General features: G+C 37.5%; 4 protein-coding genes and 1 non-coding gene across 15 annotated transcripts; 1 reads left to right on the top strand and 4 right to left on the bottom strand.

The window, feature by feature from the left end:
* Window positions 1-1,804: 1,804 nt before the first annotated feature.
* On the bottom strand, window positions 1,805-47,333 carry APAF1 (apoptotic peptidase activating factor 1). 3 transcript variants are annotated; one of them, XM_060777263.2, is made up of 27 exons: window positions 47,012-47,333; window positions 43,180-43,362; window positions 40,851-41,040; window positions 39,503-39,700; window positions 38,593-38,776; window positions 37,535-37,647; window positions 36,370-36,501; window positions 35,008-35,246; window positions 33,002-33,169; window positions 31,769-31,900; window positions 30,760-30,873; window positions 29,095-29,279; window positions 27,989-28,115; window positions 26,278-26,403; window positions 24,685-24,819; window positions 22,249-22,374; window positions 19,897-20,058; window positions 17,416-17,544; window positions 15,615-15,740; window positions 13,602-13,721; window positions 13,294-13,419; window positions 8,680-8,805; window positions 7,580-7,699; window positions 7,147-7,272; window positions 6,446-6,571; window positions 5,420-5,566; window positions 1,805-3,742 (listed from the first exon to the last, which is right to left on the bottom strand). In XM_060777263.2, exons 2-27 carry the CDS (start codon window positions 43,315-43,317, stop codon window positions 3,596-3,598), a joined length of 3,762 nt encoding a protein of 1,253 aa, XP_060633246.2. In that variant the 5' UTR covers window positions 43,318-43,362; window positions 47,012-47,333; the 3' UTR covers window positions 1,805-3,595. The 3 variants fall into 3 exon arrangements, with proteins under 3 accessions (XP_060633246.2, XP_060633245.2, XP_060633244.2); XM_060777262.2 differs by having other exon boundaries at window positions 43,180-43,336; XM_060777261.2 differs by having other exon boundaries at window positions 43,180-43,345; window positions 47,012-47,332.
* A 1,692-nt stretch (window positions 47,334-49,025) lies between these two features.
* On the top strand, window positions 49,026-59,838 carry IKBIP (IKBKB interacting protein). Of its 3 annotated transcripts, XM_060777264.2 has the most exons (5): window positions 49,026-49,135; window positions 51,191-51,423; window positions 53,319-53,436; window positions 54,347-55,142; window positions 58,545-58,631. In XM_060777264.2, exons 2-5 carry the CDS (start codon window positions 51,218-51,220, stop codon window positions 58,547-58,549), a joined length of 1,125 nt encoding a protein of 374 aa, XP_060633247.2. In that variant the 5' UTR covers window positions 49,026-49,135; window positions 51,191-51,217; the 3' UTR covers window positions 58,550-58,631. The 3 variants fall into 3 exon arrangements, with proteins under 3 accessions (XP_060633247.2, XP_067325236.1, XP_067325237.1); XM_067469135.1 differs by lacking the exon at window positions 49,026-49,135 and having other exon boundaries at window positions 50,896-51,423; XM_067469136.1 differs by lacking the exons at window positions 49,026-49,135; window positions 54,347-55,142 and having other exon boundaries at window positions 50,900-51,423; window positions 58,545-59,838.
* Window positions 59,839-60,651: 813 nt separating this feature from the next.
* Window positions 60,652-71,849, bottom strand: SLC25A3 (solute carrier family 25 member 3). 3 transcript variants are annotated; one of them, XM_067469137.1, is made up of 8 exons: window positions 71,742-71,849; window positions 71,430-71,606; window positions 66,869-66,996; window positions 64,621-64,800; window positions 64,341-64,522; window positions 62,354-62,526; window positions 61,026-61,136; window positions 60,652-60,946 (listed from the first exon to the last, which is right to left on the bottom strand). In XM_067469137.1, exons 2-8 carry the CDS (start codon window positions 71,581-71,583, stop codon window positions 60,786-60,788), a joined length of 1,089 nt encoding a protein of 362 aa, XP_067325238.1. In that variant the 5' UTR covers window positions 71,584-71,606; window positions 71,742-71,849; the 3' UTR covers window positions 60,652-60,785. The 3 variants fall into 3 exon arrangements, with proteins under 3 accessions (XP_067325238.1, XP_060633251.1, XP_060633250.1); XM_060777268.2 differs by having other exon boundaries at window positions 66,869-66,993; XM_060777267.2 differs by lacking the exon at window positions 66,869-66,996 and adding an exon at window positions 66,600-66,724 and having other exon boundaries at window positions 71,742-71,848.
* LOC132777406 (small nucleolar RNA SNORA53) lies at window positions 63,939-64,175 on the bottom strand. The gene has a single exon (XR_009631688.2). It is a non-coding gene; the product is annotated as a small nucleolar RNA SNORA53 (small nucleolar RNA).
* Window positions 71,850-81,953: 10,104 nt separating the features above from the next.
* On the bottom strand, window positions 81,954-102,811 carry TMPO (thymopoietin). 5 transcript variants are annotated; one of them, XM_060777272.2, is made up of 9 exons: window positions 102,362-102,811; window positions 93,680-93,806; window positions 92,442-92,600; window positions 91,928-92,028; window positions 87,963-88,070; window positions 87,750-87,851; window positions 87,228-87,341; window positions 86,372-86,466; window positions 81,954-85,428 (listed from the first exon to the last, which is right to left on the bottom strand). In XM_060777272.2, exons 1-9 carry the CDS (start codon window positions 102,623-102,625, stop codon window positions 85,131-85,133), a joined length of 1,368 nt encoding a protein of 455 aa, XP_060633255.2. In that variant the 5' UTR covers window positions 102,626-102,811; the 3' UTR covers window positions 81,954-85,130. The 5 variants fall into 5 exon arrangements, with proteins under 5 accessions (XP_060633255.2, XP_060633253.2, XP_060633254.2 ...); XM_060777270.2 differs by having other exon boundaries at window positions 87,963-88,082; window positions 102,362-102,810; XM_060777271.2 differs by having other exon boundaries at window positions 87,228-87,338; window positions 87,963-88,082; window positions 102,362-102,810.
* Window positions 102,812-105,682: the final 2,871 nt, after the last annotated feature.

Here is a 105,682-nt window from a genome sequence, read left to right as displayed (position 1 = left end):
TAATCCCAAACCACAAAAATTAAAATTCTCGGAAGGGAAGGCTTCTTACAAAAGGTTGTTACTGGAACACTTACTTTTAAAAATCTTGAATATCCATTCTTCTAATGTATAGAGCCACCTTCACCAAATGGACCATACCTGGTGCTGCCCTGAAATAGAGGCCAGAGAACTTCTAATGAGACTTTGCCCCCTTCAGTTTTCTGCTGAGCCAAGAATCAACACTTGGGAGAGAGATGAAGAAAAATGCATGTATGGCCTAGATAGACCAGACTTGGGTTTAACGCCCAACACCTTCAGGCAGCATGCTGTTTGGTTACAGTGTGCCTTCAAGTCATTTTCAAGTCACGGTGACTGTAAGGTGAATCTCTCATCTTTTTTTTTCTTGGCAAGATTTGTTTAGCGAGGGTTTGCTTTTGTCTTCCACTAAGGCTGAGAGTCAGCGTGACATGCCAAAGGCCACTCGGTGGATTTCCATTGCTGGGCAGAATTTCAGACCTTGGCATATCAAATGTTGATTAAATTCACCTATGGTTTATGGATTCTGAACATAGGATTTTGAAGTTGCATTAAATATACCGAAGTTCTACTTGAACCTTCCAGGGACATATTTCTTAAGATTTCTGTCTACAAAATGTGCATTTTTCTTTGCAAAAAGCATCTGCAAGGAGGATCCTGTAAATGCCAGCATTATTAGAGAGAGAACACTTGTGTATTTTTAGCAAGGATCAAGAGACATTGTGTTTAAGCTCATTATTTCTGTCCAAAGTTTTTCTTCTTTTCATATTTCTTGAAAGATTATTTTACTTCCATTTGTATAAATCTGATTCATCCTACAGAAAAGCTGCAGCATCATTTGGATGTGAGGTGAACACAAATTTCTGTCACCAGAGGCTTTAGAACATATGCCTCATTCATTTTCTTTCATCTTTTAACCCTAAGCCATATTTTTCCCACTGCATATCTTTTCTTTCTCAAACCTTTTGTAATATTTCCCCTGAAAACAACTAAATTATTTTCTCTTTCTATGGTTCTGCTGTTTCAGAAAAGGTGAGAAGATCTAGAAATTGTGTGTGTTTCTGCCTTTATTCTGATGCACGCCTTTTTGTGCACATGGCTACATTTCACAATACAGGGTTAGTCAAAATGCATAGGCCAATAAGCCATTCAATTGAATGGCTTATTGGCCTATGCATTTTGACTAACCCTGTATATAGAAAAGGATGCAACAGCAACCATCTTAAGAGCATATGCAATGCATACCTGCATCTTTTATGTGAAAAGCAACATGAAAACCTGCCTTTCACTATGAAGTATTGTTTCCATGGTTATGACATTAAAAAAGACTATTCAATTTGACATGACAAATTATTTAAAGACAAGACCATATATTTACTTATTATTCTACCTTTCTCCCAATATGGGACCCATGGTGGTTATGCACACTGCGGTACAAAAATGTCATCCAGCTGCATGCCTGTTTTCGGAAGGTAAGCGAAAATGGATATGGAGGTCTACCAGTATCCAGCCAGCAGAAACAGATCAAGGTCAGCCAAAATGCACAAGCCTACAAGCAAGAGCTCTGGAGAACCATATGCTAAAGGCAATACAGAGCCATCACAACTAATTGTAATATAACCATATAACCCCTGAAAATCCCACAGGATTGTGTTCTTTTTTTCCTGGATGGTATCTCAGATTCAAGATGAAAAGAGAAAATCAAAAGTGAGTGGAGACTGATAAGAAAAAGAAGGAAGTGGATTAGTGGGGGGGGGGGGGGGGGGGAAATGAGGGCAAATATACTGCATTTCACATTATATTAAAACATTTATTGCTTGACAATTTAACAGCTTGTTCAATCAAACCCAATAACGTTGCCATGACAAAGTTCTAATGTCATTTTAAAAAATTCAGCTTGGTCAGCAAGTTTAGCAATTTCCTTTGATGCACAGATATATACCAATTAACATGAAGCATCACGGTATATCCAAAAGCACAGCATAGCCAAAAGCTAAACTGTGATGCTATTAGTACTCCTGCTACATCTTGAAGTGCTAGATAAATTGGAAACAATTTCTCCCTCCATATGTAATAAACCAACAATCCCCTTTTGCTTTATCTGCACTTGCAATAGACAGCGCCAGTAGTTTTTTTAAAAAGATGCTCTCACTTGAAAAACTTCACTGAAAACATTTTCCATGAGCTGGGACATTTGTGCTTGATTCTCATAAAACTCCAAGCCTAACATAATACTTTTCTCACTGACATAAAATATGATAACTGGTAACCAAAGTAACTCTGCATCTCTGTCTCTCATTCCAGGTCTCATTGAATTTTGTGCAAAAAAAGAGACAGATTTTCTTAGCATCTCTTTGGTGGCATTCTTTGTATTCAACACATGACGGTTGCCTGCTAAGTGGGACAGAAGCAAAAACAGGTTCTCAAGATGCTACTTTCACCATACAGCTCATAACATAATTCTGTCAATTATGCTGGATGGGGAAATCTAAGAATTGTCTCCCCTAAAATTAACATTTATAATCCCCTTATCATAATATTGCTAGTTAAAATAACAACATGTTGGTATTTTACATGTATGGTAGAAAGAATATAGAAACCCAGAAATGAAAAAAAAATCAGGATATTTTACTTCCGTTTTCTGTATTAGACTTAATACAATTTAAAAATCATTTTATCAGACCACAATACTGTAATTTTTAACAGCTGAGAAAAAAACATTAGCAAATATAGAATGGCAATGTTTTAAACATAATCTGAAACAACAAACAGAAAAAGCACTGAAATGGCTTTTCATATGAGTAGACATAAGCTTGCAAATCCTCTGGGCATGTAGTGTGGGATGATGCCAAGGAACACTGTGCTTAGATTACCTATGTCTGAAAATCACAAACTGCTACTCATTAGAATAACATGGCGCATTTGATTTTACAATACTAGGATTTTTAGTCACTCATACAATTTATCAAGGCTTTCAAAATTTGCTTTATAAATCTATCTGCATTTTTTAAAATACCAATAAAAAACTATGCTTTTTTCTATAATTGCACATACTTTTAACAATATTACCCATAAGATCAAAAATGTAATTTCAGTGCATCATACTCTTTTCAATTACCCGTAGTATATTTAGCCTAAATTCAACATTGCACGAAGCCAATTCCCTTTTTTTCTATTCCCCAATGCAACCCTATCACTACCCAAAATCAAATCCAGAGGGATTCTCAGGCCTCCAGAATGCATTTTATGGTATAGGGAGTTTGAAGAGGGATGGGGAGATCATCACCTTCCTAGTTACATTTGCAAATTCCATTCATTCTGTGGAAGCACTCTAATGGATTTTAATCTTTAAGTAGCCAGCAGTATTTACAAGATAGAAATCAAACTTTAGAAGGCTGATAAAATGCAAAATAGAAAATGTGTGCAGATTCAGAAACATGTACAAATAAACATATGCATAATGCATGTCAGAGTAGAAATCACTTCATATTTCATAAGAGTTAAAAAAAGATTTTCCTGAAAAAGATGCTTTTGGCTCAAAACGCTGCAGTTACAAAAATTGTCACAGTCTCAAAAATAATTATTCCATAATCCGTAGCACATAAAGAATGCCAAGATTATCAACAGTCACACATACTTTGAAATCTGGGGACACATGCAGAGATTTAAGATCTGTTCCATTTGTGTAGAATGTTTGTAGGGGTTGACCAGTATCCACACTCCACCACTAAAGGGAAGGAAGAAAGAAACATGTTCCCACTTAGGAAGATCTCAATACAACAACAACAACAACAACAACAACAACAACAACAACATGCAAAGAATCTGGCACAAGCAGGTAAAGGTGGTCCCAGTGGTGATCGGCACACAGGGTGCAGTGCCTAAAGAACTTGGCCTGTACTTAAACACAATCAGCGCTGACAAAACTATCATCTGTCAGCTGCAAAAGGCCACCTTACTGGATCTCCACAGAGGTAGAGAATAACGGGATATAAAAGTTCTAAATAAATGAAGATCTGCACGCATTATTTGCCAATAAATCACACAGTCCTAGACACTTGGGAAGTGTCCGACGTGTGATCCAATACAACAGACAGCAGAGTGATTTTGTTTGCTGTGGACTCATCTTATGTTTCAAATAATAATAATAATAATAATAATAATAATAATAATAACTACTACTACTACTACTACTACTACTACTACTTTATTTGTATACCCCGCCTCAATCTCCCCAAAGGGCCTCAGGGCGGCTTACAAAGTGACATGGCCAACAAAATAGGTTAAAATAAACATGGAAAACCAACAATGTAAAACATCAATAAACATAAAATCAGACATTATAAAAACAATTAAAAGCAATATCATGGCTGGGCAAATAAAGTGTTGTGTTTGGTTCATAATTGCTAAGTGCAATGAATCCTAAGTAAAGGCAGGGAAAGTGCGACAATCGGAGAGCTAGGCTAGGAGGCAATTTTTTTAGGCTATTAAAGTGTTAGAAGTGCCAGAAAGGGACCATGTTGAAGTGCAGGAGCTGGATACGTTGGGAAATGCTGTGGTGAACTGCCTTATTAAAGGCACAACGGAACAGCCAAGTTTTTAATTCTTTGCGGAAAATGGAGAGAGTGGGAGTCTGTCTGATCACTCTGGGGAGGGAGTTCCAGAGCTGAGGGGCCACCACAGAGAAGGTCCTTTCCCTCTTCCCCACCAACCGAGCTTGTGAGGGTGTTAGAAACAAGAGAAGAGCTTCTCCGGATGATCTTAAAGTACATGCTGGCTCATGTTCTAAACTAGGGTTTCTTAAAGTTTTCCACTCATGATCCCTTTTTGCCTGAGAAATTTTTATGCCAACATGGGCAGATAGATATAAAAAATAGGTATAAAAATCAAACATCTACTGATGAGCTTGCTAAACTGGCTGATTTTCCCTTTTATGAAGTGTAGCTTAAGCATCATTTGCAGAGCCCACTGTAAACACTGCACAACAGATTTGTGTAAATGTTTAAAACAGCCACTAGGTCACGTTCAGAAAGATTTTACTGTTGCCATATTTTTCAGGACCTCAACACAGAGCTAGGGTTACCCCACTTGGGGCTGGAACCCATAGTCAAGGAAGCATTGTACTAGACAACACAAACTAGACAATTTGGATCTTATTTTTCCCTATATGTTTTACAAGAACATACTATTCCCTTTTCAGTCTCAGATTTCAGGACAGAATGATGCTGAAAACATTCTATTTTAACACTGATTTTGCTTTGTTGGGAGATGGCTATTTTCAACCAAAGAGGGATGAGATAACATCCTGGCTAGCTATTGGCTATACAGAGAGCTTACTAAGTAATAGTAAATCATTTCATATATGTTGTAAAAACATAATGTTATTTCATTAACCATTTTATACCTTTATATATCCTGAAGAAGAAACCAGGATTTTACTGTCAGGGGAAAAGCAAAGGTCTGTTACCCAGCCTTCATGTGCTGATTCGCCTTCATCTTTTGAAGCACGAGAACAGAGATGGAGCAGCTCACCTCTTGAGACATCCCACATCTGAGACAAAAATAATATAAAACATACATGTAGTATAGGATCATACATAATACCGTTTAAAAAATTTACTGGACACAAAGTTTACTAGACTCGCATATCTTTGTAAGATACTTGTTCAGTGTTTTCTGAAACCTCAGATCTCCACATTTATTCTACCCACTCAGCAAAGTGTATTATTCTGTCTTTCAAACTACCTTATAGAAAGGTATGTACATTAAACTTTTCTTCCTATTATCCTTCTAAATATCTTGCAACCATTTAAAAGTTTCCCATTCATTTTATTTTCTGGAAACCATGCCCTATGAGGAGTGGCTTTGAGAGCTGGTTATGTTTATCCCCAAGAAGAGAAAGTTAAGAGGTGACATGATAATTAAATACAGGTATCTGAAAGGATGTTATACAGAAGGTATAGCACGTCCCCCGTCCCCCCCCCCCCCCCCCCCGCTAGTCCAGAAATTAAGACATGGAGCAAAGGAGTGAAACTACTGAAGAATAGATTCCACCTAAAAATTAAGAAAACATTCCTGATGGTAAGGGTTGTTTGATAGTGGAATATACTGCCTCAGAGTGTGATAGAGTGTCCTTCTCTGGGGTTTTTAAATAGAGGCTGGATGGCCATCTGATAGGAGTGCTCTTATTCCTGCATGGCAGCGGGTTGGACTGGATGGACTCTTCCAATTCTATGATTTTAACTCTCTATGACACCTTTCTTTACTACATGTTATTGTAGGAATGCAATTTCAAAACACAGACAAAGACCTTACAAGACTAAAGGAGCCATTAATTATCTATCTGTGTAGATAATCTACAGTTTGATATAGTACTTTCCACCGCACTAGGTACATAAAAAAATAATTCAATAGTAGCAAAATGAAATACCCGTATTTCTCTATTGTCGTCTCCTGTGGCCAACAGTTCATTATTATGCGAGAAAGCACAGCATCTTACACAGCTTTCATGACTATTTAGTTTATGAAGCATTGATGATGTTTCAAAACTCCATATCTGAAGATTTAAAAATTAAATATATTGGTTAATTTGTATTTCAGCACATTTAATTTCATTTTACATTCTAGCAGTAAAAGACATTTGGTCCTCAACTACTCAGATATCAACACTGATAAAGTATTTCACAAAATGTAAATGTGAAAGCTTCTATGCAGATAATTTATGAAAACAGGAGGATAGTGAGTCAGAGAAATTCACTTTTTATTATGAAAAATAAACAAGTAAAAGATGTAGAATAAAAGACTAAGGAGAAAAGGGTTGTTTAGAACCAAGAAAGGGATAAATGACAATCAGGAGAGAAAACACAAAAGGCTCTGCTCTGGCCAGAGGCAGGGAAAAATTGATGAACCAAGATGCTGTTTGAATGAAAACTTTTACCCTTCTTTCCTGCCTGTTCGGACTGATGATAGCTTGAAATCCATCCTATGGGTTCCTCCTCTCACCAATCCCAATAATTAAAAAACATGTACTTCCCTCACAGAAATAAACTGTGTGTAATTTTTTTAAAATCTCTGGCTGGATCACTTTAGTGGTACAGAAAATTTAGCATGTGTTTGTAAATATTTGCTCACCTTGGCAGTCTTGTCAGAAGAGGTAGTAGAAAACATAGTGGCATCTGGTGAAATAGCGCAAGAAAGAATAGCATTTTCATGGCAGATGACATCTTTTTCTAATTCTCCAGTAATTATGTTCCAAAGCTGTAATACAGAATCTTGAAGTGAACAATTATTTTGGTACAAAGCATGCAAAAATAATGCCAATGTGCCTGTTTTTCTTTCAAAATAATATGTAACATATGGCTTTAAAACATCAAATAATCTTCATTCACTGTTCATTTTACAGTTTAGTTAAAAGGAGATCCCCTGAATATTTTTTCTGGATGTCTTAGTTTTATTTTTAAAGAATCAGAACAAATATGGAATTTGATACGAATTTTGTTCACTTCCATGTAATTTTAGCTACAACCCCCAATCTAGGCTGTCAGTATGAAGACCTTTTATTTACCTTAACTGTCCCATCAAATGACCATGACAGAAGCCTTGAATCTTTTAGAAGAAGAAATTTCTTGACACGTTCATTGTGACCTTTTAGAAGAATGCATTTCTCTGACTGCCAATTCCATACCTGATTAAAACAGCCACAAAAGATGAAGAAAACGGTTTTTGAATTCATCCACCACTATTTCTTTCAAGACAAATACAAAGACCTCAAGTACTTGGATCAAGTACTTCTTTCACATAGGCAGGCATCCTGTTCGGAATATGTGTCATTGCAAACTGACTTTTGCATGGCTGTAGAGAAGTAGTTTCTGCTAGACTAGATACTTTGATGTAGTCCATCATTGTGGCTATGCTTGACAATCCAAGATCTGTCTTTGAGTATTATACACATTAGATATGCTTTGGACTCCTCTAGCATGGCTCCTATGTTTCTGCAAGCCAGAAGGCAAAGCAGAGGCAGCATAGCACAAGTTCCATGGGAAGGAATGCTAGACATTATTTCTTGTTATATTCTATATTCCAAAACCTGCCTCTTGCAGGAATGATCCCAGTTCCAAGATTCAAATTCTAGAGAAGGTCTGGAACTAGGTATACCGACCAGACTGCATTAATGGCCACATAAGATAATATTATCTTTTTCCATTTTCATAGAGTCATAGAGTTGGAAGAGACCACATGGGTTATCTATTCCAACCCCCTGCCATACAGGAAAAGCACAAATTACCCCTGACGAATGGCCATTTTAACTGGTTTTCATTTTTAGATACTGATGCACCCTTTACCAAAAACAAAATTATATTTGATTATCTTGAGTGGTGCATGTCCCATTTACTACCATGAAAAAAATATTTTTTTAAAAACAACATTATTGACTAATTTGATGTCTCAAAATAATGTATCTGAAGTAATCTCCGATCATTACAAATCTGGGAGTTACTTTTTCATAACACACACATTCTCAGATGGTATTTTAAGTTTAGAAAAAAAGAAAATTGCCCATACCATCATCATAAATTTTAGAGAGATCTTACATCTTACTAGACAGAACCTAGTTTATCCAAAACCATTATGTATATTCTAACAACAGTTCAAATATTCCTACACCTGTATAGTCGAGTCATCAGAACTTGAAATAAGTGTTTTCCCATCAGAAGTAAACTGGCAGTGTTGTACAGCTTCTCTGTGTCCAGTTCTAGAATTTAAAATATTTCCATTTGGCAGACTTAAGACCTTTGTAAAATAAGACCAGACATGTGTGAGAAATTCATAGTGTACACAAAGGAAAACATAATAGCAAAGAATGAAGCACCCAAATATTAATTAAAGTCCTAGTGTAATTAATGTGATTTTTTAAAATCAAGGACTAGGTTATTGGCATTGCCTAACCAAAGAGGGAAAAAAGCCAAATTGATTGAAATTTGCTTTCTAAGTACGGTTTCCAGTTCTCATTCAGCCTACTTTATATTAACCCAGCAACATTTCCTGAAGTTTTTGATAGGACTTTAATTTTTATATCTTCTGATGCTAAGAGCTTAATGATGAAAAGACAGGTTGCATACCTGTAACTCTGAGTGGTTATCTATTAAATCATACAAATGGCTTGTGCAACTTCTAAATCTGTAATGTAAGGTTTTTGGTGGTAACCTCACCCACTCTTAGGTGACTCATACCTCTGCCCTTGTCTATACCCTCAGTTCCATGGATGCCAATGCAGTAGCATCCATAGATCTCTAAAGGAAAGCAGACATAGTGAGGGGAGGATGGGCAAGATCGTGTGAATTCACAGGTGGCCACTTAAAACTTATAGGTATGCATCCTGCCCTTGGTCTCTGTGAACACAAAAATTGAAGAATAGCAAGCTACCAACCCAGGAGGAAGGGAATGCCATAATAAACAATAAACAACACTGCTCTCCCAAAAGCGAGCACCAGCCCTGGACTGTAATGAGAAATGAAGGTCAGGGACTATAACCACACAGCTACTCTGCAGAGTTATTCCAGTAAAATATTCTTGAGAAACGTGACCAACATAGCCGCAGACTGTGTGGAGTGGATACAGACTGGAGGATCCTTTCTAGCCAGTTCAGAAGTCAGATGAATTGTCTAAAAACACACATTTAAAAAAAAATGCTGTGAAAAAAACTGGCAGTCCCTTTCATTTTGCAAAATACCATATGAAAGCATCTTTGAGAATTACAAAATCCTGCCACATAGAAAGCTAAGGTCCCTTTGACATAATGGCAATGCAAGCGGCATAATGTCTTGATTGATGTGGGCAGCCTGCAACGTTAAGGAAGAAGGAAATGTCCGGCTTGTCCTGATGAAACTGTAAGTAGGGTTGATCCACTCTGAAGATGCACAGCTCACCCGCTCTTCTGGCAGATGTAATCTGATGTACATCTACTATGTATTACTAGGCAAAGATCACAAGATTTCGTCAGCTCAGGGGACTTTTTGGATAGTTTTGACAGCACAATCTCTAGATTCCACTGAGGTATTAGATTGGAGATATAAAGGGTGAAGATTTTTGTAACCCCCAGGGTATTTTTTTATGACAGGATACTAAAATCAGATAGCTTGGCAATGACTGAGAATAACAAAATAGGAGCCAAATAGCATTTGGTGGAAGTGAAAGACCTTTACCTGAAAGAACATCATAGATTTATGATTCAACTAGGGAATTCCTCAAGGTGACAGAAAGGAAAGGAGTATCTTCCATTTGCATGCATAGGAACACTGAGTTATGCAATGCTGCAAATATTTGCTGGATGCCACCAGAGACAAAAGCTAGAGAAATACTTTGCAAAGAAGAGGCGAGAAAGACCTCTACCCGAGAGAGAAAGAAGGAATGCAAGCAGATGATAGATTTGTGCCTCAACTGGGAAGTTTCTCAAGGTGACAGAAAGGAAGGTATCCCTTCCATTTGTATCTATAGGAACACTGTGTTATGCACTGATGCAATTATTTGCTAGATGGCACCAGAGAAAAAAGCTAGATAAATACTTTCCAAGCCTGACAATATCCAAGTCCAGATGTTTCATCTGGCTGGATCATGAGAAGATCTAGATGGCACAGAAATTTGATATGCCTGTCTTAAGACAAATGTAAGAAAACCATGGTGCTACCATAAAGTAACCAAACTGCACCTTGTGGATATTACCCTAGTGATAACAGGAAATAACAGAAATGCAAATCAAGGCAATGAAAAAGGCAGAAGAGGTGGTAAATCCTTCTCCAAAATTTGCACTGGAGATGTCACATCATGAATAAATACTGTCACTGTATTGTATTGTAATTAACTATCTCCACCTCCCGGAACAACTTCAAATTATTCCTGCAAAGGAATAACCTGACCAACAGTGGAAGAATGAACAGATTCTGCCTCTATTGGTATCGAAACATGTTTGTTAGACCTTTTCCTGCTCTGTTCTTTACAGTGGAGGCTTCCAAGTCAAGAGACAGGCCAGATATCAAGGGCACCTTATGGTGGACACTGGCATCATGAGAAACAGTCAGTACAGAAGAGGTTGGTAGGGAATAAGCTTTAGCGGTGGCACAGCTTTTGGAATGACTCTGTATCCTGTGAAGACCTCTTAAACTCCAATGAACCAACAATCCAAATACCTTTTTGATTCAGGAAGATCAAATTAGGGTGAATACAGAAGTTGATACATAAAGCTTAGCAGTAACTGACAATGCCTGCTCATATAAAAATGCCTTGACTCTGGAAGATCAGTTATTCCATCTGTGTGGGGTAAAGACTTTGAAGTAAACGCAATACTCCACATTGCGGCATTCACGAAAGTACAAGAATCACTGGGATTGGCCACCCTTCCCAGGGATCTTAGCCCTATGGGTAGTACATCTTTTAAAGAATTACAAAGAATAATAGGAAAACTTTACCATAGAGAAGTCAACAATTCAAATCAAATCATGCTGAGGCACACAGCCATCCAAATCAATCAGAGCAAAAATACTTATCTAAAAAACATAGGAAGTCAGAAACCAGAAGACCAAAGCTGAGCTTCAATTCAAAATCAAGCAGATAAAACAGACTGAAAGTCAAAAAAGCCAAATGAGAATAACACTCAAAGGTGCCTATGGATAACCACAAAAACTTATGTAACAACTCTAGAACAATGCAATGATGCATTCTAAGGACACAAATAACCCATTTTTGTGAGTCACAGAGACCACAAAGGAAAACTTTTAGGTTTATCCAAATCTAAGGCTTAAAAGAGTAAATATGATTGAAAAGAATTCACACTGTAACACAACAGGCTATAAATGTTCATTTCCTCTAATTTTAATAAATTAATCCATCCCTTGCAATCTGGGATGGGGACAGTGCAGCCATTAACACTCTGAATGCCCCTCCCCCGGGCCCCATGAAAAAGTAAACCAAAGCTCCTAGGATTTAAAAAAAAATGTTTGGGTGACATTCACAGGAAAGTTAATACTGAAGCCCTGCACATGCACACGTGTGCAAACAAAACCTCCCTAACACTGCTCATAACCTATTTAATAACTGAACCTCTCCTGTTTCTTATCCAAAAAGGCAACATGATGTGACATGTGATCACTTCTGAATTCAATTTTGGAGCCTGAATTTGGGGCAAAGGTATTTGGGTGCACATCAGGAGGCGCAGGGTTGGAAAATTGCTCACTGTCTTTTGTACAGTTGCCCTCATCTGTTTTAAATGTATACTAATACTAATAAACATACTGAGAGGAAGATTAAGGGAAAGATCTACCAAAAAAATTTGCAGGCAATATGTAGTCCTGAAGAGGTGAGCTGGGATTTCTATAAAGTAATGCAACAGGGAACTTTGCTCTTTCATCTAAAGTAGCTTATTTACAGCAATATAGTCTCTTTAATTACCTTTAACCTAAAACCAGCATATCTAAGAAGATAAAATAACACAACAGAAGATTCCTGTTCTGTAAGACAGTCATACAAAAACTAACCTAAGCATAGCTAACCTAAATATTTTTCTGTTTCAATAGTACTTTTCAGGTAAACTCAGACAATACATTTCCACACACAAATTAAATAGTATTCTACCTTGAACATTTATAACAAGTATAGCTATTACTGTTTTTGAAGTGACAATAATAAGTGCTATATAGTAAGTAGATGCAAAACAGAACAAATGAATAAAAGCTATACAAATTAAGAGTTTTTCCATCTAACTTGATGTTTCCATGACTGTTTGATCTTCGCTTCTCAAAGATACAAACCAAGCCAATCTTTGGAAATTCTGCCAGAAACCTTCCCAGATTTATTACACTTAAGTATATCGATTTCCTGTGGTAATCTTTTACAAAAAAATTATAGTTATTATGAACAGATTACTTTGATATTCACTGTGTAGCTAAATAAACATGGATATCCTATAAATATGCATATAATTCATCAAAGCAGTTTGATGTGAACTGAACATCAGCAAAAGAAATACAATTGTACATGTGACTTTGGAAAACTTTCTATTTTCAGTCTACTGCCAAATAATGTTGGAAATAGTTTGTGAAGAACACGAATATGCAATGGATTTGAACTGCCAATTCAAACTGCAGATTTTGGCTATGATGCCACAAGTGCAATTTTGTGCTTTTAAAAATTGTTATTTTTTTAAAAAAAAACACTGCACTGTACTTAAAACAATAACAAGCAGAGAACACAAGCAAAGAGAACTCATTCATGGAATCAGTTACTTACCTTTACTGTTCCATTCTTTTCTCCAAATGCAGCAACCTTCAGATCATGGCTCAAGCAGCAACAGCAAATGAAAGAATCTTGTTCTTTGGTCAAATAAATGGTATTGCCTGTGAATCCATTAATAAGCTAGGAAACAATACATAATTGGAAAAAATACATAAACCAAAGGATTCAGCATGGATAATGATCAAACACTTCTGTGTTTAGAGATGATGAAATGCAACCTAATCAAGTCTTTGCATTTATAGAACAGAATGGTCAAATACAATCCAAAACAAGTATTATTCAGCACACTCAAACATACTTACTTGCAGATGCTTTGAACTATCAATGGCTAAGATGATCACGTCATTTTCCAGAAACACAACATCTATTTCACGGTTTAACACAATGGCAGAGAAGCTGCATACCTTACTTGTTTCCCAAATCTGTTGAAAACAGCAGCAGATGTTCTAGAAGGTCATGATTTAAGAGACTGACCACAAACAAATCCACAGTTTAAATATATGGCTGTTATTTAGGATAGACAAGCTTAATACAGTTGTACGTTTTTAAAAATTGTATTTGTATGTTTTTTTCATTTTAAAATAAATGTTCTTGTGGGAAGCAATATATACATCTAATAAATTAGACTATTTATTCAATTAAAATATACTTAGATTACTTGGCTATTAATAAAAACATATATGCACTTGAAGGAACATACAGTGTTCCCTTGCTTATGGCAGGTGTTCCGTGATATGAAAATCCACAATAAGTGAAAATCCACAAAGTGGGGACGCTCTACTCACTCGGCGATGGCCTCCTCCTCCTCACCGCCTCTGCTGCTCCCGGCCTTGGGGCCCCTTGGGCGCCATTGATGGCACTGCCAGGCTGGGCTGAGGCCTGGTCTGAGGCCTCAGCCCAACCTGGCAGTACCGTCAACTGAGCCCAAGGGGCTTCCAAGCTGAGAGCAGCAGAGGCAGCAAGGAGGAGGAGACCGCAGCCAAGTGGGCTGCGGTCCTCGCTGTCTCTGCTGCTCCTGGCCTGTGAAGCCCCTTGGGCGCCGTTGATGGTACTACCAGGTTGGCACTGCCAGGCTCCACCAATGAGCCCAGAGACAAGCCCCTGAGTTAGGCCCAGTGCCTGGCTCCCCCCCCCCCCCCGTGGCTTGGGGGGGGGGAGGAAAAACCCACGAAAGAGCAAGTCTCAATAAGCGAAGTGCAAAATAGTGAGGGAACACTGTATATGTAAACACACACACACACAAAATCAAATCAGTATGACCAACAGATATTTCCCCACACATTCATTGCCAGTCTCTAGATCAACAAACTTTGCTTTGGGTTCCACTGATGACAGAGATAGATTGTGAAAGTTGTTGTCAAAGAAGAATATACCAGGCCACCTTCCCAGCCATAGGAAAAGATGTTCTTCTGTTGAAAGGCCTTTTCTAGCTGCTGACTGCATATTTCTACTGACTGGTTTTATTTCATATTGTATAATATTGTTTCCTATATTTTGACAAAGTTGTTTTTTGCCATAGGTATTTTTCCACTAAGATAATTAAAATTAAGATATTAAAAGTAAGTTAATAATGTTCACTTCAAGGGTGGACTTCTGCAATGAGCTTTACACATTAGGCTACATCTATACAATGTTTGTAAACTTCAATTAGTGCAGTGCATTTAGTAGTGACTATATTGCACCTACCGTATATACTCGAGTATAAGCCAAGATATTCGGCCCCCTTTTTAGGCAGAAAAAGCCCCCCTTAAGCTTACACTTGAGTTAGTTATTGATTATTTTACTTTGTTATTATTATTATTACATTTATTATTTTACTCTATTATTACTCTTATATATATTATTTTTCTTTATGTATTATTGTTATTAGTATTTATTTTACTCTATTTAAAATTATTCTTATTACATTTATTATTTTGCTCTATTTTTATTATTACATTTACATTATTTTACTCTATTATTTTCATTATATTTATTATTTTACTATTATTATTAATAACTTTATTTTTGTATCCCGCCACCATCTCCCCAAAGGGACTCGTGGCAGCTTACATGGGGACCAAGCCCAGTCAAACACAATTAAAATAATAAAATGTATTATTTTTCTCTATTTATTATTGTAATTATTACATCTGCATTATTTTACTCTGTTATTATTTTATTACATTTATTATTTTACTACATATCAATATTCACTCTATATAGGTGAATAGGATAGTGAAATAGGCCAATTAAACTAATTTCCCTCTTGCCTCTTATTAAACAAGCAAGATAATGCTTATAAAATAATCGGAAAAGGATAAGGATAGACTTACTCTTATTGTTTGGTCATCAGAAGAAGTGAGGAATAAAGAACCATCAAAAGAAAATGTCACTGAATGCACCCAGCTCATATGTCCACGACAATCCGCTATTTTGGAACAGGATTCAATATTCCATATCTGAAGCAAATACAGAAAAGTTTGAAAATCTAAGCTGCACTATAATTTGGTGGCTATTTCAGGCATCTTTCTTTTCCATTATTAACATATGAACATAAAAACAGCAATGCAGAATCAGTCTGCTACAGCTACTTCTCTGCATACTATCCTTTGATAGTGAGTTTTAAACAGGGGAATCAAGGAACTAAATACTCTATTATATATGGTATTAAAATATTTGATCACTCTTCTAGAGATAGTGAGGTTGTTAGCAGTTGTAGTATATAAAATATGTAATTATTACATATGGATAACATGTAAAACATTATGTTAAATATTTCAAAGCGGCAAGTGACTCATATAAATTAACATTCATGTAAATTTATTTCTTAAAGCAGGACAATCCCGTTTACTGCATATTTATAGCAACTGTAAATTATGACAGAAATTCAAACAAATAGTATTCAAATGAACTACAAAATCAAGCTCATTCCGCCTAAAATGACACTAAGACTAACTACAAGCTACATCACATCTATGCCCACTATTAAATACATCACAGAGCAATAGCAAACAGGTAAAATAATTTGATGTCAAATATGCATTGGTATTTGATTGCAAGATACATGATTAATAAAAAGTTCAATTTAAATATCATTTTCCAAGTATACTCAGAGGGCGTCACTAGTTTAATATCAGATATTCAGTCCCAAATTATAGAAAAATGCTTCACTGCTGAAACCCATTGATAAAATACTAGAAAGCCCTCAGTGAAGACCATGGAGACAAATGAGAAATGATGTCAGTCATAATGTCATAATGTCCACCTGCAAGAATACAATCAATAGACTTTGAACCACTTCCATGTTAACTCAGAATACAGAAATGTCTTATTAGTTATTAAAATTTAGTGGATGATTTCTATAATAAAATGATTAGATAGAAACAATTATAATATCTTAAATTAATAAAAATTTGTAGTAGCAATAAACATGCTCCGCTCTCATGACACACAGTCCTATGTTAATTTCAGAACTCGTAAATGGAAATAGACTAGTCTGGTTATTCTAGTACACAGAATATTTTACAAGAATGTATGTGCTATGTTTTTTAAAAAGACTTATTTTAAGAAAATATCAGAAAGATTAAACTCTAGTTGAGAAAAATGCTTAGGTTTCAGAGGAAGTCATTATTTTTCCCTCTAAAATGGTTAGATGAGCAAAACTATAAATAAAACTCCAGCATAAACAGTAGGTATACTTTATCAGTGGAATATGCTATTTATCCAGGTGTTCTAACTATTTATAGATTAGAGTGATAATCAGGACATATTGAAGATTTTGATCAGTATCTAAAAGCAACCAGAAGCCGCTTTCAGGAAAAAGTAGAAACTCCTCAATCTGAAATAGCTCTAGCTAATCAGATGAGTCTATGCCAAAGTTACCTGAACATACACAATTGCCCTCTACATAGTGAGACCACTGGTCCACCTAAGATATGTACTGTTTATTGTGACTGACACTTGAACACCAGAATCTTAGTCCCAAGCCACCCTTCCTGTACGTAACAGGGACACAATCTTCATATTTCTTATAAATAAAAACTGCAGTTGCCCTCCAAGCTTCCTACTGTAAAGCCATCCAACAGACCAAAGGGAAAGGAATTACTTAACATTTTGTTAAACATAGTTACTTACCTCAACAGAATAATTTGATAAAGCAACCGCCACCATCTGACTATTTGGACAAAAATCACAATACTGAATAGTATAGTGGTGGTTTATAAGGACTTCTGGCAATGAAGTATTGATCTTAGTATCAGTAAGCTGAAAATATAATACACATTTTAAGAGAACAGTAGTAGCCATTTTAGGACAACAATAGTCTTATTAGTCACAGTAAATTGTCAAAATTTGCCAGTTAAATTTAACTGGCAAAGTACTTCTGTCAGTAGAAGGGAGCTGGGGTGCAGAATGAATCGACTTCTTATTCACTTGCAGCACCTCTATTTGTGTGTCCTTAAACTAATGCCTATTCTGGAGGACAAGGAAAAACCACAGAACAGATCTGGGGAGGTGCAGAGAACTACAGGGAGGAGGAGATGACAGTCTTTTCACGCTAACAGCTGCAAGCATGACATTGGATTTGGGTCATAACTGCTGATTACTTTTTTCTTACACTGACTGTCACAGATCAAAGATGGTTCAGATCTTGGATCATTTATGCTGTGACAAATGCTGTCCACCAGCCCAAAAAGGTTCCTATTAAAGACTCACGTACATTCCCTCCACAAATTAAAACTGCATCAACACATTCTGTATAATTTCACACATTCTGTATAATTTCAAGCCTTTTATAGCGTGAAATTATCTCAGCCATTTCAGTTTTAAAACCATAAATGCCATTATAATAAATAATAGACTATTAACAGATTTAACATTCATTAAAGAGGAAAACATTTCTGAATTCTACTACTAATCCTTAAAAGCATACTATTTCTGCAAACTATAATTAAAAAGCTGTATTATCAAAGCTCAAATAAAAAGCAATATTATGTCAGTATGAATCCCAAAACAGTTTAAGAATTCAAGTGCAAAATCCCCCAAACAAATTAATCTCTAATTTTAACTATAGTTGTTCTGCTTCCTATTCTCATAGAGGTTTTGTAAAAGACTACTGAAATACTTGGTTTTGCATTTTATGTTACTTTATTTCTTCATTTTTGTTGTGGTTTTGTGTTATATTGTGTTTACTGTATTGATGGGTGTGGCCTCATGTAAGCTGCCCCGAGTCCCCTTGGGGAGATGGTGGCGGGGTACAAATAAAGTTTATTATTATTATTATTATTATTATTATTATTATTATTTCAAGGTTAACATTTCATTTTCTAAACCAAACATACTTTTTTGAAAGGCTAGCAATGTTTGCATAACACAACAAGCCAGAGAAAAAGCAGTTTGTAATATTTTTATTTCTCTGGCTACTCAAGATAAACAAACCAAATTATCAGATTTGGACATCATGATTGCAAATCATGGATGGATGGCCTGTGGTTTGTTCAGCTGTTCCTGCTGATTTACAGCACTGTGTTGCTTTGTGCCAAATAAACCAGAATTATTTCGAAATCTGACAAATCAGAGGATCCAAATATGCTTGTGAAAATGTTTAAAACATTTTATTCCTTACAAGAGTAGATCCATATAGACATTGAATGAGCTGCTTATTATAAAAATAACATAACTGTACTTGGAATGAGTGCAGATATAGTAATAGTGATATATTTTCATATTTTCACACGCTATATATTTCATTTTTATTGTTGAAATCTACTCGCTGAAATGCAGCTCAACATTTTACCAGCAAAAACATAACTGTGGTTAAAAATTATCATATTCAACTTAGGCAATATTTGCTAATCAACTTCACACTCCGATTAACATTAAATATAGTTAACATTGGTAATGATGTAACACACCATAGTTATTTGTCCTATTTATCAGAGATGGGGGAGCACTGCTTTTGTTGCCTGGGAGTATTGAGCTGGTTGATATAAAAGCCAAATCAGAGAAATGGATAACAGCTGAAGTGCTACCCTTTTGCTGTTGACAGCTGGAGGTCAGATAATGAGAGGACAACAATTTACCTTTTAAAAAGTCCTGCTATAACATGGGCAACTCCAAGAGGGGGGAAACGGAGTTAGCTAAAAACAGGCAAAAAGTATATCTATCTCTCTGTTTGTGTTTACATGCTCAGAGCACAGGCTATTCCACTGTAATAATTCTTGTCTGAAGAACAGGGCTTGACCAAAGGCAGTGTGCCAGGAACGGGAAACATGTAGTCTCCCAGTTGTTAATGGATGATAACTTCTATTAGCCCTAGAGACCTGCAGTACATAAACATCTGCTGGACCAAAGTTCCTCTATCCCTAATCTAGAATCTAGTCTGAGCAGGATTAACAGATTTTTCAAATATGTGTTGTCTCCTCTCACGCCTGACTTCCTCCACATTTAAAAATATAGCAGCCCCTTCTAAGGGGAATCAAGTATCAATTGCCAGATAGCATAGCAAAGCCTTTTTCTCCTTCTAAAAAGATAGACTGGATATACAAAAATTTCAAATATATGAAATAACAGTAGAAAAAGGAAAACACTATTAATATCATGCTCTTAAATACTTACAAAAAGCTTGTTTTTGGCTGCCACGACTATTGTAGTACTATCAGATGACCATGAACAACATTTCACTAACACTTCCACGTCATCTTGGTATTCATCCACATTTCTGAAGTTGCCTCTTATGTCAACAGTTTTTCGTTTATTTGCTGACTGAGCATACCAAAGCTTTAGATATAGATAAAATAAGCACAGTGAGTTAAGTGTTCTGAAAAGTGAGTGTTAAATTTGTGGTTGTTGTTTTTTTTTTCATTTTTAAGTTATTTGCAAATACTCAAAGTCAGAAGGAAGCAGTACTTTCATTTATTTATAGGTACAGTATGACCATATCTGTGGGGACAGTATCTGCTGTTTCATTTATCCACGTCCAACAAATTTTGTCCTCTATGCATTTTAGGTCCTCCAGTATGATTCTACAATATTCTTGGGCCTTCATTTCAATAGAGCTCACTATTTTCTGCACTTTCACACATCTATACATAATCAGGAATGTATTCCTTGCAGATACATGGATTATATTGTACTGTATGTTTTCCATGTTAGAAATACAGGGTTAGTCAAAATGCATAGGCCAATAAGCCATTCAATTGAATGGCTTATTGGCCTATGCATTTTGACTAACCCTGTACATTGATACATGGAAACATGTTAAAATGAGGAAACTAAGTTTATGTTGATCAATTTCCTACACCTAGTTGGAAACACCTGGAAACCAATGCCCCCACTGCGGAAGAAGATGCAGAGCAAGAATAGGGCTCCACAGCCACATACGGACCCACAAGGAAATCCATAATGGAAGACCATCTTACTCGTCCAACGAGGGATCGCCTAAGTAAGTAAGTACACCTAGTTTATCTAGAGCAGTGGTTCCCGGCCTTTTTTGGCCAGGGACTACTTTGACCAGGGACCACTTGACCAGGGACCACTTTGATCAGGGACAACTCTCCAATATTAGTACCCAAAGGGTTATGAATCAGTTATTGATCAACTTTAGATTTGGTTTGGTTATTTGAGGGTGCTGATTCAGAAAATTGTATTGGATAGACCATATCAGCTCTAGTTTCTGATACAGAACATATGCCATACAATAGTCGCTATCTGCTCGCCTATAGAAAACCATATTTAATAATCTAGAGCTGATGTCGTCCATCCAAGGGGTCAGAGCTGGTCAGCGAAAGGGAAGGAGTGGCAGCTGGCGTGAAAGGAGAGGAAATAAAATAAAATAAAGAGCAAGGAGGCTCTCGGACCAGATTTTAGTCCTTGTGGTCCACAGGTTAAGAACCACTGATCTAGAGTCTAGAATGAGCTACCTCTAATATTTATCAAATAAAAAACAGAATTATCCTGTTAGTTTTGCTTGTCCATGAATTTTGTGACTGTGTATAAAAGTATATTAAGAAAATAATGGGCATTATGTCAGATACAATGATCTGTGCACATGTAATACTTCAGCATTTGGAACTCCTTTCAGATATGCAGTAAAATCTGGGTGCTGTTCACACTATCGGACTCCACACTGCCATATATTCCACTTCAAAGCAGAAAATGTGGGATTTTATTCAGCTGTGTGGAAGGGGCCTAAGTTAGATCTACAAAAATAATTGGCAACCATAGCCTTTTGTTGTGAAAAATCAACTGTACATATTCTTATTACTAGTCTCCTTATGAAGTTGCATTTCTTACAGTGTATAATTTAAAAATACACTGACATAATGTTACTTGCATTTAGTAGCCCTTGAAGCTTTTCCTTTTACCGTATTTCTTCAATTGTAAGATGTTATCGATTGTAAGAGGCACTTTAACTTCAGTACCAGTACCACCAACTAAAATACATAAATTATACCTGTGATTCTAAAACACACCCTAATTTTAGAGATGTCTATATTGGAAAAAGTGCATCTCAGAATTGAAGAAATACAGTAGCTATTTATAAATACTGATTATATTTGTACTTTTCAACTTCTCCTTGAAACATGGTAAAAAGACTTCATGGTACTGTACTGTACACTGCAATGTAACTGAAAAAATCCAACTTTTAAATGCCCTTGCACATAGCTGGAACTTAAACAACTTAGTTGTATGAATAAATTAAATGCAAATAAAGTATTTAATACAACGAGAAGCATTGTTATATTTCTTCACTATGTGTAGTAGAGATATGCACACAGTTCCTACAGTTAGCAGTGGTACAGGGTGAGAAAGAAGCTAAGGATCAAAGATAATGCATAACTATGGACAGGATGCATGGCTGGAATTTTTATTTTACTTTAAAAGACTAAAACTAGCTTGCAGTACAGAACACAAACAGAAGGTGGTTGAATCTGATTTTGAATAGCACAACTGAGGATCTCAACATACCATTAAAGTTCCATCTGCAGAACAACTAGCAATGTATTTATCATCTGGAGAGAACCTGCAGTGAGTAACAGCACTGCTGTGGTCAAATAGTGTATTGCGACAGTATTTTTTATTCAAATCCCAGAGCTGCATTTAAAATGATAGAAAAGAAAATGGGAAACAAAAAATATTAAAAATATTGAAGAATCAAGAAGAAAATGGTTAATTCAAATATTTTCCCACAAAATAATCATTGTATGACACAGCAAAAAGAAAAAAATGCAACATCATTTTCACTATAAATAAGTTTTCCCTGATCAAAACACATTTCACTATTCAACATATAAGATTTACAACAGAGTACGGTCAACTGGCACAAAAACCCCATGAAAGTGAAAAAGTGCCAATAAAATATTGTTATTTTTAAAGCTAAGAGAATACTTGTCTAAGAATTTCTAGGTCTTTAGCATGCTTCTATAGTTTGCTTAAATCTTTGTGCCTCTCCTTAGAGTTCACCATCACTATCTAAGTACATCACATTAGATTAGAAGTACAGTAGAAGCTCGCTTATCAACCTTTGCTCATCCAATGTTCTGTATTTTCCAACGCAGTCTGCCTCCCACCTGGATCCACGGCTGTTTCAATACATTGTGATGCTTTGGTGCTAAATTCATAAATATGTTTTTATATGTTTTTTAAAGGTATTAATGTATGTTTTTATAATTCTGTTTTAAATGTTGTTTTTAATTGTATATTGTTGAAGGCATCAAATGGCTGCCTGGCTATAAAGCCAACTTGAGTCACCCTCCGGGTTCAAGAAAGGTGGGGTAGAAAAATTGTAAATAAATAATAAATACAGTAATTATTACATAGCATTACCGTGTACTGAACTGCTTTTTCTGTTGATTTGTTGTAAAACATAATGTTTTGGTGCTTAGTTTGTAAAATTATTATGTAATTTGACGTTAAATAGGTTTTTCTTTAATCCCTCCTTATTATCCAACATTTTCACTTATCCAACGTTCTGCCAGCCCATTTATTTTGGATACGTGAGGCTCTATTGTAATTAAAATGCTCAAAAGTACTGGGCACACTACAAACAGTCAGCGTGAACTTGATAGATTTTTGTGAAGTAAATAAAAAGGGGAAGAAAAACAAGTGCTGAGATGATACCCAGAAGCAGCAACATCCATATGTATGTATTGAAAATATTTCTATCTCACTCTTTTCTGCTGAATGAGATTATCAAGCTTAAGAACAATCATATAAAGCAGTGATTCTCAACCTGTGGGTCCCCAGATGTTTTAGCCTTCAACTCCCAGAAATCTGAGACCATATTACATATTATTGTTGAATGGTAACCAAGAAGTCACAGCTTCTAATCAGGAAAGGTTCATACATTTCTGCTTCATTATGGTTTATCATGTAATCATCTAAAACCTTTTCCACTTGTAACTCCTGTATGCTTGGAGATTTTTTACATGACCCCAGGTATGTATGTAGAAATGTAAAATACATTTAAAAATCAACTTTTTCTATTTTTGCAGAGTCCACTGTAAACACTGCATGTTGTTGCTAACAGATTTGTGTAAATGTCTAAAACAATCATTGGGTGACATTCAGAAACCTTTTATTTTTTGCCACCCTACAGTTTAAGAAACAGTGATCTATACCAACCAACTGTAACTAATATTAACCTAGGTTCAGTTAGAAAAAGGCAGTTTCATTCCATAATTACTAAAGTTAGTTTGCTCAAAAATAACAGCACATTATTGATCAGAATTCTAATTCTATATAACACAAATTAAAGTTAAGGATGAGATTTCAAAAGACCTAAAAAGAAAAGAGCATAAAATGAGCAGGTTTTGCAGCTTGTTCTAGGTCATTCACACTGTGCTAAATTCTGAGAATGAAAACTTAGTGTACATTTCATCACTAGAAATCCACAGTCTGGGTATCACTGTTCTTAGATATACTTTAGTTGCCCTTTCCACACTGCAAAAAGAAAAGCAAATGAAGCAGAATCTCTCTAACAAACAATAAGAGTGGGACAGCTCATGCAGGAGGTATTTTGCTCACAAATCATTTACTGGAAAATTATCCACAACAAGACCCATAGGAATATTTAACAGTGGTCTATAAAAAACAGGGTCCAAGTATAATAGAATATTAATATCTTCTGCAGAAAGCCTGAAGCAGAAGAGAAATTGATATAAAGAAGCCCTAATCCCACTCATATTCTAGCAAAGAGAGTTCACATACAGTACTCGTGTGGCCTCCAGTGGCTAGGACTAGGAACAACAGACTGTTGTTTATTTGTCAGGTCGCTGAACAACAGATTACAGATAGTAAATTCACAGAGCTCAGATAAAATTTTATTAATGCTTTGACTATCACAAAATACTTAGAATCCTAATTACAGCTGTAAAATGAATGTGAATATTAATTTATACTTACTTTGATAAAACTGTCATTTGAACAAGTAACTAACAGAAACTGGTTATGATTTGTATTGCTAAACTGACAGCAGTTGACCTGCTCTGTATGTTCTTCAAATACGCATACAAGTTGACCTGTTCGTGAATTCCAGACCTAAAATAATTTCATACAACAATTAGACACATTCCTCCATGCAATACATGTTCTGTGATTTTTACTTTTTAACCATGGCAGAAATTAATTTTGAAATACTGATTCATATCATGGAAGTCTTTGTGATCTGGGTAACCAAAAACTGTATTAAGGAAGATGAAAAGCAGCATAGCTGTACTAAATGCAGATAACTCCAAACAAGACTTATTTTTTTCATTACGCAAAGAAACCAGGCATTATAGACAAAGTTACTGCAATTTATACTATCTGAAGTTTATCTGGAACTGATAATTTGGCCACTGTCCATTAACACGAGTAGAATCATAAATATCTTTCACTAAAAAGGAACTGATAGGATGTGACAGAAAAGGCCGCTAGTTGTGACCCTGGGGAGTCATTTCTCTGAGTAATCAGTGCCAGACTACATTGATAAATATCCTGTTCTTACTGGAAAAAACTCATAAATGAAAAAGATTACTGAGTTCAGTGAAGAGAAAAATGTTATTCAGGATACACAACTATCCATTTCCTCAGAATCTATCTTGGAGACTACTTATTCATTTTCCCCCAAAGAGCTTTCTGGGGGCTATGGGAGTGTTTAGAAAAGTCAAAATGTATACCATAAACAAAATTATACACTAAAATACAAACAGAATTCACTTTATAATACAATGCAAAGTCATGCAGCTGTAAAGGAAAGCATTTTTGCTAGTGGCTTGGAATCATATCTGTTGGAAAGGATTGTGATGGATTTAGGCAATTGACTCAATCACTGGCACAGCCTTGAAGAGCAGGGAGTAACCTTGAGGCAGTTAGCATTATTTGGCCTAACCTACCTCACGGAGCACTTCTAAAAGTTAAATCAAGCTGAAGGAGAAAGGAACCATGCATTACCCCCAACGTCCTTGAAAAATATACTAAATGTCAGGTTAATTTATATGGCTGCTGGATTTAGTTTAACTGATCATCTAAAAAGTTTACTATTTTAAGTAGGATGATATATCTATGTTGGAAAATAACACAAATTATAGCAATCCCCAAAAGTATCAGAGATCTTACTCAATGTTTCATCTTACTGACCTATAAGTTTACTGATTTTTACAGCTGCCTATTAACCCTATAATGGAATATTCTCTAATCAGTTTTGAAATATATACATATATTAATCACTACGAAAGGCACAGCAAAAATACAGGATTGATTTCAAATTTATTATACCATTAGGAGATCCAGTCATGGGGAAAGCCCTTCCTGAATACAGCAGCAAGTTTGGATCTGACACCTCAAAGTAATTAAATTTTATTAGGCTGTAAGCCCATGCAAACACACCTGGGACTAGTAGACACTGAACTCATTGGGATTTATTTCTGAGTAGATATGTACATGAGAACACTGTTAATTTTTCAAGTTATTTAAATTTATTAGGGTCAATTTATTAGGGTACCATCATATACTTACTTTTACTTTTCTGTCAGCAGAACAAGTAGCAACAAATCTGTCATCTGCTGAAAAGGAACAACACCGTACTTCATCATCATGAGCTTTTACTTCCAGAAGCTTTTCTCCACTTTCAGCTTTAAATATCTAAAATAAATGTAACAAATTGTACATAAAGCATATTCTTAAAATAGCTCACAGTTTAAGTATAACACAATATATATATTTGATAGCTCTCTGCAACTGAACTTTTATTGGTTCATTTTACTAACACAAAAATAAATTATGGAGGAAATATAATCAATTTTCCAACAAAACCTGGCAATATTAAATGAAAACGTACATTCCAGAGCCCAAAACTAACACCATCAATTAATAACTAAAGGTTTGGGGTGAATGAAAGTTAAAATATTTATAACATAGAGAGAAAAATTAATAATCTATGTTAGAGAGAAAACTGTTCAAGCAGCAAGGGTTATGTGAAAACCTACCATGAGATGGAAGACTGCAACTGATATGCATACAATGAGTTAAATATAATTAGCGTCAAGTGTCAAAGCTTAAAAATTAGCATATTCAAAAAATGTCCCTGCATGAATGCTATATCCATAAAATTGGTCATATTAGTCTCCTGTAGCAAGAAGAGTCTTATGAACAACTTCAAAAACAGAAAATTTCATTATGGAATAATCTTTTGTAGAATATCCTAGTGATGTGCATTATACTAATGTATAACATAAATGTTATGAAAGTGATTATTATCTTGCAATTTAAACTGATGTTTGTATGTAGCTTCAAGTTGCCTGTGGACCTACAGCAATATATAGTGCTGTATAGACAAGGAATACTCAGAGATGGATAGATTGGCCTAATCCAATTGTTACTTCCAACAACAGTATATCTATTAAATCAAGGGAACTTATATGAACGTTAATTAATTATTCAATAATTATTCTGAAGCAACTACTCTAACCTGACCAACAGTCAGATAGATCCCAAGTCTAGAAAATTTAGTCAAAAAATCAACTGGATTGACTTATTCATGGGTTGTATCAAAAAAGGAACCATCCCCTTTTCTGAGGAGAGTTATGAAAGGTAGGCAGTTAGTTCACTCCAAGAGGAACCAAAAGAAGCATCATCCTCTTTTTACTCTTTCCATAATGGCACAACTTTTGGCACTCCTGAATGCTTTGTGGAAAAAGGTGATGGCAGCGGCCGGCCAGGGGATGGGGGTGGGGCTGGCTCTGAGGTGGCATTGCTGATTTTGATGTTAATTAAGACACTGTGAGTCTCAGAATCTTTTTCTTCTCTCCTTTGCATAAGAAGTGTGAAAGTTCTGCTTCTACATGCAGCAAGCCATAGTTTACTGTTCTTTCTGGAAGAGTCCTAATTTATTGAAACTGACAAAATGACAAACCATGGCACTATCGGTCAAGAGATATTGCACAACTCCTTTCTTAATAGCTTGTCAGGGAAGAATAAAAAAGATCTGGGAGAGAGAAAACAGCAGCATGAAAACAGCAGGGGAGTTTCAACCTGGAGACAAGAGTATCTTGACTACCTATAAAATTTGTGAATGAAGGAGGACAACTGCATAATCAAAGTTTTGTCTAGAATAGATGCACTCTCTAGAATAGATGCACTCTCTAAGACTCAGCAGCACTAAATGTATTCTAAATCAAAACATTATAATTGTCAATGTGGTTTTTGTGGTGGTTGTACTATATATTACCTGCAATGTTTTGTCAGCTCCGCATGAAGCTATTCTGTGTCTGTCTTGGGAAAAACAAGCATGATAGACAGCATCTGTGTGTGGACGCACAACTAGACGATAAGTATTCTTCATGGACTGCTTATTCCTGCATTATAGAAGAACAAAAATTGTACATTCACTGTTTTTTATTTCAGATTCCTGTCAGCAAGTGGTCTCTGAATATATTAGAATTTCATAATTCCTTATCAAATGATACAATTTAAATGGTAAAAAATAATAGAAAATGATTTGAATGCCCAAATCTTTTCTACTTTTAACAATACTGCATATAAATACTCGTTTCTAAAGTGGGTGAAGTAAACAAGACATCCATATAGCATTCATGTAACAGCACTTAGCTTCCTACATTACTCGTGCTTATTCTTTTACTTCAGGCTGCTGGGATTTGCATCCAGAGTACTGTATTATTCCACTCATGCTCTAAGAGACTGAAGCTAAGTGCTTTTGGAAATGCTTCAGTTGTTTTCTTTGCTTTAAAATAATTTTATATTATTATTGGACAATGGCATCTTAAGCTTTAGGAGCTTTCAAAGGTTCTCTCAAAGTATAATTCTCTCTTCGGTTGATTCAGTCACCACTAATGTATTTCACAAAACAATGGTGATCTGATATACATTTGACCTTCAAATCCAAATCTGAAGTCATTTTCAACACGATTAAATATACTCTGAATGAAGACTTTGGAGTCTTATGTTTTGGCCAGTAAGTATGGACTACATTGAAACTCACAAGCGGTGACAACAAAAATATTAAAATACAGATACTTCCTTTCAAAAGTCATCCTAAAAATAACCCCAATTGTTTTCATTAAAACCTGTTTTTCTGCCATTCATAGGATACTCCTTCTGGTAATGAAGGAGAAGACATATGAGTAGCCAATCACCACACAGGATATACATATATAAATAAACCATAATTTTACAAAAACCTCCTTTTTCACATTGTTAAGCCTAGTATACATAAAAGTTTATCTCACTGAATTGGGATCAATAAGAACACCAATGATTCAAAGTAAGGTTATTGTTGCTTTAGATATGTTCTGTGTAAAAAATGCATTTGCTTACATCCATTCCACATAAAAGGATCCTTTATCAAGTCTTTGCTGAGCTTGTAGTTTCGCTTGTTGATATACTTTTGAACTCTCTGGTTGACAAAGGCCCAGCTGCACAATGTCCAAAGATGGCTGTCGCCCAAGCAGGTGTCCGTTTAAAGATAAAAATTCCTGGAAGTTTTCACGTGCAATGGGATCCTGAAAACAATAAATATAAATGAAGCTGTGATGAAATACTATTATTTTCATGTTATATATATTTTTCATTTAGAACAGGAGTGAGAGCATGCTCCATTAGCTGAATGCAGCCTCCAATCTCTTATTTGCAGCCCTACCATCTCCCAAATCTAAAGCCCCTCTTTCCATCCCTTGAAAAAAAGAACAAACCACCTTATTTTATTTTAACTTATTTAAATACCAACTATAACCCAATACAGGACTTAAAGCAGCTTTTTAAAAAGAAAGTGCAACTCAGCAAAACTAAGATATTAGTGCAAAAATGTAAAACATGAAAAATGCCACTAAAACAACAAGTTAATACAGTTTAAAACATATTTCATGAAAATATGAAAACAGTGCACTCCTTTGAAGTTCCTTTCTTCACAACAAGTTAAAGGTTAAATTAAAATGTGGACTAAATGCCTTCCAACCTCTAATTTCCTCTCCAAAGGTCTCAAATACGTTGGATGATCCTAAAAGTATCAACCAAATAACTTCTTATTGCAAATTTGGCCAATCAAGGGTTGAAAACAAGGGCAACAACAGTGAGAATCTGAAGAGATCTCATGTCTTCCAGCTTCCTTCCCAGCAGAAGAGACTCCCTGTCACTCAGTACAGTCCCTAAGTCAGGTCATAGTATCATAGAGTTGAAAAAGGCCACATGAGCCATCTAGTCCAACCCCCTGCCATGCAAGAAAAGCACATTCAAAGCACCTCTGACTTCAACAAGGCCACAGTTCAATTTTTGCACATGTAGTGGGTCACCCATTTTCTCTCTCTTCCTTGTGGTGCCTTTCATTCTGCTAAAATGGACTAAAATTTGGGAGCAGGAATTCCTTGATTTATTTTGCAAAGAAATCTTCCATGCACACATACATTGTATCATGCTAATTCCACTATAACAAGACCAGGTAATACTAATACAGGTTGGGTGTGAGCAAATGTAGCTAATCAGAAACAGGACAATCATCATCCTTCCACTTTATACTGTTAAATCAGTTATGAATTATATCCATAATAGTTATATCATAATTTTCAAATATAAAGATAATCAAATATAAAGTATTATCTGTTAAAAATATGACAACATTCAGACTATTATCTACTTTCAGACTATGAACCACATCAAGACTTAGGGTGCATCTACACTATAGAATGAATGCAGTTTGATACCACTTCGCTACCATAACTCAATGCAATTTATCAAGGGAAGTTTTGCAAGGCCTTTAGCCTTCTCTGCCAAAGAGTGCTGGTGCCTCACCAAACTACAACTCCCATAATTGCAAAGCACTGAGACAGGGCAGTTAAAGCGGTGCCAAACTGCATTCATTCCACAGCGGAAATAAACCCTTGGGATGAGTTAACACAGAAAAATTATTTATTTTCTTAAATAAATAGTCACTATACTACTACATCTTTTCTCCCGAGTCACCTGAAATCATGCAGTATCATACCATACCTTTTCATTCAATATTTCACTGTATTCAACATATTCATGAATCAAATGTGCAGGTCCTACCAATTCTGTTTTGGTTTTAATCCAATCTAGTGAAAACATGAGAGCACAGAGTTCCTATGAGAGAAAAAGATAAAGAAAAAAAATACTTGCAATCATATTTATTATTATTTTGACTTGTTATGATGAACTTTCCTTATAGTAGAATATTCTAGAATCTCCCACAAACTGAAGACAGCATGAAAGACTGCAAATTACATATTAAGTAACATTTCACTTAATATGACTGCGCGCTTACATTTTTTCACACTCGACTTCTCACAAGAAGATTTAAGCATATTCACAGAATATAAGCAAGATGTTACAGATTGAGTATCCCCTATCTAAAATGTTTGGAAAATACAGGGTTAGTCAAAATGCATAGGCCAATAAGCCATTCAATTGAATGGCTTATTGGCCTATGCATTTTGACTAACCCTGTATTTTGAAATTTTCATTTTTTGGAATATTTGCATAATGAGGTATCTTATGGGTGGGTTCCAAGTTTAAACACAAAATTCATTTATGTTTTATAAACACCTTATAAACACAGCTTGAAGGTAATTGTATACACAATATTTAATAATTCAGAGCATGCAATAAAATATGTGTATATTAAAGCATTAAAAAGTGAAGGTGTCATTATCTCAGCCAGCCAAATGGACAATTTTGGGTTTTGGAACATTTAGGATTTCTGGTTAAGGGATAGCTAAATTGTATCATAATTTAGCATATATATTAACAGTTGTTCATCCTAGTGCATTGGATCATGAAAGCTATGTAGAGGATTAAATGCAAAACAACTTGAACATCTAGAAGCAGACTCCCCTAATTTTAAGCTTTTTTTTTACAAAGTTTCAAAGAGAGAGAGAGAGAGAGAAAGAAGGAAAGAAAGAAAATATCCCAGAAAAGTTATATTACTGTACATGCAGTAGTGCACAGCAATGGAAGAACATCTTCAGTGTAAACTTACATCGTGCATGTTAGCACTTGACATATGGTAAGCGAGAAAATTATACCAATACATCCAATCTTCCTGAGTTGAATTTGGCATATACTGTGCATAGTGGTTCTTGTATTGGTGGACTACTTTTTTATGTAGTGCCTATAAAAATAAAATGTTTATTATTACAGTAGAATATGGATTTGCTTTTCCATGTAACAAAGGAATTTGGTTAGATTTAGAAAGCTCATATAAATGTTTTTACTCCAGCTGATCACTTTTTGGATAAAAAAAAAGCTTCCATGGACATGGCTGACTAAAAGTAAAACTAATTAATATGGAAAGTATGTGAACAAACACAGTCACTGTGAATTTTTTAATTATTTTAACAGCAGCTACCAGGAACAGAGGTGATAATAAAAGCTGGTAACACCACACTTGGAAAGGACAATTACCCTCTTGCTGCAGTCTGCAAGAAGATACCAAAACTTAACCAAAGCTGTCCCTGCCCCATGTTCAACACAAGGATGCACACAATAGCATCCAAAAGAGCTCTTCCCAGCTCATTCCAGTATTGTAAACAACCAGTTTAAGTGTGTATGGGGGGGGGGGGGGGGGTAATGAGGGAAAAATTATAACGAGTCCCAACATTAAACTAATAGAAGATTGAGCTTCAATACTGTTTATTTTTCTACAAAATCTTTTGACCCATTTGCCTATTTTTATGAAAAGGATACACTAAACTCATTATGCAAAGATGTCACTGTATCTTACAGAAACCTTTTCATAAACCACACTTTCTATTTTAGAAAAAAATTGAAGAATTAATTTTATATGCTCAATTCATAGCAATTACAAAGAGATTCCTTTTTTAAAAAAACCTTCATTCTGTTCTAGTAGTGAGAAGCATGCAGGCTATTATGTCATAAAAGGAATTTGTTGATGACGTAAAGCAGAGTTTCTCAAACTCTGTTCCTCCAGATGTTTTGGACTTCAGCTCCCACAATTCCTAACAGCTGGTAAGGTGCCTAGGATTTCTGGGAGCTGACTTCAAAAACACCTGAAGAAGCAGGGTTTGAGAAACACTGCTATAAAAAAATGCTAGTGCAACAAAAGTTCTGTGTGCAGAATCAAAATAATATTAAAAGTGGAACATTCAATTGCAGTCAGCCCTATTACTATCAACCACTTGTAGTGTAAACAAGACATTTTCCATAGTCTCTAAAAACAATTATGTGGATCACTAGAAATTAAAATGCATACTTGCAGCTGACCACGATTCTTCTCAGTAAGAAAATCAAGTTGAAGATCATGCAAATAATAATGGAATGATTTCCCATTTCGATCACAGAACAGGAGAGATTTATTAACAAATTCTTGTAGTATGTCTTCAGCTTCTTCAGTCTCCATATCCCAAAGAACACAGAAAACCTACAATGGATTTGGAAACAAAGAATTACTAAAGATTGGTGCCATATATATTCATATAAAAGTTGATCTGTATAAGTTGAGGGCAGGTATGGGGCCAAAGTTATGCATTTTGCTATGGCCTGTAGATAAGTTGTTGGTAAAATGTAGAGTCAGGCAACAAACAAATATTTCCCTTTTCCTTTTAAAAATGCACAGAGGGTATGTATATAGGAAGAACTAAAAAAGAGAGAAAAGGATCTATTTATTTGAGGGATGGTATGTGCCAACTACATTGCTGATCTTAAAATATCTACATATCTATAAATAGAGATAGGGAAAGAAATATAAAGAACAAGAACAAGAATGCGGCTTTTTTAAAAAGGAGATGGAGGAGAAGTACAAGAAAAGCAACCTCCCTCTATTAGGGACCCAGGCAAAGGCAATCACAAGAGGAAGACAAGAAGCGCCCACCAACTTATACCTCCTTGCCCAAACCAGAGAAAGGCAGCTGTTCCTTCTTCGTCTTTTTTCCCCCGAGTGGCATTTAACATCTATGTGGGAGTACTTGAAGAATGCATTGCACTTACCATTACTGCTTAAGATAGAGAGGAACTGCAGCGGACATTTTTAATTAGAGCTGACTGCATAAGCTTCTCTGCTGAGACTACAGTGGCCATTTTTAATAGGGCCCTGTCTTTGAGAATTCTACAAGCAAATGGCTATCTTTGCTCTGGATTCCTATTCCAGTACTGTGTGTAAGTTGACCTAGGTTTTCTAGATCTATTTTTGTCAAAAATGTTTCATTGTATATATACATGATTATATGTGCCTAAATGTAAATTAATACAATTCATAGGTACTCAAAGAAACCCTAAGAAATCTAGTTTAGCTTCCATTTTTAGTTGGCAGCATTCAGTTAGCACTCACACAAGGGAAATTTTCCTTCTGAACAAAGCCCTCCATTTATTTTGTGATCCTCAGAAAAGACCTGAAACATAGGAAAAGCAAATAACATAGGCAAAACTCTTTTTACAGGCTGCCTTAACATTTTCTCTTTTCCTCTAAAGTCACTGATATAAGTTCACATTTCAGACTTTTTCCTACTTAGTTTCCAGAAACATCTTTCAAGAGTCACAGAGAACTACAATAAAGAGGAGTTTCCTTTGTACAAATGTCTATGTACAATTACTTCACTGGGTGACACTCACAGTAAACAAGACAGAAATTCAAACAATCTTCAGGGTTATAAATCTCTATATATTCCTTAAGAATTTATACAATTAATGGTTACCAGAAATCAGGACATACAGAGGGGGATGAAGCTGTACAAGCATCTCTTTAGGTTGGAGTTGTTACCTTTTAACCAACTCTGAAAGTTAAATAATGTGTATCATCTAGAAAGTAAAAAGGCAGGCACTGCCCAAAAAGGTATTTGAGATATACATTCATTCACAGAGGGCCTTTCTACACTGACATATAATCCAAAATATCAAGGCAGGTAATCCACATTATCTGTTTTGAACTGGATTATTTCAGTCTACACTCTCATATAATCCACTTTAAAGCAGATAATCAGGATTTTATACAGATGTAGAAGGGCCCTGAGATTCAGAGACTAAGGTAAACCATAACTACCATATCAATAAGAGAAATAAATAAGAAATATAGTTAAGGATGGGGCAGTCTTAAAGGATATTCCTAATTACAGCATTAATGTGATTCTATATGGCGTAGAAAATAAGATTCCTATAGAACTAGATTACTGCAAAACATCATGGCAGCCATTTGCTTTTAGAATTCCCAATTCTTCTAGAATTCCCTGCACTTTGAAACTAGTACTGACTTAAAACAAATTTTACCTTTGAAGGCACTTTAACGTCCTTTTGAAGGACAGAAAGGTCTCTGTAATAATCTTTAAATTTTTCTGGCAACATTTCAACACTTATGGACATTGCTTCATCAAGTGCTTCATAATCATAAGATGAAGATTTCTTTATTCTTCTGAACTGCTTGTTTTGAAGTTGTCTAAGATAGTATTCCCAGCGATTGGGGAAATCTCGTAATAATGCTCCTATTAAAGATACCACAAGAGGAGAACCTAGAACACAGGAATTAATAGTTTAAAACATGAAATGAAAAAATTAAAAATGGTCAAAAGGAGGAAGCCAGTTGTGTTAGGGTGAAGTAGCTACTGAAAAAATCCAAAAACAGCTCTCACCTCTATTAAAAATGTCAAGAGCACAAAATACAAGGAAAATTCAATATATTTAACCAATACGTTTATCCTAAAACAAAAGGCCCAAACATGTTTTATCTTACAACCAATGCACTTGTTATCCAAGAAGCAAGGGAAGGTTTCAGATTTCCCCAATCAACGTCAATCTACACATCTTATGAAACTTTGAATATTTCAAAAAATTATGTGATTGTCTTCTATCACTTGTACATCCCTTTCTTTTCTGGTACAGGTTAATTATCCCTTTTCTAAAATGCTTGGGACCAGAAGTGTTTGATTTTTTTCCAGATTTTGGAATATATGTATTTAAATATATCTACATAATGAATTACCTAAGAGATGGGACCTGAGTCTAAACACAAAATTTGTTTACATTTCATATACACTTTATAAACATAGCCTAAAGGTAATTATACAATATTTTAATAATTTTGTACATGGAACAACATTTGTGTACATTGACTTAAATGTACATCAGAAAGCAAAAGTGTTCCCCTTGTGAATAATTTTGTATTTTGGGGTATTATGACATTCCAGATAAAGAATGCTCAACTTGAACTGGGTTTTGCAGAGGAAGGGAGAATAAAATAAGTTAACTGCAAAAGAATCTGAAGAAAACCTGTGGGTGCCAAATTCATGTTTAGAAAAAAAAACGATGCATGGTTAAGAGAGACAGACAAGGAAAAATGTTGGAAAAGGTACAAAGGATGAGTGACTAACAGCATTATAGCTATCTATGTTCATGTTCAGAAGAAAGGAAGTATATTTCTAAGTTAAAAAAATAGCAAAATAACAAGACAATTCCTTAAAGCTGTTGTAATTTTCTATTTTTTTTAAAAAAAAATTCTCGATGAATTGTTCCATGTCTAGATCAAAAGAGAGAGACAAAAATAGTTTAAAATAGTTAAACTCCAAATTGGCATTTATGAAATTACATGTTATTTTTGACAGGAAAAACAACATAAAATCAAATTAAAATTTTTACCTTTGCATTCTTTTACAATCCAATCAGCTTTCTCTGGTAGCTCTGTTATTTCCATGTTAACAAATAGGGATAATATTTCAAGTGCTTTTTCATGTGATAGTCCGCTTTCCACTGGAACTTCATATTTCTTGCCTGAGTTTAACATTAGTATTCAATTTTGGGGGGAAAATAGTCAATTTAGGACAAACAAGGTGTGCATTTATATAGCACTTCAGAGTTTACATGTCAAGCTTGGTTAATTCATTTTGTACCTTCCTACAGTTTTAGAAAATCTGTATTATCAATTGTATTAAAATATTTTTGATCATCCACAGAAACAAAATGTACATTAATATTCTTGTGTGTGTAAGTTATTGAAGAAAAGTGAGTAGATCTGCCTATTATATCAATTGAAATTGACATGCTCTGCAGAATATGTATACTGAACTAATTAAGACCTGCATGAGAAATGACAAAACTGATGAATCCAGGGATCCCCAGTTGCATTAAGAATTTTCCGCCAGAAACTAGACTGGGCTTCATGGAAACTAGAAACTCCAGAATTCCACAGAATGTTGCTAGGGAAGTTAAAGTGGAACAGTTTATTGTGATAAGGGTCTCAGTTCAAAGCTTTTCCACAACAGGCAAGAGTAGTTGCCAAATGCTTGCTTGAATAAAGAAGTATTTGCCTACAAGTAAAAAGGAAATTATATGGGATTCTTAAACCTAGCTGTGAATCCCTAAGAAAGCCTAGCAAAGGTTTCAGTCTTTCCATTAGGGATTCAATGCCCTTAGTAATGTTTGTCTTTTTTGTGCGTAAACCGTCCTGAGTCCCCTCAGGGAGAGAGGACAGTCTATAAATCAAGTTTTATTATATTGTATCAAATACATACAAAATAGTACCTGAAATCTTTTTGTATAATTTAACTGTAGCATTGTTAAGACTTTTGTCTTCTTCCTAACGTTGTGTTCTATATACCTAACAAATATTTCAAACTATTTTTCAAGGACCACAATTTTTCTCTTTTGTACAATGGGTACATCATCACTGATTCTTCAGTGTTAACAGTTAACCATGACAACACGTCACCCTACCGTGTACATATCATATATGAAAACAAGTAAAACAGGATTTAAAAATATATGGATTTTAAAACAAGGTCTTTAAAAAATACCCAATCCTTACCAGTTACTGAATCTGTTACACTCCTGTCCCTACTGGTGAGAAGAACCTGGAAATGACTATCAAAGGCTTTTAATACCCATGAATCCCAAATGTCATCCAGAACCAACAGAGACCTATTATATAAAAAAAGAAATAACGGCAAGCATGATTTTTGGCTAATTTATCAACATGTTAAAAACAAAATGTTAATGCTCAGCTTTTTCGTTTGGGGGAAATCTGTTATCTGGGACAATGTCTAAGACTTTTGCTGGCTGCAGCAGTTCTACATACTACTGCAGTGGTTTGAGAACTGGATTAGTGCTCTGGGAGGTCAGAGTTTTGATTTACACCTAATCATAGAAACTATGGGCCCTTCCACACAGCCATATAATCCAGAATATCAAGGCAGAAAATCCCACAACATTTACTTTGAAGTGAGTTATCTGAGTCCACACTGCCATATATTCCAGTTCAAAGCAGAAAATGTGGGATTTTATTCAGCTGTGTGGAAACGGCCTTGGTTCAAAGCAGATATTGTGGGATTTGCTGCCTTGATATTCTGGGTTATATGGCTGTGTGGAAGGGCCCTTACTGGGTGAATTTGAGCAAACCACAATCTTCCAGCCTGAGAGGAAGGCAATGGCAGACTTCCTTTAAACAAATCTTGCCCAGAAAAGCTAAGACAGAGAAGAACAGCTCCATCGTGCCTAGGTCCAAAAGCAGATGAAAGGAGCAGTTTTCCCAATGGACACTGCTGTAATGCATTTGTGAAGTTCTGAAATCCTTCCTACATATATTCCGCTTAAAAATAGCTTTAGCATGTGCTTCAATAATTTAAATATTTATAATGAATTTAACACAGCAACTATTTTTCTCTTATCCCCTTATTTCCATTCCCTACTTCTTCAAAATGTCAACTTTAACCGCCCTGACATCCCTTCCATGGCATTTTCCCATCTTCCATGTTAACAGTGACATTAACATAATACCTCACTCCCACCAGATAACTCTGCATTAGGTTCACTTGATGACATAATTCTAGTCAAATAGTTTTTACTGCTCTGTTCTAATGACAGTACCTTGGATATTTGCGAAACAACAACACCCGAAGGCGATCCTTTGCTTCCTCAATATTAAGTGGTGGCCTCTGCAAATAAGTGGAGTCCTGGTCCAACCTCAGACACAGATTTTGGAGTTTCATCAACAGGCCTGCCTTGTCTTGTTTCCCAATAGAAACCCAATGTACTCCTCCTGGGAAGCAGTCTAATCAAAATATAAGCAGGTATAGTTTTGTACAGTTAATACACCGAACTACTGAGAAAAGCATGTATTACTAGCTGAACAGAATAATGTGTGGGGTTTTTAAAAATAATAAAAATAATAATAATAATAATAATAGCTTTATTTTTGTACCCTGCCTCCATCTCCCCGAAGGGACTCGGGGTGGCTTACATGGGGACAAGCCCAAGTTAAAATATAACACAACAAAATTCATAAAAACAATTCCAAGCAGTATAAAAACAACCACACAAAGTACAATATAAAACAAACATCTAACAACCATTAGTGGTCTTAGTAATGCAAGTTCTGATGCAGTTGTTTTGTTTTTGTTTGTTTTTTTGTTTTGTTTTTTTGCCTTGAGGCAAAAAATAAAACTACGTTGTTTAGTTGCTTGTTTCTTCATATTATAACTTGTATAACTAACATTTTATTCAAACGTTTGTTATATTATTCACACATATTAATTTATTCTCTCTTTCATTAGTTTATATAAGGGACACTTTGAGGCCCAATCAGGAGAGAAGCAGGATATAAATCAAATAAATACATAAATATTGAAACTGATTTGGGCAAGCTATGCTTATCATAATATTTCAGTATAACATTATTTGGAATCAATCCTAAATCCAGTTTGCATTTTCAGTTTCAGTTCTCATGTATGGCTTGCAGGAAACATCTATATAACTAATACAATGCAACCAGTAATACCTTTCAAAAGATTGTGGTCACGGAGTGTGTCTGCTGCCAAAACGGTCTTTCCACAACCTGCCATGCCATAAATAACAACCCATCCTGGATCACTTTTCAGCTTATATAGTTTTCGCTGTATTCTTTTTGTGAATTCTGGACGAGTGACAAATACAACTGGCCGCTGTGGAACTCCACCTTCACAAAGTATGGTCTTAACTTAAAATTAACAAAACAAACAAAGGAAAGATAAAAAAAATAGAACTAACATAAAATCATTATCTCAAGATTAGCAGGTTCTTGACTTAAATTATATTAAGAACTATAGCCACAGCCCAAATAAATAAACTGACACATTTTCTTAACATTCTTCTATTTAAACAGCCAGTAAGAGCAAACTTCCAACTATTGATCAACTGCATATTTCAGAAGCCTTCCTAGACAGCATAGCTATCATAGCTAATAGTGAGAAATGCTGAGTGTTGCATCCCAAAAATATCTGGAAGTTATCACAACTACCACTGCTTTAAAATAACCAAGGGCAACACTCATCAACTGTCTGGCAAAGAGATAATAATCTTTGTGAGAAAAGTAATACAGCAATGTTCCCCATTTTAAAAAGCAGCAAAATTCCAACCTTGTCTAAAGAACCATAGGGATGTTGCAACATGGATTCCTGACCAAGTAGGGATAAAAAATGAAATCATAGCTATATGTGGCTATAGCAGTCAGATGAATATACTGTTTTAAAGATCCAAGTAGATGAAGTACAATTTTACATGCAAAAACAAATCCAAAAGAGATAGAACAAACTGGTCATAGTATCAGTAGCAAAGCACTGCTTGGGAATACTGTGGCAATATTTTTTAGAATATGGCACAATATCTGTACTCAAAACTATTCCTTACAGCAAAATGTATACACTGTTCCCGGGGAGGAGAGAGAGGGAGGAGAAATGAGGAGAAATGATGTAAACATGTGTTACTAATGAAAAATGTTTTGAAAGTTTGTATAATTTTGTGTAGAACTATTCACAATAATTCTGGAAAAAAACTTGTAATTAAGATGGGAAATTTACAATATTTCAGAATATTTTGACCAAATGAACTAAACCTGTTCATATTCAAGATGAGAGGACTTTAGATTGTTTTGAGAGTATTTACTAACATTACTAATTTCCTCTCATGTTAAAAAAATGAAAAAAAAAACTGGATTAAAAAAGCATCAGAGTTAAAAAAAAACATTATGTTCAGGGAGCCAAAGAAAGTACAAATAGTAGTGTTATGCTACAGGACTTCAAATTTGTTATTTCAGTCACAAATTAAAACATTTTGCTTTAATGCAATGAGCAACAGTTTGTGATACTGACCATAGGATGTTACTCCATCTGTAGACTTATTTCCATTACAAGGGGAAATAATTGGGATGCCGTCCTGGAGAAGGGCAGCAAGATCTTTGTATCCCTCATGAACCAGAGCATTATAAAATGATATATATGCATGATCACCTTTCTCAAGAATTGTTTTTATAAGTTTAGCTGCTCGATCCCTTTGAGTAGTCTAATAAGAAAAAAGGAGAAAACAATACATCTGATACACTGGACACACGTGTGAGTCAGTATTTTAAGTCCTTCTGAGTTTTCTGTATATTAAAAATTTTCCCATTTGAATAAAATAATTGAGTTTTCCTAAAATGTGCCTAGTTATGTCAACCAACAAAACACAATTGATAGTTTGCTTGGGAAACATTCTGGATTAGATTACGAGAAGAATTCACTTACAAAAATGTGTATGACAACCCAATGCTATATTAATAAAAAATAATAAAACTTTATTTGTACCCCGCTACCATCTCCCCAAGGGACTCGGTGCGGCTTACATGAGGCCGAACCCACAATACAACAGTAAAAACAATAACAACAGTAATGCAAAACAATAAATAAAACTCATAAGCAGAAAATAAGCAATAAACATTAACAATAACACAACGACGTTTTAAAACATATGGCTGGGCCAAATGTAATAATTAAAAATTTAAAAATAATGCTGAGCATGACCAGGTGAAATATAACTAGGATAGAATTTTCGGAGAGGGATAGGGCGTGCAGACAATCCTAGATCACTAATAAAGTGTATTTAGGGACATATTACTGGAAGTTTCCTTATTCTGGGAAGGCACACTGGAACAACCACGTTTTCAGGCTCCTCCTAAAGACTGCCAGAGTTGGGGCATGACTGATGTCCTTGGGGAGTGAGTTCCAGAGTCGAGGGGCCACCACCGAGAAAGCCCTCTCCCTCATCCCCACCAATCGCGCCTGCGATGGAGGTGGGAGCACGAGCAGGGCCTCTCCAGATGATCGAAGAGATCATGTTGGTTTGTACACAGAAATACGGTCGCACAGGTTAGCGGGTTCCAAACCGTTTAGGGCTTTGTAGGTAAGAACCTGCACCTTGCATTGGGATCGGCAAATGAACGGCAGCCAATGGAGCTCCTTAAACAGGAGGGTTGGCCGCTCCCTGTAAGGAGCACCAGTTAACAATCTGGCCGCCACCCGTTGAACCAATTGAAATTTCCGGGCCGTTTTCAAGGGCAGCCTCATGTAGAGTGCATTACAGTAGTCCAATCTGGAGGTGACTAAGGCATGGACCACCCTAGCCAGATCCGCCTTCACGAGGTACGGTTGCAGTTGGCACACGAGTCTTAATTGTGCAAAGGCCCTCCCGGCCACTGCCGACGCCTGAGCTTCAAGTGTAAGTGATGAGTCCAGGAGGACACCCATACTGCGGACCTGTGACTTCAGGGGGAGTGCAACCCCGTCCAACACAGGTTGCCACCCTATACCCCGATCTGGTTTACGATCGACCAGGAGGACCTCTGTCTTGTCGGGATTGATTTTCAGCTTGTTCCTCCTCATCCAGACAGCCACAGCGGCCAGGCACTCGTCCAGCACCCGAGGGGCTTCCTTGGAGTTAGGTGGACATCACATGAAAAGCCTCACTGAGATCAAAGGAACTTACATTCGCATTACATGCAAAAATACAATTTGATTTTTCATTTATTCCTAAGGCCTAAGTACACCTCACAGAAGAGTGTGTGTGTCTGAACAAACGTGAGGCACCTTTCTATAAGTGAAATAATATAAACTGATCTGATTAACTGTATGCCTAATACATCACAAACTTTGGGAGCCACCACATCTATTCTGCTATATTGAATGTTAGTTATGGGGTCATTATGTTATTATAATTTCAGTGAAAACACATAACTGAGTGTGAGAATAACCATGAGGAGAAATACTTCATTCTGGGAGAAAAAGCATCCCTACAACATTGTCTTTCATATTATTTCACATGACTTCAGAGAATAAGATTGTTATCCTATGTCCTTTTCTAACTGAAGAAAGTATTTTAGGCATAAGACAAAAATATAAATAAATTAATGAGTATGTTTTTAAAAGAGGTCTAAATATCCAAAAAGGCCCAATACCTTATCAGATAGTGCCTATCTGATCCTGAAAGGTAAGCAGGATCAGTCCTAGTTAATACTAGGAGACTGCCAATGAATGCAAGGTGCTGTTGGCTATACTTAAAGGAAAGTACTGGAAAAGCACTTCTTAGTATTCCCTGCCTAAGAAAACTCTATGCAATTAATTCTTAAATATCAACATAAACAAAAGAAAAGTATGACAAATAGTTTACCACAGCTTTTACATCTTCCTCTTCCTGCAGTGTTAATGCTCCATCTGCGATCATATGGTCTATTATATAGGAAGTCTTGACATCTCTTTCCAGAGCCTCGCGATTCTGAAGCAAGTGACTTCGAGCGTTCAAATCCATTGTTGTTCAAACTTTGTTCCTTAATGAACTGCAATATGAGATAACCTACATTTTAATGGTAAATAAATATCACCCATACTACTTCAGGAAAAAAAATTATCATACAATACAGAGCTTTGGATAGTTACTAGACCAACACTATTTGAGCTGCAACTCATTGTGGAGTTGACACTATACAATTTTGAATTTGCCAACTGATGTTTCTGATACACTATTCTAGAAAGGAATACTGAATGTGACTAAGAAAAAAAAGGATCAGGAGACTTAAGAGATATTGTTTGATTTCTTTGTTGAGAAGAAATTAAAGGGGAGAAGCGACCTGATTTGTGAAATGGATTTATTTTAGTTTTTCCATATTAAAGTTCCATTTAGACACTGATTTAGTAGAAAAGTTTAACATGCTGTTTACAATTACTGAATTAATTCCTAAATCAGATAAATTATGAGAGGAAACAACATATTACATAGCCCACACATTAATTTTATACAGTCAGAGGAAGCAGTGCATTTTTATGACTTATGACACTGAGCAGAACTTTTAAAAATGTAAGATGTTTATTTTATTGAAACCTGGCTCACTGAAAACTCAAACAAAAAACTGAAGCACCAAGCTGTCATCCCCCCCCCCCCCCCCCCAAGCGTGGTGGTCAAGAGAAACAGTCCGCTTAACAGTCTCTATAGATAGTCTTGATATAATCAAGCAACTTGTCATCTAAAGTATATGCTATTATCCTATTCATAATTTGCCTATTATACTAAAGAATGTATACCAACAGAACATCCCTTCTCTGGAATTCTGTACTCCAAAATCCAAAATTGTTCACATCAGTGACTGAAATAATTGAAACTTTTACTTTTTGATGGTTCAGTGTACATAATTTTATTGAAATTCTTGTATAAAATTACCTTCAGGCTATAGGTATAAAACATATATGAAATATAAATTAATTTCATGTTTAAACTTTGATCTGATCTCTACAATGTATATATAAATAAAGGTATTTTAAAAATTACGCTCCAAAACATGGCTGGTTCCAGGCATTTCAGATAACGGATACTCAACCTGTACAAGCAAATATTCAAGATGAGTCATAAACTTATTCTTAACATCACAATGAGACCTAGTTTGTCTCAAGACAAAAAGGAGCGAAGTGCCATCTAGAGATACGGCTTGGAAATTACATGTGATCCTTTGTGTTTATTGATCTGCCATGTCAGCAGAATTATTCAGAACGAAAGATTAGCAAAGACAACGAAAGTCTAGAGCTGAGGCTATCCAGCGAAACCTGTTGTGACTGAGACTGCAGTGCCATTGTGCCAAGTCTGTAGGCAACACATTACGTTTATACACGTATCGGTGCGTAATTTTCCTGAGGCTACACTTTTCAGTAGCCTCATAGAATAAAAGGATATCCCAAACCTAAACCCATCATGTTTTCCAAAAACAAGCAAGCTAACAAACAAAAACAATATGGGGCACCACTTTTGAGACATCAATCAGCAGAAGGCAAGGTAAGTGATACAGGGTGTCCCTCAAAAATGTACACACAATTAACAGCTTATAATTACTTAAAAAAAACATTATTGCAAATACAGTGCTATGGATTCATATTACAAAATACAACTATTTCAGCCTGCAATTCACTGTGGAGTTGACACCATACAGTTTTGAATCTGGCAACTGAGCAGGGATTCATTGTTTATGATATTGTACCCTGTACACCCCAACTTTCCAAACTGTATCGCGACACATTATGTGGTTGCACTGTGTAGCAGTGTCATGCAAATGTAACGAGTCTATGTGAAACAAGCAATGCATCATATATATTTTAAAATATAAAATAAAGGTCTTCATGAGATATGTTGCGCACCCATATATTTGGTTATTACAATTTATGTATGTCTCCATATTGGGGGGGGGGGGGGCTGGTGGCACAGCGGTTTAAACTGCTGAGCTGCTGAACGTGCTAACCAAAAAGTCAGTAGTTTGAATCCAGGGAGCAGAGTTAGCTCTTGCTGTTAGCCCCAGCTTCTGCCAACCTAGCAGTTCAAAAACATGCAAATGTGAGATCAATAGGTACCGCTTCATCAAGAAGGTAACAGCATTCCATGCAGTCATGCCAACCACATGACCTAGACAACTCCAGCTCTTCAGCTTAGAAATGGAGATGAGCACCACTTTCCAGAGTCTGACACGACTAGACTTAAAGTCAAGGGAAACCTTTACCTTTAACATATCTCTTATGAGGTTTGCTAGTAAAACTGAATTACTGTGTTGCAAAGTGATGTGTACCTAAAAAGTAGGTCACCGACACGCAATGTTTTGGAAGCTCTGCTGTACACTCTTAGCAGGATCAAAAATTCCAATAGAAGTGTCCTGAAATTAACAAAAGAAAACACGGATTCTTGCTTATCCAACCTTCACTCAGCCAACGTTCTGGATTATCCAACGCAGTTTGTCTCCTGCCCAAATCCACAGCTGCTTCAATACATTGCAATGTTTTTGTGCTAAATTCGTAAATGCAGTAATTACTACAAAACGTTATTGTGTATAGAACTGGTTTTTCTGTCGATATATTGTAAAACATGATGTTTTGGTGCTTTATTTGTAAAATCATAATTGTAATTTGATAGGCTTTTCCTTAATCCCTCCTTATTAGCCAACATTTTCACTTATCCAAACTTCTGCTGCCCTGTTTATGTTGGATAAGCAAAACTACTGCAGGGGTCCTCAAACTTTTTAAACAAAGGGCCAGGTCACAGTCTCTCAAACTGTTGGAGGGCCAGATTATAATTTGATTTAAAAACATGAACGAATTCCTATGCACACTGTACATATCTTATTTGTTGTGCAAAAAACACTTTAAAACAATACAATAATTAAAATAAAAAACAATTTAAACAAATTTAAACTTATTACTATTTCAATATGAAGTGTGGGCCTGCTTTTGGCTGATGAGACAGGATTGTTGTTGCTGTGTGCTTTCAAGTCATTTCAGACTTAGGTTGACCCTGAGCGAGGGCCGGGTAAATAACCTTGGAGGGTCGTATCTGGCCCCCGGGCCTTAGTTTGAAGACCCCTGCTCTACTGTATTCCAATAGTACTGTCCTGGAATTACCAAGAAACTCGAAGTGTGCTTCGACAACACGAGCAGTATGAATACTTGCCATACAATTGGGAGATGGAATGTGTACTTCTCATTATGTGGCTGGCATGACTGCATGGAGTGCCAAGCGATACCTATTGATCTACTCGCATTTGCATGTTTTTGAACTGCTAGGTTGGCAGAAGCTGGGGCTAACAGCAAGAGCTCACTCCGCTCCCTGGATTCAAACCACTGACTTTTTGGTCAGAAAGTTCAGCAGCTCAGCAGTTATTTATTGAGCCTTCAAATAATCCCAACAGCTACTATTAAACTGCTAAAGGAGGTGCACATTTTCCTGAACATTGAAAATCCGAACACGTCAGCGTCGACTCCACGCCCACCCTCCACACTTCGAAAGGAATGTTAAGCCACCACTCTGTAAATGGACCCACTTGAATGGAGCCCCTTCCCAGCTATATTCCTGTCCCGTCCACCCATCCCTTCAGCAGGCACGCCCTCTCCCCGCGGGGACCACACTTGGGGCTTCTCTGGGCCCTCCGAAGGCTCCTTTCCCTCCCTCCCCCCTCCCCTCTCAAGGGTTTATTTACCTCAGGCACGAGCCGTGTGTGTGCGCGCGTGAAGGGGCCGCAGGGAGGGGCGGGGCCAACTCGCCTCGCGCTCATTCCCCCCCTCCCCCCGCCTCGAGGGGCAACCGCCACGAAATAACGGGCACTTCCTCCTTCCTGGGGCAAAGCCAAAGCGGACAAACGGGGCGGGGCCAAGCGAGGAGTTGCCAGCTTTCGTTCCTGAAGAGGAAGAAGCGGCGGCAGCGAGCCTCCGAACCAGGGAGAGACTGAGGCAGGGGGAGCGCGCAGCGAGGAACATGCCTGGCTTTGTTTGAACAGAGCCAAACAAGCGGACTCGCGCGCCCGAAGCTCGAGCCGCGCGCGGCCGGTAACCAAAGCGCCACCGCGCATGCGCCAAGCCATTCACTCGTTCTACTACACTTATCATATAATGCACTTTCAAACATATGGCAGCGTAGATGGGGCTGCAGTTCTTTCAAACAGCAAACACACATAGGGGACACATATTAGTGGGAAATGTATACAACAGCTTTATGTTAAGGATAGCCAGTCCCCACAAATATATTAAAGGGTGCATCTACAGTAGAATGAATGCAGTTTGACACCACTTTTAACTGCTGGTTATATATATATATTAACCAGCAGTTAAAGTGATGTCAAACTGCACTCATTCTACACTGTAGATGCACCATATATATATATATATACACACCCAAAAATAGCTAGCCCCCAAAAATATATTAAATATATTGAAGTTAAAGTGGTGTCAAACTGCATTCATTCTACTGTAGATGCACCCTTTAATATATTTTTGGGGGGTAGCAAAAAAATGAATGCAGTTTGACACCACTTTAACTGCTGATCATATATATATATATATATAGGGCGCATCTACACTGTAGAATGAATGCAGATTGACACCACTTTAACTTCTAGTTTTATATATATGTATAATCAGCAGTTAAAGTGGTGCCAAACTGCATTCATTCTACTGTAGATGCAACTTTTAATATATTTAATATATTTTGGGGGGCTAGCTATTTTTTGGGGTTATATATATATATAAAATGAATGCAGTTTGACACGACTTTAACGCTTGTTATATATATATATATATATATATATATATATACACACACACACACATACACACACACACACATATATACACACACATACATACATATACACATACATACATACATACACACACACACACACATCCCAAAAATAGCTAGCCCCCCAAAATATATTAAATATATTTAAGGGTGCATCTATATTAGAATGAATGCAGTTTGACACCACTCTAACTGCTGTTTAAATTAGTTTTTTTAAAATATATATTTATATATAACACCAGCAGTTAAAATGATGTCAAACTGCATTCATTCTAGTGTAGATATACCCTTTAATATATTTAATATATTTTGGGGGGCTAGCTATTTTGGGGGATACATACACATATTAAAGGGCACATCTACACTGTAGAATGAGTGCAGTTTGACACCACTTTAACTGCTAGTGTTTCACCAAACTACAACCCCCATCACATTGAGTCAGGGTAGTTAAAGTGGTGTAAAACTGTATTCATTCTCCAGTGTAGGTTTGAGTTTGAAGAACCACACAGAGTGAGGAATCAATGCACTTTGACACTACTTTAACTTAAATGCACTCCTAAGACGGCCTTTGATGCAAACACAAACATGTTAGAAGATATATAGAAGTAGAGTTGCAAAATTTGCACCATATTGTAATTATAATTAAGTATAAAAAATATTCAACAAATTTCGATGGCATTCCAAATGTCAAAACACTCCGGAATATTTTTTTTTTTAAAAATCATGTATTTTTTCTACTGCTTTAGAGTGAGAAAGTGAATTCAGTCAACCCTGTTGTTTATTCGTTCTGTCGCATCCAACTCTGTGACCTCACCGTCAACTCTGCCGCCTATCAATAAAATGCAGGCGGGATGCCTTTTTTTTTAAAGGCACCAGAAGGAGATGCGCGCGCGCTCTTTGGCGTCGGGCGCGCGCCTCGTAGTGACGTGGCGCGCCGTGCACGCGCCCATCTCTGCGAGGAGCTGATGAAGTTGAAGTCAAACTTGGAAGTTACCGTACTTTCCCCTTTCTTCCTATTCATCAATAGGTAATGGAGATCGACAGGCAATATATATATGTATACATATGGGAGTTAAGAAGAGGCAGTACAAGGGATTATCCAGTCCAAATCTATACTTCTAAGCACTGTTATTAAGGCCTAAAATGCCTAATAAAGGCTCCTACCGGTTTGTTTAGGATTGCTCTCTGTAAAGCTGTGCAGGGCTTAATGGAGAGTGGATGTTTCTTGAGCTGAATGGGGTTGACTTATTGCATGCATATATATAGTTTATTTATTTGCGATATTTATATCCCGCCCTTCTCACCCCAAAGGAGAGTGAGAAGGAGAGTGGCTTACAAATTATATGTACATACAATATATTATATTATTAGCATAGCACAATATTAGTATTATATATACTCAAGTGGCCAGCTACTGGTCAAAGGGCATTTAATCAACTGCCAAGCTTGCAAATTTTGTGTTTTGTCTGTTTGTTTGTTTGTTTGTTTTGTTCTGTTAGAAATGTAATACAATTGTCTGGTTGCCCCTGACACGATAAATAAATAAAAGTATTATATATTACCATATTGTATTATACCACTATACTACAATATTATTAGTAATATTACATGAAATATAAAATATATACTTATTATATTATAATATTGCATTATTACTATTATATTGTATTACAATATTATGGTCAATGTTATATGTGCATACAATATATTATAATTATTAGTATAGCACAATATTAGTATTATATATTACTATATTGTACTATACCACTATACTTCAATATTATGACTAATATTCCATGTAATATAAAATATATAATTATTACATTATATTGTATTATTAGTATTATATTGTATTACAATATTATGATCAATATATGTGCATACAATATATTATAATTATTAGCATAGCACAATATTAGTATTATATATGACTGTATTGTATTATACCACTATACTGCAATATTATTCGTAATATTACATGTAATATAAAATATATAATTATTATATTATTATATTGCATTACAATATTATGATCAATATTATATATGCATACAATATATTATAATTATTAGTATAGCACAATATTAGTATTATATATTACTATATTGTATTATACCACTATACTGCAATATTATTAGAAATATTAGATGTAATATAAAATATATAATTATTATATTGCATTATTAGTATTATATTGTATTACAGTATGATGATCAATATTATAAGTGCGTACATTATATTATAATTATTAGTATAGTACAATATTAGTATTATTATATATTACTATATTGTACTATACCACTATACTGCAACATTATTAGTAATATTACATGTAATATATAATATACAATTATTATATCATATTATTAGTATTATATTGCATTACAATACAATATTGTTATCAATATTATATGTATATACAACATTATTATTATTATTTGCTCACTTTTCCCCCATTTAAAAGGGGGGAGTTTAGCTAGACAGGCTTTAGGTGCAACCACATTGTAGAATTAATGCAGTTTAACGCCACTTTAATTGCTCTGCACATTCCCATGGAATTCTGGAATGTGTAGTTTGGTGAGGCGCCAGCACTCATTGGCAGAGAATTTTTGTAAAACTACAAATCCCAAGACTCCGTAGCATTGAGCAATGGCTGTCAAAGCGGCAACAAACAGCATTCATCCTACAGCAGACATGGGCAAACTTTGGTCCTCTAGGTATTTTGGACTTCAACTGCCACAATTTCTAACAGCCAGTAGACTGTTAAGAATTTTGGCAGTTGAAGTCCAAAACACCCAGAGCGCCAAAGTTTGCCTATGCCTGTCTTACGGTGTAAAGTTTGCGTTTGAAAAACCACACACATTTCATTTCTGTTCTGTGTAGTAGAATCAATGCACTTTGACTTCCATGGTTCTAGGCTATGGAATCATGGGAGTTGTAGTTTTACTACGTCCTTGGCCTTCTCTGCCAAAGAGGGCTGGCACCTTACCAAACTACAACTCTAAGGATTCCATAACAATGAGTCATGGCAGTGAAAGTGGTGTCAAACCGCATTAAGTCTACAGTGTAGATGGATTCTCAGTCTGTACAGGGATTTCTTGTTAAGACTATGTTGGAAATGAAGCGCAGGAAGACAACTAACCTTTCAACCAAACCGAATGGGGACCAGAGAGAGAAACAGTTGGGAGACCAGAAACAATTTGGAGACCAGAATGGAGACCAGAGAGAGAAACAATTGAGTCAAACATCTGGTTGGATGGACCTACGAATGGCTTCATGTTTACTCTCCCTCTTAATGTGCTCAGGACTAATATGGTAAGTAAAAGGAGAAGAGGAAGGGGGGGAGGGGATTTGGGGAATTTCTGTGGGAAATTATAACCGAAAACAAATTCCTTATTCTTTGTCCTGTATGGGGCTTAAGTTGTCATCTTTTACTGGTACATTCCTTTCTCCTTTTAAAATGATTTATTGTGAAATTCTCTTGCATTTATTTATTTATTTATTTATTTGCTGCATTTGTTGACCGCCGTTCTCAGCCCTTTAGGGCGACTCACGGCGGTGTACATTTGCACTTAGTAAGTTTAATGTTATGTTTGTAACTGAATCACAAAACATAGAATAACAGTTACTTGAGAGTAAGTCCCATGTAACTCATTAGAGTTCTATATTTTCTTAGAATTAGGCTGCCTGAGAAACTACAGCGAGTCAGTTTATCCTGATATATATCAGAAGTAATGAGAAATACAGTGATACCCATTTGAGTTTGAATCAGTGGATATTCAAATCCTATTGTATACAGAATAATAGTTAATCAAGTCCCATTAGAGACAACGGAATAGTAAAAATATGTTCCTTATGTAAAATGGCAAAATCAAGGTTTGCAGAATTCATAGATATGGAAAGCCAATTATTTTTTGTTTCATCCTGTTTAGAGCTAGATAGCTGACCCCTAAATTGGAAAACCATTGTAATACGTTAATTCATAGGTGTATTACAAATGACTGGTTGTGTAGTTTTTCATTAATCTAATGCGTGGTGATCTGCTCTCTTAACTGTTGAAGGTATTGCCATAGATTTTACAACTATAGATTACAATTCTCAACAGTAGTACTTCTCCTATGGATAGAAATTGCATGTAGTTCAATGCATCTGGAGAGCATTGTTTCAGAAGGTTGTATTAAAGGTTGAAGAAAGGTAATAGTGGGTTTCAGAGGATTTTTGTTGGGGCTACTCATACATATACTGTTTATACTTGAGTATAGCCGAGTTTTTCAGCCCTTTTTTTAAACTGAAAAAGCCCCCTTTGGTATATACTTGAGTCAAAGTTATTTATTATTTTACTCTATTTAGTATTGTTATTATTCCATTTATTGTTTCACTTTATTTATTATTATTACATTTATTATTTTAATCTATTATTATTTTTATTACATATATTATTTTACTCTATTATTATTGGAAGGATACTTCCAGTCGTATCTTAAATTACAGTTTTATGTAAATATTCAAAAACCTACAGATGCCTCATTAAATGTAATTTTATTGGTATCTTTTTTAATTTTGAAATTTTCCAGCATTTCCCATCCTCGGCTTACACTTGAGTCAATATGTTTTCCTATTTCAATGTGGTAAAATTAGGTGCCTTGGCTTATATTCAGGTTGGCTTATAATCGAGTATATAGAGGAAGGTGCCTGCTCTACTGTAATTACTACTTCTTTACAGTGAGATTAACCAGTGATCAAATGAATCTGAACAAAAGTACTAATGGTTTTAATAGATAGCAAAATCAATAACCATCTCATTAGTTCCTTAACTCTCTTCTGCTAAAGTATCTCCTCTCTGGATTAAAACAGTACACAAACACAGGATCTGCTGTCATACAAGAACACTTCTGCCTATCTTTAAATGTTCGATGTACACTTCATCATAGCAACAGTGACATTAATATCTGTAATGTCACTAAACATTTAATAAACTGGAAAGAGCAACTCTACATAGGAATGCTTTCATTTCAGTGTCAGGCCCTAAAGCAGCCATTGAACTGATATAGTTGTTGCTCAGTTTGCTTGAACAGAAGAAAAACAACAATGGCTGTATTTAACTCCTTTGAGTTATTTTCTGTTTTGATCATATGTTTGACTTGTATAGATTTGTAGATGATTGGCAGTCTAACTAATGTTTGCTGGTTTTGTTTTTTTACAATTCTCAGGTTTCTTTTTCAGCAGTCAGCTCAATTGGCTGCAGTAGAGGAGAAGTACAATTTATTAAAGCACGAAACCATAAGGTTTCAAGATATGGAAAATAAGATGAACATAATGTTTGAAGAGGTAAGAATTCAAAATAAATTATCATTATAACATTTGGAATCTTTCTTAAATACTATAAAATCTGCCAAATAGTTTTAATCAAACAATATTAAATTATCATGGAAGCTAAGTAAGGTCTGCACTGGTTAGTACTTGCATGGGAGACCACCAACAAATACCAGGTGCTGTGTGTTACATTTCAGAAGGAGCTGGGAAAAACACTTCTGAGTATTCCTTACCTAAGAAAAACTTATGAAATTCATGGAGGCAGCAGGTCATTTGAATGCACACATGTACATTCCATCTTTGGGGGCAAGAAATGATAATCGCAACAAAAAGTGCAAAATGAAACTAGTTGACCATGCCTCCAAATCCCAAGCCTGCCAGATCTTCCTCTCATAAGTGGTGATTGGGAGTTTATAGTGGGGCCATCATGCCTCAACTCACTTTTGCATTCTCGTGTTGTCTTCATATTGTAGGAATGGTATTTATGAAATACTTCAGTAGCTTTTTTATCTAGAAGTGGAATTTACTGGGTTTATAGGAAATTAGTTCCTTTTGGTTTGGTATTAGAGAATAAACACACAATGAACTTTAATTCATTCCTCACTATGGCAATATGGCCAGTCAGGGCCTTTGTAGAATTCATTTCCATTTCCTTTTAATGTATTTTGAGGAACATGTTCATTTCTTTCCACTATTTTAATTTGTAGCTTTTGCTTTACTCTTGCATGTATAATTAGAAGTAGATTGCAGTAAATTAGTAAAATATTCATCCTTTCATGTGTGCTCACTTAAATAAAATCGTCATAACATTTAGAAGAGGAATCTGAAAATTACTTGCCTATCTAAGAAAACCTTTAGTTGTATAGACAAGCATCACCCTACTGTATTTAGTGAAGATGGACATTGTTTTGTGTTACAAATGCAGCTTGAGTCGTCTTCGGGTGTCCTGCAGGAAATCTATTCATCTTTCTCCAAGCTGACCATGTTTGAGCAAGAAGTACCCAGACTCCATAATATCATGCAAGAAGTTGAAAACAATGAACAAATATATTCAAAAAAGATACTGAGCATTAATGAGAAATTTCAAAATGAAATAAACCAGTGGAAAAGAAGCCAAGCTGAATTAGATAACAATACTAACAGTTTAAAATCAGAAGTGAAACGTTTGCATAGTAAAGTTACTTTTCAAATCAATGAAGCAGATCAAAAATTGAGATCTCTTTCCGAAAGACTTAACGATTTAGAAGACAGTACAGTCAGAAATCTCAGAACAGTGAATAGACAAGAAGAAGATGAGTTGACAAAAGTTAAAGAGCTGTTGCAATTTGATGCAAAGGCAGCTGAAAAACTAGAAGAACAGCAGAATAATCTGTTATCTAGAAATACTGAATTGAGCGAAAAACTTGCTGACTCTGAACCCAAACTGGAGGAATGTAAGAGCCATTTGCCAGTAATAGAGAAGGCTATCCATTCGGTTATTAGACTATCAAGTGAGCTGATTGCTGTAGAGAAGAAAGTAGAAAACATGACCGTAAAGGTGTTTCATGTGGAAGATGAAATTAGGAAAGCAGTTACAGACATAACGGAGATACAAAAAACTCTTGAAGACATGGAGCATGAGATCAACAGATTGCAATTTCAGAATGAGGTACTTGTTTTAAAAGAAAAAGTAGGCGAGTTTCCACAATCAACAACAGAAGAAAACAACCATAGTTTGAATGGTAAGAATGAAATATTATCGTCCTGAACAATAGTGTCTTAAGATATGTGGGTGCAGCATGGTGAAAGTATGTTATTCACTTAGAGAATGATATCATCTCTCAGCTCCGTTTCCTTGGAGCTGAACTGCAATCTTTACAGTAGCTGAGAGAAAAAAATATTTTGCCCAGCAACAGTATATGGTTACAAGCTTTCTCTGGCCTTGAATGCATAGTTAAGACAGTTGTTTTAGAAAATAGCTGCGTTTGGAGTTAATGGAAGACTGCTAGAACTGTAGCGCCTAAAGTTAAATCTTTTCTTCCCTGATATTGGGGAAAGAAACACCTGGACAAACCATGAATAGTGGGTTTATTTTCATTTTGTCATATAGTGTTCCCCAAAACATGTGGAAGGATAATTCTCATAGCCCCTTTGTTTATCTGTCATACTCATTCCCATTCTGTCCTGTGTAAATAAAACACCCTGTATTATCTATATACACAGAGTTGTTAGAGTACACATACTTGTTAGTGATGCTGGGTAAGCAGCAAGAACAGGTTTTCATTAGTGCAGTACAGTGATCCCTTGGTATCCTGTGAAGCTTGAATCCAAGGCTGCTCATGGAAACCAAAACACATAAATACCCAATTCCTATTATATACAATGGCGTGGTATATGGAAATCTATCCCAGGAAGGGAAATTAATTCCTGAAAGAGTTATCATGGGGAAAGGTGTCTTCACTAAAGTATTTCTCACCAATCCTTGTTTCCATGACAACCCAAAAATTTTCAAAATCCAATCATCACAGGGACAGAAAGTGAGGCAAAATCTTCTGAACAAAGGCACAGACACAAAAGAAATGTTACAGGGCTGTTAACCCTTCCCTAAGCTATCAAAAAGGGAGAAAAGTTGCACTTTAAAAATGCCCTTGTTCTGACTTACATACAAATTCAATTTAAGAACCCACCTGCAAAACCTGTCTTGTTTGTAACCTGAGGACTGCCTGTATTGGATAAGATTTTTCAGCAGTCTGTAGTGAAAAATGTTGAGATAATCAGGCTTTTGTGATCAAAGTGTGACTACCATAGGAGGAGGCAGCAATGGCCTGCTCTCATGATCCTTGCAGCAACAGCAGATCAGTACCAGTGTTTGTCATTATGTTTGCTAGTTGCTTCTGATTTTAGACATTAAAATAATCACTTATATGCCTGTTACTAACTAAGTAGGCAGTGATGTTTTGTTAAGAGGAGGGGATGTGATAGCAGAGGAAAAATGCCGGACGGGAAAGGAACACCTGGTTATTTGGACAAGCAAAGAGTGCTTTATTGTATCCCACTGTACGTTAGCCCACAAATTACCAAACAAAATTTGATGCTGAACAAAATATGATTTTGTGGACAAGTAGCATGACATGTACAAAGGTTCAGCATTTTTCACATCATATAGGACTAACACTGCTTGATCATATTGCTGCTTCTTGCAGAAATATGTACTGTAACTTCAAAAACAGTCTTAATTCAGCTAGTGCAAGATGTTTGTTGCTCGTGGCAGGCACTCTCAAGAACCAAGCTTTCGTGTTAGTTGATTTACTCCTTCTATTAATATATTATTTAGGTTCACTGTACGTATGCCTTATGGCAATTTGAAGGTGTTCACATAGGATTTTCTTAACTAAGGAATACCCAGAGGTGGTTTTGCCAGTGTCTTTGAAATATGGCTTATAGCACATGCTATGTCTTGGCAGTCTCCTATCCAGGTACTGAATGGGGCGGGATCTGATGTCTTGAGGACATTTGAGCATTTAAGACTAGTATCATTTTAACATGTTATGGTGCATTATTCAAGTTGCTTTACCAGTATTCATTTTCATGTGCATCAGGGAGGTGCTTTAAAGACTTGTCAGAGTTAACTTTTTTGAAGTTTGACTTCATTCTTTAGGAAGTCGTGAATGTTTCTGTTATAAACACTGGTCAGCTGATTCTTGTTGATCAAGCTTTAAAGTCATTCATTACAGTTAGACCCCTTTAGCCTGAGAATTGTGATATATACAGGTAAATATAAACATTCTTAACCATGACTCATATTCAGAGATACAAATGCTTGCTTTCATTTGGATAAAAATGTACCATACTGCAAACAAATTTGGTCTGTCTTAAACCAGAGTCCTACATAATCCAACATTTTCTTCCCAAAGTAGCAAGCTGAATAAGAGAATTGTTGCTATGTACTTTAAATTATGAGAATGTTCCTTGTGATCTACTGCTTTCTTTATATGGAGGGCATGGTCAACCATAGCAACTTTACAAAAATCCCATTTAATTTCACATATTAACTGAAGCTTTTCCATTTATGCTGAGATGATATGATCAAACTTGATTTTTAATCTCTCATTCTCTGTACTCAAGTTCACACTTGATACCAATTTTAGTCTTTTTTAGTGTTTTTGTAGTAAAACACTCTCGACATAAATTGTAACTAAATATTATTTTAAGGTGAAAAAATATGAATAAAGAAAAAATTACACAAAATATAGTTGCTCATCTAAATAAAATTCAAGAATTTGGAAAGACAAAATCGTGTAGTATTCTTATATATGTATGTGTGTTTCTATACACATTTTTCTTTGCCTGCTCCAGAGCAAACAGAAAAGACTAGATAACAAACAAAAAAAATCATTATGGAGCACGTGTCAAATTCAAGGGCTACAGTCACAATCATACAGTTTTATGTGGCCCTCCAGGTATTGGACTACAACTCCTATATTCCTCATCATTAGACATTATGATTAGAAATGATGGGAGTAGTAATGCAGTAATATCTGGAAGTCTGTTCTGTTTAGTCAGGATAGATGAGTTTGAATTTAGATACAAGACTTGTGGATAGGATGTCTGATGTTAAAATGTTCCTTAACCCTTCCCCAATCTCAGGGCCACAAGTGCTGTTGGGTTGTAATTCCCAACATCATGGCAGATAACTTGCTGCCATGCAGGAATCTGTTTTATATCCTTCAAAGATGAGCATCCACCACTCTGAGGTAGCAAATCCTACTGTTGAACAACGTACTTTCAAAAAGCTCCTAATATTTTGGTGGAATCTCTTTCACATTTTGATTCATTGCTCTGTATCCTGGTCTCTGAAGTAGCCAAAAGCAAGTTGGTTCCATCTTCCATACGACATTCTTTCAAGCATTTCAACATGTATCATGTTGCCTTTCAAACTTCTCTTCAGGCTAAAAATATCCTCATATGCCTCAGTAATGTAAAACATATCCTGGTTAATTTATGAATGAGGGAACCATATATTTTTTCCCTGTGTATTGGACAAAGCTGCAAAATCATTTAGCTTATATACTAACTGTAACTTCAAATGTCTGGTACAATGAAATGTAAATTAAATTCTTATCAGGCTTTTTTTTCATCTGCAGTGTGAGAAAACAGCAAGTTTATTGGAGCAAGTGGAAGGTCTTCATATGAATGCTCAGATAAAGCATCTGCGGGAAAATATGAACACCATGAAGACGTGGTCTGAAAGGTTAATTCAAGAAGAGGAGGCACTTCAGCAGAACATAACATCTCTTTTTCATACAGTCAAGAAACATGAGGAGGCAACTGCTTCTGCTACTAATGAGTTTTCTGTCAAGATTGCAACTGTGAAGACAGACATTAGACGCATTTCAGGTCTTGAAGCAGATGTTTCCTTATTGGTTGAGGATCTACATACTTTAGAAGATAAAGTAGCTAAAGCTGAAAAGAGTGCAATACAGAGTATAGGGAATCTTCTTACAAACAGCATTGACAGGACTACAGAATTACGAAATACTGCAACTGAAAATGCCAGGCAGATAGAGCACATTAAGGTAAAGTCATCTGAGCTGAATGCAGACCTTAACAAACACTCCAAAAGGCTTTTAGATTTGGAAAGTGATAGAGCGAAAGTTCTGAGCACAGTAGCTTTTGCAAATGACTTAAAGCCTAAAGTATTCAATTTTAAAAAAGGTTTAGCACATTTGGAACCTATGTTAGATGAGCTAACATTAAGAATTGGAAGATTGCTCGAGGAACTGTTGGAAAGAAAGAAGGAACTTGCATTCCTGAATAAGAAACTCTCCAATTTAACTTTAGTAAGTCTTACCTGAAGTTACTTAACTGATTTTTTTCCTATTTGAACTACTCCAAAAACAACACAAACTATACACCTAAATTTAGAAGCAGCATTACATTGAGAGGGGAAAAAAATGCACGTGGAGTATTCTGTTGGTTTGTTTCAGTTGTGGATATTTATCTGGTGCTAGCTGCACAATTAAGAACAGTTTAATTCCCATCAACAGAGGTTGAAATTAAGTGTCGTTGACAGCAACTTCATTTATATTAAATGAAAATTTCAATATTGTCTTATTACAGCACTACTTGCAAGTATAACGTCAAAAAGTGGTTCCTAAGATTTTTGAAAAACACCAATTGAAGATGTTATTTTGTATGTTTTTTATTAAAATTGATGAGCTAGATGAAATGGTTTTGAAGTTTTTGTTAGAAGAATTGGGTTGTAATATGCATGGTTTTCTGAACCATGCAATCTTGTGTAGTATTCAGAGTTCTTGCATTGACATATCTGATTTGGAAAGATCAAGAAGCAATTACCTCAACCCGCTATTCAAAGGAAAATCTTCTGAAAGTGTCAGATGGGAAACTCCTCTACCAATAAAAATATTCATGACTTTAGTACAGAACTAAATATTTTTCTCACTGTTATACAATTTTAAAAATTCCAAGACTAAGTCTACTTCCTCAGATGCATATAAAAACGTATGCTACCACCTTCATTCTCTCAAGTGCTACAAGATCGCTTTGCACAGTGATATTCCAGACTAACATGGCTATATCTTTGAAGTGTGCAACTAGACTTGAAATAAGTAATTGCAGATTTGTGAGCTCAAGCATACCAAAGATGGAATAAAGAACTAAGCTAATCAAAGGCCTAGGGTTCACAAAATACTAGAAAATGAATGTCTTCCCTCTTACTGCTGGAATTCAGTAAAATAATTTGATGTTAACAAGGTGAGAGTACTTCACAAAAAGTATGTTATCTAAAAGGCTTGCCATTACACTTGCTCTTATTCTTTTGCTTGTTTTGTTTCTATATTTGGTTTTTAACAATGGCCTAAATCAACTACAGGAGACAGACTGAATGAACAGAATCTACAAAAGTATTCACTTTAAAATACCAATGAATTTAGTCTGTCTAGAGGTAAATTTTGTTTCAATCAGTAAAAGTGAAACCTTTTTGTAATACATCTTTATTCTTAGCTTTATCTAGGCTACAGGCAAGAATCTGAAGCTTAAAATTATGTGCATGGCTATATTGATCTATAAAAGCAACAGGTAAAATGACTTGCCTACTTACATAATTATTCAAAATAACAGCCAACTATTTACACTTTGATCAATTTCCCTTATTTTTTTGTTCAGTGATGGGATTCCCATCACACTGTTTTCTTTAAAAGACTTAATATTATGAGACAACAAGCCAAACACTCATAATTCTCATACTGTTTATTTAGACCAATGGTGACAACACTGCAGCCTGAGCCAATAAAATTTTAATCTTCTACATTGCCAAGTGGAAAAAAGTTTCATGATGTTTTGCTATCATTGAGTCCATGATCAATTTACTCTGTAAGCCCAAGTTTTTTCTTCAGAGATTCTGGCATCTCAGGTGGAGGTGGACGAGGAAGCCTGAAATATACCTTCACGGAATCATAGATGAACCACTGCAGTGCAGTCAGGGTGCCAATCATAATAATACGTGCAAACAGTCCCTTCCATACACCTGTTGAAAACACACCACTATTAGTAATTAGAAATAATCATGAATTTTCAAAGTTGGAAACATCTGTTTGAACCCTCACCTTTAATTCCCAGCCTCTTCAGCACTTCCAGAGCTGAACTGCCCTTTTCTTTATTCAGCACAGATACCACAGAATCCGCAGGATGTGATACAATGGCACAGAAGACACCAGCTGAAAAATTAGTTTTAAGTATTTTACTCAGACCTATGTACAGACATTCCAATAACCAACTAGCCCATAACTGCTACAGGGAACCATACTATCTACTACTCATTCTTAACATCATATAACATTTCTTTAAATATATGATACATTTGGGAATTGACACTACAAGATCCAGAGGATCTGTCACAGATGCAGTACTACTCTGCCAGGTGCAAATGTTAGGGCTTGGACAGAATTCTTAAAAACATCTTTATATCAGTGTCACCCTCCAGATGATGACAGTTTTGACCATCTCAGGAGCCGTAGTGACACAATGGTTAAACCCTTGTGCCCACTAAACTGCTGACCTGAAGGTCAGCGGTTCAAATCCACAAGATGGAGTGAGCTCCTGTCTGTCAGCCTCACCTTCCCATGCGGGGACATGAGGGAAGCCTCCCACAGGATGGTAACACACTCAGGCATCCCCTTGCAGATGGCCAATTCTCTCACACCAGAAGCGACTTGCAGTATATTCTCAATTCGCTTCTGACATGATAAAAAAAACTCTCACTTTTGGTACTTTATATACTCATGTATAAATTGAGGACATTTGGGGGGGGGGGGTTATGGATTTTGATATGGTCTGTGGATAAATTGAGGGTCATTGTGTGGAGAGGGGAAAGAGTCTCAATGCATATCATGGGCCAATGACTCCTGGCCAGTTAGGCATTCAAAAAGGCCAGAAGCAGCTCCACAGTGGAGAGAATAGGTGAGGCCAGTGCTCCTGGAATTAACTAAGCTTGTCATTTATATGAATGCTACATCACAACTATTAGCTTCTATCAGAGATGCATGGCAAATCATTGTTCTGTACTGTGTATGCATGTATCTACATAACCACACTCATTATATGGTTATGTAGATACATGCATACTATATAGAATACGATTATATTTCAGCAAAATAACATTTAACTACTAACGTAAGATCTAGCAGACATAACTCTCTGTAGATCATCTCAGGTATACTTTAAAATATGTTACTGTCTACATTATTATAAGCATTTAAAATAATTACTAAATAAAGCTTTGAATGTGTCTTAATACAGTATTTCAAATCACATGCGCCAAATCAAGTAACATTATTGAAAGCAATAGTTTCACTGCCCTGCATTTTCCAGAAAACTCAAATCACAGATATAAGGCTATAGCTATGACATCTGTGCATATTAGATGTTTTCTTACCAATATAGCCTGCTACGAATGTTACAACCAGCTGTTCTCCTTTGGAACATTCACTCCTTGGTTTGGGGACAACATGTTTGTACAGAGCTTCTACAGTTCGTTCAAAGCAGGCAAACTTCATCATTGTATATGGAATCTGCCTCATCCATAATGGTGCAACACCTTTGTAGAAACTTCAAAGGAAAAAATTAAAAAGGAAATTTAAATATACCTTCTTACTTGAATCTAATGCTCATGATTTTTGGCCAAATTACCTTCCCAAAATTAGGGTTAGCATTGTGTAATATGGTAATTTTAGTGCTCAGCCAAAGCAAAGGGGGACGCTGCTTCAGGAGCACCTGGAGCTATTTGAAGGGCATCATCTCTAATTTAATTGCCATTGCTCAATATTATGCAATCCTGGGATTTGTAGATTGGTGAGGCATTGCCACCATTCTTTGACAGCCCCCACAGTATTGAACCAGGGCAGCTAAAGAAGATTCATTCTATAGCATTGATCCACCCCAAAGATTTATTTTCCATTGCTGAAAGCTTTGGTGTTCTAACACTTTGGGTTTTACAGAAGGGATTCTAAACAGGTAGCAACTGTAATGCACATCTTTTGGACCAAATTACAAAGACTACACTTTTTGCTGCTGCACATTACATTCCCCAGCAAACACTATTTTTGGTTTTAGTGTTTGGAAAGTTAAGGTGCACATTAGATTTGATGGTACATTAGAATCAAGTAACTACAGTTCTTATTCACTGAAGTTATTCTGGAACAATATGTATTGTAATTTCAGTTGTAGAGAACATCTTTTGCATGCAGATGGGCCCAACTTAAAATCATTACTTCCAGCATTTCTGAACAGCTGCAACTCCACTTCACCTGACCAAAATCCTGCTATTGTGAGCTTGAAAATGCACCCGGGGGGAGGGGGAGATGAGCTTTGCTAAAAAATACCCAGCGGATTATAGTTTCATGATATAGTAGACACAGAGTCCATGCAAGGTCAGGAAGAGGCTGAAATGGTTCAACAAGCATCTTTTTAGTCCTGGCATTGACCATAGCTTCTTAAACTATGGGTTGGAGCCCCAAATGGGTGCTATAACTGTATGTTGGGGTTGTCTTCCTTTTTCTCCTATGCATCTTTCTACTTCCCTTCTTTCTCTCTTTTGCCTCTCTGCTTTCCCTTCTCTCTCACACTTCTCTGCCTTTCTTTCCCTCCCCCTTCACATAAGCGTTTTCAGATAAAAAGGGGTTGCGAGTCTAAAAACCTTAAGCTCTAATATAGAAAATAATAAGTATGACTTACACAGTCTGTTACAAAATAGACATTACCTTACAGTCCCAAACTGCTAAGCAAACATAGTTTATAGGCACTCTAGAACTACTGTCAGCAAAAGTAGCTTTTAAATACACCATAATCTTATTTGTGTCTTTATCACGTAAATCAATATTTACTTGACTCAAATGATGATGCTTCCAAATAGTGACAACTCAGAAATCCAATAATCCTGAATGAAGTTACATATTATTTTTTAAAAATTAAAGGCTAAAAGTTGCAATCATCTTTTCAGAGTTAATCTTAGAACTAATAAACATGTCCACACTCCAGCTAAATCCTGATAGTTGAGAATGACATGTATTAAAGTCATTTCTATCAGAACATGAGACTAGAGTGAAGGTATATTGTTCTCACATGCCAATGACTCAAGCATCTTTGACTGTACAACCGTGAAGTTGCTGATCCCTCTTATCTGGAACTACTTAAAACCAAGTTTAAGCAGAACTCAGCACAAGAGACATCAAACAAAGATGGATCTAAGGGAGCATGTTGGCCAACATCAAATACTGAACTGTATGCTTAATACTTCATTTATGATCTTATTTAGAACTGCAATTGTATCTAGAAACTGAATGTCAATTATCAAATATGAATTTACATAAAATCTCCATTAAAAACACTTATGCCAAAAGGTTTTATCTGCTGTTGATACTTACGCCCAAATACCTTCTTCTGCAAACATTTTTGGAGCTGCTTGCCGCAATGTATTAGCATACCCAGGCTGCGTTTGAATGCGAACCTTAGCAGCTTCCATTGGAGCCAAAGCAATATCAGCAAAGAACTCTGCACTTGCAGATGCAGCCAAGTACAGTGATGTACGCCACAAGTATGTATTTTCCTGAAATAAGTTGGGAAAGATCATTAAATGTTTGTGATTTTTCAATGGAAAACTCTCAAAAGAGGAATGTTAATGAAAAAAGGAGTAAAAAGGCCTACCTCTCCCAATAGGTTTCCATATAGGATTTTGAACACTTCATAGAAACCAAATTTGCAGAGTCCTTGCATGGAATACCCAATAAAGGTTGGGGCCCATCCCTTAGCTAAGCCACGAACACCATCTTCTTTGACAGTAACTGAAAATCCATTGAATATGCTCTTATATTTTTGTGGATCCACCTAAACAAATTTCGGAACATCTGTTAGCACATTTTAAAGCATTCTTGCAATCACAATCACCACTACAGTAGTTCAGTTCAAACATACAATGTTCAGTACATGTATGTACCAACAGCCTTTTTAAATAAAATCTTTAAAGCATTACTAACTAGATAAGATCATGGTGAAGGAAAACACAAGTAGTAATGCATATCGACAAAGAGACAAGTCAAGTAGCTCTGGCAAAGTGAAGTTAGTTGGTTTCAAGTAGATCTTGCAGAATTCAAGAAAGTTATGACAAGTACAAGTATTAACAGAGATGCAACTATAAGATTCTCAAGTTTTGAAATCAAATATATATGAAAATTATCAAAACTAGATGTAATTGGACACTGAAATACAAGTCAACTAGTATGCTAACAGACACAGTAGTCCAAAGTTAATAAAATGGATACTTAAACTACATTTGCTTACCCAAATGTAAGACTTGGAAGAGCTATTTTGACAACAGACAGCAGTTTTTAACTGTCCACTACATACTTTTTTGATGTGCCTCTTTCTAGACTTAAGTGGTAATATTGTTACTAAATACTAGTAAAGAAAAGGGGAAGAGACAGTAAAAGTAATGGAAGATAGGGCCTGTAATAAAAAGAAAATTGAAAGTAGAGGTGCCAGAAAGTAAGCACTCATATTGTAACTCTACCAAACAAAGAGCATGATGATAAAAAAAAACTGTTACTCACCAGTCCTCAGAAACGTTAATTTATTCCATGCTATAAAAATGTTTTAACTGTGTTTGGTTTCCCTAACTATGTAGTCTGGGTATGAAAAAAGTTTAGTAATCCTAAATACTTTGTAGAAGAAATTAGGAATATGCTATTATTGCTTTTAACATAAAACTTCATAAAAACATCAGTACTCTCTCATCCTACCTTCCTACCTCACGTCGCACTTTACTGACTTGCTCCGTTTTACTTTCTGGATTCTCTGATTTCGGTACGGACAGGATTATATTTTCTGCAATATATACGGGATCAAACAACACGTCAAGACCCTTTCCTCAACACCTTTAGCTGCTTCAGAAAAAAAATACCTTCATCAACTGTCTTGTAATATTTCAAGCAGTTGGTTTTATCTATAATTGTAAATACTAATCTGTTCAATCTATGTTTTACATAATAAAACTTCCATAATATCATTTAAAATATAGGATTATGATATTGAAGTACTTAACTTTAGTGAAATACAATAATATGTATGATTATTGTAGAAGTGTTTTTTTTTTACACCTCAAGGGTTCTTAATATTAAGTGGCAGGTTATATAAATATCATAAACATAATTCTATGGACAATCCTATGGACAATTGGTTGAGATTACCACCAAATGCAGTGATATAAATATCATGAAACATAATTTACCTCTAAATAAAAATGTAAAGGAAGATTTTTTTCAACTAACTGCAACAGTCTTGAGTAATTACACTTCAAAATGTGTTAAAACTTCCTTTTATCCTAACAGTATTTTCCATAGTACAAATATTTCACATGTCAGGAGTGTGTGTTATTAATCCATATTAAATGCTTTGTTATGTTCTTGCGTTGTTTTCGGTGTAGAGTTCTAACACTTGAATTCCACACAAAAAAAACAACACACAAGAAACTGCTATTTAGCCTTTGTACTACAACAGTCTAATTGTTCAGGGTGTATTGCATTCTTATATTGTATTATCACTGAACATGGATTAACTGTGTTACTAGGATTTAAGGTTTCCTTCCAAGACTTAGAAAAGAAGTTTCCAGTGATTGGCAACATACAAACCTGAATGCGGCACTTCACTAAATCCAAAGGTACGACTGCTGTGTGTGTCAGACCACAACTTAGGATTCCTCCAAAGCCACAGAGAGCATAAAACTTGAGCGATCCATATTCACAACTGTATTCTTCTGCAGCAAAGAAAAGGCACACCATGCTGTTAAGTAAACCACATGCAACTACAAAAATATTTAGGTTACATCCAAATGTTACCTTATTTTGGTTAGGAAACACTCACACTTTATCATGCTATAACATCTGACATGCAATCAAACCTGAATTCGGCATTTAACGAGATCTAAGGGAACCAATGCCGTGTGTGTAGTACCACAGCTAATAATTCCACCAAAGCCACAAAGGATGAAGAATCTCCCAGAACCATATGCACAACTATATTCTTCTGCTTAAAAGAAAAGTAGATAAAAGTTGGCAAAATACAGATAAGGGATTACAATTTTGAATAATCTTCTGTAAAGAAATCCTAAAGCAAAGTTTATACCTCAATATTTTAAAATAATTTTAATTTATGAAATAGTTCTAAATTCACTAGAATGTCATCTTTTAAACTGTTTACTAACAGTTTAAAATGATCTCAGTTCTCTATCATAAGTAAATTGAAATAAGAATATAATTTTTACACCATCCTTTTTATGATACTTTAAGATAAACTGAGACTGTCTAGGAAAGTCAGGGATATTATCTTCTATCTGACGTCTCCATAATATATAAAATCAATGCTACTGAGCAAGCTACACTGTGTTTCTACATGGTTACATAAAAGGTTGTAGAATAGACAAAAATTATTAAAAGCACAACCATAATTTTACAGGATGACGGAATTAGCAAAAAGATTCTGATAGCCAGTATTTACTTGAAGCTCTATTTGCCCCAATAAATGCTCCACAGAAGAACGAGAAAGAACTTAGAAATATAAAACAAAATATCCAAGTACATCAAAGTAAGGTCACAAAAATCAAAACCTATCTTTAATATTTGTTAAATTGGAAAACATAACTTATTTTGAATAACTCAGAGCATGTTTTTGTTCTAAGAATCCCCCAAATAGGAACTCCCCAGACATCTTGAGTATATCCCATAATCCATACAATCGATGCAATTATAGAAGTTGTAATCCAATGCATTTGGACAGCCTCACACTGAGAGAGGCTGCTCTAGACACCCTGATAAACACCAAGAAATTCCCAAGATCTTCCAACTGACCAATTCACCACCTTTATAGTTATATCTCTGAAATTTAAAACTGCAACTGATCCAATGAGAACAATTTAGCAACTCTTCTAATTAAACGTGAGTTGTTGCTAAGAATTGCCTAATTTTTTTAGTCTCAACTACAGTATACCTAGTGAATAAATTGGTAAATATTGATTTAATATTTAGACATCCATCCATTGGACCTAATCTAGTTGGGATTAGCAACAGGATTTCAAGCAGTAGTAGACAACTGCAGAGCAGGCAGGGTCACTGTCCCTTCACTCCCAGTTCCATGTACTGTCTGATTTCTACCATGGGATGAGGGGGAAACAGCAAACAAGGGACCCAAACCACCCAATCTAACTTTCAGAATGAGAAACTACAGGAGGTACCCAAGTTACAAACATCCGCTGTACAAAAAACTCATAGTTATGAACAGAGGTGAGACAAAGGAAGTGAGGGACATCTAGCCCTCTGAAGGGAAATTCACTCCTGAAAGAATTATCATGGGGTCTCAACTGAAGCTTTATCACCAATCCTTGTTTCCACAATAAGCCGAATTTTTCAGAATTCAGTTATGACAGAGACAGAAAGTGAGGTGAAATCTTCTGAACAGGGGCACAGACAGCAAAACAAACACCACAGGGGTGTTAACCCTTCCCTATGCTATCCAAAGACTGCCTATGGCTCAAGTTGCACTTTAAAATGTACTTGTTCCGATTTGCATACAAATTAAACTTACAAGCAAACCTACAGAACCCATCTTGTTCGTAACGTAGGGACAGTCTGTATTTAAAATTATTATTATATATATAAAAAACACCCTTAGTTGGGACACTTCTTACCACACTACAAAACATATCCTTCTCTCTTCCCCTTCACTACCCTATAAAATTTGCTCCAAGGGTTTCCTTCAGCACATTCAAGATGCAGAGGGGAGATAAGTACTGTAAACTTTCCACTACCTGATGCTATTCCACTGGCAAGATGCAGCTAGATACAACTCAGATCTAATGCACAATGTAAGGATATTGTTTCTAGTGGCATGAAGTCTTGCAGCCTATAGGTAATACATGAGGCAACAGAAGCAGAGTCTGTAATATGCAAATATTATTGTCTATGGCAGTCTTATCAGAAACTGAATGTATAAATGAGCAAAATGGCTACACAAAAACAGCAGTAATAACCTCTATTAACAAATTACTGATTTTGAGAGGTTATGCTGTGGTCTTTGTTGATATGTTTAAAACACATACACATTTGTGTGCATGTCCTCCAATATCAACTGATGTGAATGTTTCACATAACTGGCAAAGCAGGTTCTAGTAGGCATTTCAAGATCTACAGCTTATCTCTTTATCTTCACACAATTCAGTTCTGGTGTCAGAGACTAATGCTGCTGGCTGCAAGAATCAAGGAACACTGGTTTATATTATAATGAAAGTTTTAAAATAATCAAAAATGGTAAAAAATGTGCTTCCATAAATATAAATAAATAGTATATAAATAAACAAAAATAAAAAAGACTTATCCTTGATTTGTCTCAATACTTTCCCAATGCAACTGGCAGGATTTAGTTCAAAGCTTCAGCACAAACATGAGTACAGGAATTATAGTAATACTTCTCCTCTTCCCCTCCCCCAATCTGACCTTCTGCATATTTGACATCAAGGTTGCATCTGCACTGTAGAAGTAATGCAGTTTGACACTACTTTAACCACCATGGCTCACTGTTCCAGAATCATTACTTTGGTGAAGCACCAGCACTTTTGGGTTAAGAGGGACAGCTCCCATGATTGCATAGTAGGGAGCCATGGCAGTTAAGCTGGTGTCAAGCTGCATTAATTTTATAATGCAGATGTACCTGGTGCCACAGGAAACTGGGTTCAAACCCCTACTCAGCCATGGAAACCCACAAAGGGGGTGCGGGCAGAGTCATACTATCTCAGCCTCTAAGGAAGCTATTCTTGGCAGGCCCCCTCTGAACAAATGTTGTCAGGAAAATCCTGTAGTTTGCACCAGCACTCTTTAAAGGTAAAGGTTTCCCCTTGACATGAAGTCTAGTCATGTCTGACTCTGTGGTGTGGTGCCCATAGAAGAGGGGTCCTCAAACTTTTTAAACAGAGGGCCAGGTCACAGTCTTTCAAATTGTTGGAGGGCCGGATTATAATTTGATAAAAAAAATGAACAAATTCCTATGAACAAAAACACTTAAAAACACTTTAAAACAATACAATAACAAAAACACTTTAAAACAATACAATAATTAAAATGAAGAACAATTTTAACAAATATAAACTTATTAGTACTTCAATGGGAAGTGTGGGCCTGCTTTTGGCTGATGAGATAAGATTGTTATTGTGTGCTTTCAAGTCATTTCAGACTTAGGTTGACCCTGAGCGAGGGCCGGGTAAATGACCTTGGAGGGCTGTATCTGGCCCTCGGGCCTTAGTTTGAGGACTCCTGCCATAGACGCTTAGAAATAAAGCTGAAGAGCTGGCATTGCCCATAAATGCCTCCAAGGTCATGTGGCCAGTATGAAGCGCCATTACCCTTTTCGCCAACGTAGTATCGACCTACTCACATTTGCATGTTTTCAATCTGCTTGGTTGGCAGAAGCTGGGACTAACAACGTGGAGAACTTTTTCCCACCAAATTAAGTCTTGGCCATAAAGGAGGGCACAGCAGGCCAAGGAATCAATTTGGAGGCAAATCAGGATTCAAACCGCGGGTTCAGCAGCTCATCAGTTTAACTCACTGTGCTACCGGGGGCTCCAGCACTCCTTAAATCAGGTATCCTCAAACTAAGGCCTGGGGCCCTGATATGGCCCTCCAAGGCCCTTGGTCAGGGTCAACCTAAGTCTGAAATGACTTAAGTGCACATCAAGAGCAACACTCCTATCTCATCAGCCAAAAGCAGGCCCACACTTCCCACTGAAATACCAATAAGTTTATATTTGTTAAAATTGTTCTTCATTTTAATTACTGTATTGTAGTGTTTTGTGCAGTGTGCATAGGAATTCATTCATGTTTTTTTCCAATTATAATCTGGTCCTCCAACAGTTTGAGGGACTGTGACCTGGCCCTCTGTTTAAAAAGTTTGAGGACCCCTGCCTTAAATTTTACTAAAACCTTGTGAAGCTACAGCGCCCAGTGTGGAATTGCATTAATTCTAGATGCACTTCAAGTGTGGAAACTTTTCCCCCACAAAATTAAGTCTTGGCCATAAAGGAGGGCACAGGAGGCCAAGGAATTGATTTGGAGGCAATTTAGTAATTTCCTGAGGCCCAAGATCCTTCCCTTGAATGGGGCTACAGCGAGGCGACCTCCCACTAGGATGTGCCAGGCGACCTTCCAGGCCTAGGGGTTAAAGTTAAAAGGCCCGCCTAAGGAATGCCTGCAGCAAGGCTGCAGAGGAAGCCGCCCCCTGAGGGCCGAAGGGAAAGGAAAGGCCGACGTTAGGTGTGGCGCAATGGGCCGCGTAGGCCGAGGGCCCAAGGATGACCTTTCCCGACCTCCAAGAAGAACCGGGCGGGGCCGACCTCCAACAGGCTCCCTCACGCCCTCCCCCGGGCGCGGATATTTGCAAGTGAAGGGGCGGCAATGGTTCCTTGTCCTGCTCACCCTCTGCGGATGCGGCTGCCAGGCTCCGCCGGGTACACGAGGCCTCCTCAGGCTCCGCCGGGCGCTTCCTCAGCCCGAGGCCTTCCTGCTGCAGCTGCAGATGAGGAGCGTGGAATGGGTTCAGCCGCACTAGCGGCGCAATGGACGAGAACATGGCTGCAGCGGCGGGGGGAAGTTCTGAGGGGGAGAAGCAAGAGAAACCGTTATTAAGAGGAAAGCAACGCACAGGCACAGCGTTCCCCGTCCCTTCCCATAAACCCGGCGCGCTGTGAGGCAGAAAACCCGCGGCTCAAACGCCTCCCACGGACTCGCCTCCTAAGATGGCGGAAGGCTCCGCTCCTCCACCGGCACCTCCGCTCTAAAGGCCGAAAATCACCCTTCCTCAATGACTTTGTCCTTCGCTGACGCAAGAGGCGGCGCCACCGTCACGAAACGCGCGCTGGGATTGGGCGGCGAGGTGTACGCGCTTGCGTCACGGCTCTGACGTTCTTCCCAGCCGCCCCTGCGCCCTTCTCAAACTGTTTGCTCCTCTCCCCTCCCGTTACGTGAGCGCAGGCTGCAGGAGAGGCCTGGCCTCTTTTAGCTTAGACCTTGGGAAGGAAGGACAACTGGTCCGCTTGAGTCTGGCACCGGCCGGATTAAACTCCCAAGTGACGCTGAGGATAGATAACATCGAGACAAAGCTACCAAGGAACATGACAGGCACTGCAGACTACTTCCACCAGAGAGGTCAGCCATAGCAGAGCACCTGGTGAACCAACCTAGATATTATTTGAGAACACAGGAATGCTGGACCACTCTCACAACCACAAGAGAAGCCATTGAAATCCACAAGCATGTGGACAATTTTCAACAGAAAGGAGAAAACCATGAAAATGAACAAAATCTGGCTACCAGCATTAAAAAAAAACCTCTAAAATTACAACAGCAAAACAACAGAGAGGAAACAATCAGGCACATCTAATCACCTCTCAACAAAAGATTGCCCCAGGCACTGCCAGGCCATCAAATGCTAATCAGCGTGGTCAGTTCAAACATTCATACGTAGCTCCAACAGACAAGAGTTCTTTGCCCCACTCTGGTCATTCCACGGATATATGAACCAATTTTCCTAGTTCCAATAGACCTCACTACCTCTGAGAATGCTTGCCATACATGCAGGCGAAACATGAAATGTTATCCGATAGTACAGTATGGATTTTCCCCCATTATTTTGCATCATACAGAAAAACTTGCTTGTCTTTCTGCACAGAATTATTGTTGTTCTTGTTATTCTTACCATTTCCCACTTTTCTCTCAAAGCGGCTCCAATAGACCTAGTTCCAATAGACCTCACAACCTCTGAGGATGCTTGCCATAGATGCAGGCAAAACGTCAGGAGAAAATGCCTCTAGAACATGGCCATATAGCCCGAAAAAACCTACAACAACCCAAAGCTATCTGGCAGTCAATGCCCAGGTCCTGCCTTCCTGCCTGAAATGTTCAGAATAATATACTGAAGCTCATCATCCACTGAGACCCATGTTGTTCATTCCTTCAGTCGCTTCAGACTCTTCGTGACCTCATGGACCAGCCACGCCAGAGCTCCCTGTCAGCCATCACCACCCCCGGCTCCTTCAGAGTCAAGCCAGTCACTTCAAGGATACCATGCATCCATCTTGCCCTTGATTGGCCCCTCTTCTTTTTCCTTTCCATTTCCCCCAGCATCACTGTCTTCTCTAAGCTATCCTTTCTTCTCATTATGTGACCAAAATACTTCATCTTTGCCTCTAATATCCTTCCATCCAATGAGCAGTCGGGCTTTATTTCCTGAAGTATGGACTGGTTGGAGCTTCTCACTGTCCAATGCACTCTCAGAACTTTCCTCCAACACCACAGTTCAAAAGCATCTATCTTCCTTCGCTCAGCCTTCCCTATGGTCTAGCTCTCACATCCATAGGCAACTATGGGAATACCATTTTTATTTATTTATTTGTACACCGCTACCATCTCCCCAAGGGACTTGGTGCTGCTTACATGAGGCCGAGCCCAAATACAACAATACAGATAATAAACAACAATACAAGCAATTAAAAAAAACATAAGCAATAAAATATACAACATTATCATTAAGACAACACACAATTAAAAACAGTGGGAAGGCCAAATGTAAAGTTAAAATTGGAAATAATGTTGAGACCTGGACAAAAGGGGATAGGGTGTTTGTGAAGGGCGTACTAGCAAACCTAAAGAAATGTAAAGTGCTTTGGAGGACAAAGTGCTTTGAGATCATTATTCCGGGAAGGCACACTAGAACAGCCACGTCTTCAAGCTCCTCTTGAAGACTGCCAGTCTGATGTCTTTAGGGAGTGCGTTCCAGAGTCGAGGGGCCACCACCGAAAATGCCCTCTCGTCCCCACCAATCCCACTGCGATGCTGGTGGGATCGAAAGCAGGGCCTCTCCGGATTACCGAAGGGATCATGTGGGTTCATGCGGTCACGAAGGTCGGCGGGTCCCAAACTGTTCAGGGCTTTGAAGGTAAGAACCTACACCTTGAATTGGGTCCGGTAGATGAATGGCAGCCAGTGGAGCTCCTTGAACAGAAGAGTTGACCGCTCCCTTTAAGGAGCCCCAGTTTACATCCTGGCTGCCGCTCGTTGGATCATCTGAAATTTTCAGGCCATTTTCAAGGGCAGCCCCACGTAGAGTGCATTGCAGTAATCCAGTCTAGAGGTGACTAAGGCGTGGACCACTTTGGCCAGATCCGCCTTCCCAAGGTATGGTCGCAGTTGGCGCACGAGTCTTAATTGTGCAAAGGCCCTCCTGGCCACCACCAACGCCTGAGCCTCAAACGTCAGTGAAAAATCCAGGAGGACCCCCAAACTGCTAACCTGTGACTTCAGGGGGAGTGCAACCCCATCCAGCACAGGCTGCCACCCAATGCCCTTCTGGTCGATCTGGTTTACGATCGACCAGAAGGACCTCTGTCTTGTCGGAATTAATCTTCAGCTTGTTTGTCCTCATCCAGATAGTCACAGTGGCCAGGCACTCATCTAGCACTCAAGGGGCTTCCTTGGAGTTAGGTTGAAAGGAGTAATAGAGTTGTGTGTCATCTGCATAGAGATGGCACCCAACTCCAAAACTCCAGATGACCTCGCCCAGCGGTTTCATGTAGATGTTAAAAAGCATGGGTGACAGAATGGAACCTTGCGGGACCCCACAGGTCAGAGCCCAGGGGTCCCGCTTCACCATCTGGGATTGACCCTCCAGGAAGGACTGGAGCCACGACAGAGCCATACCTCCAAGGCCCATCCTGGAGAGGCGTCCCAGAAGGATACCATGATCAATGGTATCGAAAGCCGCTGAGATGTCCAAGAGAACCAACAGGGTCACACTCCCCCTGTCCAGCTCCCTGCGGAGATCATCCACCAAGGCGACCAAAGCCGTCTCGGTGCCATGGCCAGGTCTGAAACCAGACTGTGACTGATCCAGGTAATTGATGTAATCAAGGAAGCCCTGGAGCTGAGCAGCGACCACCCGCTCCAGCACCTTGCCCAAAAAAGGGAGGCTTGAGATTGGTCTATAGTTATTCAGAACCGTGGAATCAAGGGAAGTCTTTTTCAGGAGTGGTCTAACCACAGCCTGTTTTAAGCTTGATGGAAAAATTCCTTGCTCCAACGATGTATTGATGATTAACATAAACCAATCAATTAGACCATCCTTGGCCAATTTAATTAGCCAAGACGGGCAAGGATCCAGAGCCGATGTAGTAGCTCTCATTGCCCCAAGGGCCACCTCCACGTCCTCAGAACCAACAAGCCAGAAGGAATCCCACAAAACTGGACAAGCAGATGCCTCGGTCACCTCTCTTGGAACTGCGATCAAACTGGAGTCCAGCTCAAGACGTATCTGAGCAACTTTGTCTGCAAAGTGCTGCGGAAATTCGCAGCACCAAGTTCTTGGGTTGTCGAAGGTCTCCTCCACCTCAGGAGGGTGAAGAAGTTCCCCCACAACCCGAAACAACTCCGAAAATCTATTAGATGCAGACGCTATACGGGCAGTCGTGAAGGACTCCCTGGCTACCCGTATAGCCGCGGAATAGGCCCTAAGTGAGGCCACAGCCCGTGCTTGGTCAGATACATCCTGAGATTTCCTCCATTTGCACTCTAGCCTCCTTCTCGTGCGTTTCAACACTGCCAGTTCCCCAGTGAACCAAGGAGACAGTATGCCTCTACGCAATGAGAGGGGGCGTTCGGGAGTGATCAAGTCTATCACCCTGGCCATTTCACTATTATAGCATTCAACCAGAGTATCAACATGACCGCCAGGCTCCACGGCAGGAAGAGCCCCAAGATTACTCAGGAATCCTTCTGGATCCATCAGTCTCCTGGGGCGGATCATCTTAGTTGATCCTCCACCCCTGCGAAGGTTTGTGGTCACGATAAGTCTAACACTGATCAGATGATGATCAGACCATGACAGTGGAAAGATGTTTTGCTCTTCCACTTTGACCAATCCGCCGTCCGCCACAAAAACCAAGTCGAGAGTATGTTCAGCCTGATGGGTGGGCCCAGATATAACTTGTGATAGCCCCATGGTTGTCATAGCAACCATGAAGTCCTGAGCTGCCCCTGTTAAGGAGGTCTCAGCATGGATGTTGGAGTCTCCCAGCACAATCAAGCGCTGGGAAACAAAGGCCGAATTGGAGACCACATCAGCTAGCTCAGGGAGGGAAACTGCTGAGTCACGTGGAGAACGGTACACCAGCAGAATCCCCAAGGTATCACGGTTTCCCACCCTCAGGTGAACACACTCAAACCTGGGAGATTGCGGAACGGCACAACTGATCACAGCGATGGATTGCCGAAAGACCACCGCAACCCCACCTCCCCGTCCCCGGACCTGACCTGATTATGCACCCCAAAACCAGGAGGGCACAACTGGGAGAGATTTACCCCCCCTCCCCCCCCCCCAAGCTCGTCCAAATAAGTCTCAGTAATGCAAGCTAGGTCCGCCCTCTCATTCAGGATCAAGTCCTGAATGGCGACGGTCTTACCATTAACGGACCTGGCATTTAAGAGCAGGACCTAAAGTCCGGGGGCACTGCCATGGAGTCTACCACTTCCTACCTTCTCCAGGGTCGCAAGAACTCTGCTGCTTTAACTATGGGGGTATTCGTTGCCAATGTGATGTCTCTACTGGCTCGAGAGCAGTATGTGTGAAAAAATATCTTGGAGTCCTCGTGGACAACAAGTTAAACATGAGCCAACAATGTGATGTGGGGGCAAAAAAAGCCAATGGGATTTTGGCCTGCATCAATAGAAGCATAGTGTCTAGATCCAGGGAAGTAATGCTACCCCTCTATTCTGCCTTGGTTAGACCACACCTGGAATATTGTGTCCAATTCTGGGCACCACAATTGAAGAGAGATATTGACAAGCTGGAATGTGTCCAGAGGAGGGCGACTAAAATGATCAAGGGTCTGGAGAACAAGCCCTATGAGGAGCGGCTTAAGGAGCTGGGCATGTTTAGCCTGAAGAAGAGAAGGCTGAGAGGAGATATGATAGCCATGTATAAATATGTGAGAGGAAGTCACAGGGAGGAGGGAGCAAGCTTGTTTTCTGCTTCCCTGGAGACTAGGACGAGGAACAATGGCTTCAAACTACAAGAAAGGAGATTCCATCTGAACACGAGGAAGAACTTCCTGACTGGGAGAGCTGTTCAGCAGTGGAATTCTCTGCTCTGGAGTGTGGTAGAGGCTCCTTCTTTGGAAGCTTTTAAACAGAGGCTGGATGGCCATCTGTCGGGGGCGCTTTGAATGCAATATTCCTGCTTCTTTGCAGGGGGTTGGAATGGCCATTGAGGTCTCTTCCAACTCTAGGATTCTATAATTCTATGATTCTTCACTATTTTATCAAGATTGGTCATTGCTCTCCTCCCAAGAAGTAAACATCTTCTGATTTCCTGGCTGCAGTCTGCGTCTGCAGTAATCTTTGCACCTAGAAATACAAAGTCTATCACTGCCTCCGTGTTTTCTCCCTCTATTTGCCAGTTGTCAATCATTCTTGTTGCCATAATCTTGTTTTTTTAATGTTTAGCTGCAACCCAGCTTTTGCACTTTCTTCTTTCACCTTGATTAGAAGGCTCCTCGGCTCCTTCTCCCTTTCGGCCATCAAAGTGGTATCATCTGCATATCTAAGGTTGTTAATGTTTCTTCCAGCAATTTTAACTCCAGCCTTGCATTCATCAAGCCCTGCATGTCGCATGATGTGTTCTACATACAAGTTGAATAGGTTGGGTGAGAGTATGCAATCCTGCCGTATGCCTTTCCCAATCTTGAACCAGTCTGTTGTTCCATGGTCAGTTCTTACTGTTGCTACTCGGTCCTTATACAGATTTCTCAGGAGAGAGACAAGGTAATTTGGTATGCCCATACCACCAAGAGCTTGCCATAATTTATTATGATCCAGACAGTCAAAGGCTTTAGAATAGTCAATAAAACAGAAATAGATGTTTTTCTGAAACTCCATTATCAGCAGATATTGGCAATTTGGTCTCTCATTCCTCTGCCTTTTCTAAACCCAGCTTGCACATCTGGCAACTCTTTCTCTTTATATTGCTGGAGTCTTCCTTGTCTATACATATTGGAAATTCCGGTGCACCATAACCTTATTGCAAAGGTAAAAATGATGACACCTCCGTTTGGCAAATATGAATATCTATGAATATAGAGACCACCTGAAAAACCACTAGTCCCATGGTTCTCAACCTTTCTAATGCCACAACCTCTTAATACGGTTCCTCATGTTGTGGTGATGCCCAACCATAAAACATCATAACTGTAATTTAGCTACTGTTATGAACCATAATGTAAATATCTGATATGCAGGATGTGTTTTCATTCACTGAACCAAATTTGGCACAAATACCCAATACGGCCAAATTTGAATACTGGTGGGGTGAGGGGGGTTGATTTTGTCATTTGGGAGTTGTAGTTACTAGGAATTATAGTTCACTTACAATCAAAGAGCATTTTGAACTCCACCGATAATGGAATTGAACCAAACTTGGCTCACAGAACTCCCATGACCAACAGAAAATATTGGGATGGTTTGGTGGGAGTTGATCTTGAGTTTTGGAGTTGGGTTGTTGTAGGTTTTTTTCGGGCTACATGGCCATGTTCTAGAGCCATCCTCTCCTAACGTTTCGCCTGCATCTATGGCAAGCATCCTCAGAGGTTGTGAGGTCTGTTGGAACTAGGAAAATTGGGTTTATATATCTGTGGAAGGCCCAGGGTGGGACAAAGAACTCTTGTCTGCTGGAGCTAGGTGTGAATGTTTCAACTGGCCACCTTGATTAGCATTTGATGGCCTGGCAGTTTTTTGGTGTGGCTTGTTAGTGCCTGGAATCTTTTGAAAAGACAAAACATAGCTGTGATAGGCTTACAAATAGACGTTATCTGGCTTGCTGTAAAATTCCAGTGCCTGGAGATGATTAGCTGTCCCTGATTGTTTCCTCTCTGGAGTTTCCTTGTGTTTGGGTGTTGTTTTGCTGTTATAATTTTAGAGTTTTATAAATACTGGTAATAATAAATAGTAATAAAACTATTTATGAGGAGACGAATGGTCAATTAGAATAGTGATTATGTACTTTCCCTTATTTATCATGTACTACAAGGCCTAACAACTTGCTCTACAGTTAGCAGATGAGATTGAAGATGAGAGAAAATGTCACCTTCAGATGTTTTCTGTGCTGAAGAGATTTTTTTTCCTTGTAGCTTTATAAAGAAAGCAAACAGAAAAGACAAAACATGGCTGTGATAGGCTTAGAAATAGAAGTTATCTGGCCTTGCTGTAAAATTCCAGGAGAGGCAGTGCTTGCATAATAAAAATCAGGCCTAAATGGCTGGAGTCAAGTGTGTGCTGGAAAGACCCTGAGCCCACATCAGATATTACTTGCTAGCTCTCTGCACGTAGGCACTGTTTCAGTATCACAACAGCAGCAGAGGGCTATTTATTACTAGCTGAAACATACCTGTTACTGCATGTGTCTGCACCTATGCCCAAAAGGAAATTGTGGGCCCTCCTGTCTTTCCCCTAGTCTCCTCCCTGCAATCTTATCAGTAATAGAAGAGCACTCTCCCATTCACTGGGAATTTTAGCAGCACTTAACCATTTTTCTTTATACTGATCCAGGATGCCTGAGGTTTTCTCCAAGTCGGAAGTTTGACTTGAAGGCACGCAACAATTTTCCATTGGCCAGACCCATTGATCTTATTGAGAAATAGCCTATTTTTTTTCAAGAGGCCAGATGTACATATCTTCATAGATTTGATGCATAGGCTACTACATTTATAAAGTCCCCATCATATAGAATTTTGGACAATTGGAACACCCTGTCAATGTTGAAGTTTCTCATCAGTATGCCCCGTTCTGTAATATTGAAAGACATAGCCGTGGTACGATTTCAATTAAAAAATTATAAAGGCATACTGTGGCACAGGCACGGGCAAAGTTTGTCCCTCTAGGTGTTTTGGACTTCAACTCCAATAATTCCCAACAGCCGGTAGTTAGGAATTGTGGGAGCTGAAGTCCAAAACACTGGGAGAGCCAATGTTTGTCCATGCCTGCTGCTGAAACTTATGATAAAACTTTGTCTTACACTTTCTGGGACTAGAGTCCACTTCATTAAATACTTCTCAAATATCTCCATAGCTTCCTTAAAGCGGTAAATCAGTTGGTGTTTCAGTTTGGAACTAGGCATTGCCGTGTGGCTTTAGGCCATTCCTTTTTTTTTCTTTTTCTTCTAGTGGCATAAACTTACCTGACTTGAAATTTGGTACGGTCAAATCTTAAGGAAACTAGCACAATGTTCCAATGAATAATAGCTGCCTTGCAGATACTCTCTGATAACAAAGTGTAAATATGCTACCCTATTTTCAAGTGATAGGAAATATTTAGCATTCTAATTTGTTAGGGCTTAAATTTACAAGGGATCATGGAAATTATAATCTAGAGCAGGGGTCCTCAAACTAAGGCCCGGAGGCCGGATACAACCCTCCAAGGTCATTTACCCGGCCCTCGCTCAGGTTCAACCTAAGTCTGAAAGCACACAACCACAATCCTATCTCATCAGCCAAAAGCAGGCCCGCACTTCCCATTAAAATACAATACAAAATATACAATACAAAATACAAAAATATAAAAAAGTTTATATTTGTTAAAATTGTTCATTTTAATTATTTTATTGTTTTAAGCATTTTTTGCACTACAAATAAGACATGTGCAGTGCACATAGGAATTCATTTCTATGTTTTTAAAATTATAATCCGGTTCTCCAACAGTTTGAAAGACTGTGACCTAGCCCTCTGTTTAAAGAGTTTGTGGACCCCTGATCTAGAGGCTCATTCTAGATAGGTAAAGTCCCAATCTTTGCTTTAAGGACACTATACTGACACAAAAAGGTCAATGTATTTCTTTCCTCAGACCAATTTATGAAGTAGAAAAGGTTGAAAGACAGAAAATTAAGTTTTTAATTTAGGTCTTTTGCATCTACTTAATGACCACACTTAATGATAGAAAGTGGAATTGCTAGTCATGTATGTAAACTATTTTGAACACTTAAAGAAGACTACAGATGTTAAAACAATTTATTTATACACCATCTTCCAACAGACATTCTCTGGGCAGCTTACATGAAAAATACATTACTCACAAAACACCCATAGTACTCTATACTACCAACTTAATACGAATGAAAACAAATCTTTTTCAAATGATGAAAGGTTATTTCTACATACAATAAAAATTACCTATAATTGTTATTAAAACCCGAGTCACTCAAATCTTTTCCTTTATGCCCATGTTGAACAATCCACACTGGAATCTTTCCAACAGGCTGGAATTCAGGAACACTTATGTACATGGCATAGTACTACTAAATAAATATGCAAGCTATATCTTTAGGTTTGAAATGGACTATTTTGCATTATTTTTCCTACACAAACTGTGAGCTATTTCCAATTTTGTAGATATTAAATGCCCAGTAGCATGAAAATATATTTTGTTTATAATCCTTATAAAGTCAGAGTGGACTACATTTAACAGTTTTAACCTCTTGTGCTTTAGTCCATTTCCAAGTGTTTAACAAGTCTGCTTTAACATGACATCACTCTTTCAAAGCCAACCAACATCTTTCTCTTGTGCTACTGCTACAAAAAAATGTCAGCTTCTTTCTAAACTACACACCAAGAAAGAAAGAAAGAAAGAAAGAAAGGAAGGAAGGAAGGAAGGAAGGAAGGAAGGAAGGAAGGAAGGAAGGAAGGAAGGAGCGAGCGAGCATTTGGTCAGGGCAGATCCCTTTTTCCTAGGAGCAAATGTTCTTCCTTCTATTACTCATGAAGTAAACTAAATTACAAGTTCGACTATGTTTACTTTCATATTGACAACTGTGGCTGTTGTACCTAATTTGGTGATCTGACAAAGAAATGTGACGTGTGGAGGAAACATGGGTGAAATTAAAGGAAATAAAAATTGAGACAGCAATGTAGCTAATGGGTTTACATTTATTTTCCAGTCTGATGCTTCCTAGCTAGTTTTGCTTTATAGGACAGAAATTTGCTTTAAGGCACTAACATATCAATCTCACATTTGATACAGACAAGGAAATAACATCACAGTATTACATTATTCATTTCGCTTTTTAAAGCATGCCAGAAGTACCATGCACATGGATATTAAAAGGGGAATAGATCACACTCACAGCAATAAACATGCTAAATTGAACGTAAGCAATTGTGTGAGAATATGCTACCTCTTCTGATTTCCATGCTCGTTCTTTGCAGTAAAACAGTTTGTTAATTCGCTGAGTGCTCTTCTAGTGGTCATATAGAATTATTTTACATAAAGTTGAGCTTAAAATTGCAATTAGTATTTTAAATGCATCAAACAGCTATATTCAATAAGCATTTCATCATACTATACATGGTAGTATAAAAATGTGTCATATATTTTCATCAAATTATGTTAAGTGTTTGCTGGTGCAAGAACAGATAATGGAGAATATATTGTTCCCCCAAATGCTAAATGGCAACCTGCCACCCTCCATTTCTGTTGATTATGATGTCTAATGTTGAGGAGAGCATCTGGAGGTCTACATGCTACTCATTTGCACTAGAGGTTGCTACGTTTTTCACGCAGCAAAATATATACATCTTAATATGCACAGAACTATTACTTTAATACTTAAACTTCAACAAATGGGAAACTAGGAAGACTTCAATAAGAATTTCCCAAAAGAGAAAGGTATTTTGGAAATTTCATTGTGTCCAAAATTATAGACTTTCATGTCACCTGTGGATAAGCTGAGATTACAATGTATTGGCATGCCATTGTGGGAGTCTTGGACATTCTAAATTAGGGCACAGAGGATGTGTTGGTGCTTCTTTTACAGGAGGGCTATGCTTGGAAAGTCTTCTTAATTCACTTGGGTATATGTACTGTTCAAAAGCTTTCTGGGCATAGCCACCTGTAACACAAGCATTGCCCCCTCCATGCCACAGTGACACACAAGGCGGAATTGGTGCTTTTATAGGAAGTTGTGCCTAGACTGCTTTCACAGCAAAGTACTATATAGATCTATGTATAAATCAACCCAGGGGTTTTTTTGGGGGGAGGGGGGATTTATGGTATATGTGAATATATAAAAGAAAGCCATTCCATCTTCATAGAATTATAACCTTAATTCATATACCACTTTTCTAGAAATGGCTTCTTTGGCATAAGTAATTATGGCTAGCTGCTGAATAGAGCAGCACTCCAGAGATTTGTATAATACTTGTTTTTGTATACACTATAAATTAACTACATGCTGGGAATACAAATTAATGTACATGATTTTTGGAAGTCCATTAATAAGCATACAAATATATAAAATATTTATTTACTTTACAGTCTTGTGCAGTTATTACTTAATTCTCACTTAAGTAAACTGAATATTAGAAGCTTAATTCTGCTCCCAAATGCAGCTTCACAAATTGAACATAAATAGAATGAAGTGTTGATGAAGTTTTTACAGCACCAAAATGATGTAGCTCTCCAAATCTTGTTGAACGGCACCTCCTGACATTCACAGCCATTAGCTCTAAGCGACAGGGCTGATGGGACATGTGGTCTAACATCTGGAGAGCTGCATGATTTTGAGCTGTGCTTTAAAATTAACAGGGCCTGCAGATGCTGTTGCACCTTCAACTGCTAGCAAGTTTAACATGCATACATAGCTAATGTGGCTTGATCACAGGAGCTACCCAATACCATCTGAAGGCAAGAACTGATTGGGAGCCCTGTTTGAAATTTTAATTCCACAATCCTTTACACACTTTTCTAAGGAGTAAGAGCCACAAATTCTACTGGGCTTGTCAGTATCTATGTTTCGAATTGAGCCCAGTTCTCCATGGGATGACATAAAATTTTTAGACAGAAGAAATAATTAAACAGTATTTATCTGTATTGATACCAACTTTTGATGACACTAGAACTTAAGGTTAAAAATAAGTTTATTGCAATTTTGTATAGAATATGCAGTAATATCAAGATCCCACATGTGCTGCAAACTGATACATTCATTTAATAGTTGTAATAATCCACATTTAGTAAAAAATGAATTGATTTGAAAATGTAACCGAGAACAAATTATAGCAGACTAAAATGGCTGCCTCCACAAATAGCACTTTTTAACCTTAGTTCATCACATGGAATACAATAAATGCCCCTTTAATACCATAAGAAGGAAATGTTTTGGAATATGAACGCTGACAAAGTATTAAACAAAATGCAACCAGGAAAAAAACCCAATTTTAAATATAACATTCAATTTACCTAAGAAAAAATAGCAGGATTTGAGTGAGAACATAACCTTTTCATAGTAAGATTAAAAATGTAAGTTTGTTATTAATTATGATTTTTATCATTTTAATTGTTCAGTAAAAAAAGTATTTGAACTTGATTTATGTAAGTTTTATTCCACACAATTTTATTAATAAATAGCCTTGCTAAGGACAACTATTGCCAGTTTAGGAATTATAGGATTAAGCACTAAAATAGGTAACTATGATTTTAAAAGAGGATAAGCTTAAATGAAGTTACTACAGTAAAACTAAGACAGATACAGAAAGGTATACAATAGGTTACACTTTATTAAGATGGTACAGCATCCTATAGAAAAAATGATGGATTTCTCATTAAAACTACAATACACTAAATGTAGCTGCACAGTATAAGTAAAATGCACACAAGTGCATTTCCCTTTATTATCTTACTTCTTCCCACCCCTAGAAACAGGCAAAGTTAGAGAATAGTTCAGTACACCATTTTTTCAGTATGAAGTAAAAACATTTAAACACATCTTCACATTTTACTATCACTTTGCCCCTTTTGAGAGCTTCCAGGCTGCAAAAACAAATATACAATCTCAAATGAATGTAATGATGTCCACATTAAAAAAATAAATCCTACAGTAAGTTCCAAAGCCGTCTAAAAATATTACTTATGGCAGAAAGTGATCTCCTAATTCTGAAAAAAGTTAGTCATCTCATTTATTGTCTTGTTTATTTCACTTTTCATTTTCTCTGTATGCAGTCTCTGAACAGCTGAAAAATGAAGACATCTCTACAGTTAAAAACAGGAAACCACATTGTGGATGCCATATCAAAAAAGAAAAATTACTCAATCTATCGTTTGATCAGGAGTGCTACCAATTAACTGGGAAAATGGATTTCCTTGGTTGGTTTCCATAGACTGATAGACCAAAAACAAGAAGACTGCAACAACAATGAAGAGCAGGAATTTTATCCACAAAGGAATGGAGCGTTTTTTAACTGTTGGTTTCTCTGTTTTGACATTTGATAAACCTGAGGTAGCGTATTTGCTGATGTATTTTGATGAATAGGTTTCATCCAGATGGAAATCACCATGATCTACAGGTCGACCAGCAGCTCCTTTGATTGGTCTGCGACAGCTAGCACTGTTAATTTAAAAATAATATTTACTTAAGGCTAATGTAACTTTCATATACTTTACCTGGAAATTATTGCAGGAGAGTAAGTTCCAAACTTGTAACTAATATTCATTTTCCTTGAACAAGTTCAATATAGATATACACATTGTTCTAATCTAAAGGGAACATCTTACCAAGACCTTATGCAATCTCAGAAACTTTATACATGCATTACAATACCATGATCTTCATCTTTTTAGGTTTTCAAAGCTTTTGGACTGATAGCATAGAGATTAACTCATGTTCATTTACCTCCATCAGCTTTTGCTTAGGTAATTAGTTAAAAACTGAAGATTATTTACCAATAACAGTTGTTATCTCATACAGAAACAACCAAGATGAAGACCTGCACTGGTAAAAACAAAATATGGTACTTTGCTGAAACCAAAGCCTTTTAATATTTTCGGCCTCTATACAATAAAATAGGCGAGAATTTACTGGCCCTCACTTAATGACCAATCACTTGCAAGGCCACTATTTCCTGGTTCCTGCCATCAGAATGTATCAGTTATAAACTATCAGCCTTTCATACCACCAATGCAGTATGTACTATTGAGTTCATGGTATGCTGGCTGTCCATTTGCTTCATGACAATAATATGGCAAGTAACTATTGTACTTCTTGCACTTATCCATGATGACCTTATGTGATGTACATGTAAAAATATCTACTTTAATAATATTAATAGCAACAGATTTTTTTAAAAAGTCTAGAAATTTAGAAAACCATGCTTTCTAATGAAGGGTATGAATAAATGGGAGATGTATATTTGCCTCAATAAAATTCCTTAACAGCCCCATAATGCTGTTTTTCAGGATGAAAATCACAAATGTGGCAAGCGCAAAAAAGAGATGTGACTAATCTAAGAGACTGATCAGACTAAATTACTGCATATTCCAAATATAATTACCTGATTCCTGTAGGTGTGGATACTTCATAGGGAAACATTTCTTTAAGAATATCTCTTTCTAATCTTTTTTCTTCTGTAGAGGTTTTCTCTGTTACCTAAAAGACATCAGATAGTATAAGAATGATATATTTATAAACTACAATACAAAGCTGCACTAGAGAGAAAGAAAGAGAGAAAGAGAAAGCACAATCATGCCCATGTGTGATTTGCAGAAGGAGCTGGCACATCAGTGAAATTTAAGAAGCTGTTGGTTAAAAGTTTGGTTATACTGATCTGCTTGTTCGTTTAATGAATGATTGGTCATTCATGCTTGTTCCTTCAGCATGAAGTAAAATGTTATATAATAAACATCCTGAATACATTATTTTTTTTTAAAAAAGCACTATCTGAATTGAACAAATGAATATTAAATATGAAACACACACTACTTAATTTTATATTGATTTTCCTGTGAGTGGACAGTTTAATGCTGTCACTGTAACATGTTCACATCTGCTATGAGTTTTTAAATTCTTCCATTTGTTATCCAGGTAACAACTGTCACACAGTAGTAGAAAAGCTTTATAAAAGATACAGGACACAACTACTCCTCAACTAACACACTAAATTCTACATCTGATGTAGTAAGAGTTAGATATTAAATTATTAAGCACTTCAGTTATTCCCAAATCATTTTGTTCAGTACATGCAAAAGTAACACCAAGAAACAGATTGTGATCTGGAGTTAGGAAATAATTATATCAGAAATGTGTTAGCATGCCACATCCAAGTTGAAAGCTATGTAAGATATAAATTTATTTTTATGAAAAGTAAACTCCCTCCTTTCTCTCCAACAATCTAAGGTGAATGCATTTACTTCAGCTGTCATCAATGGTTTCTTTGATGATCTTCTGGACAATTCTGAGTAGTCAGTGACTGACAGTATGGAATCTGCATGCTTGACATTTCCAGGTAATCTACTGAAAACCTGCTGAAATTCAAATTATTTAGACTGAGAATTAACAAAATAGTAAAATCTTCAAAAAGTCATGAATTTTATATACAAGAATCCAACCCTCTGAATTTTGTACTATGATTTCAAAACTAAAGTGATACATTATAAATAGGTAGAAGACAACTGTTTACATTTTACAGGCACTGCCACCCATTAAAAGCATTTTATGTCACATACAAGATCTTAAGAGAGGAGAAGATTATCTAAGTAAATACTGTATCTTATGCTTTTAGCTTTCATCCAACTAAGGGACAACAAGCACAGCTTTACGAAAAAGAGGAGGAAGAGGAAAGCCAGTTTTTTTTATTTTATGAAGTAAAGTTTGAAGGTATTTTCCCCAAGAGGAGGCAGATTATAGAATACCAGATCTAGCAAATTCATTACATTTACTAGGCTCTTGTTGCTTGAAGCCACTACAGTATCAGATATGGGGGTACTCTTTGATATTCCTGCATCATGTACAGGCAACGGTACTGTGGGTTCAACCTGTTTGTTTAAAAACAAAAGCAAAAACATAAAAAGTAAGTGTGCAGTTATTACTAGGGGCCTAGGAATGTAGAAAATAAAAATCTAGATTGCAAATTAGCCTTGCATCACCCTTTTCTGTGGTGTTCGTCTTGATACTTTTGCAGATTCCCTAGAAAATGCCTGTAGAAGTCCACTTCTGGAAGATCCACTTCTCCAGAATGTCTCAGTGACTTCATCCTGAGAATAATTCTATTTAAGCATCAAACAAATTAGCACATATATAAACACTGTAAACCTACATCAGATGACCCCCTACATAAGGCTATATATTTTGCTATGCTACTTCACTTCTTAAAAGCTTCGATCAGAACTGGCTAAACAAGAAAAAGGCACCTCCTTTATTCTATACTTAAATAATTTACAACAACAAATATTATCATTTTGGTGTTCAATATAGAACTTCAAATATGAAGTGTAAAAATTACTACTTTGAGACCATACATCTAAAGAACTTCTTTCTCTAGAAAAGTTGATTGAAACACACAATGATTATAAACTGAAACATAGTCTAGATATTAGTGACATGCTTCTCTGAGTAAGTACCTAGTTTTATGGACAAGTATTCAGGAATATTAAAAATGTCAAATACCTATACACACACACATATATAGGCATTCCACGAGTTACAAACATCCAACTTACATATGGCTCATAGTTACAAACAGGAGACAACAGGAAATGAGAGAAATCTACCACTAGGAAGGTAAATTCGCTCATGGAAGAGTTATCATGAGGAAAAGGTGTCTCCACTGAAGCTTAATCACCAATCCTTGTTTCCACAAGTCAAATTCTTCAAAATCCAATTATCACAGGGACAGAAAGTGAGGTGAAATCTTTTGAACAGGGGCACAGATTGAAAAACTAACACCAAGTGCACTAGTGAGTGTGTGTGTGTGTGTGTGTGTATGTATATATGTGTGTATGTGTATATATGTATGTATATGGCTAGAATTCTACTTAAAAATGTACCTATTCCAACTTACATACAAATTCAACTTAAGAACAGACATACAGAGCCTATCTTCCTGACTATGAGTTCAGCAGTGGAACTCTCTGCCCTGGAGTGTGTGGTAGAGGTTCCTTCTCTGGAAGCTTTTAAACAGAGGCTGGGTGGCCATCTGTTGGGGGTCCTTTGAATGTGATTTTCCTGCTTCTTGACTGGGGGTTGAACTGGATGGTCCATGAGGTCTCTTCCAGGGCCGTAGCCAGAAAAAAAATTCGGGGGTGGGGGGGTGGGTTTGAAACCTGCCTCCTAGCTCACGTTGAAACAAAGAGCACAGCAGGGGGCAGGGCAGCCTTCAAAAGCTTGCAGCTTCGCCCCTGTCAACCACCTCCACCAAGTCTGGCCTCCTTAATGAGAGCATTCAACACCCCCCCCCCCCAACTTGGTTTGAGATAGTGCTTGCAATTCTGGAGGGACTCTTAATTTTTTGCGTCTCATAGACTTAGCATTGGGATTTGGTTAACCAGTTAAAATTCATGAGTAAACCAGGTTTTTTTTTAACCTGAAAAATTTTGGGGTGGGTGGGTTGAACCCCTAACACCCCCGCCCCCTCCCCCCGGCTACAGGCCTGGTCTCTTCCAACTCTTTGATTCTATCTTGCTGGTAACTTGTGGACTGCCTGTACTTCCTTTCCCTCCCTCACTATTCAAAGATGTCAACAAGTACAAATTGCCACCACCACTCCCAAGGCCTAAATTACTTTTCCAGTTAGAAGACAGGGTTTACAAAGTGAGAAGATTTCAGATATAGTGCTATCTTAAATTGTTCATGAAGCAAACCAAGACTGATGTAAAACAAAATCCAATAAAACCAAAGAGGTCTAATTTGGGGGGTGAAAACATACTTAAGAGCTGGTCACTGAAATCCATGATTAGCAAGTTATTAGTCACATACAGCATAAAATCTCCAAATGCACTTGGACCTATTATTTGGCATATTTAAGATTACAATTATACTTTCATGGTAATCATAATAAATGGAAGAGGAATCAGATAGTAAAAGAAAATACTGAAGCCTATGAAAATTCAGAGAAGAGGTGGAAAGCTGAACAGAAATATTGGAAGAAATAATTCCACTCCCAGGTTTGCAGTGATGCTATATAGTAAAGAAAGCAAATATAAATTTCAGAATGAACAAAGCTATGTAGAAATTGTAGATTATTTGTAGTTCAGAACAGTTTTAAGATAAATAGCATAAGCAATGCATATTCCTCTTCAATTTTATGGAAACAATTGGTTCTTAATATCTATATTTTTCTGGGTATTTATACAATTTGCAAGACAAATATTTAAAAATACCTATTCATTTGATTCCAAAGCTTATTTATAAGGCCATACTATAAGAAAATTATTATTCTATATATGATAATCAATTTCAACAGCTTTAATAAAAATGATAGTTCTGGTTTAATGCAGATCTCATCCTAAGAATCTTAATATGTAAAGATCCAGCCCAAAACAAAATTAACACATTGGCAGTTTGTCCTATAACTTTGTAATTAGGAATAAACCCCCTCAACAAGATTTCCTCAAGATGTTCATAAGGCTACAACATGTAACATTGCTTCTGATAAAAAAATTGTATATCTTTTAACTTTTGTATGTTTTAATTTATTTTAAAATGTATTATGTGACTTTAATTTTATATATTGTATGGTAAATGTTTTTAACGTTTTTGGAAATCAATAATAAGATATAATAAAAACACCCAAAGCTTAATCTACAAATCTTTAAATTACCTTTCAAATTTGTTCTAGCAAAATGAGTAATACGTATGGTAAATATATGCCTCCAAGGTTTGTTGTTGTTTATTCATTCAGTCGCTTCCAACTTTGTGACCTCATGGACCAGCCTACGCCAGAGCTCCCTTTCGGCCGTCACCACCCCCAGCTCCTTCAGTGTCAAGCCAGTCACTTCAAGGATAACCATCCATACACCTTGCCCTTGGTCTTTCTTTTTCCTTCCATTTCCCCCAGCATCATTGTCTTCTCTAAGCTTTCCTGTCTTCTCATGATGTGGCCAAAGTACTTCATCTTTGCCTCCAAGATTACTTTCCAGGAATATTAAATTGTATACTACTCATTTGCTTCATATAATGTAAATTCTTGAAAGGTTAACCAAAAGTATTTTGAAATATTGGTTGGAAAACATGTGTATACTTACTCTTGGACATAGCCTTAAATTCAGTGCTGCTTACATCCTATAATTTATGCTAAACAACATCCCTAATCAAAATGGTAGTTTGCTAGCTATGTACAAGTTGGTGGCAATGCTGAACACAGGGTTGTACCAAAACAAGTGAGAATTTTGTTTCATAAATACACTTTCCCACTTATTAAATTGTCCTGCTTTTTTGAGATATTGGTGCCCACTCCCCCCTTCTGGAGTCTTGTACATTTGCTCTGAAAACATTTAGTGCACGGCCAGCTTGTTCTTGTTACCTTTTATTCAGGACTACTTTTCTTTAAAAATAACCCTTGACACTAGTAGCAATGACATTACACAGCCACACGTGCACAACATGATGATGGAATTGAAAGTAAGTAAAGGTGATTAATAGTGAGGGCACAGTTTTTATTCTGAACAAGTTTTGACTGCCACCAGTTTTCATACATTGCCACTGCTTGGAAGAAAGTCTGGTAAAGCAAAGAACAAAAAAAGCTTAAACTCAATGTTGAAAAGTTAGTACAGAGAAGGGTTAATATGTCATCAAAAGTAACAGGTTGAAAACCATTACTTTAACATAATCACAATTACTTTGAATTCCCTCTTTTCAATATCTAATATGGTAACAATCAATAGCCATTGTGTTTTTTTAACTAAAATAGTTAAGATACTGCTAAACAATCTGGAAATGATACTTTTTCCTTTTTCTATGCAGTGCTGAATATGCAGAATTACAAAAATAATTTAGTAGCTGAAGATGAATCCAGCATCTTCTAATAAACGTACACCAATATTTCAAGGACATATTTCATAATATATACCACTTTCTGTTTTTGAAAAAAAAACCAAAACCCATTTTAATGTACCTGGTTATGTTCAGCAGTTCTTCTCTGTCTGAGTGTTACGGAAGCCTTTACTTTACCCTTCAGTGGTTCTCTTTTCTCAAGTTTGAACTCTGTTTTAGGATCTGTAAGTAAGTTCATACATTATTTATTTAAGCATATTTCTACTATGCGGGGGGGGGGGGGGGGAACACAATGATATAAATGTATCAGTCTCAAGATGTACACTCTCTGGTCCATCTATGCTGCCATTCCTTCTGACCTAAGTGTTACCTTAGGGTTGTTGGTGTCATTGGGGGGGGGGGGGGGCTCTTGGGTTTCTTTTGAGTCTTCCCAAAAAGGGTAAGGGCATTTATTTATTTCTATTTTTATCTCATTAGGTTTTAAAGTAAGAGATATGACAAACAAGTCAAGCAAAGGGGGAAGTACACAAACCTACAATTACCAATCTTAGTATGAGTAGATGCAAAGTCAAAGTGATATCTTAACAGCTCCCTAGCTGTCAAAACATTTAACCCCTCTTGTGTTTTGTTTGTACCTTCTTCACTGTCACTGTATTGATCAGAGTCATCATTTCCATTCTGCTTGCTGTTTTCTGCAGAGGAAGAAACTGCTGGAGTGGGTACAAAAGAACTTATGTCTTGTCCTGATTCTTTTAACTTCAGTAGCTTTTTCTCATAGAGCTTCCTTGTAGTGGCTGCAGGATAACATGAACACAATATATTACGATAGACAAGAAGTTCAAATTCTATTAGGTAAAGCAAGGAATTCCACAGTATTGTTTTATTTAGCTGATTACCAAGATTAGCTAACTGGTGTAAACTATATATGATATCTAAGCTTCATTTCGAGGCTTATCTGCTTCAGAAGTTTTCAAGTAAAGAAATAGTTGATCTTAGAAGGCAACACTTCTGGCTGAAAGTAATTAGTGAAAAAATTCTCAAGTATTTCCTATAAAAGTTGGAGAGCCTTTAAGACTGATCAATACCACAAGTGTAGGAAACTTTAAGAGAGCAACCAAAGTAAAAGCTAATTTAAAAAGGGAGAAAATATTCAAATAATATAAGTAGAGCACACTTAAAACAGATGTAAATATGTATTTGTTCATATATGTAATGTATAAAAAAGGTGGTCGGTGGTGATACTAAAGGGCAGCAGAGACCATTTTACTCCATTTTCTTAAATCGTGTCACATGTTACTTTAGCAGCCCAGGAGTACACTGCATCAATGTGTGTTATTATTGTTGTTGTAATTATTATATTTTATATATTTGCTTTTTATTTTAAGAAACTCAAAGCATACATCCAAGAAAGTACACCCAAGTAGCATTTTTATAATCACCAATTTCATACCATCATTAATGTCAGGCACTTAAGTTCATTTCTCATTATGAGCCATATGGAAAATCTTTTATATACCTTGATGAATTTGAAAAATCAGCATTTTTCTGTACCCTACTAACTGGAGATAATTTTTTTGCACTGTATAATTTTAAGTGAATGGTATCTGTCCATAAAAGTCAGTATGCACTTATGAATCCTGCCAGCAGTAAAGTTAATAATGCACAATGTAGTGCTAATACAGGGGTCAGTGTGATTCATTGCATGGAAGTAAATATATTCAAGCTTAAAGTACACTATGTAAAACATTTTATATAACCATCAGAATAGCAAATGTTTAAAGTATACACATATCTTACTAAAAAGACTAAAATAGAAATATCTTAATCCCATTCTTAGTACTCGGTTATGTAACGTTTCAGAATATCAACCTACCAACAATTGGACCTGGATTTAAACCATGTTTCAGAAGCTGATTTTTGAGTTCTTCATTGCTGAGTTCTGTTACATCTATATCATCCTGTTCTTCTGTTCTTGGTTTGTCTGTCTTCTTTGTTACTTTCTGTGAAGGGTAAGAGAAGCAAAGATTTACTAGTACTGTGGAATTAAGTTGTTAAAAATATGAATATATCAGTAAATAAAAACCACCACCTTCACATTAGCAACTCAACGGCTACTCTCAATAATCTCTATTCTGTAGAAAATCCAGTATCCACCCACCCCTTTCTGCTGGCAGATGAAGATAGGCTTTTTCTGGTAGGCCTTTAGATTTTAATTATGGAGCTGTAGAGTGTGTGCAAAAAGTGTCATGTTGTGTTTTATTCTTTAGCCAATAATTATATTTGAAAGGTTTTAACTGTTAATGTTTTTTTTTAAATATATTGTTATTACTAAGCTATTTAAATTAAGGTAGCTAAATCTTTTTACTGTTATTGCAAATGACCTTGGAACCCATCTTGGGAGAAAATTGGGGAACAAATGCAATGGGTTTTTTAAAAAATGTACCTAATGTATTCCTTTAACTGGGCTATTGAAACAAAATGAGGAACAAGGAGCGTTCCTGCACTTTTATCCCTACACAAATTCTGAAGTCTCTCTTCACCTTTCTTTCATATCTTTCTCTCTCTCTCATCAGCTCCTTCTGCAAAATCCATCTCTGACATCTTTCTTAAACCATTACTAACAGTATACCTCCACTCCCCCAAATAAAAAAGAATATACCAAACACACAGTCTGACCGTAAAATGTAAGATTCATTTGCAGCAAAAAAAAAAAAAACCCCAAAGACAGGTGGGCTTCTTTAGGCACTCACTGCTGAGATCTATGACCAATATAGAAATGCTCTCTCATATGGATTATCCAGCTAATTCAGCACTGAAGGTGGCTAAAGAAGAGTCTCAACTGGTGTATATGTACTGTAGACAAGCAGGTACAGGTGAAGAACTTGTACAAGTTTAACATGGCAAAAATCTGTTCAAAGTTGAAACACTGAAACTCATACATTCTGAATGTATTGCCCCATATCAATAGTAAAAGTAGTTGCATTCTTTTCTGCATTTAAAATTTGTTTTAAAACAGCCATGAAAATTGCATTAAAGTAGTCCAGCATGAGTATCACTAGTACAATAACTAGGCAAAATACTTTTTCCATCCTGTATGATTTAAAATAGTTCTGTACTATTAAAATGTTAATTATATTCCTATTTCTGGTTGCTTTCTTGCATTTCTGTCTCATCAAAACACATGTCTATGGGAAGATTACTCCTGTGTCCATAGGCGGGACCAATACACTGTGAAAAGTTGAGGAAAGGGGCTTAATTATTTGGCACCCCAGTTCTCTATCTCATTATGGAGAAGGTATTCCTGTGGGAGAAGCCAGTTTCAAGTGAACTAGGGAATGTAAAAATGCAGAAGCAATTAAGTGGGTTTGAAATTGTTCTCTGATGTCTACTAAATCATCAGCAAACCAAATGTATTGCTTAACTTTATGACAAAAATTGTTATCAAAGTGGTCATCGACAATAAAATAGTTTAAAAACCAAGTATGTAACACAAAACTTATACATTCAAAAACAATAATAAAAGGAATTGATAACATCCAATCAATTCAAACAAGTTTGCATTTCGAGCCTATAGTCTGAGAAGGCTCTCACTCACAAGCCCTGCAACAATTCCATTTATGGGTGGGCAGTGATCAAGAATCATGTCACACTCATGAGTGAAAATGCAAGAAAGCAACCAGTGTGCTTCCAAAAGGTATATGGATTTAAGTCATAAACTGCAATGTAAATTGTAGCTAGAAACACAACAGTATTCAGCCAAGTGGTGGTAATGACAAGTCACATTTGATTATTTCTTTCAAGTTACAGAACTTTACATTTACCCCTGTTAAAATATTTTGTCTCTTTTTGCCCATTTATCTAACCTGATAAGGTCATTCTGAATCCCAATTTTGTCTTCTGAAATCTTACCTATTTGCAAATTTGATGCAAACCCAATTACAAAGATCTCAAACACTGGGTCTGTGAAAGAACCTTGTGACACCCTATTTGCCATTTTTACACTATGGTCAGAAGTGTTGAGCATAATTTTACTTATGAATTGTATTGTTAACCCCTTGCATTTGTGGTAAACCTTGCATTTGTATTTAAATTAGCTATTGCAGCATAGAATTTAAAAAATGCAAAACTAAGCAGTGCCCTTAGGAAACAAGCTAGAATGCTTGCATGCATGAGCCAGAAGGGGGCAACAAAGACAGCAGACCAGAGCTTTTCCTATAGTAGAGCAGTGCATTTCTTGAAGAAAGGGGGCAGGTTCTTTCTTGAAGCCTCAATGAATTGATAATACAGAAATGTTGGATGGAAATGCTTTCAAGGCCTTTGGAGAAAGAATAGGGCATATGGTGCAACCACAATGACACCTTATTTGGCCAAGAGTTCATCTTATTTTGAAGTGTAACCTAGAAACCCTAACATATAGACCAGGGGTCCTCACACTTTTTAAACAGAGGGCCAGGTCGCAGTCCCTCAAACTGTTGGAGTGCGGGATTATAATGTGAAAAAAACATCAAATCCTATGCACACTGCACATATCTTATTTGTAGTGCAAAAAACCCAACAACTTAAAAACAATACAATAATTAAAATGATAAACAATTTTAATGAATATAAACTTATTAGTATTTCAATGGGAAGTGTGGGCCTGCTTTTGGCTGATGAGATAGGATTGTTGTTGTTTTTGTTATCGTGTGCTTTCAAGTCGTTTCAGACTTAGGCTGACCTGAGCGAGGACCGGGTAAATGACCTTGGAGGGCTCTGTCCGGTCCCCAGGCCTTAGTTTGAGGACCCCTGATATAGACTATTGCAATCTATTCTTCTTAGATTACATTATTAGAAACTTAGGTTGATTTTAAACTACCCCAACATGTTGCCAACCTACTAGCTAGCGAGGCAACCAACAACCAGGTCATCTGCTCACTAAAACAATGAAACAATCTCAGCAAGATTTGGAAAAAGAACACAAAAACCATTTTTTTTCTGAAGTTAAACTATGAAGTCACATTCAATTTATAAAATACATTTTCATCGGCATCATATTTCATTGATAATACATATAGATGAACACCAAATTTCCTTGAAGCAAAGAAACAAAACAGAAAAAGAAAGAAAAAACGGATTTTCTAAAACTGCCCTCCAGTGTGTATCCATTGCTGCTCAGGAGACGAAGAATCTGAGTACAATTAAGACTCAAGTAAAAAAAGGAAAGACAAAGGAGTCATTCCCTGCATTATAATATTTGCACTACTAACTAGAAAACTTTGAGTCATTGATCAAAAAGTGCAAAGTTCCTCAACCTTTTACCTTTTGGGTTTTTTTTTTTTCAAAAATTATCTGGACATTTATTTAGTAAATAAATAAAACCATTGTTTTGTGTGAGACAAAACGCAAAATGTTTAGGAACATCTGTTCTATCCTGTATACAAGCAATCCTCAAGTATCCAACAATACAGGTTATGTAAGTTTGCTCTTAAGTTGAATTTGTATGTAAATCAGAACATTTTACAGTATAACTCCAGTCTGTCTGTCTGTCTCACTCTCTCTCACACACACACACACGCTTTGGATAGCATAGGGATGGGTTAGCACCCCTGGTGTTTGTTTTGCTGTCTGTGCCCCTGTTCACCTCACTTTCTGTCCCCGTGATAACTGAATTTGGAAAATGTGGCTTGTTGTGGAAACAAGGATTGGTGATTAAGCTTCGGTGGAGACACCTTTTCCCCATAACACTTCCAGGAGTGAATTTCTTTATGGGTAGATTTCTCTCACTTTCTGTTGTCTTACCCCCCCCCCCCCTTAATTATGTGCCCTGTAAGTTGGATGTTAACTGGGGGGGGGGGGGGAATGTTCCCTCTCTCACACACATACACACCACATTCCTCCAATTGAGACCAGAAAAAGAGCTCCATCCGCCTGCAAACCAGAGAACTGCATTTCAGAAAATGCTTTGTTGTTTTCTGGGTGGGGGCAGTGCTGTTTCTCAACTGCACTCCCAAACAAGGGCAGGGAAAGAATTCTCAATGTATCTACACAGCAGCAAATATGCACTTTCAAAAATAATCTGAGACACAGTCCAGATAACTAGCTCTGCCTATTCCTGTTGCTCTGACTCTCAAATTATCTGATGTTATCTTGTCAAAACAGCAGATGAAATGACTACAACATTAATGGTATCATTCTATCTATAAAGCCCAGAAACTCTTTTCTGTCATAACTCTACATGTGTGGCTGCATTAAATACCTTCATACAGACTAAAGGTATGAACCAGTAGGAGGACTGGGAGGAAGATAATGCATAATTTTTTCGCTTCTATGTTGTGCCTCAATAATGTTTCAATTTTTTAAAAATGCACTTTTTCGTTTAAAAAAAGAATGAAAAACAGTTCTGTAAAGAAAATAGACATAGAGCCAACCCCTAATCTACGGAATTTGGTTTTAGGACTCCACCCAAAATGAATGCCAAAATATGTGGATGCTGAAATCCTATTATATACAATGGTATAAGGAAAATTGTGTCCCTTATATAACACAGCAAAATCATGGTTTGCCTTTTAGATTGTTTTAAAACAACATTTTTGAGTGATGGATTATTAAATCTGTTGATACAGAGGGCCAGCTGCAATTAATTTAAGCAGATTTGAAACTCAGAGGAGAATGCCACTCTTTATCACACCCTAAAATAAGTGGTTTTTGGAATTTTCGTTTCCCCGCTATACAAGTCCATACAGAAAACACAGACCGTTATCTTATCTAAACATTATACAGGTAGTGTATTCCACATTTTATTCAAGTTATCAAGTTTCATTATAAGCAATAATGCAGACAGCCTATCTTCAGATACCACAAGTATAAAGCAAAGTTTCTGTGGAATACATCCAAAACACGCCTATTTATTATAATTACTTTGACTGTCTTCAATGACATTTTACCACTTTTGCTGTATATCATATAGTAGCCACTGGATAATCAGAGGATAAATTATTATATAACAAATATTGAGAAATAATTTAAGTATCGTAGGAATTATTCCCATGTAACCACAAAGGACTGCAACTTTCACATCTCAAGATATATCAAAGTGCTATTTCTACAAAACATAAATCCTGACTACCAAAGCCTAGGATGCTTCTTTATAATGGAGTGTTGCCTATGCCACTACTTGCATCATTACGTATCTGCTTCAATACCTGTGACATTACAGTAATTTTGTACTGATTTTGTGCATCTGAAGTGGGCTGAAATCTTATGAAAACTCATGCTGAAATATGTTAGTCTCAAAGGCGCTGCTAAACTCCTTTTATTTCTGAAAGAAGCTACTGGCGATCTCCTTGAACATTTCTAGAAAATTGATCAAGTCTCAGACACCAGGAATTCTCTTGGCAAATGCTTCGTCTAAACTGACATGTTGCCAGGATTTTAATGTGAGGTTTTGTTTTTTTTTTTGGGGGGGGGGGAAGCAGCTAATGGAACTAACTAAAAAAGAGAACTTTGGAATCCTGCCCTAGATACGTAATAACAGATATATTTGTGGGTTGTTCCTCAGTAACATTTCTGTTTGATCAAATGCTTTCATCATAGGTTTCACTAAGTAGCTAAACCATAACTTTTCAGCACAGTTCTTCAAACAAATATGAAAATCTTCTGGCCACCTTTGATGAGCCCAAGAAATCAACTAATATTCTTATATTTAAACACTACACTGTTCAGTTTTCCAAAACTAAACATGCAATGAAACTGAACTTTTGACACGTAAAACAAGCGGGTTTGACAACTTTCAAATCCTGAAAAGACATACAGATAGCTTATTCTGGGAGGGACAATGCTTGCAACCAAGTACTTTGTAACTAAGTAAATTATGATTCAATATGATACACAACAAAGGAAAGTGTTACTGTTTAGCAAGAAAAACAAGTACCTTCCTTCCATTTCATTTACTCAAAGTAAATCAAAATAATGTACCTTGCAGCAACAATAAAAACAGTATACCAAAGAAAACTGAAAACCATATTGTGCCTTTTAAATTTAGAAGTATTTCAAATTGATTTTTTTCATGCCAGGAACGACTTGAGAAACAGCAAGACGCTTCTGGTGTGAGAGAATTGGGCATCTGCAAGGACGTTGCCCAGGGGACGCCTGAATATTTGGTGTTTTATCATCCTTGCGGGAGGCATCACTCAGCATGGGGAGCTGGAGCTGATAAAGGGAGCTCAACCTGCTCTCTCTGGATTCGAACTGCTGACCTATTGGTCAACAGTCCTGCCAGCACAAGGTTTTAACCCAGTGGTTCTCAACCTGTGGGTCCCCAGATGTTTTGGCCTCCAACTCCCAGAAATCCTAACAGCTGGTAAACCAGCTGTGGTTTCTGGGAGTTGAAGGCCAAAACCACTGGGGGCTCCTTCAGATGGATTGAAACATAATTTAAGCGTGTTTTAAAGGAGTTATATAGAGACAGGATGCCATTTATGCACCCATAGAGAGAACAGCAAAAGAGGAGCTTGAAAGAAGTAGGTATGTTGTTGTGCATCCTCAATCACTTCCCAATTATTCCTAGGGCTGTGAGTGTGTGACTTGCTCAAGGTCACTCAGTGGGTTTCTAAAAAGGCGCAGGCAGTCGAAACTGGCTTCCAGAGTTGCTCACAGCACTACAGCAAGGTACTGGAAGCAATCTCCACTCCTGCCTAACAGGGAATGCATCACACTGCAGAAAAAATTGAGAGCACTTTAACTGCTATGGAATCCTGGGAGTTGCCGTTTGGTGAGGTCCCCACTCTTGGGCTGAGAAAGATAAAGCTATTGTAAAACTACAATCTCCATTATTTCATAACATTGAGCCACTCTACAGCAAGCATGCCCTAGTACTGATCAGGCATGGGCAAACTTTGGCTGGAATTGTGGGAGTTGGAAGTCCAAAACACCTGGAGGGTTAAAGTGTGCCCATGCCTGGTGTTGATGCACTTGGTGTTTCAGATCCGCAACGCGAGCCGCCTCCTGACAGGCTTTCCCCAGCAGCGCAAGGATCCAAGGCGAGCCTGTCTCCCAGGCGGAGGGCCAAAGGATTTCCTAGGGCTGAGAGTGTGTGATTCGCTTAAGGTCACCTGGTGGGTTTATAAAGCAGAGGAGACAAAGTCTGGCCTCCAGAATTACTCACAGTACAATAACAGGGTACTTGGAAGCAATCCCCACTCCTGACAAATAAGGAGTGCATCACACTGCAGAAAAAATGCAATTTGAGACCACTTTAACTGCTATGGAATCCTGGGAGTTGCCATTTGGTGAGGTGCCTACATTCTTGGCCTGAGAAGACTACAAACCTACTGTTTTCATAACACTGAGCCACTCTAAAGCAGGCATGGGCAAACTTTGGTGCTCCGGGTGTTTTGGACTTCAACTCCCACAAATTCTTAACAGCCGGTAGGTAAGCTTTTAGGAATTTGTGGGAGTTTCAGTGCAAAACACCTGGAGGACTGAAGTTTGCCCATGCCTGCTCTATAGTGTGGATCAGGCATGGACAAACTTTGGCTGGAATTGTGGGAGTTGGAAGTAGATTTACTCGGGAGGTCTCCTGAGGCTGGCGAGACTATCGCTCGGGCAGAAGGCCAAGGGCAGCACGCCTTCCTGCAGATTTGCAGAAGTGAAACTGCCTGACGCTGGCTGGCAGGACGCCCACCAAGTTCAACGTTTCTGAGCGGGACTTGTGGACACGCCTGTAAGAGGAGGAGGAGGAGGCAGGCAGCGAGTGGAGGACCCACCATCTTCATTGACCGTTTAATGCTGCTTCAAACACTTATTGAAGAAAGTGGCTTCTGTGTGCACAGGTGGAAACCCTGGGACCAACTTGAGGCCCTGATGCAGATCAGGCATGGGCCAACTTGGGCCTTCCCTCCAGGTGTTTTGGACTTCCATTCCCATCATTCCTAACAGCCTCAGGCCCCTTCTTTTTCCCCCTCAGTCGCTTAAGCGGCTGAGGGGGGAAAAGAAGGGGCGTGAGGCTGTTAGGAATGATGGGAGTGGAAGTCCGGCTTAGGGGAAAAAAGAAGGGGCGTGAGGCTGTTAGGAATGATGGGAGTGGAAGTCCGGCTGAGGGAGAAAAAGAAGGGGCCTGAGGCTGTTAGGAATGATGGGAATGGAAGTCCAAAACACCTGAAGGGAGGGCCCAAGTATGAGCTATCTCGACCTACTAATTTGTGTGTGGCTTCTGATTGGCCAGCCTCAACATTCCAAAGCGGCTGAGGGGGGAAAGGAAGGGGCCTGAGGCTGTTAGGAATGGTGGGAGTTGGAGTACAAAACACCCCAAGTTGGCCCATGTCTGCAATATCCCAAACCGCAGAGGCACACGAAGGGCTTTTCTTCCGCGCGCTTTTGTGGGAGTTTGAAAGGCATTAAACGGTGCCTCCCGAGTGAGGCTGAGGGAGGCCCTTCCTCTTCCCTTGCCTTCCCCTCAAGTGACCAAACATGGCGCCGCCCCCTCTGTGAGAAAAGCGGGAAAACTCCGCCGCCCCCTCAGCGCTTGGGGAAGGAAGGGGGGCTCCGGGGAAAGCGGGAGGTGGGGGTCGCTTCTTACCCGGCCTGCGGAGGCTGCAGCCGCGCCCCCTCCTCCTCCTCCTCTGTTCCTGGCGGCCGGGGCGCGCTCCCGCTCCTCGTCGCTGGAGAAGTCTGGCTGAGCGGGGGGCCCCGGGGCGTTGCGGGCGGTGAGGTGCTGGAGGTAGAGCTGCACATAGACGTCCTTGCGCTGCTCTCCGCCGGGGAGACTCACGTTGTTGGCGATCAGCTCGCTCTTGAGCTTCTCCTTGGTGAGCACCGACGGGTCGCTCAGGAACTCGGGCATCGTCAGGCTCGGAGAGAGAAGGGCCCGCCAACAAAGAGTGCACCCAGGGAGGGAGGGAGGGAGAGACAGGAAGAGAGGAGGGGCGGAAGGAGAGAAAGGAAACCTCGCGAAGGGTCGGCCCCCCTCGCCTAACGCTCACACAGAACACACAACGGACGGCTTCGCCTGCCCGCCAATAACGTGCGCCGCGATTGGCTGCCGCGCGCGAGAAGCGGCCCTGGGATTGGTTGCGTCGCCGAGAGGAGAGCCGCTCGCCTTGTTTGTGTGTGCGCGCGCGCGCACTGGGCCGCGTCACAATCAATCCGTACCTTGCGCGAGCTCTGGTCACGCAGTTTTAAATTCGACTCAGGCGGGAGAGGAAGAGGCGCCCCGGGCAACCACCACCACCACCACCACAACAGCCTCCCTCAAGGCTCCAAAGCGGGAGTGGGTGCTCGGCCGGGGAGGACCCTTTTTCATTGATGTTAAAAGAGGGTTTTTAAGCGCAATTAATCTCTCGCCACAAAGGACAATAACAAAACAAAAGCGCGCTATGGAAGAGACAAAACGCACACGTGTTATGTGAAAAACTCCCGTGGATATTATCCACTTCGCCTAATGCGCACTTCTGAGAGGGAAATCAACCCAGATACAAGTTGAGCAGCCTTTATCCGTACTCCGTCTACATGGATGGCTGACACTTCTGCTTTCTGATGGTTCAGTGAACACAAACCTAACCAAAGCTAAGCTAACCAGACCTAACCCAAGCTAAGCTAACCAAAGCTAACCTAAAACATAACCAAAGCTACGCTAACCTAACCAAAGCTAACCTAACTTAACCAAAGCTAACCTAACAAATTGAGCAGCCTTTATCCGTACTCCGTCTACATGGATGGCTGACACTTCTGCTTTCTTATGGTTCAGTGAACACAAGAATTGTTTCATGCACAAAATTATTTAAAATATGTATAAAATTCATTTGTTCAGTCGTTTCCGACTATTCATGACTTCATGGACCAGCCCATGCCAGAGCTCCCTGTTGGCTGTCACCACCCCCAGCTCCTTCAAGGTCAATCCAGTCACTTCAAGGATACTATCCATCCATCTTGCCCTTGGTCGGCCCCTCTTCCTTTTTCCTTCCATTTTCCCCAGCTTCATTGTCTTCTCTAAGCTTTCCTTCCTTCTCATGATGTGGCCAAAGTACTTCATCTTGGCCTCTACTATTCTTCCCTCCAATGAGCAGTCAGGCTTTATTTCTTGAAGTATGGACTGGTTGGAGCTTCTCGCAGTCTAAGGCACTCTCAGAACTTTTCTCCAACACCACAGTTCAAAAGCATCTATCTTCCTTTGCTCAGCCTTCCTTATGGTCCAGCTCTCACATCCGTAGCTTACTACGGGGAATACCATGGTTTTAACTATGCAGATCTTTGTTGCCAATGTGATGTCACTACTCTTCACTATTTTATCAAGATTGGACATTGCTCTCCTCCCAAGAAGTAAGTGTCTCCTGATTTCCTGGCTGCAGTCTGCGTCTGCAGTAATCTTTGCACCTAGAAATACAAAGTCTGTCACTGCCTCCACATTTTCTTCCTCTATTTCCCAGTTGTCAATCATTCTTGTTGCCATCATCTTGGGTTTTTTTATGTTTAACTGCAACCCAGCTTTTGCACTTTCTTCTTTCACCTTGATTAGAAGGCTCCTCGGCTCCTTCTCGCTTTCGGCTATCAAAGTGGTGTCATCTGCATAATGTATAAAATTACCTTTAGGCTAATGGTTGAACAGAAGCTCTCTGAAGTTTTAGGTCAGTGTTTCTCAACCTTCCTAATGCCACGACCCCTTAATAGAGTTCCTCATGTTGTGGTGATCCCCAACCATAAAATTATTGTCATTGCTACTTCATAACAGAATTCTAAGGGAGGCAACCACAGGATTTCAGATGGGATGCATACTCTGCCTGCTCCAGTGTTTCTCGACCTTCCTAATAGATTTATCTCAACAAAATATACATGTGCTATGACTAAATTGAGATTATCTACTTCTCTTTTTGAAAATATTGACCACTCAAGAGGTTCATTAAGATGCAACCCCTTAATACAGTTCATCTTGTTGTGGTGACCCACAACCACAACATCATTTTAGTTGCAACTTCATAACTACTTTTGCTACTGTTATGAATTGTAATGTAAATATCTGTTATGCAGAATGTATTTTCATTCACTGAACCAAGTTTGACACAAATACCCAGTATGCCCATATTTGAAAACTGGTGGGGTTTGATTTTGTCAGTTGGGAGTTGCAATTGCTGGGATTTATAATTAACCTACAATCAAAGAGCATTCTGAACTCCACCAACAATGGAATGAAACAATCTTGGCACACAGAACTCCTATGACCAACAGAAAATATTGGAAGGATTTGGTGGGCATTGACCTTGAGTTTTGGAATTGTAGTTCACCTACATCCAGAGAGCACTGTGGACTCAAACAATGCTAGACCTGGACCGAACTTGGCACAAATACTCAATATGCCAAAATGTGAACACTAGCGGAGATGGGGAAAAGAGACATTTGGGAGTTGTAGTTGCTGGGTTTTATAGTTCACCTACAATCAAAGAGCATTCTGAACTCCACCAACGATAGAATTGGGACAAACTTCCTCCACAGAACTCCCATGCCTTGAAGAGACTTGCTGGTGCAAGCCTCCCTCCAGCCTCGAACGCTCTCCCTCATCCACAGTGCACACCACGCTGCCATGTGCTGAGAACGCCTGCTTTCCCCTCCCCTGCTTGTAGTCTCAGAAACAGCCCTCCCCTTGGCTGAGAGGCCAGTCAATCACAGGAGAGGGCTTTTGGTGGAAGGATTCCCCGGCTTTTTCTAGAAAGGAAGAAAAGGACAGGCGGAGAGATCTTCAGCCTTCTCTGCCAAAGGGGTTTCTAAGACCATCAGAAATATATGTTTTCTTCCTAAAAAAGAGGACTGGTTGAAGAAAGTTTTGGAGGTAATGAACATGGACAAGTTTACTTACTGGATTACTCCCAACCAAGGACTTCCAAACAAACAAATAAACTGGGGCCTGGTT

Source organism: Anolis sagrei, chromosome 5 (assembly GCF_037176765.1).
Source record: "Anolis sagrei isolate rAnoSag1 chromosome 5, rAnoSag1.mat, whole genome shotgun sequence".
Taxonomy (NCBI): Eukaryota; Metazoa; Chordata; class Lepidosauria; order Squamata; family Dactyloidae; genus Anolis; species Anolis sagrei.
Note: the sequence above shows the minus strand (reverse complement) of the source record. Positions and strands in the feature narration are given on the sequence as shown.

Excerpts from the sequence above, each read along its gene's own strand:
- APAF1 (XM_060777263.2), bottom strand. The coding sequence starts at position 43,317 with ATGGATTTGAACGCTCGAAGTCACTTGCTTCAGAATCGCGAGGCTCTG. Across the intron at positions 41,041-43,179 it reads AGGAAGATGTAAAAGCTGTG|ACTACTCAAAGGGATCGAGC; the intron begins GTAAACTATTTG and ends TTTTCTTATTAG. Across the intron at positions 22,375-24,684 it reads CAAATGACAGTTTTATCAAA|CTCTGGGATTTGAATAAAAA; the intron begins GTAAGTATAAAT and ends TTTTAAATGCAG.
- IKBIP (XM_067469135.1), top strand. The coding sequence starts at position 51,179 with ATGGATTCTCAGTCTGTACAGGGATTTCTTGTTAAGACTATGTTGGAA. Across the intron at positions 51,424-53,318 it reads ATGTGCTCAGGACTAATATG|GTTTCTTTTTCAGCAGTCAG; the intron begins GTAAGTAAAAGG and ends TACAATTCTCAG. Across the intron at positions 53,437-54,346 it reads TGAACATAATGTTTGAAGAG|CTTGAGTCGTCTTCGGGTGT; the intron begins GTAAGAATTCAA and ends TTACAAATGCAG.
- SLC25A3 (XM_067469137.1), bottom strand. The coding sequence starts at position 71,583 with ATGTTCTCGTCCATTGCGCCGCTAGTGCGGCTGAACCCATTCCACGCT. Across the intron at positions 64,801-66,868 it reads TCGTTAAATGCCGAATTCAG|GTGGATCCACAAAAATATAA; the intron begins GTTTGATTGCAT and ends AAATTTGTTTAG. Across the intron at positions 60,947-61,025 it reads GAAGAGGCTGGGAATTAAAG|GTGTATGGAAGGGACTGTTT; the intron begins GTGAGGGTTCAA and ends TGTTTTCAACAG.
- TMPO (XM_060777270.2), bottom strand. The coding sequence starts at position 102,625 with ATGCCCGAGTTCCTGAGCGACCCGTCGGTGCTCACCAAGGAGAAGCTC. Across the intron at positions 92,029-92,441 it reads ATACAGTGACAGTGAAGAAG|ATCCTAAAACAGAGTTCAAA; the intron begins GTACAAACAAAA and ends ACTTACTTACAG. Across the intron at positions 87,342-87,749 it reads GCAACAAGAGCCTAGTAAAT|CAGGTTTTCAGTAGATTACC; the intron begins GTAATGAATTTG and ends TTTGAATTTCAG.